Consider the following 131,661-nt stretch of genomic DNA (forward strand, 5'->3'; position numbering starts at 1 on the left):
CATTTCCTTCTCCCAGGGCTCTTCCTGACCCAGGGATCGAACCCAGGTCTCCTGCACTGTAGGCAGACTCTTTACCGTCTGAGCCACCTGAGCCACCTTTACCGTCTGAGCCACCTTTCATGCGTGCGTGCGTGCGTGTGTGTGTGTGTGTGTGTGTATGACTGAATCATTTTGCTATAATAGTAGAAATTATCACAACACAGTAAATCAACTATACTTCAAAAAGAACATATTTTTAAAATGTTTCTTTCTTTTTTGCCAAGGATAATATTTATTAGTAAAATAAGGCTCATGTTCAACATTCTAGTTTCCAGAGATAATCTTTTAAAGGGAAGGTGGAAGGACACTTAAAACAGAATTGAATATACCTAAGGCTCCCATGGAAAGACCTAATGGAAAGACCCATTCTGATGGAAAGACCTTATAAAACGGATGGTCTACACCAACACTGTCCAACAGAACTTTCTTGCATGAGGGAAATGTTCTGTTTGTGATATCCGGTATGGAAGCCATCATCTACATGTGACTGCTGGGTGCTTGAAATGTGGCTGGTATAACTAAAGGACTGAATTTAAAGTTTTACTTTAATTAATTTAAATTTATTGGCTAGTAGCTACACTATTTTTTTTTTACAGCCTTTTATTTTTAATTGGGGGATCATTACTTTACAATATTGTGATGGCTTTCTGCCATGCACCAACACGAATCAGTCATAGGTATATATATGTCCCCTCCCTCCTGAACGTCCCGCCCACCTCCCTCCCCATCCCACCTCTCTAGGTTGTCACAGGGCACTGGCTTTGGGCTCCCTTTGTCATACAGCCAATTCCCACAGGCTATCTACTTTACATATGGTAGTATGTATGTTTCAATGCTACTCTCTCAATCATCCCACCTTCTTTCTCCCCAGCTGGTCTTTGCATCTCCACTGCTGCCCTGTGGATAGGTTCATCGGTACCATCTTTCTTGATTTCATACATATGCATTAATATACAATATTTGTCTTTCTTTCTGACTTCACATTGTATAATAGGCTCTAAGTTCCTCCACCTCATCAGAACCAACTCAAATGCATTCCTTTTTATAGCTGAATAATATTCTATTGTATATATGTAACATAACTTCCCTATCCATTCATCTGTCAACGGACATCTAGGCTGCTTCCATGTCTTAGCTATTGTAAATAATGCTGCAGTGAACATGTGTCTTATTCAATTATGAAAAAGACATAATTGGTTATAAGGTAAGGTTATAAGGCCAGTAGTGGGGTTGCTGCATCATATGGTTGTTTTATTCCTAGTTTTTTAAGGAATAGCCATACCGTTCTCCATTGTGGCTGTATCAGTTTGCATTCCCACCAACAGTGCAAAAGGGTTCTCTTTTCTCCACGCCCTCTCCAGCATTGATTGTCTGTGGACTTTCTGATGATGGCTATTCTGACAGATAATACCTCATTGTAGTTTTGATTTGTATGTCTCTGATAACGAGCAATGCTGAGCATCTTTTCTGCTTATTGGCCATCCGTATGTCTTTGGAGAAACGTCTGTTTAGGTCTTCTGCCCACTTTTTGATTGGTTGTTTGTTTTTCTGGTATTGAACTTCATGAGCTGCTTGTATATTCTGGAGTTTACGTATTTGTCAATTGTTTCATTTGCTATTAATTTCTCCCGTTCTGAGGTTTGCCTTTTCACCTTGCTTATAGTTTCCTTCACTGTGCAAAAGCTTTTAAGTATAATTGGGTCCCATTACACTAGTATGTGTATTGCTGTGGTTTATGTCAGAGTGTTTTGCCTATGTTTTCCCTGAAGTTTTATAGTTTCTGGTCCTACATTTAGGTCGTTAATCCATCTTGAATTTATTTTTGTGTATAGTGTTAGGAAGTGTTCTAATTTCATTCTTTTACATGTAGCTGCCTAGTTTTCCCCGGAGAAGGCAATGGCACCCCACTCCAGTACTCTTGCCTGGAGAATCCCAGGGACGGCGGAGCCTGGTGGGCTGCCGTCTATGGGGTCGCACAGAGTCGGACACGACTGACGCGACTTAGCAGCAGCAGCAGCAGCCTGGTTTTCCCAGCACCACTTATTGAAGAGACTGTCTTTCTGCAGTGTATATTTTTGCCTCATTTGTCAAAGATAAGGAGACCATAGGTGCGTGGATTTATCTCTGGAATTTCTATCTTGTTCCATTGTTCTATATTTCTATTTTTGTGCTAGTATCATACTGTCTTGATGACTGTAGTAGTGACACTACTAAACAGCGCAGATCTATACCTTCAAGAAAGAAATGATTTCACATGCTTTCTTCCTTAAGGGAGTCTGATTCGCCCATGGGCAGGCCCCCCTTCTCCCCTTACCTTACATAGAAGGATACTACCAGGCAAATATGAGGGTGTGTGCAGTGTTGATAGAACCGAAGGCGATGTCTTTTTGGAGATTTTTTTTTTTTTTTTTTTGTGACTGAAAACTATAGACTGCTTCATGTATTGGCATGTTATTCTTGCTCAGTGGCCATACTAATCTTCTCTGTATCATTTTTTGGAGCTTTCTGTGACTTTTTTTTTGAGAATACTTTTGACCTGGTTGGCTGAATCCTGGATGTAGGAGCTGCAGATATGGACGGCTGACTGTACTGTATATGTTGCGAGAGAATGTGTTCTGTCCCTTCTAATTCCTAGAGCACTGAGTGTCTCTTAGACGGTACATTACATTCTACTACACAATGCTGTTGTAAATCTAACATTCCCTAACAGACCTGCCACTTCTGAAGAGAGAAAATTTTGTATTTGTATTTGTATTCAAATTCCTTCTATTGGTATGCCAAGCAAGAAATAATAAAATTTTGTTATAAACATGTAATGTTATTCCCAAGTGGCACAGTGGTAAAGAATCTGCCTGCCAATGCAGGAGATGCAAGAGACTGGGTTGGGAAGATCCCCTGGAGGAGGAAATGGCAACCCATTCCAGTATTCTTGCCTGGAAAATTACATGGACAGAGGAGCCTGGCGGGCTACAGTCCATGGGGTCGAAAAGAGTTGGACACGACTGAGTGTGCACACACATTTACAATGTTATATATAACTTTTTATAAAAGTAGAGAAATATCAGAGTAGGTATTAGCATTGTAGGGTTTAATGTACAATAAAGGTCTAAGAATTGCTATTATAACAACCACACAAAGCTTGTTTTATGCTATGTATTATTTGGATTTATAAAGTCACATCCCTGGTGGTCTGGCAAGAATTATGGTTATTCTATCACACTAAAATTTTGGTATAAAGAATTTAGTTATATTTTCTTTGTAAGTCCCAATAAGTTAAGACAGTAGGCATCTTCTTACAGGCTAGGATAAAATTCAGCTGGCATAGAACATTTCATCTGTGCTAAAATAGTTCCAAATTTTTTTTTTTCCTTGGCCGAGGTGAGTTAGTAGCATGTGGGATCTTAGTTCCCCAATCAGGGATGATACCCGAGCCCCTCAGATTGGAAGCTCGGAGTCTTAACATTGGACAACCAGGGAAGTCCCAGTTCCAAAATTTTTACCTAAGATTGTCATCTGGGCAGTTTTTCCTAATTTTCCTCCCTGCCCATCTGCTACACACATCCTATTTTGAGAATCTTTCTGGGAGATCCCATTGTTACTGATGAAATGTGCTTTTCAGATGTGTTGAGGTGGTTAAAAAATAAAAGGTTGAAAACCATTCTTTTAAAAACCCATGTTGACAGTTCCTTACACATTGTAGGGACACACGAACGTCAGGATTCTTACAAGAAGCAAACAATAAACCTTTCTTAAAGGCCATTCTCTGATTAAGGCAGAGATCGCAATGGCAGTAGTGACCTACTGGGTTCGCTAAAATTTCCTTCAGGTTTTTCGTAACATCTTGCAGAAAAATCTGAAGGAAGCTTTTGGCCAATCCAATACAAAGATGGCTACCATTTATTGAGTGTGTACTCTGTTTCAGGCATTGTTCTAGGCAGTTAACATCACTAATTCATTTAATCTTCATAGCAGCTCTATGAGGTAGATAATATTATTATTCCATTTTAGGTGAGGAAATAGGCACAAAGAAGTTAAGGACTTTGTGCACTATCACACAGATGCAGCTACAATTCCAAGCCAGGCTGAGTGGCTTCAAAACAGGCGGTCTTACTACTATGCTGCGTGGCAGCTACAGCCACTCAGGAAAGCTTGTTTTCAGCCAACCTAGGAAAAGCAGCTTGAGTTTCAACCGTTGATTCAGGTTTAACAAGTGCATGGGCAAGAGAAAGTATCAGATTGATCGTAAAGCTTATTCCTAGAAAATCTAGGAAGATGAAAACTGAGAGCAATCAAAAAAGATAGATTTTTCTAAATGTGTGGATACGCCCCAAATCAAGTGGTTGAAAAATGTACTGCTTGATAACAGAGAACAGATTTGTGGTTGCCAAGGGGGAGGTGTGAGGAGGGAGGGATGAACTGGGAGTTCCGGATTAGCAGGTGCAAACTATTAAACATAGAACGGATAAACAACAAGGTCCTATGCATCACAGAGAACTGTATATGGGCTTCCCTGGTGGCCCAGAGGTAATCTGCCTGCAATGCAGGAGACCTGAGTTTGATCCCTGGGTTGGGAATAACCCCTGGAGAAGGGAATGGCAACACTCCATCATTTTTGCCTGGAGAATTCCAAGGACAGTGGTGCCTGGTGGGCTACAGTCCATGGGGTTGCAGAGTCCAACACAACTGAGTGACTACTACTTTCATACACAAAACTGAATCACTTTGCTGTACAGCAGAAATTAACTGCTGCTACTGCTACTGCTAAGTCGCTTCAGTCGTGTCCGACTCTGTGCGACCCCAAAGACGGCAGCCCACCAGGCTCCTCTGTCTCTGGGATTCTCCAGGCAAGAACACTGGAGTGGGTTGCCATTTCCTTCTCCAATGCATGAAAGTGAAAAGTGAAAGTGAAGTTGCTCAGTCGTGTCCGACTCCTAGCGACCCCATGGAGCCTACCAGGCTCCTCTGTCCATGGGATTTTCCAGGCAAGAGTACTGGAGAGGGGTGCCATTGCACAACATTGTAAATAAACTGTAATTCAATAAAAAATTTTTAATGTACTGCTATACTCATATCTGTAAGGTGTGATGAAATATTTCTGAGATGGGAAACCTAAAATTAAAGAGAGCTCAACATTTACAAAACCTTTTAATATAAAATCTAGAAATCTTGACGTGAATGATTAGGAAAAAATGTAACAGGCAAGTCATGAAGGTCTCATTACCATCCTCCACAAAAGCTCACAGCACTACAAGAAATCTGTTTATAACAATTTTTCCTCAGAATACTTTTATTCAGAACAGTTAGGAATGTTTTGCCCCATAACTAAAAGCACATTATTTTTTAAAGTTCCACTTCTGTTAAAGCATCTTCCAGAAATCACTAAAATGAAGTAACAGCAGCACTTACCATGCACTAGGAGCTGTTTTCAGTTTTACATTTGTATTAATACATTTGGTCTTCAGTCCTCAAAATGATCTGGTGAGGGAGGTATCGTTATTGTTATCTACATTGTACATGAGGAAACTTAAGAAAAGGGAGAAGCAACTTGTTCAAGGTCATACAAGAAAATGTTGGCACTGGGATGCAAATCCAGGTGTTCTGGCACTAGGGTTTCAGCTCTCAGGCTTTAAACTCAATATCAACATGTAGAGAAAAGACTTCCTGAAGGCATATTTTTGCTGAACAAAACCTGACTGTGGTAGAAATGGAATGACATAAAGATGGCTATAGAGGAACCATTATGTAAGCTTTTCTCATGTATTTTGTTATACCATTCAAACATCCAATATAGAAATAACTTACATTTATTTGTATTTAATTCTAATTTTCCTTACATCCAAATCAGTGATATTTTTAAAAATAAGGATTCACTAAAGTAAACATGGAATTTTTCTTTCTTTTCAGAGTATTACTCAAAGATAGCCCTTGGCAATATTCTAGAAAGCAACAAAGCATTGTTTTAATATTTCCTTTCTTATCAGATGTCTACTAAACTTCTAAAGGAACACTTAAAACACTTTTTTCTGATTCTAAAAGCTTTCTATATTAGCGTCACTTAAATAATTTAAGGCTTATTCTTTAAGCCTAAAGTGAATATTCACCATCACATGTATCCTAGGTATTGCACACTAATTTAATAGTGGTTCACACCTTTAGAGATGAGGGCACGGATCAGTAAGATTTGGCTCTATGTAGAATAGCCGCTATTCAAGATTCTGAATCCTATATATTTAAAACAATGTATTTTCTGTGTCATATTAGCATGTTTCTCCAAAATAGTGGCAGCAAAGTATGCATCGCAATTGCCGGTACCAGCACTGAAACCAGTGTCCCCCCAAACAGCCACTGCTACCTCTAGAGGGGATGGTTTGGAAATGTTTTCTTTGGATGGCACCACTGGTGTTTGGTGAGTGGAGGCCAGGAAAGTGTGATATCTTGTAATGTAGAGTCTCACAGGAAGAAACATAGTTCAACATCCTACATGACTTTCAAATGTCCACTCATGTAGTTGAAAAATCTGATTATCTGTGGCTAGAACCTGATTTCTTTCTACATGTAGACACAAAGCACAGTTCTGCCTAGCTTTAAAATCCACTGAAGTTACCAAATATGCAGTTAAAATGTAAATCAAGATTGTACATTTGTTTTGTTCAGAACTTTACTAGCACAATCCACCACTTTGGGAGGAAAACGTCTTATCAGTGGAAAAGCTCCTCACCTTTCTGAGTAACAGCGGTCTACATTGTTGCTGTCTTCCTGCAGCAATTACACACACACACACACACCACACACACACACACTCACCAGCCTACTTCATTACGTCTTCTGGTGTAATTGTGTCTAAGAATTTACATACTGAAAAAGAAATGAATTATACTTTCATTTCTACTTTATATTACAATTCAATTATTACTATATACATTTTAATTATGTGTGGAGACATTTACGTTAGTTTACTGCAGGAGAGTAAAGAGGACATATTTTATTAAAAAGCAAGTAATAGGTTTGGTAGGATGATATCTTCTTAGATGTCAGCTGTAATACAAGAATACAACTTGCAGAGATAGAAAATTAAATAGCCCAAGCTCACAGATGTGTTTCCAATACACTGCTGCTGCTAAGTCACTTCAGTCGTGTCCGACTGTGTGACCCCAGAGACGGTGTCCCTTAGTGAAGTAAAATTCAACATTGTTTAACCAAATGGAAAGAAAAACCTGTTCACTGCTTAACTTCTGCACTGGAACTCATGTCACAGTGTGCCCTTTCTGATGAAACAACGTATATTCAACCTTCAGATGGCTATGCAGATGAGCTGGTATCACCCCAGATGGATAGGATCAGGGCTGCATTGTCCCAGTCCCTCCTCCTCTTCTACCCTCAGATGCTGATGTGGAATAGAAACAGAGCTTTGTTAGGAGGTGGCCTGAGGTTTTGCTGTGTGGAAAATCAACTTATTACCACCATTCTCCAGATTTCATTTACATACTGTCATACAGACTGAAATAACTCAACATTCTTACTATTTCTCTCTTCATTGCAGAGCCAAATATTTGGTTTACATTTTATAGACACCACCTTTTAAGAAGGTAAAAGAGAAGCTAAAATAGCTTATTGCACAATAAGAAACACATTCAATTGGTCCAAACATCAACAAAGTACAAACATAGTTGTATATTGTAATTAATTCTTTCAGTAGCTAATTGTGAAAAAAATAATAAAGCAAAATTTACAAGAAATCTAATACATAGTAAGTTGAAAGCATACAGAATTCTAATTTTTAATTATTATACTTTTAATATTCTTTTATGTAGCCACATTCCTTAGACTCAAAAAGATTCAGACTGGCAAACTCCACAACTGCACAAGTGAACGATTAAGATTTCAAGATTTTAGTTGGCTAAATGCATAGCAATAGCCTATGTTATGAAAAAGTTCAAAATGAACTTGTGGCTTCTAAATTATCCTAAGATATTTCCATTGAATGTGAATTGATAAAATTTAAGTATTTTCTTACATTTATGTTTGTAGGTAATAAAGTTATTAATAATTTTATTATTACCAAAGAACAAATGAATATTTTTTCAAATTAACCAAAAGCATTCACTTGCCAAATTAGTTTAAGTTGAAAGTTGAGCATAAACTTGCAATAATGACAATTCAAATGAGGTAAACAGAATAAACCATTTATTAAAACATCATGTGGTAAAGTTAACTTTTTGACCCAATGTGACAATGGTAAACATTTCCCCCTAAAACACAGTTAAATTATAACACAATACAACCAGAAGCTGAAAAGACTTCTGTCCTTTACCACTCACTAGGTGAGTGCAGATCTAGGTTTTCTTGATGAGTCAAGAGAGAGAGGATTATAAAGACACTCGAAATCCCATATACCCAAAGGTTAAATTTTATTTACCCTGTTCCCTGGTCCAAACTTAAAATTATATCAAATAAAAATTTCATTAATTATCCTCCCCCCTGCCAAAAATAAATATTAGGAACACATTAAGGATAAGAACTGGGTTTTAAACTGTACTTTATTTGTTACTATAACATTGTCTTTTAAAAAAATTGATCAACCATAAGCATGCAAAAAATTCTCTTCTGAACGGAACCGCTTCAATAACTCCTTGGATATCGGTAAGTAAATTATGAAGGTTGTTCAATTTATAGTCCTCTCCTTTATAGCACTTCTAAGCAGTGTGTGAGACACATACCACAGAGGTAGGAAAGACCATCCTTAATAAATTATCTTAATTGTAGAGAATTTCTGAAAATAAAACTGAAAAAGGCCAAACCATGCCTTTGATGAGTCCCAGAAGACCACAGATCCATCTCCTATTCGAAGACTTAGACCCCTGGAGAGTTCTAGCCTCTGTAGGGCACCTGATAACAAGATCCACCAGGGCTCCAAACAACTGACTGCTTGAAGAACGCCTTCGGCTGCTCTCACTTCCCGATTCTCTGGACCACCCAGTCCTGCTGGCAGAGAGGGCAGCGATTGTTCTGTTTCACCCACAAGGACATGCAGCAGTTGTGGAAGGAATGATTACATTCTCCCCAGACCACTTGGAAAAAAAAAAAAAAGAATATTTGACATTACATATTTCAATTTAACTTACTGAACTCAAAATTCTATTTTGTTATGTAATAATTATGGTTCATAATCTTAAAGATGGTTAACTGGCCAAAATAAATTTTTTTTAGTCATAAAGAAAAAGAACCTTACATATAGAAATTACACTTTAAAAAATGAGGTAAGGGAACTTCCCTGGTGGTCCAGTGGCTAAGACTCTGCGCTCCCAATGTAGGGGGCCCGGGGTTCAATCCCTGTTCAGGGAACTAGATTCCGCATGCCACAACGGTGCAGTCAAATGAAAAAAACAACGAGGTAAGGCACCATGCTCGGAAACCTGACATCACTGTTGGAATCTGAGGATGCTGTGGTGGCTTCCCACTCCTACATAGCTCCACATGCTGTCAGTCTTTCTCACGTTGGGAGATTAAAAGACCTGTGTACGTGTACTAAGTTGGTTCACTTGTATTTGACTCCTTGCAACCCTATGGACTGTAGCCTGCCAAGCTCCTCTGTCCATGGGATTCTCCAGGCAAGAATAGTGGAGTGGATTTCCAGGCCCTTATCCAAGGGATCTTTCAGACTCAGGGATGGAACCCACATCTCTTGTGCCTCCTGCACTGGCAGGCAGGTTCTTTACTAGCACCACCAGGGAAGCCCTAAAAGATGAGTCTTCCTTAGATCCCAAACCACTCCACTCAGGCACTGACCTTGGAGACCTTTTGGGCCTTTAAGTTAGTTTATTGAAAAATATCCTCCTGATTTTTAAATTTTCTTTCTTTATTTTTGGTTGTGCTGGGTCTTTGTTGCTGCTTGGGCTTTTTCTCTAATTGTGTCGAGCAAAGGCTACTCTCTAGTTGCGATGCGTGGGCTTCTCATTGCCATGGTTTCTCTTGTTACAGAGCACGGGCTCTAGGTGTTCGGGCTTCCGTATCTGCGGTTCCCGGGCTCCAGAGCACAGGCTCAGTAGTTGTGGCACATGGGCTTAGTTGCTCCACGGCACGTGGGATCCTGCCGGACCAGGGATCAAACATTGTCTTCTGCACTGGCAGGGGGATTTCTTACCACTGAGCCACCAGGGAAGACCCTCCTGAGTTTTATCTACTAAGATATAATGAGTTTTAAATGTTTTCAGCTCATAGCAGGCTATTATAAATAGGTGGCATGCTTCTAAAAAACATTATTAGTGGTACCTCTGAACTGTTTCTTTCCTTGGACTGCAAGGAGATCCAACCAGTCCATTCTAAAGGAGATCAGCCCTGGGATTTCTTTGGAAGGAATGATGCTAAAGCTGAAACTCCAGTCCTTTGGCCACCTCATGTGAAGAGCTGACTCATTGGAAAAGACTCTGATGCTGGGAGGGATTGGGGGCAGGAGGAGAAGGGGACGACAGAGGATGAGATGGCTGGATGCCATCACTGACTCGATGGACGTGAGTCTGAGTGAACTCTGGGAGTTGGTAATGGACAGGGAGGCCTGGTGTGCTGCGATTCATGGGGTCACAAAGAGTCGGACACGACTGAGCGACTGATCTGATCTGAACTGTTTTCTGGAAGTGGTGATGATCTGTGTTAAGTCATTCATAGGCAGTGCAGTTCCTCATGTGACAAACAGAATGGAATTTTCAAAGTGGTTGGCTTTGAAAGACAGGGCTGTTTCAAGAAAAGAAGGGCCTCTCTATGATCAAAGAAAGCTGGCCTACCCCTCACAATCCTCAATTAAATTAATATTTTTAAAACAGCATCAAAGAAAAAATTTAAATCAAGGGAAATCACCCATAATACGGAATACAACCTCAAATATGGGCTTCATTTGTCCCTTGCTTGACCAACTTAGCTATATAACAGAACAATGAAAAAGAAAAAAAAAACCTTTTAATGAAAATTGGTTGTGGGGGTTGGAAGCTAGGGGGACTCATTTTAAGTCTTTCAGAAGAAAGAAACAGGATTTGATTAAAACTACATGAATCATTCAGAAGCTGTATGTAAACCTTATAAACAAAAGTACAAAGTTAATCTTTCATTCCAGGAAAATCTTTATATACTTTTATATAGCAATCTTAGAAGTGATGACCTCAAGAGCTAGAGCATAAAAATCTGAGTTGCTTACAATATTTAACCTAAGACAACTTTTTTTTTTCCCCTAAGACAACTACTGTAGTACCACATGTAAGTAAAATTTAACAGATTTCTATCTATAAACTACATCCAAAGGAATCTGGAGATTTAGAACTGTTTTCACCTTAGTAGAAAAGTTAAATACTGGATCATAAAAGAGTACTGAAAACTGAAATGCTTTGTTAGAATAAAATCCTGACTGACCAAAACTAACCTGTAACATACTCAAAATTTAAAGGATGTTTTGGCAAATTCCTTATTTTATATTTTTCTTAATAGAAGAAAATATATTTCTTTTTTGATTATTAAAACATTTACCATGCCCATGTCTACAATATATAATCAATTCTTCTGAATTACAAGCAATTAAAGGACTTACAGATAATCCTATTAAAACCCTTTGAGAACCAACACATTTTATATTAATAATGAATCGCTGCTTTACAGTTTATTTTTGTGTATTGATAAAGCCAATCTTAATTGCAAATTCAAACATCCCCACTGAGAGAAAACCTTCAGTTGAAAAAGCAGAAGAACAAAATTACAACATACCAACACAATCCTCTTGTTTGTTTTCAGCTTGACATCTAAGACAGGCATCTGAAAGCAAACAAACAGCAATTCTCATTCTGATGCTCAGAATGCAATTTTTAAAACCCCACATACTTTAAAGTCAAATAAAAGGCCCAAAGGGTTAGAGATGTAGATTAAAAGACTCATACTATTAATTTCTCATCTGAACATAACTGCTTAAAGATGAGTCAAGTACAAGGCACTCTACTAATTTACTTATGACCAGGAGCAATTTCACAAGGGTTACTGACCCTCTATTTTTACAAGCGCTGATGAAAAGATGTCCTGACAGTGGATGTAACCTCTAGAGAAAAATATGCTATATTCCGCTATATTACTCACTGGACACATGCACACGTATCAATTTTACGCATAGCTTATTTTCAAGACATCCTTTAAAATAAGCCACACATATATATTGGTATTTGCTTACATATATATAGAAACTCTAGAAGGATATTCAAGAAACTAATAATAAAGTTCACCTGGGAGGAGATGGACTGGGAAGAGGTTTTTCACTGCATACTTTCTCAAGTTTTTAAGTTGTGACTGTACAACCTACATAAAAATCAAACTTAAAAAAACCCTAAATATTAGGTTTCTCTCTTATTTTTTCTTTTTTAAGGAAATGCTCCCTTTACAAATAATCTGAGCCTAATGCATTTACCCAACAACGGTAAAGTATTTTAATAAATTACCTGGGAGTAAATATGAGGAATGGGAACCAAAAGGATATACTAGACATTTTCAAAATTCAGGCTGTACTACCATTTGCTTGATGAAGAAGGTAATATAGAATATTTTAGGAACCAAAGAAATGGACTCATTCACTAGCTGACAGCAGTCAAAGTTGGGTGAAAGGAACTTCAAACTAACAGAAAAAAAAATAGATTTTAATATAAATCAGAGAAAAATTCTATAAAAATAGAAACAGGATAGAGTTGAAGCCTGCTTCTTTTCTTCCACTGGATATAGCTCAGGCATTTGTTTGGTCCTCTCTGCATGCTCTTACCCTTAAAAAAACACACCACCCTGGCCTCTTCAGTGTGGATTAAAAACAACCACTGCCTCCTGAGGCTTTCTTCAATTTCACAGTTACTGAGTACCTACCCTGTGCAAAGAGTAATGCCCGGGGGGCCACCAAAATGACCAAGTCTGGGTCCCTGGTCTCACCAGTAAATGGGAAAGCAGATAGGTAAACAATTAAATATCGCAAGGATCATGATATAAGGGGGAAGACATGCCTCTGGTTCTGTGCAGTCACAGAATTAGAGTTCATGATCCCAACTGTCTCTTTTACAAGTTAGGAAAACAAGGCTCCAGAAGGTTATGTCAAATGTCCAAGTTAACGGATAGCTGTGGAAGGTTACTCTGGCTCTTTATCCCTTCACAGTGCAAGCAAACCTAGTCCCCTCTTCCTCACTGGTGCTTGCTAGCTGCTCCTTTCACAATAAAGTCGGCAGAGTGGAAACCAAGGAAGAGTGTGTTAACTATATTAGAATGGGCTGACTGGCAACTCTTAGATCAAGAAGTTATAACAAATCATTTAGGTGTATGAGATGAATTCAAATATCAAGGACACGGGATTAAGTGGGTTTTTTATAGAATCTAGAAGTCTCTGAATTATGCCTACAGCTTTGATTTAGATTCACTATCAACAACTGACCTGAACAGATAAAAATTCCTAAAGTTTCAGATGAAAGAAAACATTTTTTTTTGATGATGTTCTTAATATCTAAAACAGCGCATTTCTAAGGAGTACAGTAACACCTTTTAGAATGATGCCAGAAAACAAACTTCCTTCTGCTGTCACCTGACCACTAAATGGATTTTAACACTTCATAAACAAAATAGAGAGGTCTAGCCCAGAATACTTTCCTGAACCCAAAGTACAGCTGTTGTAAATCTGAAACATTAATCCACAGTAGCCAAATACTTGTTATAATTAGAAAGTTAATGTGAGAAGTGAGTCATTTATAGCCCATACTTTGACTTACCTTAAATATCCCAGTAAAGTTTATTTCTTGCAAACTTTCAACCATTATATTTTGCATTTCTACCTAATTTAAAAGTTTTCTTTGGGGAGAAAAATAAAATGCTCTTTTAGGAAAATTATTTTAAACTAAAAAAGAAAAAAATCCCACAAACTGGAAGTTATGATTCTAGCTTTCAAGAAAGGGTTAGGGCAAGGGGGCTGTATTGCAGGCCCATAAACTAAGTACCTAAAAACCCGATACACAAAATAAGTGGATCACATCTGAAATCTAGTTCTTTTAAAAAGTAAAAAAAAATTTGAATCCCATAGTTGCAAATTCTCTTTATAACAAATTCCTACGAATACATAACATAAGCGCATACCACAGAGAGAGTAAATTGTGAAATCTCTTATTTCTGCTAGGTCTGAATTTTCAATGCTCAAGAAGGGAAAGCAACTTTTAAGTTATTTTCTCCAACTGTCTCATTTTTCAGTGCAAGACACAAAGTTTTCAAACTACAGAAGCCTCAGTTTTCTCCAACTACCTTCAAGAAATGACATCTAAGACGCTCTTAAATGCTGTAGTTTTAAATGCCCTGTTTAAAAATATAACGTGCATTTAAACAGCAGTTCTGTTTTAAGGTCGTCTAAGATCTTAAAACAGAGACCATATAAAACACAACGAGATGAAGCTGTTCTGAAATGCTTCATTTGGTCCAATATTTTTATTAAAAATATCATAGAAAGAAGTAACAAGTCTGCAAAAGAGGGCTTTCCATAAAGGCCGGACTTGAGGACACTACCCTTCTCCAGGAAATGGCATGCTAGGATGGGGAGTGGCCAGTAAAGAGATGAAGCTTCATGTCTCTGAATAAAAGGGTTTACATTCTTCTAGTTCAAGCGAACCGAGCGCTATCTGACCAATCTTCAATCATCCAGGTTTAAAAGCCAGCAGAACAGTAGCCAATCCAGAAAGGGGACGACTAGGAACTCTCTTCTTCCCTGAGCCTCTCCAGAGCACGACTAGTGGTCATTTTGGGGGAAGATGACTCCAGAGCATCACTTTGATGTGTGACCAGAACCATCAGACTGACCCGCTGACTCAGGGCCTTGACCTTGACCTCTGTGTGGTTTGCTTTCGGAAAAGGGTGCCGTCGCTGGCCACACAAACCGAAGTGGTTCCTCTCAGCTCCCGTTAAATCATCTACTTTTACTGTCGTGATCACACCGATCACTACTGGAAATGACCTTGTTTAATTGTCCTGCCTGCTACTCCTTTTTTGCCCCCAGAATACCCGTCCCCGGCACAGGTCGCCTGCTGAACGACCCCTCGGCCCCTGGCAGCGGCCGCAGCCCTCGGATCAGCGGCAGCTCGGCGTGGCCCGCGGTCTCCCTGGGCCGGGGCAGGGCGATCCCGCCCTTACTCCTCCCGGAACGGTCTCTCGGAGGCTTGGTCCTTCAAGCCCCTACGCCCGATGCCGGGCCTGCGGAGGCCGCAGCACAGCCGGGGCCTCGCGTGCTGCGCTTACCCATCACCTGGACCCTGCAGATGGCGCACGTATCGCACTCCACGTCCCAGCTCCACATGGCCACCGCGTTCCACTTCTTGAGAGAGAACATTTTGTCGCCGCCCGACTTGGATCCTGCGCTCCCCGAGTGAGAGGACAGGGCGCAGGGTTCCTCACCGTCTTCCACGTCGGCCATAGCGGCGGCGCGGAGCCGGCGACGGAGACGTTGGGTCGTGGGAGGCGGGCGGTTATGGCGGCTCCGTGGGGCCGTCCGACGGGCCACAGCGCCGCCCGCAGGCCGCGGGTCGCCGCGGGGGTCTAGGACGGGGGAGCGCCCGCGATTGGCTGGCGCGGCCCAGTGACATCACCGTACGCCGGCACCAGCGGCTTCCCGGTGTGCTGGTTCCCGGTACTCGCGTCCCCAACGCCGGGCCAGCTCAGCGGGCTGAGAGACCCCGGGCCGACCCTGCGCGGTGGAAACATGTGTCCTGTTTTATGTCTTCATGACACCGCTTTTAGAAGATGTCTTGTTGATATATTCGTCCCTCTCAAATGTAAACGCCCTGGGAGCGGGGACTATTTCTTGATCATCGCCTTCGTTTAAGAAATGCAGCCTCGGGAAGGGACAGTTATTTGTTGAGTGAATGAATGACGAGCTAGAAATCTGGTTCAACGGTTCTCAAATATTTTGGTCTCGGGACCCCTTTACACTTAAAAATTACTTAAGGACATTTAAGAACTTTTGTTTGTGTAGGATGGATGTGTACATATACACGCTTATACATATGTATTTCCTTTTTAAGAAAACGGGAAAATTTTGAATATATTAATTCACTTCAAAACAGTAAGAAATCCATTACAAGTTATCCTTAGAATACCAATATTGTACACTCACAAGAGAGAATGAAGAAAAATAGCTATGAGTGCTGTGCTGTGCTTAGTCTCTCAGTCGTGTCCGACTCTTGGCAGATCCCATGGACTGTGTAGCCCGTCAGGCTTATCTGTCCATAGGATTCTCCAGGGAAGAATACTGGAGTGGGTAGCCATTCCCTTCTCCAGGGGATCTTCCCAACCCAGGAATTGAACCGAGGTCTTCTGCATTACAGACTGATTGTTTACCAGCTGAGCTACCAGGGAAGCTCATAGCTATGAATACTGTTATGTAAATAGTTTTGACGTTGTTGGTCCCCTGAAAGGATTCCAGGAACCCAGGAGACCACACTCTAAGAAACTTAAAGCTAGTTTAACTTTTTATATGCAGGAATAATGAAGTCCCAAAAAGTAATTTATAGTAATTCTGCTATATTTATAAAAGTAATTTATAGTAATTCAGAAAAGTAATTCTGCTGTTCTGAGAAGGGGACAGTGGAAACTAGGGTTCTTCTATTACAACCAGCCCAGGGTCATGTTATTATGTTTTCCCAAGCAAAGCAGGTAACATCTTCATTTAAAAGATACCGAAGCTGAGGCAGGGAGACCGGAAGATGCTTGGTCACCACTACCACCTAGTGGTGGCCACCTGCTGTGTCAGGATTAGGACTCAGAGCTTCCCACCTCTTTTTATTGGGCCTCATCATTCCCTCATCTCCTGCGGTCAGGCCTGGTGCCCCTGGGTCTAGGCTAACCAAACTCCAGAAATCTGGCAGAGGAGTCAAGGATGCATTAAAATGTAAGATTACAAATATGGACACAGGGTCACATTTGTGCTGTTTGTTGAGTGGTGCATTAAGTGCTGTAAGACCGATGGTAGATAGTGAAGTTGCTCAGTCCTGTCCAACTCTTTGCGACCCCATCTTTGCGACCCCATGGACAGTAACCAACCAGGCTCCTCCGTCCATGAGATTTTCCAGGCAAGAATACTGGAGTGGATTGCCATTTCCTTCTCCAGAATACTGGAGTGGGTTGCCATTTCCTTCTCCAAGGGATACTGGGTTGCCATTTCCTTCTCCAAGGGATCTTCCCGACCCAAGGATCGAACCCGGGTCTCCCGCATTGTGGGCAGATGCTTTACCATCTGAGCCACTGAGGAAGTCCGTTGGGTAAGAGACAGAAACCTTCCTCAAGACAGATTGAGTGAGGGAAAGCCTCATAGAAGAGGTAAAGTTCGAACTGGGGGGGAGATGAGGGGCCTTGGAGGCCAGGAAGTAAATGGAGAAAGCAAACGGACAGAGCAGTAGTAGTGGTAACAGATGTAAATTTGACCACAGTAACTTCATGAGCCAGACAAAAATGTCTGTAAACAAACCCAGATGAACCATCCAGAACATGTTTCATTCACATTAAGCTACCGCATATCTGACTATAAATGATTATAAATGCTAGATAATTAATTAAAAAAATAAAAAAAAAAGACTGGAACCAGAAGACGATAAAAATGCCCCAATTGGTGGGAACTGGGCAGTTTGAAAGAGAAAAAGAGGGACCTTAGATGAAAGGCCAGAGGATGATTAAGAAGGAGTGGTACCTGTTGGTGTTGAGTCTGAACCTCACCTCCCCACCCCTGGATTATTGTGTCCTGACTTCCTTCCTATCTCTGCTCCCCACTCTAGCATTCAATCTAAAGTGCCTGTTTAATTTTCCTATACTCCTTTTCCACCCAGCACTCTCCTGTTCAAAATGTTCCACGGCTCTGCATTATCATTACAGCAAAATCTAAATGTGCCAGTTGGTCCCTTAAATCCTGCTGCAATATAGCACCAATCCACTTTTCCAGTGTCATTTCCTAAACACTCCTCACTGGGACCCTCATCAGATTAATTAGCTCAGGCATCCAAACACACCGAGGACTGTCTTTTTCCCCCCCATCACATTTTAACATTCCTGAAATTGGTTAGAACTTCTCTCTACCTGTTCCAGCTACATTGCTTCTGCATTGAGGAAAAACTCACTTATCTTGTTGTCCTTAGTGAGCATCCTTTGCCACTATTCGTTCCTCCCAGAAAAATCATGACACGTGGCACTTACTGTGTTTCTTCCTCTCTTTTGGCACCAGGTCATATAACAACCCCAAAGTGCTGTTACTGATGTTCATCAAACAATTGTAAGGTGTTTTTTTTTTTAATTGACAGCTCATAAATGATAAAAACCTTAAAATAGTAAATTGAGTATCCAATGGGAAAAAAGCAAGTACTATTAATAGACTCTTCAGAAACTGCTACATATATACTAGCAGACATGTAACACATCAACTCATTTAAAAACTTAAATTGTGGTAAAATATATATAACGTAGAGTTTACCATCCTAAAGATTTAAACTTTATTTACTTACTTATTTTTGGCTGTGCCGGGTCTTCTTTGCAGGCGGGGTCTCTTCCAGTTGCAGTGCCGGGCTTCTCACTGCAGTGGCTTCTCTTGCTGTGTGGCACAGACTCTAAGGCGCAAGGGCTTCAGTAGTTGTGACTCCTGGACTCTAGAACATAGGTTCAGTAGTTGGGGTGCATGGGCTTAGTTGCTCCACGGCATGTGGGATATTCCTGGATCAGGGATGGAACCATTGTCTCTTTCATTGGTGGGTGGATTCTTTTTCCCATGAGCCACCAGGGAAACCCCCATCCTAACCATTTTTAAGTGTATATAGTTCAGTAGCATTAAGTACATTCACATTGTTATCAACCAATCTCTAGAACTTTTTCATCTTCCCAAACTGAAACTGTATTCCATACCCATTAAACAACTCTGCATTTCGCCCTTGTCCCTCTGGCACCCACCATTTTCCTTTCTGTTTCTGAGTTTGAATAATCTAGGTACCTCACATAATTGGAATTATACAGTGTTTGTCTTTTTGTAACTGGTGTACACAGCATAAAGTCCTCCAGGTTCATCCATGCTGTAGCATGTGTCAGAATTTCCTTCCTTTTTAAAACTGAATACTATTCCATTGTATGTATCGACCACATTTTGCTGATCTATTCATCCATCAGTGGATACATGGGTTGCTTCTATCATTTAATTATTATGAATAACACTTTATGAACATAGGTGTACAATTATCTCTTCGTGATCTTGCTTTCAATTTTTTTGGATATATAAACCCAGAGATGAAATTGCCAACTCATATTATACCAGTTCATTTTAATGTGAAATTTTCACATTCACTATTCTCCAGGCTGCTCTTTTTGTTTAATAGTATAACTAGCGCATCTCTCCACATAAGCTTTTTCATATGCACATTGTTCTTCCTAATGACCGCACAGTATTCCACTATATACATTTCCTGTGATTTATGTCTCTGAGAACCAGTTGAGAGACATTTAGTTGTTTCCAATGTATAATTAATAGTGCTGCTGTAAACATCTTAATACATATTTCCTTAGATATTTCTATATACACGGAGAAGGCAATGGCACCCCACTCCAGTACTCTTGCCTGGAAAATCCCATGGATGGAGGAGCCTGGTAGGCTGCAGTCCATGGGGTCTCAAAGAGTCAGACACGACTGAGCGACTTCACTTTCACGCACTGAAGGAAATGGCAACCCACTCCAGTGTTCTTGCCTGGAGAATCCCAGGGATGGGGGAGCCTGGTGGGCTGCCGTCTATGGGGTCGCACAGAGTCGGACACGACTGAAGCGACTTAGCAGCAGCAGCAGCAGCATATACATATTTCTATAGATAGATATACTCCAGACACGTGCAAGGAAATATGTATGCATGCCTGAGTCAAGGCTATAGGTTGTTTGTTTGTTTTCATTTTGATAGACATTGTCAAAATACACCTAAAAGAACACACAGATTTTACACTCCCATCCCGTGGATGTCAGTGGCAAATCTTTAAAAAGTTCTATTTTTTTTTTTTTAGCAGAAACAATTTACCAGGAAGCCTCACACATCTTAACATCAGATATATAAGTTCTGGAGATTTGTTAAGTTGCTGTCACTATTCCATAGGCTTGCTTACCCTGACTATTTCAACTCATGCCCTAATGTTTACTTTTAATGAATGAGGATCCTGACTTCCTTGCTAGGAGCTAAGATCCTCAAGAGAGGACATAATTTACCATAACCATCCTCACCTCCACAATTAGATTTTTGCCCGGAACATACCAGAACTTGTTACATTATACATAGAATCAATGGCAGTTTCTAAGTGCTAAATGAAGAGATCTTAAGCCTTTTTTTTTTTTCTTCTATTTTTCTTGTGTAGCTATTGTAAGTGAAATAACTGGAATCACTCAATTCTAACATCAGCAATAATACCAGTCATTAATATTAATTTTTGAAAACATACAATGAAACAGGTATTATCTTAAAATACTTGACATGTGTCACCTCATTCAATGCTCACCAAATGACTATGTGCTCTTCTTATCTGTATCTTATGTAAGGAGAAACTGAGGCACAGTGAGGTTAACTGACCTGCCCAAGGTCACCTGAAAAGCAGCAGGTTTCCACAGAGAATTCTGGTTTCATTTTAATTGCCCAATCTATGCTTTTTATCCCTGCAACATGTACAATTTAACAAACCCAATTTATCATCAATATATTGATCCATGACACCTCTTCCATTGCCCATGGAGCTGTCTGAAACTTTAATGCGGGTATAGGTTGCAGTAAGCGGAGGTTTCCTCATTTGGGGTAAGATCCCTATTTTTAGAGATGTTGTCTTTCAGAAAGTGGTTATTATTTCCCAAATTCCTGTTGCTCCCAACCATAGATACATTTATGAAAGAAGATTTTTTTCTTTTCTAGATAAAGATCATAACTTCCTTCAAATTATAAACTTGACATGCACAAGAGCCCCAAAGAAGAATTCCACTTATTTTTACTAAGACCTGTTTGTGAAACCCACATTTTAGAAAATGATAAACATGATAAGACTAACACTATTCTGAACTTTCATAAAAGAGTCTTATCAAATTTTAGAACTTGAAAGGGGCTTGGTTACAGTGATACTTGGTTACAAGCCACTTGGTTACAAGCAATATTTTTCCAGGCGCATCTAGTTGTCCATGGAAATAGATAGAATCCGTATGGATACATGGCATTCGTATTCAGTTTTTAGCCTGTGAAAAAATGGACAGGAAATCATAATTAGAAAAAAAGAAAAAGGAAGTTCAACTTCATACAGTAGAAAGGAAGCATATGTAAATCATTACCCGCCCTAAGAGGCAGAATACCGAAGACTGAAGAATTGGTGCTTTTGAACTGTGGTGCTAGAGAAGACGCTTGAGAGTCCCTTGGACAGCAAGGCGATCAAACCAATCAGTCCTAAAGGAAATAACCCTGAATATTTGTTGGAAGGACTGATGTTGAAGCTGAAGCCCCAGTATTTTGGCCATCTGATGTGAAAAGCCAACTCACTGGAAAAGATCCTAATGTTGGGAAAGATTGAAGGCAGGAGGAGAGGGGGTGACAGAGGATGAGATAGTTGGATGACATCATCATCTCAATGGGCACGAGTCTGAGCAAACTCTGGGAGATGGTGAAGGACGGGGAAGTTTGGCGTGCTGCAGTCCATGGGGTCACAAAGAGTCAGATACAACTTACTGACTGAACAACAAAAAGAGGCAACACAGCACAGCTTCATAAAGAATTGATATAAATTCACCGTTGCAGACCCACAGTAGGCTAACAGGAACCAGAATATGTGTGTGTGTATGTGTATGTGTGTGTGTTTGTGTGTGTGTGTGTGTGTGTGTGTGTGTGTGTGTGTGTGTTGGGGTTGGTGGGGAAAGTTCAAAGAGAGGCGGCAGAGTTTGCACTAATCTTTGAGAGAACTGTGCTGTTCTCTTCCTGCTTGTCCCTTGGTACAGTCATCATCCATCAGAGTGCAATGATGGTTTAGGGGAGTGTGACTTCGAACTCAAATGCTCATGCTCTCACCAAGCCCATGTGCTACCCATGGTACCATCTACCCCAACAGAGTACCCAGGCTCCATTCAGTGGAGCTGCTACTCACATGCATAGATAGCCAAGAGCATACCTTTTTCTTCTTTTTATGAGTACTACTAGATTTCTTGCTGTTTTTCCAAATAGATCTGAAGGTGTCTGAAGAGATCTGGGGAGTGACTGTAATTTTTAAAACTGGCAGTTTACCTGAGAGGAGGAAGAACATAATAGTGATGGGTAGGCTATTTCACAATTCCATGAAGGACTGAGTCTTAGCATTCTGAGCAGGGCATTCTCCCACATTTTATTAACTGGGAAACTTTCCTTTTACCTAATATCTTTTCCTTATATCTCCTTGATGTGAGTGATCATAATAATTTCTGTAATAACTTCTTGTACTAGTCCTTTCTTTTTCTATTCCACTGTCATATCCTTTACCTGGATCATTCTAATTGCCTTCTAACTAGTCCTCCTAACCTCAGACTTCCACAATCCCAAGTCCATCCTGGACCCAGGTTCCAGATTAATCATCCAAAAGCAAAATTCTGATCTTTTAGTTCATCAGCTCTGATAACATTATTGACTCTCCATCTTTAGCAGATATCTCTGGTTTGTGCTTGCCAAGCCTCCACTGTGGCTTCTTGCTGGAACAGAACATTGAGTTTCCTTTGGGGTTCCACTCCCTGCCCTCCAGGGTTGGGTATATAACTCAGACCTGGCTGATTCATGCATTTCTTCTCCCTGGCAGTGACTGGTCAATGGGTGTCCATGTAACTTGTGGTGGTCCAATGAATGTGAAGAGAAAGGATCTTTCTTAAGATTAAACAGGCAGAATGTAAACTCCTAGCTTGTGCTTCCCTACTTGCCACTGTGCAGAAAGAATCTGCCTAAGAATAAAGTCAACCTAGAAGCAGGACTTCCAGGAGGTGGGAGTAGACGGCATCATTTGAATCCCTGATTCTAAGGGAAACTGTTCAGTTCAGTTCAGTTCAGTCGCTCAGTCGTGTCTGACTCTTTGCGACCCCATGAATCGCAGCACACCAGGCCTCCCTGTCCATCACCAACTCCTGGAGTTCACTCAGACTCACGTCCATTGAGTCAGTGATGCCATCCAGCCATCTCATCCTCTGTCGTCCCCTTCTCCTCCTGCCCCCAATCCCTCCCAGCATCAGAGTCTTTTCCAATGAGTCAACTCTTCGCATGAGGTGGCCAAAGTACTGGAATTTCAGCTTTAGCATCATTCCTTCCAAAGAAATCCCAGGGCTGATCTCCTTCAGAATGGACTGGTTGGATCTCCTTGCAGTCCAGGAGACTCTCAAGAGTCTTCTCCAACACCACAATTCAAAAGCATCAATTCTTCGGCGCTCAGCCTTCTTCACAATCCAACTCTCACATCCATTACATGACCACTGGAAAAACCATAGCCTTGACTAGACAGACCTTTGTTGGCAAAGTAATGTCTCTGCTTTTGAATATGCTATCTAGGTTGGTCATAACTTTCCTTCTAAGGAGTAAGCGTCTTTTAATTTCATGGCTGCAGTCACCATCTGCAGTGATTTTGGAGCCCCAAAAATAAAGTCTGACACTGTTTCCACTGTTTCCCCATCTATTTCCCATGAAGTGATGGGACCGGATGCCAAGATCTTCGTTTTCTGAATGTTGAGCTTTAAGCCAACTTTTTCACTCTCCTCGTTCATCTTCTTCAAGAGGCTTTTTAGTTCCTCTTCACTTTCTGCCATAAGGGTGGTGTCATCTGCATATCTGAGGTGATTGATATTTCTCCCGGCAATCTTGATTCCAGCTTGTGCTTCTTCCAGCCCAGCATTTCTCATGATGTACTCTGCATAGAAGTTAAATAAGCAGGGTGACAATATACAGCCTTGACATACTCCTTTTCCTATTTGGAACCAATCTGTTGTTCCATATCCAGTTGTAACTGTTGCTTCCTGACCTGCATACAGATTTCCCAAGAGGCAGGTCAGGTGGTCTGGTATTCCCATCTCTTTCAAAATTTCCCACAGTTTATTGTGATCCACACAGTCAAAGGCTTTGGCATAGTCAATAATGCAGAAATAGATGTTTTTCTGGAACTCTCTTGCTTTTTCAATGATCTTTTTATTCATAACAAGCCCCTTCTTACCACGGGCTGGGGCTATGTTAATAAAGTGACTTTCAGAAATTCCCTAAAGAGTGGGACTGCTTGCCAAGGGAACCAACCTGGAATGGAGGTTTGGAACTTTCAGTCTCTGATTTCCAGGGAGGGGAGAGAGGCTGGCACTTAATGGCCAATGACTGGCCATTGGTTAATGGCCACCAACAGCCAACGATTTAACCAACCATGCCTATGTGATGCGGAGAAGCAATGGCACCCCACTCCAGTACTCTTGCTTGGAAAACCCCATGGGTGGAGGAGCCTGGTAGGCTGCAGTCCATGGGGTTGCGAAGAGTCGGACACGACTGAAATGACTTAGCAGCAGCAGCAGCAGCCTGTGTGATGAAGCCTTCGTAAGAACCAAAAGGATGAGGTTCAGAGAGTGTCTAAGTTGGGGAAACAATGCTTCCATGTGTCTCTGTGCTGGGTCCCAGACTCCAGGAGGACAGAAGCTCCTTTGGGACCTCACCCTGTGTACATCTTCAGCTGGCTGAAGATTCATAGCCTTTAATGTCCTTTGCAATAAACTGACAATTGGTGAGTAAACTGGTTTCCTGTATCCTAATTGAACCTAAGGAGGGGCTCATGAGAGACTCTGATTTATAGTCAGTTGGTCAGAAGTACAAGTAACAAGGGGCTTCCCAGGTGGCACTAGTGGTAAAGAACCCGCCTGCCAATGCAGGAGACATAAGAGACAAGGGTTCTATCCTTGGGTCGGGACGATCCCCTGGAGGAGGACACGGCAACCCACTCCAGTATTCTTGCCTGGAGAATCCCCATGGACAGAGGAGCCTGGCAGGCTACAGTCCACAGGGTCACAAAGAGTTGGACACAACTGAAGTGAATTAGCATGGCAGCACGGCACACAAGTAACCACCTGGATATGAACTGAGGTTGAAACTTGAAGCTGGCTGTAAAAGTGTGGGATGAGGTCAGGCTGGGTACAGTAAAGGGTGGTGGAGGGCAAGGGGCTTGGAGCTGTAAGACAATATGGTTTATAATTTCAGGACTTGGAAAGGGCCAGAACCTGGGTCACTGAGGGTCTGGGTGGTAAAAATGTGGCTGGGAGAGAAAGGAGTCAGTATCCTAGCTGGATGATTTCCCCTGGTGATTGATGGTTATCAGTACTTGGTGTGCTAGGGAGTCCTTTCATCCCATGGCTCATACAAAAAATCAGGGTGTGTGTTAATGTGGTGGAGGTCTGCTCTGATGCTCCACAGTGGGGTTGGTCCAGGACAAAATCTAAGGTAATCATCTTTCAGGGGCATGCCTATATTGGGAGGGCATGCAGTAGCCCCTTGTTTTTCCTAGGTCTATTTTAAAATTAAATTAATTGATTTAAACTGAGTAATTTAAAAATTAAAGTCAATTTAAAATTTAATTATTAAAAGATTAATTAATTTTGCTGTGTTGAGTTTTAGTTGTGGCTTTCGGGGTCTTCCTTGTGCCAAGTGGGATCTTTTGTTGCAGTGCACAGACCTTCTAGTTGTGGCATGGAGTCTTGGTTGCACTGTGGCACGTGGGATCATAGTTCCCCAACCAGGGATCCAACCTGAGTCCCCTGTATTGGAAGGTAGATTCTTATCCATGGGACCACCAGGGAAGTCCCTTCTTGGGTCCACTTTTGGCCCAGGTGTGTGTCTTCTACGTTCCCTCGTAGAGCAGCAGGTTATACAGATGCAAGTCTGCTAGTTGACTCAAGGGGCCATGCCGAATGTCTAATAAGGAGCCTGGTTTCTCTCACTTGGGCCACTCTGAAGGGGTCACTGGCTTCAAAGGCCTTTGACAAAGGACTGGCTGACTGATCTATAGCAATCTAAAAGAGTGAGGCAAAGACAGCCACCTCCCTGCTTGATCTCTTTTCTCCTCTTCTAAAAGAACTCATTTTTTTTTTAAGTGTAACAATGTGCCCAGCTATAAAAAAAAAATCTATTTTCCAGTCCTCCTTGGCATTAAGGGTGGGCATGTGACATACTTCTCACCAACTAAACATAAGCCAAACTATCCTGGGAATTTCAGAGATTTTCCTCATATAGGTGCCCACAATTTTTCCTTGTCCTTTCCTTCTTCTGTTGTGGGATAGAAATGGGAGGCTACTGGTGAAGCAGCCACTTTGCAACCATGAGGATAAACCATGAGGATAACCTTGCTGAGGTTAATGGTGACAAAAGAGAGGGAACCTGGGATGTGAATGACATGGTGGAGTGTCTCTTACCTCCCCAGTCTTCCTCTACTTTATTAGACCACTGTAGCTGGTTCTTTTCCACACAGCCAAGTATCATCTCAATAGGTGTGAATCATAGTCATGGAGAGAAACAAAGCTCAGAGTTGAAAAGAAAGAAACAGGATAGGTCCAAAGTAGAGGAAAACAAGGTCTTCAATAGGAAAACAAGGTCCAAAGTCTTGATCACTGAGAAAGGCAGGAAGAGTGTGGGATTCATGGCTCTGGCTGAAAGGAGTTTCAGGGGTTGGAAACCATTTGAAATGGGGCCAGCAGTATGGTTTGGGGGCCAGCCTGAAGCCTCAGAATGTTGGTATAGCAACCAAACCCACAAAAGACTGTCATGTTCCCTGAACATACTTTCGGTCATCAATTTCTTCTCCTTGTAAAGTTTTACCCATTCTTCAATGCTCAAAGTCCTTAGCAGAAGCTGAGATGACTTAAGATAGTATTAGATACTGAGATGGAATTATATAATGGTGACTGGCATGGTGAGAAAGCTATGCCCTGCTCAATTCTCTAAAAATATTTCAATCAAAATAACGCATGCTGCTGCTAAGTTGCTTCAGTCGTGTCCGACTCTGTGCGACCCCATAGACGGCAGCCCACCAGCCTCCCCCGTCCCTGGGATTCTCCAGGCAAGAACACTGGAGTGGGTTGCCATTTCCTTCTCCAATGCATGAAAGGGAAAAGTGAAAGTGAAGTCGCTCAGTCGTGTCTGACTCTTAGCGATCCCATGGACTGCAGCCCACCAGGCTCCTCCATCCATGGGATTCTCCAGGCAAGAGTACTGGAGTGGGGCGCCATTGCCTATTTGAAATAGTCCCCTTAATTTCTTTTATTTCTCACATAACTATCATTATTTCTTTCAAAATACTTAAGCATTTTCAATCCCCTATTAATTCAGTTTTTAATGCAATATTCCCCCTTTTTAAAGTCCTCCATTTTTCTGACCTAAACCATCATCTGGGACTCCCTTTTCTACACTTCTTCTGATTTCTGGATTCTGTATTCTTTGTCTATGTGAATTCCCTCACTTTGCTCAAGTATATTCTCTGGAAGCTTTCTGAGAGTGGATACAGAGGAGGTACAGAGTTTGAGTCCTTTCAAGCTACAGACATCTCTAGTTTCCACTCACGCTTGGTAAGGAGTTAGGAATGTGTAGAGTTCTCACAGAGTCGTCATGGCAGGGCTCCTTTGCCTCTAGTTTTCAGTTACGAAGTCTATGATTTTCCTGACTTCCAGTCCTTTGTATGCAATCTTTCTTTCTCTTTTTATATACTGTTGTGTGTGCTGTCGCTCAGTCGTGTCCAACTCTTTGCGACCCCATGGTCTGTCCATGGAGTTCTCTAGGCAAGGATACTGAAGTGGGTTGCCATTCCCTTCTCCAGGGGATCTTCCTGACCCAGGGATCGAACCTGGGTCTCCTGCACTACAGGCAGATTCTTTACCAGCTGAGCTAGCAGGGAAGCCCCGTACGTTGTTAGGATCTACCTTTTATTCCTAGCATTCTGAAAGCCATGATTGTCATGCACTGTGCTGAGCACTCAGTGGGCTTTTTCAATATGCAGATTTATGTCCCTTGGTTCTGGGAAAGTTCTTGGTTTATTCCTTTGATAATTCCCTTCCCTCACTTCTTTCTTTTCTTTCTGAAATTATGAGTTAGCTACTGGTGCTCTTAGACTGATCCTCGTGCTCATATTTTCTCACCAATTTTTCATCTCCCTATCTTTTGCTCTACTTTTGAAGACTTTCTTGACTTCGTTTTTCAACATTTGTTTGAAGTTTTTATTTTCACTTCTAATAACCTAATTTTTTTCCTAATCTTTTTTCATAGCATCCTGTTCTTGTTTTATAGATGCATGATCTTCTGTTTGAGAGTGTTTTAACTTATTTCTTTTTAAAGTTTTTCACATAGTCTCTATATCTTCAGGGCTCTTTTATTCTCTTTGTTTCAGGCACGGTTTCCTGTGTTGGAGAATTGCTTCATGTCTCTGGAGATTCTGAGATTTCTGTTCACAGTGAAGCAAGAGGCATCCAAAGGCTGATGGGAAGCTCCTGTGTATGTGCAGGGCTGCTTTGAATGGTGAGGGAGTGGCCAGCTCTCAGCATCTGGAATTCCTTTCTCTGGGGCTGTTCAGTTTTTCAAAGAATACCCCAGTCTTCTACATGACTATCAGCCTTCTGGAAGCAAGGCAGACAAAGATATCTTGGGTGAAAAGAAAGGCTGAATCCCAGATGTTCAATGTGTAGAATTTTCCTTACTCCTCCTATTTCTAGCTTCTCATCTAAAGCTCATTGCTGGGTGTCCTGGGTCTGCTGAAAGGCTGTTTCATTTTTCCAGAGAAAACTCCCTAAGTGTTTTCTTTGCTTCTGCTCTTGCCTCCCCCGGAATCTGTTTCAATTTAGAGCTGGAATGATCCTGTTAAAACTCAGCTTAAAATTCTCAGGTGCTTTTCCGTCTCAATAGAGTTAAAAAAAAGTTCTCGTAGTTGTCTAGAAGGCCCCCCACCCTCCACACTTACTTCTTGGAATTTTTACCTTATTACCTTCCTGTTCTCTCTCACCCCATTCCAGCCCTGCTGGCTGCCTTTCTGGCACTGGAACACACCAGGTAGCCTCCTGCTTTATGACCACTGTGCTTGCTATTCATTTACCTGGAATGCGCATCTCACAGATACTTACATGGCTTGCTCCCTTCCTCCTTTGGGTCTTTATTCAAATGTCCCTTTTCCCTGGCAGCCTCCAGCCCCTGACATATACACACTATCTCCTTTTCTTGCTTTATTTTTCTTTGAAATATAATCTCTATATGATACACAATCATATATATTTTCCTTCTTTGTGAAGTAGCTGATTTAATGTCTGTTATTCTCCACTAGGAAGTAAGCCTCATGGAGGCAGGAATTCATTGCTCAATTACCAGCATTTAGAATAGGGCCTGGCACACAAAAAGCATTTAATAAATGTATGTGAAAGAAATAAGTATGAATAAATAAACAAAGTGATCCTGAAGTATTCTTTTCAGGATTAGTCAAAAAACAGTGCTGTAAGATGTGGATTGAGACTTGTCTTTCTGTTAAATTTTTTTTTTAAACACATAAAGTTGATGTTTCTGAGGAAACATCGTTATTGTGTGTATTCCATCATTAAAATAGGTCATTAAAACTCCTTGGCTGGTAAATAAATAGCCTTAGGCTATTAATTTGGATTTCATGAGAGAAGGAGAATTAGAATTAAAAATTAGCATAATAACTTATTAATTATAAGAACACAGAAGCAATCAGAAGAACATTAGTTCTCTAACCAGTAATATTACTAATTGCTTTTAATGTTTAAAATGATGTCATATTAGGGCTAAATGTCAAGATATTTTCCCTGTAGAATCCAACCAAGTAACCTTGGTTTGAAGGGTCTTTTCTGGTATTCAAACTAACAAATCTGATTGAACTGCTCCAGCAGAAATATCTCATAATTATTTGGTTCAAAATATGAATGCATTCAAACTATTCATATGTATTACCACATTTGGGAAAAGCGGATTTCTTGAACTAGAAGGGACATTTTAACGCTTTCTAAATGACTATTTTCAGGCAGGTATTTCATGATCATCTTCCTACTTATGCAAATTGAACCATTTACCAGGCAAGCACCATGTTTTGCAGCTCCAAATATGCGCTCAGTGATAATTATTTGCCATCAGCCATCTGAGACCACCCATCATGAGCACCCACTGCAGCCTTATAATGTCTCTGGTGCAGTGTGGAATGAGAAAGCTGCTACAGTGCCAAGAAAAACCAAATGAAATCATTGACCTGCCTTCTGTTTATTGAGCCTAAATTAAAGTTAAATTTAAGTTACTTTTAACAGAATAAATCTGTTTAGTTTAAATTCAACTTAAATGGACTAGGAAGTAGATGTTCTGTTTCTCTAAAAATAAAGGGAGGATCTTAAAATCCTGGAATCATTTGATTGTTAAATGGCAATGCAGTAATTTCAGTTTAAAGATGACAGTGGGAAAAAAAAGTGACAGTGAAGTAAACAGTAATATTATAATTCTCTCTAAAGCTGCCAGTGTTAAAAAAAAAAAATCTGCAGTGTGAAATTATGTCATGCCTCTAATAAGACTTTTACTATAGAAATGATAGAAGACTGGATGCTTATATCATTTCATTCTCTCCACATAATCTACCAGATAGTGTACCAAGACGTGTCCCGTGTTTTACTAACACTGAGTTTGGATTTTCAAATGTGTCTATGCTGTCTTTCATTGAGCTTTATTGAAAACGACCTTTCTTTGTACACACTGCTATTTTTACAATGGATAACCAATAAAAACCTACTGTATAGCACATGGAACTCTGCTCAATGTTATGTGCCAGCCTGGATGGGAGGGGGCTTTGGGGGAGAATGGACACATATACATGTATGGCTGAGTCCCTTCACTGTTCATCTGAAGCTATCACAACATTGCTAATAGGCTATACCCCAGTACAAAATGTTTTGGTGTTACAAAATAAATAGATAAATAAAATTTAAAAATAAAATAAAATGACCTTTCCTCATTTTTCCACCAGCAGTAAGAGTGGCTATCATTAATTCTGGACATGTGTATTGTGAAGGAGAGGACAGGTGTGGCCAGTACTAAACAGCTGGTTCCATATGTGAGCCTCTCACTTTCAAAGGATTTTGGTTGTTGCTTAGTGGCCCAGTCACGTCCAACTCTTTGTGACTCTATGGACTGCAGCCCACCAGGCCTCCCTGTCCCTTACCATATCCCGAAATTTGCCTAAGTTCATGTCCATTGCATTGGTGATGCCATCCAGCCATCTCATCCTCTGATGCCCTCTTCTCCTTTTGCCTTCAATCTTCCCCAGCATCAGAGACTTTTCCAATGAATCAGCTGTTTGCAGCAGATGACCAAAATATTGGAGTTTCAGCTTCAGCATCAGTTCTTCCAATGAGTATTCAGAGTTGATTTCCCTTAAGACTGACTGGTTTGATCTCCGTGCCATCCAAGGAGCCCTCAGGAGTCTTCTCCAGCACCATAGTTCAAAGGCATCAATTCTTTGGCATTCTGCCTTCTTTATGGTCCAGTTCTCACAACTGTACATGACCACTGGGAAGACCATAGCCTTGACTATACAGACCTTTGTCGGTAGAGTAACGTGTCTGCTTTTCAATATACTGTCTAGGTTTTTCATAGCTATCCTGCCAAGAAGCAAATGTCTTCTGATTTCATGGCTGCAGTCAGCATCTGCAGTGATCTTAGAGCCCAAGAAGAGGAAATCTGTCACTACTTCCACCTTTTCCCCCTCTATTTGCCATGAAGTAACTGGGCTGGATGCCATGATCTTAGTTTTTTTCATATTTAGTTTTAAGCTGGCTCTTTCACTTTCCTCCTTCACCCTCATCAAGGGCTCTTTAGTCCCTCCTTGTTTTCTGCCATTAGAGTGGTATCATCCGCATATCTGAAGTTGTTGATGTTTCTCCTGTCTGTCTTGATCAGATCAGATCAGATCAGTCGCTCAGTCGTGTCCAACTCTTCTCGATCCCATGAATCGCAGCACGCCAGGCCTCCCTGTCCATCACCAACTCCCAGAGTTCACTGAAACTCACGTCCATCAAGTCAGTGATGCCATCCAGCCATCTTATCCTCTGTCGTCCCCTTCTCCTCCTGCCCCCAATCCCTCCCAGTATCAGAGTCTTTTCCAATGAGTCAATTCTTCGCATGAGGTGGCCAAAGGACTGGAGTTTAAGCTTTAGCATCATTCCTTCCAAAGAAATCCCAGGGCTGATCTCCTTTAGAATGGACTGGTTGGATCTCCTTGCAGTCCAAGGGACTCTCAAGAGTCTTCTCCAACACCACACTTCAAAAGCATCAGTTCTTCGGTGCTCAGCCTTCTTCACAGTCCAACTCTCCCATCCATACATGACCACTGGAAAAACCATAGCCTTGACTAGATGGACCTTTGTTGGCAAAGTAATGTCTCTGCTTTTGAATATGCTATCTCGGTTGGTCATAACTTTCCTTCCAAGCAGTAAGTGTCTTTTAATTTCATGGCTGCAATCACCATCTGCAGTGATTTTGGAGGCCAAAAAAATAAAGTCAGCCACTGTTTCCACTGTTTCCCCATCTATTTCCCATGAAGTGGTGGGACTGGATGCCACGATCTTCGTTTTCTGAATGTTCAGCTTTAAGCCAACTTTTTCACTCTCCACTTTCACTTTCATCAAGAGGCTTTTGAGTTCCTCTTCACTTTCTGCCATAAGGGTGGTGTCATCTGCATATCTGAGATTACTGATATTTCTCCCGGCAATCTTGATTCCAGCTTGTGTTTCTTCCAGTCCAGCGTTTCTCATGATGTACTCTGCATAGAAGTTAAATAAACAGGGTGACAATATACAGCCTTGACGAACTCCTTTTCCTATTTGGAACCAGTCTGTTGTTCCATATCCAGTTGTAACTGTTGCTTCCTGACCTGCATACAGATTTCTCAAGAGGCAGGTCAGGTGGTCTGGTATTCCCATCTCTTGAAGAATTTTCCACAGTTTATTGTGATCCACACAGTCAAAGGCTTTGGCATCGTCAATAAAGCAGAAATAGATGTTTTTCTGGAACTCTCTTGCTTTTTCTATGATCCAGCTGATGTTGGCAATTTGATCTCTGGTTCCTTTGCCTTTTCTAAATCCACCTTAACATCTGGAAGTTCACGGTTCACATATTACTGAAGCCTGGCTTGGAGAATTTTGAGCATTACTTTGCTAGTGTGTGAGATGAGTGCAATTGTGTGGTAGTTTGAGCATTCTTTGGCATTGCCTTTCTTTGGGACTGGAATGAAAACTGACCTTTTCCAGTCCTGTGGCCACTGCTGAGTTTTCCAAATTTGCTGGCACATTGAGTGCAGCACTTCCACAGCATCATCTTTCAGGATTTGGAATAGCTCAACTGGAATTCCATCACCTCCACTAGCTTTGTTTGTAGTGATGCTTTCTAAGGCCCACTTGACTTCACATTCCAGGATGTCTGGCTCTAGGTCCGTGATCACACCACCGTGATTATCTGGGTCGTGAAGATCTTTTTTGTACAGTTCTTCTGCGTATTCTTGCCATCTCTTCTTAATATCTTCTGCTTCTGTTAGGTCCATACCATTTCTGTCCTTTATCGAGCTCATTTTTGCATGAAATGTTCCTTTGGTATCTCTGGTTTTCTTGAAGAGATCCCTAGTCTTTCCTATTCTGTTGTTTTCCTCTATTTCTTTGCATTGATTGCTGTTCTTCAGCTTTCTTATCTCTTCTTGCTATTCTTTGGAACTCTGCATTCAGATGTTTATATCTTTCCTTTTCTCCTTTGCTTTTCACTTCTCTTCTTTTCACAGCTATTTGTAAGGCCTCCCCAGACAGCCATTTTGCTTTTTTGCATTTCTTTTCTATGGGAATGGTCTTGATCCCTGTCTCCTGTACAATGTCACGAACTTCATTCCATAGTTCATCAGGCACTCTGTCTATCAGATCTAGGCCCTTAAATCTATTTCTCACTTCCACTGTATAATCATAAGGGATTTGATTTAGGTCATACCTGAATGGTCTAGTGGTTTTCCCTACTTTCTTCAATTTAAGTCTGAATTCGGCAATAAGGAGTTCATGGTCTGAGCCACAGTCAGCTCCTGGTCTTGTTTTTGCTGACTGTATAGAGCTTCTCCATCTTTGGCTGCGAAGAATAGAATCAATCTGATTTCGGTGTTGACCATCTGGTGATGTCCATGTATAGAGTCTTCTCTTGTGTTGTTGGAAGAGGGTGTTTGTTATGACCAGTGCATTTTCTTGGCAAAACTCTATTAGTCTTTGCCCTGCTTCATTCCATATTCCAAGGCCAAATTTGCCTGTTACTCCAGGTGTTTCTTGACTTCCTACTTTTGCATTCCAGTCCCCTATAATGAAAAGGACATCTTTTTTGGGTGTTAGTTCTAAAAGGTCTTGTAGGTCTTCATAGAACCATTCAACTTCAGCTTCTTCAGTGTTACTGGTTGGGGCATAGACTTGGATTACTGTGATATTGAATGGTTTGCCTTGGAAATGAACAGAGACCATGAACAGTATGAAAAGGCAAAATGATAGGATACTGAAAGAGAAACTCCCCAGGTCAGTAGGTGCCCAATATGCTACTGGAGATCAGTGGAGAAATAACTCCAGAAAGAATGAAGGGATGGAGCCAAAGCAAAAACAATACCCAGCTGTGGATATGACTGGTGATAGAAGCAAGGTCCGATGCTGTAAAGAGCAATATTGCATAGGAACCTGGAATGTCAGGTCCATGAATCAAGGCAAATTGGAAGTGGTCAAACAAGAGATGGCAAGGGTAAATGTCGACATTCTAGGAATCAGCGAACTGAAATGGACTGGAATGGGTGAATTTAACTCAGATGACCATTATATCTACTACTGTGGTCAGGAATCCCTCAGAAGAAATGGAGTGGCCATCATGGTCAACAAAAGAGTCTGAAATGCAGTACTTGGATGCAATCTCAAAAACGACAGAATGATCTCTGTTCGTTTCCAAGGCAAACCATTCAATATCACAATAATCCAAGTCTATGCCCCAACCAGTAACGCTGAAGAAGCTGAAGTTGAACGGTCCAGCCTGGCATTTCTCATGATGTGCTCAGCATATAGGTTAAATAAACAGGGTGACAGCAGACAGCTCTGTTATACTCGTTTCTCAATCTTGAACCAGTCAGTTGTTCCAACAGGGTTCTAACTGTTGCTTGTTGACTCCCATACAGGTTTCTCAGGAGATGGGTGAGGTGGTCTGATATTCCCATCTCTTTTAGAGCTTTCCACAATTTATTATGATCCACACAGTTAAAGGCTTTGGCATAGTCAATGACAGAGACGCAGATGTTTTTCTGGAATTCCCTAGCTTTCTTTCTCTATGATCCAGCAAATGTTGGCAATTTGATCTCTGGTTCCTCTGCCTTTTCTAAACCTTGTTTGGACATCTGGAATTTCTTGGTTTGCATAAAGCTGAAGCCTAGCATGCAAGATTTTATACACAACCTTACTAGCATGGGAGATGAGTGCAATTGTCTGATGGTTAGAACATTCGTTAGCACTACCCTTCTTGGGAAATTGGGATAAAGATTAACCTTTTCCAGTCCTTTTCCAGGCCAGACCCAGCGGCCACTGCTGGGTCTTCCAGATTTGCTAACATAATGAATGCAACACCTTGATGACATCATCCATTATGGTTTTGAAGAGTTCTGCTGGAATTTCATTGCATCCACTAGCTTTATCAACAGCAATGCTTCCTAAGGCCTACTTGACTTCACTCTCCACAATGTATGGCTCTGGATTAGAAAAGGATTACATGATAAAAAAATACCCTTAATGCTCTCTCTGTACCTATCACACTTGAGCCATTCTTTGATGATCCAGGAAGCATATCAGAATCTTATGAGGGCTGTTACTTTAGTTTTCCAGTTGATACCTGGAGAAATCTTTGCAGGTCAGGTTGGGAGAAAGAATAGAGAACAGGAGACAGGTCCTCAGAGAATAGGTGAGGATAAGAGTTCAGGGCTTCCCTGATGACTCAGTTGGTAAAGAATCTGTCTGGAATGCAGGAGACCCAGGTTCGATCCCTGGGGAAGATCCCCTTTGCTATTCTTGTCTGGAGAATTCATGGACAGAGGAGCCTGGTGGGCTACAGTACATGGGGTCGCAAAGAGTCAGACACGACTGAGTGACTAACACTTTCACTTTTCAAGAGCACAGGAGAAAAGAAAGAGCAACAGCAAAAATTTCATTTCAACAACATTCATCACCTAGATCAAAGACTACATATCACATCCTAAGAGCACTAGAACTTAATGCAAATCACAGGCCACACAATGGTGGCCAGCCTGTGACAGTGATCCTGGTCATCACTTAGCTCCAGCCAGTTGTTCAGTGGAAAAAGTGGAGCAAGTTGTGAGTAGTGCAGCATTTGGGAAGGAGTGGATGTGGACAGGTGAAGGGGAACACAAGCTGAAAACACCTACCTGTCTTTCTGGCTCTCAGTGCTTCAAGTAGGTCAACAGCAGCCTTTTCTCCCAGGACATTGTTTCCAAGGTCAATCTCCTTTAAGTGGACAGAGTATTTGATCAGGCTGACCAGAGAAAGTGACAAAACAAAATGGTGTTGTACCAAGCATGGTTATGCAAAGAAACGCAATCCAGTTATTTTGGAGTATGCTCTTTTTTCTTTTTTTTTTTAAGGTCCTCTCCACCGCCCCTCCCCTCCCTCCCAAAGATGCGGCACTGACCCAATTTGAAACTGAAGACATCCTGAATACAGTTTCTCCCCCAATTTAATCTCTCTAGTTTGGGTGCCTCTCCTAAGTAAGCTGGTACGATAAGGATTTTAGCTGCCTTAAATATTCCATGCATTTATTTATTCAAAAGATATGGCGTGTTATTGCACAGTGCTTCTCAGTCTTTTAGATTTTACACACCAGTAAAATGTCAGATAACTGGGGGGTGGGGAGACAGACAAACGTCACTTGGGCAACTTTTGGTAGGTCTAATAACTTTCACCTAGTAACACTATAGAAGAACATATATTTTTATATAAAATTAGGAAGAGTACAGTCTCACAATAAAGGATTTTTAAATTGAGTTTTAAAAAACGTTTATTGATTTGGTTGTGTTGGGTCTTAGTTGCGGCATGCAGGGTCTTCCGTTGAGGCACAGAGGCCCTAGTTGTGGTGCGTGGGTTCGGTCCTTGCAGCGCGTGGGCTCTCTGGTTGTGGAACGTGGGCTCCAGAGCACATGGCTCAGTAGCTGCAGCGCATGGCTTTAGCTGCTGTGTAGCCTGTGGGATCTTAGCTCTCCCACCAGGGGCTGAACCTGTATCCCCAGCATTGCAAGGTGGATTCCTAACCACTGGACCACCAGGGAAGCTCCCAAGGTTAGCTTTTTAAATGAAGTAAGTTTAGCTTTATGGAAAATGAACACTCTACCTATCTTTATTTTTCTAGTTTCTTTGAGGATCATTGAAACTTCATTCATTTCCTGGCCTTGGCCTGCCAAATGGACTTAGGGAGTCTCTGGCATTGTAAGTGGGCATGGAATCTGGGTGAGGTCCTAGGTTCTGAAGTCCTAGGCTCTGGATCAGCTTTTATGTTTTGTCAACTCTGTGATCATGGGCAGGCCACAAGCCATGTTGGGTCTTATCTTCCTCATCTGTAAATTTGGCCTCAAAAGGGTGAGTTTGCCTATTTCACAAGGTTGTGGAAAAATAGAATGAAGCCATTTTTATGAAAGCATTTGCAAAATGCAATACCAATGATGCTATTAATTCTGAGTGTATAGTTACTAAGTGCACATTAAGTGCCTGACATTGCAGGGACTAAAAGCAATTTAACACATGTTCTTGGGACTTCCCTGGTATTCTGGTGAATAGGAATCCTCTTCAGCTGCCAACGCAGGGAACACAGGTTTGACCCCTGGTCCAGGAAGATTCCACACACCATGGAGCAACTAAACCCATGTGCCACAACTACTGAGCCTGTGCTCTGCAACAACAGAAGCCACCATGGGGAGAAGCCTGCGCTCCAACCAGAGAGTAGTTCCCGCTTGCTGTAACCTGAGAAAGCAGGAAGGAAGACCCAGGGCAGCCAAACATAAATAAATAAGTAAATAAATAAAATAAAAACAACCCATGGCCTGTGCTCTGAAAGAAATTATCATAACTATCAATAAAACAATTTTAAGCCTTTACCATGTGCTGGGGACATGAAATTTCAGTTAGGGTCAGTAGTGAATACAAGGCCATTCTCTTGCTACCCACAATTTCTATTGATTGAGGAGCCAGAATTCAAAGCCAGGACTGAATGGTCTTGCCAGACTCTGCCTCTCGATCTCACTCCCAAGGAAAGAGTCTGCCTAATCAGGACTTGACAAGCTTTGGCTTCCTGAACTGCCTGACTATGTCCAATTCCTTCAGAGAAGATGAGGGAGAGCTGGGATGCTTCAAGGAGGAAACGGAGAAAGAGGAGCACCAAAGGAGAATGGAGGGTGTTGAAGACAAATTTTACAACTCAACCATTCTATATCTAGGTCTGATTCCGGATGCCATGGATTTAACCACTATGCTTTGGATTTACGGAGCATTCACTATGCATCAGATATGATCATGGCCACCCACATGTTTAAGTACTGTGCTTGGCACAATGGGGCGTTCCAAGGGTATGAGTGGGGCTGAAAGCCAGCCAAGGTCTGTTTGCCAAGTCCTGGGCATGAAGCATAGACCTGGAAGGGATAACTTCCTCTGACTCACTGGTGAGAGGAAGAGCCTTTTAATTTCTCTACCCAAAGGGGCACTTTTTCTAACTCATATAGAGATGCTAGTTGGAGCCTTAGGCACTACATTTAGCACCTCATATATGATCTCATTTACCCTACAACAATCTCTTTAGTTAGAGACTGTTATTATCCCCGATTTTACAAAGGAGGGACTGAAATACAGAGAAGTTATTTAACTTGCCTGAGATTAAATTGTGACACAGGGATGTGAACGTAGGCAGTTTGCTTGAAAATAACCATGAAGTATGATTCAAATATACCAAGGAAATGTTTGAATTTTCATTAGTTCTTAATATTTACAGTTTGATTAAATATTAAAAATAATAACCATGAAGTATGATTCAAATATACCAAGAAAATGTTTTAATTTTCAGTAGCTCTTAATATTTGCAGTTTAAAACAGAGAACAAAGAGATCTAAGTATTTAGTGTCAGAACTAAAAAAAACAAAAAGATGCAAAAGGAATTCCTGGTCCTGGTGCACATTGTTAAGTTGTATTTATAACCCTGTCACACATGGCCAGCAGCTGCACAGGACCCTGTGCTCAGAAGGGCTCCCCACTTGGTTAAGTGCTCTGTCATCCTCTTGAAATGCTTAATAATATTTGAACAAGGGCCCATGAGTTTCCATTTGCATGGGGTCCCTACAAATTCTGTAGTCAGTTCCTGTTGTCACGTTTAGTGTGGTCAGAGAAGAAGGTAAAATCTGACAGTCAGCGTTAAGTAATTATATTGTTCTATCAGCCCTATAGACCACTATTAGAGGAATCCTGGTCAGAGGGAGGTGTGGTTCATGAGATGAGGAACCAGCAGGGTTCCTGCACCCAAACCAGCATTTGAGTTTCTGCCTTGAAGTCAAATCCTCTGATACTGCCTTTTGGGGTAGGCTTAAGCAGCAGAGTTAGGTAAAGACTCATCACACACAAAAGGCATATCTCTTGACCCTGGATCAGCTAATCTGAAGGTGAGGCTAGACCCAGGTGCTACCAAGGGTGCATAGTGCCAGGAGGCAGGCAGTTGGTTAGTGCCCCACGATCTCCATCACCAAATCTTACCCCAACATAAATGCATATGCATAAGCTACCCCAAGTAAACATTTAATTAAGCAGACCCATGGAGCTGATTTTGCTAGCAGGCCCCCTCACAAGTCCCTTGCCTCCTCATTCATCCACTGAGCTCCTCCTTTGTAAATCCTCAGGACATTCAATGATAAAAGGTGAGGAGCCATAAATCTGTTCTCCAAAGTGCTCCTGGAGCCTGTTTGCTCATCCTCCAACTTGGTCTACAGCTGGCGCAGAACTGGACTTGCCAGAGTGCGGGTGGAGGGTTGTGAAGATGGTGCTTCTACTTCCAGGGCATCAGCCTGTCAGAACTCATAGAGGTGAAGAAGGAAAATGAGTGTTAGACCTGCAGATGGAGAAATATGGAGGGGAGCTATCCTTGAGGTGAATATGCAGCTCATTTCAGAAGTCACACCAGAAAATAACCCATGAGATAGAGTGAGACTAAAAAACCCCAGAGAAGATGAATGATACAAAGGCCATGGATATTAAGTTTGGGCTAAGCTGTCTTTATGAGTTGATGTTGTAGGTCACTAGAGCAGTAAAGAGAAAGTCTTAAAAGCAGCCAAAGAAAAAGACAAATTATGTTCAAAAGAAAAAAGATAAAAGTAACTGCAGACTTCTTTTCAGAAACAATGTAAGCAGAAGACAGTGGAGCAACATCTTGAAAGTATTAACTGTCAGCCAAGTATTCTATATCCAGGAAAAAAATCTTAAAAAATGAAGGCAAACATACCACACATACTAAAACTCAGAGAAGTCATCACAAGTAGGTCAGGACTATAATAAATCTATAAAAAAAGTCCTTCAGATCAAAGGAAAATGATACTAGTGTTGTCTTTGGCAACACATATACTAAAATTGGAACAACAGAGATTAGCATGGCCCCTGAACAAAGATGAGGCACAAATACATAAAATGTTAAAAAAAAGGGAAAATGATACCAGAGAGAAATTTGGATACATCCAAAGGAATGAAGAAGACTAGAAATGGTAAATGTGTGAATAGGTATAAAAGACTTACCCTTCTTTTTAAGAAAATATTAACTGCTTAAAACAAGTATAATGATAATATGTTTGGGGATTTATAACAGTAAAATATATGATAACAGTAAAACAAAGAATGAGAGGGAATGGAAATGTAAGATTTTTAAACTATAAGTGAAATAGTACATTATTTGAAGGTAAATTGTGATAAACTAAAATGAATAGTGTGCAATCACTAAAAAAAAAGTATAGCTAATGGAACAATAAAAGAGATAAAAATGGAATTATAAATATTATTCAATCCAAAAACAGAAATATACTTTAAATTGAACAGAAAAAAAAAACCACATACGACAAAGAAAACAAATAACATGATGGTATGTTAAAATCCAGTCATATTGATAATCATATTAAATATAGCTGTCTAGATAAAAAACAGTTAAAAGACAAAGATTGTCCAAATAGGTTTTTAAAAAAATAAGATCTCAACTATCTGCTGTTTATAAGAATTTAGATAAAAAAATATAGATAGGCTAAAAGTAAAACGACAGAGACAGATATATCATGCTAATATCAATCTAAAGAAGATTGGAGTGGATATATTAATATTAGTCAAGTTAGATTTCAGAGACGGGAATAAGACCAGAGATAAGAGAAAAATATTACTAGGGATTTCATAATGATAATAAGGGTCAATTCTGCAAGAGACTTAAGAACCCTAAAAGTTCATGCAGCTAATAACAGTGCTTCAAAATACATGCAGTAAAATTGATTAAACTGCAAGGAGATATTTGTTGTTGTTGTTCAGTCTCTAAGTCATGTCCGACTCTTTGCAATCTCATAGACTGCAGCATGCCAGGCTCCTCTGTCCTCCGCTATCTCCTGGAGTTTGCCCAAATTCATGTTCATTGAGTAAGTGATGCTATCTAACCATCTTATCCTCTGCTGTTCTAGTCTCCTTTTGCCTTCAATGTTTCCCAGCATCAGGGGCTTTTCCAATGAATCAGCTCTTTGTATCGGGTGGCCAAAGTACTGGAACTTCAGCATCAGTCTTTCCAATGAATATTCAGGGTTGATTTCCTAGAGGATTGACTGGTCTGACCTCCTTGAAGTCCAAGGGACTCTTAAGAGTCCTCCAGCACCACAATTCGAAAGCATCAATTCTTTGGCACTCAGCCTTCATGATCCAGCTCATACATCCATACATAACTACTGGAAAAACCATGGCTTTAACTATATGGACCTTTGTTGGCGAAGTGATGTCTCTGCTTTTTAATATGCTGTCTAGGTTTGTCACAGCTTTCCTTTCAAGGAACAAGTGTCTTTTAACTTTGTGGCTGTAGTCACTGTCTGCAGTGATTTTGGAGCCCAAGAGAAAAAAATCTCACTGTTTCCACTTTTCTCCCTTCTGCTTGCCATAAAGTGATGGGACCAGATGACCAAATCTTAGCTTTTATTAATGTTGAGTTTCAAGCCATCTTTTTCACTGTCCTCTTTCAGCCTCATCAAGAGGCTCTTCAGTTCCTCTTCACTTTCTACCATTAAAGTGTATCATCTGCATATCTAAGATTGTTGATATTTCTTACAGTAATCTTGATTCCACCTTGTGATTCATCCAGCCTGGTATTTTGCATGATGTTCTCTGCAAATAAGTTAAATGAACAAGGTGACATTATACAACCTTGTTGTACTCCTTTCCCATTTTAAACCAGTAAATTGTTTCATGTCCAGTTCTTTTTTTTTTTTTTTAAGAAAAATGATACAAGTAAATTTATTTACAAAACAGAAATAGACTTACAGACATAGAAAATAAACCTATGTTTACCAAACAGGGAAGTGGGGAAAGGGATAAATTAGGAGTTTGAGATTAACATATAAACACTGCTGCTACTAAGTCACTTCAGTCGTGTCCGACTCTGTGTGACCCCATAGACGGCAGACCACCAGGCTCCACCGTCCCTGGGATTCTCCAGGCAAGAACACTGGAGTGGGTTGCCATTTCCTTCTCCAATGCAGGAAAGTGAAAAGTGAAAGGGAAGTCGCTCAGTCGTGTCCGACTCTTAGCGACCCCGTGGACTGCAGCCTACCAGGCTCCTCCGTCCATGGGATTTTCCAGGCAAGAGTACTGGAGTGGGGTGCCATCACCTTCTCCGTCATGTCCAGTTCTAACTGTTCCTTCTTGACCCACATATAGGTTTCTCACAAGACAGATAAGGTGGTCTGGTACTCCCATGTCTTTAAGAATTCTCCAGTTTGTTGTGATCCACATAGTCAAAGGCTTATCACAGTCAATTGAGGCAGAAGTAGATGTTTTTTTTTCTGGAACTTCCTTGCTTTCTTAATGATCCAAGGAATGTTGGCAATTTGATCTCTGATTCCTCTGCCACTTTGAAACCCAGCTTGTACATCTGGAAGTTCTTGGTTCACACACTGCTCAAGCCTAGCTTGAAGGATTTTGAGCATAACCTTGCTAGCATATGAAATGAGCACAATTGTATGGTAGTATGAACATTCTTTGACATTGTCCTTCTTTGGGATTGGAATGAAAACTGACCTTTTTCAGTCCTGTGGCCAGTGCCGAGCTTTCCAAATTTGATGATATATTGATACTTTTAAAATTACAATTATCTCTATCTCAATAATTGATAGAGCAAGTTAACAGAAAATTTGTAAAGATATAGCAGATGTTACAACACTTGAGCAACACTGCTGACCAGCTTGACCTAACTGACATTTATGGAATATTTTCCTCCAATAATAGCAGAATACACATTCTTTTCAAGTGCACATGGAAGATTTACCAAAATTGATCATAAATTTTGATCAGTTGGGTCATAAAACTGGTATGTTTTCCACCCACAGCAGAATTTACTTAGAAATCAACCAAAAAAAATATGAAAATTTAACAAATATGTGAAAACTAAACAGCCCTCTTCTAATAATCCATAGGTCAAAGAAGAAATCAAGAGGGCAATTAGAAAACAGCTTGAGTTGAATAACAATAAAGATACAATATATCAAAATTTGTAGGATGCAACAAAAGAATACATCAGTTCAGTTCAGTTCATTTCAGTCACTCAGTCATGTCCGACTCTTTGTGACCCCATGAATCGCAGCACGCCAGACCTCCCTGTCCATCACCAACTCCCGGAGTTTACCCAAACTCACGTCCATTGAGTTGGTGATGCCATTCAACCATCTCATCCTCCGTCGTCCCCTTCTCCTCCTGCCCTCAATCTTTCCCAGCATCAAGGTCTTTTCAAATGAGTCAGCTCTTCGCATCAGGTGGCCAAAGTATTGGAGTTTCAGCTTCAACATCAGTTCTTCCAATGAACACCCAAGATTGGTCTCCTTTAGGATGGACTGGTTGGATCTCCTTGCAGTCCAAGGGACTCTCAAGAGTCTTCTCCAATACCTCAGTTCAAAAGCATCAATTTTTCAGTGCTCAGCTTTCTTTATAGTCCAACTCTCACATCCATACATGACTACTGGAAAAACCATAGCCTTGACTAGATAGACCATTGTTGGCAAAGTAATGTTTGCTTTTTAATATGCTGTCTAGGTTGGTCATAACTTTCCTTCCAAGGAATAAGTGTCTTTTAATTTCATGGCTGCAGTCACTATCTGCAGTGATTTTGTAGCCCAAAAAAATAAAGTCAGCCACTGTTTCCACTGTTTCCCCATCTATTTGCCATGAAGTGATGGGACTGGATGCCATGATCTTAGTTTTCTGAATGTTGAGCTTTAAGCCAACTTTTTCACTCTCTTTCACTTTCATCAAGAGGCTCTTTAGTTCTTCTTCACTTTCTGCCATAAGGGTGGTGTCATCTGTGTATCTGAGGTTATTGATATTTCTCCTGGCAATCTTGATTCCAGCTTGTGCTTCTTCCAGCCCAGTGTTTCTCATGATGTACTCTGCACATAAGTTAAATAAGCAGGGTGACAATATACAGCCTTGACATACTCCTTTCCTGATTTGGAACCAATCTGTTGTTCCATATCTAGTTGTAACTGTTGCTTCCTGACCTGCATACAGATTTCTCAAGAGGCAGGTCAGGTGGTCTGGTATTTCCATCTCTTTCAGAATTTTCCACAGTTTATTGTGATCCACACAGTCAAAGGCTTTGGCATAGTCAATAAAGCAGAAATAGATATTTTTCTAGAACTTTCTTGCTTTTTCAATGATCCAGCAGATGTTGGCAATTTGATCTTTGGTTCCTCTGCCTTTTCTAAATCCAGCTTGAACATCTGGAAGTTTACAGTTCACGTATTGCTGAAGCCTGGCTTGGAGAATTTTGAGCATTACTTTGCTAGCATGCAGATGAGTGCAATTGTGCAGTAGTTTGAGCACTCTTTGGCTTGCCTTTCTTTGGGTTTGGAATGAAAACTGACCTTTTCCAATCCTGTGGCCACTGCTGAGTTTTCCAAATTTGCTGGCATATTGAGTATACTTAGCATTAATATAAATATTTATATTTGAATTAAAAAGGTTTAAAGTCAATAACTTAAACCTCTACCTTAATAAACTAGAAAGAGAGGAGAGCATATTATACCCAAGGTAAGCAGGATAAAAGAAATGATAAAAAAGAATAGATCAAGGAAATTGAATAAAGATTAACATTAGAAAAAGCCAGAAGTTGTTTTTTTGTAAAGATCAATAAAACTGACAAATTTCCAATCAGATTAATTGGAAAGGAGCAAACAAATCAAGAATTTCAAACATGGAAGAAGGGATATCACTACAGATCCCACATGAAAAAGATTATAAGAAAATATATGAATAACTTGATACCAATACATTTGAAAAGTTAAATGACATGAACAAATTTCTTGAAAAGACACAGTTTTACTCAAAAAAAAAAAAAAAGCCAGAACAGCCATCTGTCGATTAAAAAATTGAAGTTGTAGTTTAAATATCTTTCCATAAAGAAAACTCTAAGTCCAGATATCTTCATCATTGAATTTTAGCAAATATTTAGAGATGAAATAATGTGAATTCTACACGACTTATTTCATTAAGTAGAAGAGGAGGAAACACTTCCTAACTCATTCTGTGAGGCCAGAATTACCCTGATCCCCAATACCAGCTGAAGACATTACAAGAGAAGTATAGACTAACATTCTTCATGAACATAGACACAAAAGTTATTTTCTTTTTTTAATTAAAAAAATATTTTCATTGCTGTGCATGGGCTTTTTCCTAGTTGTGGTGAGCAGGGGCTAGTCTCTGCTGCAGCATAAGGGCTTCTCATCATGGTGGCTTCCCTTTTTGTGGAGTACGTGCTCTAGAGTGTGGGCGCAGTAGTTATGGCACATGGGCTTAGCTGCCCCATAGTACATGGAATCTTCCCAGATGAGGGATTGAACCTGTTGTCTCCTGATTCTTAACCACTGGACCACCAGGGAAGTCCAATGCAAAAATGCTTAACAAAATGTTAGCAATATACTAAAAGGATAATACATTAGAATATAGTAAATCTAGTGTTGTACTATGGGTTAACAAAACTAAGTTTACTAATATATTTACTATAAAAAATACCAGCAAAGTTATCCAAGTTGTAAATCTCATCCTTCCTGAATAAGGAAATACATTAGAGAAGGAATTTATTACTTTATAAATAGGGACTTCCCTGGTGATTCAGTGGTTAAGAATTAGCCTTCCAACACAGCGGATGTGGGTTGGATCCTTCGTCTGGGAACTAATATCCCATGGGGCAACTAAACCCCTGCGCCACAACCACTGAGGCTGAGCTCCAGAGCCTGCAGATCACAACTATTGAAGCCTGTGCACAGCAACGAAGAACGACTGCAGACAAAAATAAATAAATATACAAATAATTATTTTTTAAAAATAGTCTTCAATCAAGCCCTCAAGCCCCAAATCTTGGCTATGCTCTATTGCCCTTGATTGCCCCAAGATGCTATAATTACTGATGTCCTAAGATGGACAACTGTCCTAAGAGCCAATCCAGAAAGCTTTCTCACAGGGCTACCCATGCTCACTTATGGCTTGGCCTACTGGGCATGCATTTTCAGGAGAGTGGACAGGGAGACAATCAAGGGTGGGAAGATAAAAGCGGCAAGGAAATATTCTGTTTTCTAGAAGCTTCCAAGAATAGCTCTTTCTCCTTTTAAGGAGATTGGGACAATTTTGTAATCAAACACAAAGGAGTGTTCACTCTTGAGTAGGCTGCCTTTCTTCCTCACGTCACATTGCTTAGATTTACATTATATCCTGACCATAGGGAAGAAAAATCTGGAAGTCATACCTCTTGCCTTGCCTTAGTTGTCAATTTTTTAAAATGGGGCTTCTAATGAGGTCTTTAAGACCCATTTGTGGGCTAACATACAACTATCTGCCATGCCATTTTCATGATTTCAGGCCTTCCCACAGATCAGGTACCAATGACAAGATGGATCACTGCTTTCCTCTCAGCTGAAAATCTCACTTGGCACGACTCACAAGCTGCAATTAAATGATTGTCCCCATGATTTAACCCAAGCACCTCATTTTGGAAGGTGAACAAATAAACCATTTTAGTTTTCTACTCACCATGTTAATATTTGAGTTAATTCCAACAAGTCATTTTCTCCTTCTTTTCCCTTTCCATCTATACCATTATCTGCTAAATACAACTTCACTAACCAAGGACCAGTTTCAATCAAATCTTTAATTTTTTTCTTGATTCCTGTAGAAAGACCAGAGTATTTGATTATTTTTAGACAATAGTTCTCCCATTTCACCACCTTAATTGATTTTAATTTTTAAGATTATACTGATCTAACTTGTGTCGGAGAAGGCAATGGCACCTCACTTTAGTACTCTTGCCTGGAAAATCCCATGAACAGAGGAGCCTGGTAGGCTGCAGTCCATGAGGTTGCTAAGAGTCAGACACAACTGAGCGACTTCACTTTTACTTTTCACTTTCATGCATTGGAGAAGGAAATGGCAACCCACTCCAGTGTTCTTGCCTGGAGAATCCCAGGGACGGGGGAGCCTGGTGGGCTGCCATCTATGGGGTCGCACCAAGTTGGACACGACTGATGCGACTTAGCAGCAGCAGCAGTGGATCAGACAGGCAGCAGACCACCAAACAGTGACCATGACTGTTTTTTGGGTGCAAGTTTGGTTTTGGCAAGTGCTTTGGAGCTTCTTCTTGGTCCAGCCACTGAGGTAGTCATTGCTGATTGTTGTATACAATCCACTTTTTGTCACACATCACAATCCCATTGAGAAATGGTTCATTATTGTGTAGAATAAGTGATGACTCTTCAAAACGATGACTTTTTGATTTGTGGTCAGTTCATGAGGCACCAACTTAACAAGCTTTTTCACTTTTCAAATTTGCTTCAAATGCTGAATGACTGTAGAATGGGTGACGCTGAGTTCTTTGACAATTTCTCATGTAGTTGTAAGAGGATCAGCTTCGATGGTCCTCTCAGTTGGTCGCTGTCAATTTCCAACGGCCAGCCACTATGTTCCTCATCTTTAAGGCTCTCGTCACCTTTGCAAAAGTTCTTGAATACTCTATGTTAGCAGTTCCTGAGCCAAATGCATTGTTGATGTTGTGACTTGTCTCTGCTACTTTATGACTCATTTTGAACTCGAATAAGAAAATTGTTCAAATTTGCTTTTTGTCTAACATAATTTCCATAGTCTAAAATAAATATAAAATGAACAGCTAGTAATAAGTCATTGGCAAATAAACAAAAAGAAAGAAATACACATTAAACTGATGTATAACACTTATTTAACTGTGAAGAAAGCTGAGCACTGAAGAATTGATGCTTTTGAACTGTGGTGTTGGAGAAGACTCTTGAGAGTCCCTAGGATTGCAAGGAGATCCAACCAGTCCATTCTAAAGGAGATCAATCCTGGGTGTTCTTTGGAAGGAATGATGCTAAAGCTGAAACTCCAGTACTTTGGCCACCTCATGCAAAGAGTTGACTCATTGGAAAAGACTCTGATGCTGGGAGGGATTGGGGGCAGGAGGAGAAGGGGACGACAGAGGATGAGATGGCTGGATGGCATCACCGACTTGACGGACGTGAGTCTGAGTGAACTCCAGGAGTTAGTGATGGACAGGGAGGCCTGGCGTGCTGCAATTCATGGGGTCACAAAGAGTCGGACATGACTGAGTGACTGAACTGAACTGAACATAACCACATTTATTTAAGAATGTATTCCAATATGAAATGGCAAATTTCAATAATGCAAAACTGCAATTACTTTTGCACCAACTTAATACAAGGATTCAGCCCTCTAAAAGAGCTTGCAAAGTTATCACATTTTTTGAGTTCTAGAAGGACAAATTTGAAGAAAGAACCATCCTGCCTGAGTTCAGTGGTCCTGGAGCCTGGTTGACCCTCATTCTATACAGCTTTCACAAAATTCACATTTTGGGGGGGTATTTAATTTTTATTGGAGTGCAGTTGATTCACAGTATCATATTCACATTTGATTTATAAGTTTAGGAGTTTGGCAAAGGAAAAAAAAACAGGAAGGAGATAGAGAAAGAGAAAAGAGTTATGGATATAATGCTGGTTTATCCACTTATAAGTGTGAGATGAGAGAGCTAAATCTCCAGTTAGGAAGCTGATCGCTTCCCCTGGGGCCTCCAAGAGTTTGTAGGTAAATGCTTTGTGTGCACTGACCCTGAGAATCACAGCCAACTACTTCACGAGAGGCTTGACTGAACACCAGTGACCTGTTCCAAAGTCAGGAAGAAAATGCATGGAACTTAGAGATAACATATATCTATACACTGTCTTGTGTTGGCGATTCAAAGGATTATAAAGGCTCATTTAGGGACTTTCCTGGTGGTCTGGTGGTTAAGACTCTGCACTTCCAATGCAGGGGGTGTGGGTTGGATCCTGGTGGGGAAACTAAGATTCCCACATGCCGCCTGACCAAAAGAAAAAGAAGGAATGAAGAAATGAAAAGGGAGATTTTAAAGGCTTATTTAAGGAATTTCCTGGCACTCTAGTGGTTAGGACTCAGTGTTTTCATTGCCATGGCCTGGGGTTCAATTCCTAGTCAGGAACTAAGATCCCACAAGCTGTGCATCCAGAAAAAAAAAAAAAAAAGCTCACACTAATTTTGCCTGAGGTACTGACTTGAGAATCTAACCCCAGGGCTGGATGGGACTCTTCTGTTCTTGAATTCATTCAGCATTCAACAAATATTTTTGAGCTCTTATTATGTGCCAGCCACAGTTCTAGCTGCTGGGAATTTAACAGGGAGCAAAAGAGACAGAACTTCCTGCCCTCATGAAGCTGAGGGAGTACATTACCTGGTGTGTGGGATGAGTGAAGAAGAGACGAGAGTGGATGATAACTCAGGGTATGTTTTCAAGTCATGAAAGATAACTGACTTTTTAGGGAAACATGACAAATCTGGACATTGGATCATTCTAGCTTGCCAATTTAAAAATAAAAGCATGCTTTTAGAAAAGATCCAATTGGTTTATTTGGATATAAATGTAATCTGCTGAGTTACTAAAGGAAATAGGATTTATTTTCCTTCAAGACATAGTTGGAGGGATGACAACTAGCCTATCCTTTAGTTTTACTGAAGATAAGCCTAACTGGTCCACCCCTCATTTGTCCTTACATTCAGGGTATGAGAATGATAGCTAATGACAGCCATTATGAATAATATAACAGTGCCAATGTCCTAGCACAGCATCTGGCACACCATAGGTATTTAATAACTGTTTCTTGAATAAATGAGTGAATCAATGAATAAGTGTAATCATGTTGTAGAAAATTTTATCTCACCATTCATTGTATTTCCAAGCCTGGTATAGTTAATAATGCCTTGAGACACACAACTCATGAACATGAAGAAAGTATGATTTTTCTGTTTTTGACATCTCTTCACAAATACAAATGCCTTTGAGAAGTTGACTACCCAGAATGATTAACAATGTGGATACTGATTGCAGGTGGCACTCATTTCTGTTTGCCCCCTCCTGGCATGCCAGAAAGCAGCAGTGAGGAAGCATGAGGCCAAGGGGGCCAAGGACAAAGGCCAAAGGCCAAATTCCTGTGCAGCTGCTCAGCTTTGCAAGGAAAGAAACAAAATGGTCTCAGTCAGTCATCATCCTGCACTGAGCCAGCGTGGTATTAATGTGTGCAACTGGAGAGGAAGGAGGCTCCCCAGCTTGTTATTGTCCTGGTCCAGCTTGCATTCCCATGGATAAAACAATCCAAATCTCACTCCAACTGGTAAGAGAGGTAATAATGTCATCTGGGCCCATGAAAAATAACCAGTTTAGAAAGTGCTAGTCCAAGGCACTCTCCAGAATTTAGACCTCTAGGGAGTCCCACATGCCCTGTTAGAGGGTAGGAAGGCTAATGCTGCCTTAGGTCAGGGGACTTCCTGCTCCAAGACCCTAACTAAATTTCAAGCAGAATCAAATTCTCTTCTTTGAATGGGAAACAAATTTCTTGGAGTAAGAGTGAGTCCATGCTCAGCTCCTGGTAATACTTGATCCACCCCAGCTGTATTCACTCCAGCCTAGTTTTACCTAATCTTACACTTCTTTAAACAAAAACAAGCTCACCAACAATGAGCACTTTAATTGACCCTCCTCTGTCTCAGAGACCTTAGTAGTGGAATAGCAATGCCTGCTGTGCCTGCGACAGAATGGTGTACTGAAATGAGAGGAATCTCCAGGTGTGAAACCTCTCTGAAAAATGCTGCGTGACTCCCCAGAAAGCCACTTAACTTCTCTGAACCTAAATGTCCCCATTGCTGACATATAGATCATAATACTCATATCCTGGGCTTCCCAGGTGGCACTAGTGGTAAAGAACCTGCCTGCCAATGCAGGAGACATAGAGACGTAGATTCGATCCCTGGGTCAGGAAGATCCCTTAGAGGAGGGCATGACAACCCACTCCAGTATTCTTCCTGGAGAATCCCATGGACAGAGGAGCCTGGCGGGCTACAGTCCATAGGGTTGCAAAGAGACACAGCCGAAGTGACTTGGAACACACACATGCACTCATATCCTAAATGCACTGTGAAGACTGGGAAGCACGGTGGAATAAAGATTGCAGAGTCATGTAGTGCACAGCAAATATTACTGCCTAACTTTCCAGCTTCATTTCTGGATTGTGTGTCATTGAAATCCTGGGATGGGTCCAACCTGATGGAGAACCTCCAGGTATAAAATGTCCCCACTTCTGCCAGTGCCTCCCTGAGGATCAGATACATGTTTCTGACAACTGCATGCCTCACCAGGGAGCCATACCACAGATCCAATGTAGACTTGCCCTACCTTGAGCTTCCTCCCATTTTCTCTTCAATTAATCTCTGAGATTCCCCAGCTATTCCTGATTTCAGAACCTTTCTTACCACCCTCACTAGGTCCTGTCAGTTCTCCTTCCTAAATACATCTAGACTCTATATTTCCATCACTGCAGTCTCAGTTCTGCCCTCTATCTTCTTTTGCCTGATCTGTAAAAACCTCTAAACTAGTCTCCCATTGTCCTGATGTCCATCTCTAAAACAAGTGCTGCAAAGCTGCTGGAGGTTCTTTTTAAAAATCCAGCTCTTATTATGTCACTGTCTTGTTCCAAATGCATCATGGCTCCCCCTCTGCACACAGAAGAAAGTCCTGTTCCTTAACAACATTTGTGGCTTTTGGCCATATGTGTCCACTGGCCTCCAGCCCTCTCCCCATAATCACTCTGCAGTGAATGTCACATTTTCCAGATGCTGAACACTCCAGGCACTTTCACCCCGAGCCTTTTCTCACCTGGTTCCCTTTGCCTTGGAGAAGGAAATAGCAACCCACTCAAGTACTCTTGCCTGGAAAATCTCATGGATGGAGAAGCCTGGTAGGTTACAGTCCATGGGGTCGCAAAGAGTTGGACACGGGTCGCAAAGAGTCGGACACGACTGAGCGACTCGACTCCACTTCACTTCACTTCCCTTCCCTTTGCCTAGAATGCTCTCTCTTTCACAGCTGATGAACCTCTTCTCATTCCTTCCAGCTGCTGTGCTGTGCTGTGCTAAATCGCTTCAGCTGTGTCCGATTCTTTGTGACCCTGTGGACTGTAGCCTGCCAGGCTCCTCTGTCTGTGGAATTATCCAGGCAAGAATACTAGAGTGGGCTTCCATGCCCTCCTCCAGGGCATCTTCCCCACCCAGGGATCAAACCTGTGTCTCTTTCTCCTCCTGCATTGGCAGGCAGGTTCTTTACCACTAGCCCCACCTGGGAAGCCCCATTCCTTCCAGAGAGAGCTGTTTCCCATATGAGCCCACATCCAAAGATCAAGTGTAAATTTTTATGGAGCCAGAAATTCCCATCTAGCCTCTTCTGAGACCAACAGATGGGTATCACTCATTCCGGTGGGCATCAGAATGCGAACCATTACTCAGTGTTCATCTGTGGATGCCAGGTCCCGGTAGGACCTTCTTCTTGAAGTTGGCTTTTGTCTTTTTAAACTTATTAAAACAGCTTATTTCCATCAACAAGGAGCATGTGCGATTTTCTGTGTGATTACCAGAGGTTTATCAGCCAGAATATAAATCCTATTGATTGCAGGACTTAAGGAAGCAAAGTGTAATTAGTGTTGGGTGATTCACACCTTGGACCTTGGAACCTGTCCACAAAGATTCCATTGTCTAGCTATCACTCAGGATAAAATCTTGAGTAAAACAATTTCTGGATTATAACCAGTAATTTCCTGACTTGGAACTAATAAAGCTGTTTTGAAGATTACATCTTGACTTTTGAACTTGACCCTTGCATTCCTTAAAGCCACTAGCATTCCTATGGTCTGTGGCAATGATATAAACACGAATAGTTTATTTGGGGAAGTGAATTTGCCACCTGAGTGACTTTAGTACTGTAGCAAGGGTCTGTTCTGGAATAGAAAATGGCAACCTACTCCAGTATTCTTGCCTGGAAAATTTCATGGATAGAGGAGCCTGGTAGGCTTCAGTCCACAGGGGTGCAAAGAATTGGATACAATTGAAAGCACATACAAGCTTGGGGACTGAGCATGTGTCAGATTTTGCTCCCTGAACACATCTAAGCCATATGTTTGGGGCTCCCAGTTCTAAATCCTTGAGAGTTAGGACAATCCTGGAAACTATGGTGTGGGGCTTGGGCTGGGAAATGGAGCAGACCCAGGGGACAGAGCACTCCTAAGTCCTTGCTGGGTCTTCTGAACTTTGAGGGCCTTGAGGTGACATGACAAGTCAAGCTGAATGGGGCACAGGGAGCTGTCTTATCTGCAGATGACTATTTCTGATGACCTCTCAGTGATTTTCAGTGTTCATCCATCCTCTGGCTCCTTATGGACCTGACAAGCGTGTGACTAGGGTAGGCCAAGCCAGACCTCACCCACGTGAGTGCTGATGTTGTCAAGTTTCTGTAATTCATTTGGAAGGAATAGAAAGGGTGTCAGGCTTCTGAATAGGGGTATAGTAGAGTTCAACTTTCCAAGCAGCAGACCAAAAGCCTCTTGTCCACAAAGGGGCGAGCATAAAAATAGTTTGGCTGTTTCCAATTGGGACCAAATGGAAACCATGTGGACTCCTCACCCAGGAGGTTGATGTAAATCAGCTCTATCTGACTCTTATTTTGAAACATGTAGAACTCTTCTACCAAAGACCAACCTTGTCCTCAGACAAATAAACACCTTATGACTGTGAAAGTAACTATCCAGTATAGGAAGCTATTTTTTAATTTGCTTTGTGAAGTCTGGATAGCATGAAAATGCTCTACTTTGACAAGAGGCTACAAAGTAAATAAATATTAGATACAAAGTGGTTTCTATTGATTCCAGGCACAGAATTCCTTGGGAGACAAAAGACTTTAATGCTCCCATTGTCTATTGGATTAAGTCCAAACTTTTGGCCTGGCATGCAATCCTCCTTAATGTGACCCACCCCTCTTGCCATGTCTACCCTCCCATGTACTCTTGTTCCAGCTAAGATTATAGGCTTGTGGCTTGCATTGCCTTTTTTTTTTTTTTTAATTTTTAAAATGTATTTATTTATGTCTGTGCTGAGTCTTCATCCCTGCTGTATGGACTTTTCTCTAGTTGTGGTGAGCGGGGGCTACTCCCTAGTTTCAGCGCGTGGGCTTCTCATTGCCGGAGCTTCTCTTGTCGCTGAGCACGGGCCATAGAACGCGAGGGCTTCAGTTGTGGTTCCCGGGCTCCAAAGCACAGGCTCAGTAGCTGTGGTGCACAGGTTTAGTTCTTTCTCCGAATATGGGATCTTCCTGCATCAGGGATTGAACCCATGTCTCCTGTATCGGCAGGTGGATTCTTTACCCCTGTGAGCTGCCAGGGAAGTCCTGCATTGTTTTTTAATTTAAAAATTTTTTTAAAATAGTGCTAGTGGATTTTGGAAAATCTACTAAAGGGGGGAAGAGGAAGGAGGAAGAGGAGGAGGAGGAGCACCATACTAGGTTATCGTTTGTTTTAGACAGTTGCCATTTGGGAATATTTTCAACCAAAAATGCTCTCAGAGGAGTTGGCTGGGGTTCCTCTGGGGATGAGGAGGATCAGTGTGTCCAAGCCAGGTTGCCGTACAGAGGACAGTCCTTACACTGGGCTGGATGACGTCTGAGGGGATAGGACTGTTGAGTCACTATTCAGCAGAAAGACTATTCACATCAGACAACAGCCAGGGCCTGATAAATGTTCTCACTTTACCTTTTCATCTGGCTTTTTTAGATCACTAAATTATATTTTTTTCAAATTCAGTGAGATTTCACAGAAAAGAAGAATAATTCAAGGACAGAAAAAAGACCACGTAAGAACAGATTAAAATTGGGGATGAGAAAGCCAAAGGGTGAAAAGCTTCATTATAAGGGCCTACGACCACAAATTACAAAACAAAAAAAAAGTGGACTAAAACAGAATAACAGAAAGTTAGGCTAGCTTCCACGAGGAATTTCCCAAAGACTGCTCATGACACATCCAGTGATCAATCATCTTGTGCTGTCTCTTCGTAACTTCAAAATGTTAAAGCTAGAGTGGAATTTAGGAAGCTGTGAGCACAAGTCCTTGACTTGCAAAACAGGAGGCTGAGACCATCAGGGCGAGTACTGGGAATGGAATCCTGGTTCCCTACCATTTAGTGCAAACCTTTAATACTTGGACAGCTTCTCTCTCAGTTTAATCTTGCTCAGAGGTTATGGAGCTGGTGACTTCTTAAAATTCCCTCTAAATTACCCTGTTTCTACCTTTTTTTAACTGGAGCATAATTGCTTTACAATGTTGTGATGGTCTCTGATGTGCAGCAATTCAAATCAGTCATGATTTTACATACGTTCCCTCTCTCTTGAGTCTCCCTCCTCCCCTCATCCCATCCCTCTAGGTCGTCACAGAGTGCCAGGCTGGGCTCCCTGTGTTAATCAGCAGCTTCCTGCTAGTTGTCTAGCCTTCACATGGCAGTGTATATATGTCGATGCTACTCTCAATTTGCGCTATCCACGCCTTCCCCTGCCATGTCCAGCAGACTGTTTTTCTAGATTCCACATACATGTGTGTGTGCGTGTGTGTTAATATACAATATTTGCTTTTCTCTTTCTGACTTACTTCACTCTGGATAAAAGGCTCTAGGTTCATCCACCTCACTACAACTGACTCAAATTTGTTCCTTTTTATGGCCGAGTAATATTCCATTGTATATATGTACGACAGCCTCTTTATCCATTCATCTGTCGATGGACATCTAGGTTGCTTCCGTGTCCTGGCTATTGCAAATAGCGCTGCAATAAACATTGGGGTGCATGTGTCTTTTTGGATTGTGGTTTTCTCAAGGTATGTGCTCCATTTCTACCTCTAAGGAATGAGCAGAGGAAAAGAGTTTCCAAGCTGAATTTATCAGGCCTTCTGTTTATTGCAGAGTGTTTCTGTAATTTTTTTATTTTTTTTTGGACTTGTTGAATGTGGCAGAGTCATATTCCTCTTGTGGTTATAGTTCCCGTGGGTATGGCTAAGCTGATCAGTACTAGGTTTATATGAAGCCATCAGACACTGAGTCTTTTTCTGCACTTGAGTTTTTCTCTCTGTTTGGGGTAATTACTTTAGTAATTACACACAGGCTATGAAAGGAGGAAGTGATTTACAAGATGAATGAAGTAAGAGGAACAGTTTAAATAACCAAAAATACCTTTTTTTCTCTTCTTCCCTGAGGTAGGTTTCACTGTTACAGCCCTGGATGACTCTGCAATCTGGTTCAGAGGTGAACTTCCTCTCTGTCTGGCTGTATGAAAAAAATTAAAAGGTTAAAAAAATAATAATTCAAAGTTGCATGCATGGATTTTTGACACTCTCTAATATCATTTATTGCCTTCATTTTATGTATACTTTGGGCAGAGGTATTTCTCATAAAAAAGAATTATCTGACCCACTGACTTTACTTCTGTCTTGTCTTTTTCATGTTTCTCCCCTCAAAGGCTTGAAGAAAGCATGCAGCCAGGCAGCACCTGAAGAACCAACCTGAGGGCCGTGTGTAAACCCTTCTTTCAGTTCCACAGTTGCCCTCTATACCAGTGGCTCCATTCTCAGGAATTAGTAAGAATGTAGCAGAGAAGAAAACATTTTTGGCACATTTAAATACATATATTGGAGACAACCCTAGTGGCCCAGTAGTTAAGAATCCACCTTCCAAAGCCAGGGACACAGGTTCGATTCCTGGTCCAGAAAGATTCCACATGCCGTGGAGAAACTAAGCCCATGCATTACAACTACTGAGCCTGAGCACCCTAGAGCTCCACAACTTCTCAAGAGAAGCCACTGTTGCAACTAGAGAGTAACCACTGCTTGCTGCAACTAGAGAAAGCCTACATGCAGCAGCAGAGACCTGGCACAGTCAAAAACAAAAATAAATAAATAGGTAAAGTTATAAAATAAATAAGTATACATTCTGATATATTATCACACTAGGGTCACTCTGGACCCTTCTTTCCCTCTCTCTCACACCCCACATCCCATCGACCAGGAAGCAGTGTAGATGTAGAGCGTCCTCTGCTGCCGTCTCGTCTCACCTGGGTGGAACCCTCTCACCTCTCACCACCACTGCTCATCTGAGTGACAACAGCCTCCCAGAAGGTCTCTGTGCCCCCCACCCACACTGAGTCTGTTTGCCACACAGACTGAGTGGTCCTTCTCAAACCTAAGTCCCGACTCAGTCCTGATTCCTCTGTGCTTTCCTAGCTAACAAGGAAGGCACGTGACTCCTGGCCCCGGGACTGCCCAGGCACCTGCTGCTCCTTGTGTGCCGGCCTTGGGGTGTTCCTGGAACACTCCTCATTTATCTGCAGGCTCGATCCCTCCCCTCCTGTGTCTGTGCACAAATGCCACCTCTTCAAGGAAGCCTATACTCAACCATCTATTTAAAGTCACTCTAGGGACTTCCCTGGTGGTCCAGGGGTTAAGAATCTGCCTTGCAACGCAGGTGATGCCGGTTCGATTCCTGGTGAGGAAACTAAGATCCCACATGCCAGGGGTTAACTAAGCTCCTGTGTTACAACTACTGAGCCCACGCACTCTGAAGCCTATGTGACACAATGAAGATCACGCAACAAAGATCCTGAGTTCTGCAACCAAGACCCAACACAGCCAAATAAATAAATGCTAAGATAAAAATAAAGTCACTAAATTCACATGCCTTTTGGCCCTATAATTCTACTTCTAAGAATTTTCCGTATTGCTATATTTGCACCTGACCGTGTGTGTGTGTGTGTGTGTATTAGCAAACTATAAAGCTATTTGTATTTGAGGATAAAAATAAAACAAAATCACACCCCAACCATTTTTTCCTTCCCCAGGTTCCCAAACTTACTTACCTTGATTGTTTTTTCCTTTTTTCCACAGCAGTTATCATCTTATAGTAAACTATAGCTGGTATATATTTGTTATGCTTTTTAAAAGTTGTCTGACTCCCCCCACCGCTCACACACACACACGTACACAAGCACACTGTGTTCCCAGCCCTCTCCTCAGGGCAGGGATCTTTGTTTTATGCTCTAACATGTGTGTAAGGAAAGACACAGGTAAACACACACACACATACATATGATAAAGGAAAGAAGGAGCGTTATTCCCAAAATTGCATTTTATACATTATAACAAGTAATTAAGAAAGCAAACTTGTCATTGGATAGTGAGGCATTCATGCCTCCTTGGTGGTCGGCAGTAGAAAGCTTCTGTGCCCACCTCTGGCAAGAAGCTACCAGGAGCCTCAAGTAGCTCACAGAGCAGAAAAGGAAATCAAACATTTGGGCCTTACGAAGCATTGGCCTCAAGACATTTTTGCCTTCAATAACATCCTAGAGGGAAATGGAAAAGTTATAAACAATCTTGTAACTTTTTAGTTTGGTATCTACACTTGTTCATCATAAGTTTTAAAATTTCAAAGGATGAAAATTCTAACATATAGAAAATATTGACACTTAAAAATAAAATCTAGGGTGAGGAGAGGGATAAATTAGGAGTTTGGGATTGACATATACACACTGCTGCTGCTGCTGCTGCTGCTAAGTCGCTTCCGTTGTGTCTGACTCTGTGCAACCCCATAGACGGCAGCCCACCAGGCTCCCCCATCCCTGGGATTCTCCAGGCAAGAACACTGGAGTGGGGTGCCATTTCCTTCTCCAATGCATGAAAGGGAAAAGTGAAAGTGAAGTCGCTCAGTCATGTCCAGTTCTTAGCGATCCCATGGACTGCAGCCTACTAGGCTCCCCCATCCATGGGATTTTATAGGCAAGAGTACTGGAGTGGGGTGCCATTGCCTTCTCTGATATACACACTGCTATATATAAAGTAGATAACCAACAAGGACCTCCTGTATAGTGCAGGAAACTATAATAAATATTTTGTAATGACCTATAAGGGAAAAAAATCTGAAAAAAGTTATATATGTATATGTAACTGAATCACTTTACATGATTCCCTTTTTTCCTGTGTTTTTACTAGTATTTTCATTTTAATAACTCTATAGAATTTTATATTTGAAAGTCATTTATGGGTCATCCTATAATACTTCTCTGTAAAAAAAAATGCTTCACTTACAAGTATTTAAATTTTAAAAATTTGTTGTGATCATAAGCCTCTAAAGTATTAAAAAGTCTTCTGTAGTTATTACTCAATGTTTAGACATATGCAATTGATGAATACAATATATTTTATATATTTTGATAAATCCTAATTAAATACAAAAATAAAATTTTATTGACCACCTCTCCCAAAGAGATGGATGGTGCTGTTTTATTTATTTTTATAATTAATTCATGTATTTATTAAAAAATATCACTGCTAAAATGAAGCAGACTTCAGCATCAGTGCTTTTTCTCTTTTTTATTGCTATAGTCGTAACTGCTGAGAAATCTTATTCATATGGATGGGAATGGGATAATAGCTTCAGCAGATTTACTCTCTCTTGTCCTCCAAAGACAGGACACCCAGTTCAATTTAAATGTCAGATAAACAAAGAATAATCATTTTAAGTGTATCCCAAACATTGCATGGAACACACTTATAATTAATTAATGGCACCCCACTCCAGTAGTCTTGCCTGGAAAATCCCATGGATGGAGCCTGGTAGGCTGCAGTCCATGGGGTCGCAAAGAGTCAGACACGACTGAGCGACTTCGCTTTCACTTTTCACTTTCATGCATTGAAGGAAATGGCAACCCACTCCAGTGTTCTTGCCTGGAGAATCCCAGGGACGGGGGAGCCTGGTGGGCTGCCGTCTATGGGGTCGCACAGAGTCAGACACGACTAAAGTGACTTAGCAGCAGCATCTAAAATTCAAATAAATCCCAGGAGTTTTATCACAGCAGTATTATTCAATTATTTGAACTCCTGCGTGTGTGCCAATCGCTCAGTCATTTCTGACTCTTTGCAACCCCATGGACTGTAGCCCATCAGGCTCCTCTGTCCACAGGGTTTTTCAGGCAAGCATACTGGAGTGGGTTGCCATTTCCCTCCTCCAGGTGATCTTCTCAACCAAGGGATGGAACCCGCGTCCCCTGTGTCTCCTGCATTGCAGGGGAATTCTTTACCTGCTGAGCCATCAGGGAAGCCCTTGAACTCCTGAGTTATGGGCTAAAAACTATATAGTGATTGACCAAAAAAAAATTTGTGTGTGTGTGTGTGTAATAAAGTTTTATTAAAGTATAAAAGAGATAGAGAAAGCTTCCGACATAGACATCAAAAGGGGGCAGAAGTAGTACCCTCCTACTAGTCTTTAGTAGGAAGTTATATACCTACTAGCAGGCTGATAATTAGAGAAAGGAAATATCTCAAAACTCAGAGACTGGCACCAGGCCCCTCACCTCAACATACATTTTGAGATAACATTGGCACAAGGTGAGTTGTCCTGGATCATAAAACAATTGACATGAATCTTGAAGAAAGGCAGTTTTCCAAGCAAAGACATAGTCTCATTAACATGGCTTAAGATAACATTTGCATGAGTAAAACATACTGGTTTGTAATGTCATTTCTGAGTCTTAGGCCAACCGGAACTGGAACCAATTTAAAGAAAGACAGAATCTAGGGTAAATACATAGTTCATTAACATAGTTTAAGAAAAACATTTCCATGAGAAAAATGCACTGGTTAGTTCAAGGTTTGAGAAAAGTTAAGTTCAGGTGGAACCAGGCATCATCATGGCAACACAGAATTTTATTTTATTTTTTTTATTAAAAAAAATTTTTTTAATGATCTATTTATAACTTAATTCCTCCTTCAATTTTGTTAAAAGCAAAAATTCGAAGCCATGTGACCTGTAAAACATGATTTATTTCTGAGTTATTAGAGTCATTCATTTTTTTTTAAACACACTCATATTTTGAACTATCTCTTTGTTTCTGAACCCTAGGGGAGATACTCTGCTCAGATACTTGATGGGGGACAGGTGTGCCTTTCTTTCACAAAGTAGAATGATGATTGTGACCAATGATACCAACCACAGGTACTGGGTCATTATGAAAGGTGAGAATCTGGACATTTTAAGAAACCATCCACATTCCCACAAACGTTGCTACTGGGAAGTTTGTGTGTACTCTTTGTCTTAATGTGTTTGGGCTGTTATAACAAAACACCGTGGACTGGGTGGCTTATAAACAATAATTATTCTTCACAGTCCAGAAGAGGCTGGGAAGTCCAAGATCCAGGTACCAGCAGATTCAGTGTCTGGTGAGAGCCTGCATCCTGGTTCACAGATGGCTGTCTTCTTGCTATAATCCCACAAGGTGAAACAGTAAGGGAACTCTGGGGTCTCTCTCTTTATTTTTGGCTGTGCTGGGTCTTCAGTGTTCTTCCCTTATGGCTTAGCTGGTAAAGAATCTGCCTGCAATGCGGAAGACCTGCGCTTGATCCCTGGGTTGGGAAGATCCCCTGGAGAAGGGAAAGGCTACCCACTCCAGTATTCTGGCCTGGAGAACTCCATGGACTGGTTTGTGCACAGGTCTTCTCTAGTTGCAGAGAGCGGGGGCTACTCCCTAGTTGCAATGCTTTGGCTTCTCGTCGTGGTGGCTTTTCCTGTTGTGGAGCATAGCCTCTAGAGCACACAGGCTTCATTAATTGCAGCTCGTGGGCTCAGTTGCCCTGCAGCATGTGGAATCTTTCCATGTCTCCCGCATTGGCAGGTGGATTCTTAACCACTGGGCTACCAAGGAAGCCCAAGATTAGTGTTCTTGTCAGAAACCAGAGAGCTTGCTCTGTCTGCCTTCACATACCTAGGAAAGACCCTGTGAGGACAAAGCAAGAGCGGGGCCATCAGCTGGCCAGGAAGAGAGCTCTTATCAGGAACCAAAGCAGTTGTAACAGAGACCACAAACTTAGTGGCTTAAAATAGTACACGTGTATCATTTTACAACTCTGGGGGTCAGAGTCCAAAAGGGCTCCTATAGGCAAAAGTCAAGGTGTCAGTGGACCCGCATTCCTTTTGGAGGCTCTGAAAAGAACTTGTTTCCTTGTCCCTTCTAGCTCCTACAGGCCACCATGGCTTATGAACACTACCTCACGTCACTCCAACCTCTCCTTCTATTCTAATACTTCCTTCTCTCTGACTCTAACTGCCTGCCTCCCTCTTACAATGATCTTTTTGCCATGTGAGCAAAGATAGTCACAGGATCTGAAGATTAGGACAAAGACATCTTTGGGGACCTGTTATTCTGTCCCTACACATTCTCAGGAAGAAGAATCTCCTTGAATCACTGGGAAGGTCACCTTTAATTGCAAAACAAAGGTTCCATCTTTTAGGCGGCCCCAATGAGCCTAGGAGAATCCCAGGGACGGGGGAGCCTGGTGGGCTGCCGCCTGTGGGGTCGGGCAGAGTCGGACACGACTGCAGCGACTTAGCGACTTAGTGAATGAGCCTAGGACCAAGTTTCCCACAGCTTACCTTGGAGCAGCGGAGGGGGGTTCCCAGTGTCTGGTGAGGAAATGGCCAGTTGGTCTTTCCCCTGTATCTCTGCATACTCTGCCAGGGGTCTGAGGAGACCCAGAGCTCCAGAACATTGCAAGTAATTGCCACCGAGGTGCAGCTCACTGGGGAAGGGGCGAAATACACTGTTCATTAGATATTTTTTCCCCTCTGTCAAATTTAGATTTGAGGTCTTCAACTCATAAAATAATAGGCCTAGTTACAAAATAATACATAAATAATCATAATAAATAATAATAGGCCACGTCATAAAAAATAGACCTAGTAACTGCATCAGCCGGCCAAAACAGGCATTTAGCACAACACCCTTGATTCTCAAATATAACTAAAGGATCTTTCTATTATAATTAAGAAAAGAGAAACAAAATAACTAGAGGAGGAAAACATGATGAGAAACGTAATAAAAAATCTAAGAACTCATGGGTTAGCAGGCTCTGTAAGTAAGTGTTTATATAACTCAAGACGCAACAGTGCCAAGATGTGACGGGGCGGGGGTGGCGGGGAGCAGGGGACCCTCTCACCGAATGGCACTGTGGCATACGATGGAGCCCAGCCTCGGTCCATTCTGTGGCCCCAGACCACAGTAGCGCAGACTGAGGCTCTGAAGCCTTTGGTTGTTCTCCAGGCCTGAGAAAATACTCTCAATTTCTTCATGTGTAAATCTAAAAAGAAAGGATAGGAACTTTAAAATTTATGCTACCCATTGGATTATTAATGTTAAGTACTTCCAAGGCAGTGAGCAGTACTTCTGCTGGTCCTCAGTTTAGGCTTCCAGGGCTAGGGCTGCCTGTGGGGGTCGGCTGGGATGAATGAGGCGGGCAGCCTGCCTGTGGAGGAAAGGGGACCCGGAGTCTGCCTCCTGGGCAAAGAGAGCAGAGGACTGTTTGAAGTACCCATTCAAGGGAGCAGATGGAGAGCAAGTTGTGAATCCTGAAGGTGAGAGAGGTGGCCCAGTTGGTAGTCTGGGAAGACTCACTGGTACCAGGACTCTGTAAGGAGAATCCTCTTAAGCCATGTCCACAGCAGGTTCAGGAAAGTTAAACCTCTCAGCCCTCCTTGGCCCTGAGGTCCTCTTGCCTTAATCTGCACAATCCCTAGAGTTTCAAAGTGAAATCACACCCATCATCTCATTCATGCCAGCAACAGCCTCTGTGGGTAGGTAGGGATTAGGTCAAGAAACTGAGGCCTAGCAACATGTTTGGGGAATTTGCAAAGTCAAGGCTTGAACTTTAAAATAAAGTGAGAACTTGCCTGGTGGCACAGGACTTCCCAGGTGGCTCAGATGGTTAAGAATCTGCCTGCAACACGGGAGACCTGGGTTGGATCCCTGGGCTGGGAAGACCCCCTGGTGGAGAGCATGGCGACCCACTCCAGTATTCTTGCCTGGAGTATCCCATGGACAGAGGAGCCTGGCAGGCTACAGTCCATGGGATCACAAAGAGTCAGACATGACTGAACGACTAAACTCATATATACTCCCTGGTGGCACAGTGGATAAGAATCCACCTGCCAATGCAGGGGACACAGGTTCGATCCCTGGTCCAGAAAGATCCTACATGCCACAGAATAACTAATCCTGTGTACCACAACTAGTGAAGCCCACACGCCCAGAGCCCATGCTCTGCAGCCACTGTAATGAGAAGCCCATGCCCATCAATGAAGAGTAGCCCCTGCTCTCCACAACTAGAGAAAGCCCTCACAAAAGAAACGAAGACCTAGCACAGCCAAGAATAAAATAAATAAAAATTTAAAAAATGAAGTGAACAGTACTGACAGAAATAACTTTAAAATTTATAGATGTATTCAACAAGTAATTATTGAGGACCACAGTGGCTGAGGGGATGCAGCTGTGTATGAGAAAGAGGGGCGTCCTGCCTGCTGGACTTCATAGTCTATCAGGGAAAACGCTGAGGACAGAGCTCCAGTCCCCAGAGGGCAGTGACCTGCAATCTGTCCATGTTGAGGTCTCAGTGCAGACTCCCAGCTACCCAACCCTGACAGCTCTAGGTGTCAGCAGCAGCAGTATTTCCACTGACAATTAAAACAAGCTGTTTCTTAAAGACGGGAATTCCTTCTTTCTTCCCCGCAGTGCAGGTCTCTGGGTCCAGCACAGCAACTGGAGTCTAGAGGGTCTCCTAGCAGTGGGGTTGGTTCTACTTGGTCCATTTGGGGAGCTCTGTGGCTGCTCCTGAATCACTGCATGGTGTCCCAAGGACCCTGTCCTTCTGCTGCCCTGAATTAAGAGACCCTAAGGCTCCTGGTGGCTCAGTGGTAAAGAATCCGCCTACAATGCAGCAGACATAAGAGATGCAGGTTTGATCCCTGGGCAGGAAGGTCCCCTGGAGGAGGGCATGGTAACCCACTCCAGTATTCTTGCCTGGAGAATCCCACGGACAGAGAAGCCTTGGCAGGCTTCAGTCTGTACGTTCACACAGAGTCAGACATGACTGAAGTAACAGCATAAGGCTCCTCCCAGCATTTCAGAAACGCGGAGAATCTCCACAGAATATTGACTTTCCCCAGCTTGTGCTGATGGACTTGTTCTCTGTCACCACCAGGGCCCTAATAAGATCCCAGTCCTTTAGTGGGGTCTTTGTGTCACTGAGCTACCACTTCTCAGGCATGACTTCACAGCCCACTGGCCTTTTGAGTACAGGGCACCACCTGGCTCCGTGGCAAGAGTCACAGAATCATAGACTTGGGAAGTGGAAGAGATCAGCTCATAGATCAGACAGGTGGCACGACCGACCCCAGATCACATAAGCAGTTTGAAATCTTTTATGGATTGTAAATTAAGACCCCAGCAGTCTAGTATCATTGATTAAAGGTGGACTCTGAATCAGACACCTGAATTCACATCTAGTCTCCATCCCTAAGAACCAAATGGCCTTGAACAAGCCAGTTAATCCCCCTGAGTTTTTCCTTACCTATAGTCAAGGGTTAGAAACGGTACATATCTATCATTATAATCATACATCTCTATGTAATGGTATATATTGATACATATCTACTGTAATGAGAAAATCCACGTCCTGTGCTTGGCATGCAGTAATAACCATTAGCAAATATTGTCATTATTAGTATTATTGACTTTGACCTCCCTTGACCACTCGGAGCCCAGCCCTCTGAAGGACTTGCTCTGCTCTTGTCTGGCACCATACCTTTCCTCCCACCTTCTTTCCTAGTGAACACTGACCATGTCTATGGAACTGCAATTCCCCTTATCCAAACTACTGCTAAAATGTATATCAACAACTTTTGTGATATTCAGACTTTCCGCCTTGTGCTTTACATAATCAAGAGCGTGTCTCCTCCCTCTGTACACTGAGGACTCCCTTGGACAGTGGCAGTGCCTTAAGTACACTTATATCTTCCTTAGCAACAAGCACCATGCCTTGGACAAACTAGCCTTCGACAAATGTTTGTTAAAAGAATAAACAAATGACTAGAGACTCTTTTTGAGAACCCTAACATTTACTAGGAACATGAACTCTAAGGAAGTTTTAGGGTGTCCTTTGCAGCAATGACTTGATTAGACACAAGGAACTAGGATATTTCCCTCCCCTGCCTTTGCCTCCCCCAGCTGCCAGCGAGGGCGGGCGTAGGCATGGGGAACTTTGAAGGATCTGCATTCCAGCCTTACCTGCAGTAGTCGAGGACAAGAACATGCAGACTGCTGAGATGCAAAGCCTGCCCAAGCCTCCCCAGAGACCATGGATCCATCTTGCAGTCAATGAGTTCCAGGGTGGTAAACGGGCAGCGGGTGTGCCCCTTCGATTCTAGAAGCAAAGCCTGAGAATGCAAGGTTAAAAGTGCAGACACAATGAAAACAAACATGATCTGTGTTTGGTTTTTTATATTCGAGTTTATTCTTCATTTAACTTTTAAACACTACTATGGTTGAATATTGGAGAAGGCAATGGCACCCCACTCCTGTACTCTTGCCTGGGAAATCCCATGGATGGAGGAGCCTCATAGGCTACAGTCCATGGGGTCGCTAAGAGTCGGACACAACTGAGCAACTTTACTTTCACGTTTCACTTTCATGCATTGGAGAAGGAAATGGCAACCCACTCCAGTGTTCTTGCCTGGAGAATCCCAGGGATGGGGGAGCCTGGTGGGCTGCGGTCTATGGGGTCACACAGAGTCAGACATGACTGACGTGACTTAGCAGCAGCAGCAGCAGCATGGTTGAATATGATCTGTGTTTTTATAAATTACTTCAAAGTCACTTATGTTAATTATTCAACATTTTGGCCTCTAAGATAACTTTCTAGTTACCCAAAGAGAAAGTGGCACAAAAACAAAATAATTTCCCTTTAAAATGAAGACTCACTAGGAATTCCCTGGCTGTCCAGTGGTTAGGACTCCATGCTATCACTGCCAAGGGCCAGGTTTCGATCCCTGGTTAGGGGACTAAGATCCCACAGCTGCTTGGCGTGGCAAAATAAATAAAAATTTAAAATAAAAGATAAAATGAAGACTCATTGAAGAATTGTTCAGGAAACATCAAGCTTTATGATGAGAGAAAATACACGGTAGCACAATATAAGCACAAGTCTAAGGCAAGGTCATTTCTTGCTGTAACGAAGGATCCCAATGACAGTGAAATTCCAACCTGATAGGAAAAAGTATTTAAAGCTAAAAAACACGAAAGCTGCCTTTTTAGCAATTAGAATCACCATGACCTGAGGATTCCCTCAGTACAGAATTTAAGCCTGAAAGTGACTTTGGTAGGGTTTGGAGGATGTAGGGTTTTGTGAGGTAATGACATGTGGGTCAGAGACAGGATTCCAAATTACAGCTTGGTTGAGAATAAAAAAGCCCTTGCAATCTTAACTACAGAGCTGGTGCCTGAGGCTTCTTTAATGAGAGAAAGTCTAGTTTGAGTGCTGGATCAGATTTCTCAAGCTGTATTTCTGACAGAGGAGGCTATGTGGCACATCCCTGCTGATGTTAACGTTGGTCTGTGCAAAATAAACTCTGGACCAGGTCCTAAAGATCTCAACCAGTGGTTTGCAGGGTTACCCGCCCTGCTGTGGGCAAGACCACGGCCGTCTGATAGAATTTCTCAGCAGCCTTCAGCTGACCGAGAAAGTGAAAAAGTAAAAGTGTTAGTTGCTCAGCTGTGTTCGACTCTTTGTGACCCCATGGACTATAGCCCACCAGGCTCCTCTGTCCATGGGATTCTCCAGGCAAGAATACTGAAATGGGTAGGCATTCTCTTCTCCAGGGTATCTTCCCCACTCAGGGATCAAACTCAGGAATCTCCTGCATTGTAGGCAGATCCTTTACCATCTGAGCCACCAGAGAAGCCTGTAGATTACCAAGAGGGCTACATTTTAAGGAACTGTTAAGGATCACTTTTAACATGCATGAATAGCATTCTCTTTCCAATTTGAATGAACTGAGTACCTGACTGAGCCTCTGAATAAAAAAAAATTAAAAATTCTGTTTATATATTTAAAATAACTTTTTAAAGATTCATTTTAAAATTAAAGTCAAAAACATATAAAATTTACCATTTTAATAACTTTTAAGTGTACATCTCTGTGGCTTTAAGTGTATTCACACTGTTGTGCAAGCCCCATCACCATTCCTCTCCTGAATGTTTTCCATTGGTCAAAACTGAGCCTCTGTACCCATTCAACAAACGCTCCCATTGTTCTCAGCCCCCAGCCCCTGGCAACTGCCAATTCTACTGTCTGCTCTATGAATTTGACTACTCTAGGTACCTCATATAAGTGAAATGATACACTATCCTTTTGTTTCTGACTTATTTCACTCACTTCAAGGTTCATCCATGTTGTAGCATGTGTCAGAATTTCCTTCAAGTTATGTCCAACCTAGATAGCATATTCAAAAGCAGAGACATTACTTTGCCAACAAAGGTCTGTCTAGTCAAGGCTATGGTTTTTCCTGTGGTCATGTATGGATGTGAGAGTTGGACTGTGAAGAAGGCTGAGCGCCGAAGAATTGATGCTTTTGAACTGTTGTGTTGGAGAAGACTCTTGAGAGTCACCTGGACTTCAAGGAGAGCCAACCAGTCCATTCTGAAGGAGATCAGCCCTGAGATTTCTTTGGAAGGAATGATGCTAAAGCTGAAATTCCAGTCCTTTGGCCACCTCATTCGAAGAGTTGACTCATTGGAAAAGACTCTGATGCTGGGAGGGATTGGGGGCAGGAGGAGAAGGGGACAACAGAGGATGAGATGGCTGGATGGCATCACTGACTCGATGGACGTGAGTCTGAGTGAACTCTGGGAATTGGTGATGGACAGGGAGGCCTGGCGTGCTGTGATTCATGGGGTCACAAAGAGTCGGACACGACTGAGCGCCTGAACTGAACTGAACTGAATATCTGACTGTATGTATATACCATATTTTGTTTACCCATTGGTCTGTCAGTAGATACTCGGTTTGCTTCCATCTATGGCTATTGTGAATAATGCTGCTATGAACATGAATGTATAAATATCTCTTTGAGACCCTTCTTTCAATTCTCTTGGGTACGTACTCAGAAGTGGAATTGCTGGATGATATAGCAGTTCTCTATTTTTAATGTTTGGAGGAGCCACCATACTATTCTCCATAGTGACACCATTTTACATTTCCACCAAGAGTGCACAAGGGTTCCAATTTCTCTGCATCCTCATCAACACTTTATTTTCTGCTTTTTTGAATAGTAACCATCTTAGTTAACATGGGGTGGTATCTCATGGTGGTTTTGATTTGCATTTCTCTAATGATTGATAGTGGCCCCCAAAAAGATTTTCACAACCAAGATAATCACGATGGTGTGATCACTTACCTAGAACCAGACATCCTGGAATGTGAAGTCAAGTGGGCCTTAGAAAGCATCACTACGAACAAAGCTAGTGGAGGTGATGGAATTCCAGTTGAGCTATTTCAAATCCTGGAAGATGATGCTGTGAAAATGCTGCACTCAATGTGCCAGCAAATTTGGAAAACTCAGCAGTGGCCAGAGGACTGGAAAAGGTCAGTTTTCATTCCAATCCCAAAGAAAGGCAATGCCAAAGAATGCTCAAACTATCGCACAGTTGCACTCATCTCACATGCTAGTAAAGTAATGCTCAAAATTCTCCAAGCCAGGCTTCAGCAATATGTGAACCATGAACTTCCAGATGTTCAAGCTGGTTTTAGGAAAGGCAGAGGAACCAGAGATCAAATTGCCAACATCCGCTGGATCATCGAAAAAGCAAGAGAGTTCCAGAAAAACATCTATGTCTGCTTTATTGACTATGCCAAAGCCTTTGACTGTGTGGATCACAATAAACTGTGGAAAATTCTGAAAGAGATGGGAATACCAGACCACCTGACCTGCCTCTTGAGAAACCCGTATGCAGGTCAGGAAGCAACAGTTAGAATTGGACATGGAACAACAGACTGGTTCCAAATAGGAAAAGGAGTATGTCAAGGCTGTATATTGTCACCCTGTTTATTTAACTTCTATGCAGAGTACATCATGAGAAACGCTGGACTGGAAGAAACACAAGCTGGAATCAAGATTGCCGGGAGAAATATCAATAACCTCAGATATGCAGATGACACCACCCTATGGCAGAAAGCAAAGAAGAACTGAAGAGCCTCTTGATGAAAGTGAAAGAGGAGAGTGAAAAAGTTGGCTTAAAACTCAACATTCAGAAAACTAAGATCATGGTATCTGGTCCCATCACTTCATGGCAAATAGAGAATAGGGAAACAGTGGAAACAGTGTCAGACTTTATTTTTTGGGCTCCAAAATCACTGCAGATGGTGATTGCAGCCATAAAATTAAAACTCCTTGGAAGGAAAGTTATGACCAACCTAGATAACATATTGAAAAGCAGAGACATTCCTTTGCCAACAAAGGTCCGTCTAGTCAAGGCTATGGTTTTTCCAGTGTTCATGTATGGATGTGAAAGTTGGACTGTGAAGAAAGCTGAGCGCCAGAGAATTGATGCTTTTGAAGTGTGGTTTGGAGAAGACTCTTGAGAGTCCCTTGGACTGCAAGGAGATCCAACCAGTCCATCCTAAAGGAGATTAGTCCTGGGTGTTCATTGGAAGGACTGATGCTGAGGCTGAAACTCCAATACTTTGGCCACCTCATGTGAAGAGTTGACTCACTGGAAAAGACCCTGATGCTGAGAGGGATTGGGGGCAGGAGGAGAAGGGGATGACAGAAGATGAGATGGCTGGATGGCATCACCGACTCAATGGACGTGAGTCTGAGTGAACTCTGGGAGTTGGTGATGGACAGGGAGATCTGGCGTGCTGCAATTCATGGAGTCACAAAGAGTTGGACACAACTGAGCGACTGAACTGAATTGAATGATTGATGGTGTTGAAAATCTTTTCAGGTGCTTCTTGGTCATTTGTGTATCTTCTTCAGAGAATGTCTGTTCAAGCCCTTGACCATTTTAAAATCAGTTTGCTTATTTCTTGTTATTGAGTTATATGAGTTCTTTATATATTCTGGATATTAACCCCTTACCACATATATGCTTTGCAATTATTTTCTCCCTTTTCACTCGGTTGATTGTGTCCTTTGAAGCACAGAAGTTTTTCATTTTTATGAGGTCCGATTCACTTAATGAGTGTGTGTGTGTGTTGCTTGTGCTTTTAGTGTATATCTAAGAAATCACTGCCAAATCTAACATTATGAAGCTTTTCCTCTATGCATTGTTCGGAGAGTTTTAAACATATCTTTTTAAAATGTGTTGATTGACAGGCAGGTTAGGGAGAAATATCCAAAGGTCAAAGAATGAGAAGAAAATGACCCAGAGAGGTATGCGGCCCTGAAGCCAGCTTTCCCTTTTGACAGCATCATTAAAGCAGTAGATTTGGGCTTTGATTTTAATGGATCATACAGTCCAGGGGACAAGGTGAGCAGTCCAACAGGAAATCCTGAATAGAGGTGTGGCTCAAAACATAAAGTGGATTGTAGTGCTATGTCCTTAGAGTAACAAAGAACTAGAAATAAACCCAACTCTTCCCTTCCCCAAAGGATCCCAGGGAAAATGGCCCATCTCAAATTGAGTATATGGAAAAAAATACATCCCCTGAGAACTCACAAAACTAGCCTTAGCACAGGTTTGCAACTTGAATTAACATCACCAGAATGGTTCAAAAAACCTTGAAAGTGAAAGTGTTAGTCACTCAATAATGTCTGACTCTTTCCATCCCATGGACTGTAGCCTGCCAGGCTTCTCTATCCATGGAATTCTCCAGGTTAGAATATTGGAGTGGGTCATCATTCTTTTCTCCAGGGGATCTTCCCAACCCAGAGACAACCCAGGTCTCCTGCATCACAGGCAGATTCTTTACCATCTGAGCCACCAGGGAAGCCCCAAAGAAACCTTAGATTAAGAACTTAATTTTGGGACTTCCCTGGCAGTACAGCAGTTAAGACTGCATTTCCACTGCAGGGGACACAAGTTCCATCCTTGGTTGGGAAACTAAGATCCTGAATGCCATGTGGTATGGCCAAAAAAAAAACCAAAGGAAAAAAAAAAAAGAATTTAACAGCTCTGAGCGTGTGGTAGAAAAACCTGTAAATATTCTCTGGAGAGAGCTATCTGCACATCAGAGCTCAAGAAATTGCCATAGCTATTTTTGTCCCCACAAAATATGAATTTACAGTAAAAAAAAAAAAAAAAATCACAAAAACATACAAAGGAATGCCCTCATAAGTAAGAACCAGTAGAAGCAAGAGTCAGAAATGTCAGACTCCAAAATAATTCAGATTATTGAAATTATTAGACATAGATTATAAGTTTAAACATTCAGAGAAATAAGGGACTTTCAAAAAGGCTAGGAACTGGAAAAATTAGTGTTTTTTGTGTTCTGTTTGAGTTTTTCTCCACCCCAGAATCATGATTCTGGTGTTGTCCTAGACTATCTTCTAGAAACCTTATTGTTTTGCCTTAAATAATATATAATCCATCTGGAATTGATTCTGGGGTATGATGTGAAGTAGAAATCAAGCTTATTTATCTCCCATATTGTGTATGTTAGCTTATCTTTTTGTCCTCAGTGAAAGGATTTACCTGAATTATCTGATTTGCCCTTGCCAGAAGTAAAGTCCTATATATAACTTATGACTCACTATAAAGGAAGTTCAATATAAAAAATAATGATATTTAATCTATAAGTGTGTTTTCAGCAAACCATCATTCAAGACTGAAGGCTATGTGTTATACAATAGCAGTCAAAATTAATAAACATGGAGAAATCTTGACAACATAATGTGAGTAAAAGAAGTCATAAAATCACACAAAGTACAATTCACGTAGGTAAGTAAAAATATACATGCATATGTAATAAAAGCATAAAAACATGAATGGGGTTGATACACATCAACTCCAGGCTAGTGGTACCTCCTGGAAGTAGATGGGGGAGAAGAAGAAAGATGGCACTTTAGCTCTTGTATTTGTAAGTATCTTCAATATCCATTCCTTAAAAAGTATATTATGCAACGGTGAGTACATAGATGTCAGTTCTATTATTTTTTGCACTTTTATATGTCTGAAATATTTCACTAAAAATACTTTTAAAAAAGAATAGTTTGGAGCATATCAGTCAACAACCACATAAACTATAGCTGGAACACATGATAATATGCTTACATTCAATTTTAAGGTTAAATGGAGAGCAATTTTTAAAATGCATGACTCACAAGTCTGGCGATCTCTGGGTTGCTCAGTTGAAAGCCCCAGATGCAGATCTCTCTCCCCAGCATGTAACACTCATCCCGAACAGTCATGAGCAAAGGTTCCAAGGAAATTGGTAGGATGCCTGGCGGGGAGTCATCAGGTCTTACCAGTACAAACTAGAATGTTAAAAAAAACTACAGGTGGGCATCATAAACGGAGGTTCATGTGTCCAAATATGTAGAGAAAAATATCATCATTAGACAACATTAGAAGGACATTACTTATTAACTTTGGATCAAGTGTGCATTGGGGTTCAACACAAACTTAGGGAGTTCCTGCCTAAGCTTCATGAAAAGTCCCACAAGGCAGAGATTTTTTTCCAGCAGGCTACTGTCCATAACTGGGTCAGGAAATCAATTTAGTGGGTTGTTACCAGCTTTTTCTTTATTTCTTTAATGAAACAGAAAAGAAGGGAAATTATCTGAGTATATACTATGCAGTAAGGAATAACAGTCTCATGACACTTTCGTTTTACTGACGTTCGAAATAAAAATGGAGACCCAACCAAAGCAACCCAACATAAACAGCTCTTAGGGTCACACAGATTCCAGTACTTATATACTTGGTCATAATGTTAATTATATTTCTGATGGTGATTATAATTAAAAATACTTGGAAAATACTGCTGACATGGTTATAAACTTGAATAAAGTTTATGATTAACCCTATGATTAAGTAGTGCAGCCTAATTATAATAACAACAACCAGAAAAAATGAATTAGGCCAATGCAGGAGACACAGGAGACTTGGGTTTGATCCCTGCGTCAGGAAGATCCCCCAGAGGAGGGCATGGTAACCCATCCCAGTATTCCTGCCTGGAGAATCCCATGGATAGACCAGCCTGGTGGGCTACAGTCCACGGAATTGCAGAGTCGAACACGACTGAAGCGACTGAGCATGCGCAGGAGCGCAGGTCGGGAAGAGGAGAAGTGGAGAGTGAAAGCCTGAAGGAATATAGTGGGTGTGGGCAGCTTTCCTGAGAATGGGAGTTCAGAAAGAGAGAGGGATTTAGACAGGAACTGTGGGAGGGTTTCTCTGTGGAGGGTGCAATGTAATCACCCTCCCAACCCCAGAAACATTCAGGAAAAATATGGGTGGAATGGATTTGTGTCAAAGTCTTAAGTAATGGTATTTAAAGTACCCATCTCTATCTAATTATTTTGTTTAATTTGTTGTCTTGCTTAACACCCAGCATTTTATGAAATCAGTAGGTATGTGGTTATTAAAACACAGATTGTCTTTCTGGGCTGGTGATAGAGAAGTTGTGAAGCTGGACAGTCCGTCTTTGGGTGCCAGGCTCCCCCTTCTGGTCACTCAGGCGCCCCTTCCTGAGCTGACCACTTAGGCTGGCCTCTCTTCCTCCCCCCTGACATTCAACCAGTAGATTTAATCTCAGAAAAGATGTGACATCAGGTTTTTTTCCCCTGAAATCCAAATGATATGCTGTCTTACTCCAAGTGAGATGGGAGGGGTGTGGGTATTTGCAGGTCAAGCTTGATGGCTTGGACGCATCAGATGTCAAGACAAGGAGACATTCTTTTGGAGGGTCGGGAGTGCTGGCGAGGGAGGTTCTGCAATGATGACAAAAGGGATGCTTTCGAGCTGGACTCTCCAGACATAGAGTGGGAGGAAAGGCAGGCTGGCCGTTCCGGAGGTGAAGCGGGGTGAGAACAGGCAGAGCTGCTCGAAGGATGAAGGACGGGGATGGGCAGACTGGGAGGGAGGAGTGGGAAGGTAGGAGGAGTGCCGAGCAGACTTTGGTGCCAGAGTCAGGCTCTGGACGGCATGCAGGCAGGAACGCAGAGCGGGCGACCCCGCCAATTCTGGGCTTGAAGGGATTGAGGATCCATGTTCCTTGGTTTCTTGAGAGGATACACTCACCTTCCTGAGAATCCGTTCATGGTTGATGCTGGCTTTCAAGTCCCTTTTGATGGCTGGACACACAGACGTCTGAGTCTGTACACAACGCTTCTCGTATGTTTTCAGGAACTTTTGAAGAATGGAAACAATGGACTGGGGTGCTCCTTTAGTTTTTCGTTTTCCTTGCTTTTCTCTTGGCATTGTTTCATAGCGTTAGATTCCACTTGGATTCTGAGAACTGTAACTTGCCCTGAAACCCAGCACACAGATTATCTTTTTAAAGAGGAGATCACACTTTCCCACTAAAAATGAGCAAATATCGCTGCACACCTTCTCTGAAAATCATAAAGTACTTCACTAATCTTAAAATGAGAGTGGAGAATCAGAGCAGAAAATTTCAATTTGCAAGGACTATACTCATGGAAATGGATTCTTTCTTTTAGATTGTTTAAAATGGGGGAAGTTCTTTGAATTCAATTGTAAAGGAACACAATTAACATTAGTAGTGGGCTTTAAATACTTCCACGTTCATATTGATTTAAAAGTGGCATAATTTTCTTTTAGACATAATTCCTGCCACGCAGTAATTATAGTGGTTAAGAATGTGGGCTTTGGAAGGTAACAAACTTGGATTTTAGTCTTATCTCCACTACTTGATTTACTGTGTGGCCTTAGAGAAATTATAAACTCTTCAAGCCTCCATTTCCCAATCTGTAAAATGGATTATGGTTGTCATAAAGGTTAAATGAGATGAGTTTATAAAGCACTACACAGTGCCTGGCATGTAGTGATAAGGAAACATTTTTATTATTATTGATGTTATTTTTACTCTGCTGGCTGCAAGAGTCAGTTCTAATTTTTGTCAGTGGGATTGCTGGATCACACGGAATTTTTAGTCTTTTAAGGAACCTCTATGCTGTTCTCCATAGTGGCTGCACCAGTTTACATTCCCACCAACAGTGTAGGAGGGTTCCCTTTTCTCCACACCTTCTCTATCACTTATTAATTTGTAGCACAAGTTTTTGTTTTATATATTTTGGCACTATGGTATTAATACTGGGTACTTACAAATTTAGAACTGATAAATTTTCCTAGGAGATGTACTCTTTTGACGTTACTTAACATCCCTTTTTGTCTCTAGAAATGCTTCATGTCTCAGAGTCACAGATCCCAAAATGTACTGAGATGCGTGGAGGCACTGCACACTTCCAGGGCGCTTGGGGATGTTTTAAATTTTCAAGGGAAAGCTAGCGTCATCTGTTAGAAGCCATACGAACTACTGGGGGTAGTCCACATTTTCAATTTAGGTCACACTTGCATTGGTATCCTATTGCTAGAAATTAGCCCATCACAAGTGAAAAACATTCTAAAAAGGGAGAGTAAACCCAGTAGAATGTAGAGACTCAGGTACTTGGGTAAGGAAAAATCATATTCTTAATAGCTCTGGTTGGGACTTTATAGATTATCTAATCCATGTAAGCTATCACTGGGATGACCCACTGTCTCAGGACTTTAAGTGCTAAAACCAGGAAAATACTGGGCCAACCAAAATGGCTCTTCACCCTACCACTCACCCGACCCATGGCCAGCACCCAGTTGTAGCTCCAGCATTCTGCTCATAGCTCTGCTCCAGCAGCTCCTGCAGAGCAACCAGACTTGGCAGCTACCCAAAACCTACTTTTCATCTTGGGGCTGGTCTAACTTCTTCTTTTATATGGAACAAAAATGAGGCCCAGGAAGGGAGAGAAGGGATTTGCTCTGGCTGAAAACAGAACTGAGCGTACTGATTCCCAAGACCATTAAAAAAAATTTATTGGCATATAGTTGTTTTACAGTGTTGTGTTAGTTTCTACTGTACAGCAAAGTAAATCAGTGAATCACTGAATCAGCTATATATATATATATCCCCTCTTTTTTGGATTTCCTTCCCATTTAGGTTACCACCAGGCACTGAGTTCCCTGTGCTATACAGTAGGTTCTCGTTAGTTATTTTATTTTATACATAGCAGTGTATATATGTCTGTCAGGAAGCATTTAAACAGGAGGCTTCCTGCGTGCTGTTTTGGATCTGTCAGGAATCTGTTCCTTATTAATTCCTGAATATCCAGGAATTGAGAGGAAGCCTCTCCCTGGGCGGGGCTGAGGAATCCAGGCATTTCCTTCATTAGTTTTTCTATACGGTGATAAGTACCCTCTTCCTTTTTATGAACCGTATGGTAAAAGTGATTATTTACAACTCTGTCTCTCAGGCTATTTCTTTGGAGCGCAGAGGTTCTCTGTGTTGACTTTGCTGCCCGGGCTTCTAAGACCCTCTCGAGAAAGTGCTCTGTGCCTTCACCCCATCGAGAGGGCGCCTGAGGCCTTTGTGAACAGAGCAAGCCCGGTGCAGAGGCTTTATTGGCTTCCTGCGTAAACCAACAAATATCAGCCTCTTTCTCTCTCCTTTACTTTCTTATCAGTCGACTCCAGACCACCAGGTTCTGGTCCATTAAAGGACCCCAACATATGTCGGGCTCCCCCAGTGATTCAGCAGTAAAGTATCTGCCTGCAATGCATGAGCCGCAGGAGACTTGGGTTCGATCCCTGGGTTGGGAAATTCCCCTGGAGGAGGGCATGGCTACCCATTCCAGTATTCTTGCCTGGAGAATCCCATGGACAGAGGAACCTGGCAGCATATAGTCCATGGGGTTGCAAGAGTCAGACACGACTGAAGTGACTTAGCATGCACGCAGTGTATATATGTCAATCCCAATCTCCCAATTCATCCCACCTCCCTTTCCCCCTTGGTATGCACACATTTGTTCTCTACTTCTGCTTTGTAAATAAGAAGGTTTATAACAGTTTTTTCGAATTCCCCACGCATAAATACATGGTATTTATTTTTCTGACCTACTTCACTCTGGATGACAGTCTCTAGGTCCATCCATGCTAAGACCATTTTTGGAAAGCATCTCGAGTGCTGCTTATCATCAGGCAATTGGCAAACACTGCATAGCACCATGGGAGACTGTGTGGGTCGGGAGCGGGTGGCCCAGTTCACCGGAACAGGTTTGAATCCTGTTTCTGTCCATTACCAGCAGGGTGATCGTGGGCAATCAACTTCTCTTCCTTGAACCTCATTTTCTTCATCTGTACACATGGTGGGAATATTAACTCTTTGACATTTTTGAGGATTATATGAGATAACAATTGTAAAGATTTTTTCATCAGTAAGATGGAGATGATGGTGACAAAGAAGTGTTATGGGGAATAATGAGTTACTACTACTACTACTACTAAGTCACTTCAGTCGTGTCCGATTCTGTGTGACCCCAGAGACGGCAGCCCACCAGGCTCCCCCGTCCCTGGGATTCTCCAGGCAAGAACACTGGAGTGGGTTGTCATTTCCTTCTCCAATGCATGAAAGTGAAAAGTGAAAGTGAAGTCGCTCAGTCGTGTCCGACCCTCAGTGACCCCATGGACTGCAGCCTACCAGGCTCCTCCGTCCATGGGATTTTCCAGGCAAGAGTACTGGAGTGGGGTGCCATTGCCTTCTGAGAACAGAACCTGACACATAGCAGATGCTAAGGAGGGAACCTGAGGCATACTGAGTTTATGTGATTTGCCTAAGGGCAGACACTGGTAAGTGGTGTAGTTGGGATTCAAATTTAGACAATCTAGATCCATAGCCCCCATTTGTAACCACTCTAAGGTATCATTTGTTAGAAACTGTTATGAATTGAATGTTTTCACCTCCCCTCCCCTTCAAATTCAAATGCTGAATCCCCAGTGTGATGATATGGGTTCTTTGGAAGGTAATTACAGTTAGATAAGGTCATGAGGGTGGGGCCCTAATGATGGGATTAAGAAGAGACAACAGAGCTCACCTCCAACTCATCCACACCCAAGCTGTTGAATCGGCCATCACCTACAAACCAAGGGGGCTGCCTTGGTGGCTCAGATTGTTAAGAATCTGCCTGCAGTGCAGAAGACCTGGGTTCAATCCCTCAGTTGGGAAGATCCCCAGGAGAAGGAAATGGCTATTCACTCCAGTATTCTTGTCTGGAGAATTCCATGGACAAAGGAGCCCTGTGACCATGGAGTCACAAAGAGTCAGAACAATTGAGCGACTAACACTTTCTTTCCCTTACAAACCAAGAGAACAGGCTTCAAAATGAAATCTATCTTACTAGTATTTTCGTCTTGGATTTCCCAGCCTCTAGAACTGTGAAAAACATTTCTGTTGTCATTGGTATTCTATTATGGAAATGGCAATCCACTCCAGTACTATTGCCTGGAAAATCCCATAGACAGAGGAGCCTGGTAGGCTACAGTCCACGGGCTCGCAAAGAGTTGGACATGACTGAGCGACTTCACTTCAAGCTGACTAAGATGGTACTATCCAATATTGTTTGTTCAGTCGCCAAGTCATGTCTAACTCTTTGTGACCCCGTGGACTGCAGCATGCCAGGCTTGCCTAGCCCTTACCATTTCCAGAGTTTGCCCAAGTTCATGTCCATTTAATCAATAATGCCATCCAACCATTTCATCCTCTGTCACACTCTTCTCCTTCTGTCTTCAATCCTTCTCAGCATCAGCGTCTTTTCTAATGAGTCCACTCTTTGCATCAGGTGGCCAAAGTATTGGAGCTTCAGCTTCAGCATCAGTCTTTCCAATAAGTATTCAGAATTGATTTCCTTTAAGATTGACTGGTTTGATCTGCTTGATGTGCACGGGACTCTCAAAAGTCTTCTCCAGCACCACAGTTTGAAAGCATCAATTCTTCGGCATTCAGCCTTCTTTACGGTCCAACTCTCACATCTGTACATGACTAGCCTTGACTGTTTGGATTTTGTCGGTAAAGTAATGTCTGCTTTTTAACCCACTGTCTAGGTTTGTCATAGCTTTCCTGCCAAGAAGCAATCATCTTCTAATTTCATGGCTGTGGTCACCATCTGCAGTGATTTCAAAGCCTAAGAGGAGGAAATCTGTCTCTGCTTCCACCTTTTCCCCTTTTATTTGCCATGAAGTGATGAGACTGGGTGCCATGATCTTAGTTTTTTTAATATCAAATTTTAAGTTGATTTTTTTCACTCTACTCTTTCACCCTCATCAAGAGGCTCTTTAGTTTCTCTTCTGCTATTGGAGTGGTTTCATCTCATACCTGAGGTTGTTTTTATTTCTCTAGACAATCTTGATTCAAGCTTGTAACTAGGGGAGGGAATGGCAAACCACTCCAGTATACTTACCATGAGAACCCCACTATACAGTACTACTGTTCACAATATCAAGTATTTCTCATGAGCCTCTTCTGGGTATATACACATATATTCGATAAATATTCTACTTAGACCCTCTTAAATCTTGAGTTTTTCACTTACTATTTCAGTATGAGTATTTCCTTCTGTCATTTCTATAAGTGTGTGGCCCAGCTTAGCAATTACCTAGGTGATTGGCTGGTAAGTTAATGAATATTTATTGGAGGTTTCCGGAGTGCATACTCCACGGATGCTAGATTTTCTCATCTTGTCTGGTTATGATTCTCCTGGAAATGGAAGGTGGGGATGGGGGGTGAGCAGGTGAGAGTAGGGGCCTGAGGGTCCTGCCGTCTGGAGAAGCGGTGAGGGGAGAAGAGCCCCTGCCCTGAGTTCTGAGTGCCCTGCCCGCCCAGCTCCAACAGCGGCTAGCTCCCAGAGGGGCAGCTACCTGGCAGGCCTGAGGGGCTGCCTTTTTCGGCCTTCTTCAAAACCCCTGGTGCACACAACAGTTTCGAAAGATCCCGGAAAGAATTCCCACTACCCACCGATGCCGGAAATCCCTACCCTGGGGATGTCTGGGTGGGGAGGCCTATGTCCCTGGGGCGGGGCAGGCGCAAACCAAGCAAGACCTCCACCGAGCCCAGGTCCCAGCGTGTCTGGAGCACCTAATCACGGTTCGGAGTGCCGGTGCAACCTCGCCCTCACCCCGCACGCGCTCCTGGCACCTGGCCCGCGCCCCGCACTCACTCATGCGCCGGGTCCCTGCCTCCCTCCACCGCCGCCGGGTGGCTTCCCGCGTCTGGTGTGCACCATGGAGACGGCTGCCAGGGGGCGGTAGCGGCTAGGGGCGGAGGCCGGAGGAAGTCAGCGACCCGCGGGGGCCAGAGCGCCAGGAGGAGAGGAGGAACAGCAGGAGGAGGGAAAGAGGAGCAGCAGGAAACAGCGTTCCAGGGTTCGCGGGGGCTCTGCCTGGGACCGGGAGAACTCCAGGTGCCCTTGCTGCGGATCTGGGTCCTGGCAGCTGATGGGGCTGCAAGGGACGAGGTCTAGGAGGGGACAGAGCTGGGGACCCGTGTCCCTGGTTATCAATGGGTCATTGGGAGGGAGGAGCAGAGGTCTCCAAAGAGTAGATGCCTCGGCCTATTTCCCGCCCACGCGATGTCAGCTGTGGACCGCACCGGAGCCCCTAAGTGGGTTTTTCAAAGAAACCGAGGTTATAAATGGTGGTTACAGCCCACAGCAATAAGCAGAAACCAAGGTGAAGAGGACTCACCTGCGCACTAGCGAGGTTTCCTTTTGCGACATTTTGTCTCCCCACTCCCAAGAGAAAGGGGGCGCCAGGATAAAGGAGGCTGTTCAGGGGCTGGGCCTGGGAGTTTTTCTGGGGAAAATGGAGAACAGAGGTGCAAAGCAGTTGGAGCTTTGGGAAGAAGTGGTTGGGGGAGGAAAAGGGATTTTTTTTTTAGATTTTTTTTTTCTTTTTGGTCGTGCTGTATGACTTGCGGTATCTTCCCCTACCAGGGATTGAACCCATGTTCTCTGCAGTAGAAGCATGGAATCCTAACCACTGAACTGCCAGGCAAGTCCCTGAAAAGAGATTTTTAAGAAATCTTGCTGTGGGCAGTGGCTTTGGGGCTTGCAAATTTAAGGCCCCCAAAGATATCTATGCCCCAATCCTGGAAACCTATGAATATGGTACCTTACATGGCAAAAGAGACTTTGTAGATGTGATTAAAGTTATAGACCTTGAGATGGGACTGCTATCCTTGATTCCCTGGGTGGGGCCAATCTAAGTCTGAGAACTTGAAGTAGGGAAACTTTCGCTGCTGTGCTAGAGATGAGTGATGAAAAGAAAGGTCAGAGAGATGTAATGAGAAGCACTCAACTGGCTGTTGCTGGCTTTAAAGATGGCAAAAGAGCCAAGGAATGTGGGCAGTTTCTAGGGGCTCAAAAGAAGCAGAAATGAACTCTCTCAAACCCACATAAAAGCACTCAGCTGTCCTGACACCTCGCTCCTATTCCAGTGATACCCGTCTGGGACTTTGACCTCCAGAACTATCAGATAATAAGTTATTTGTATCTATCTATCTGTTTATCTGTGTCTCTCACGTAGGGTGTAGAATAGGCTCTTAGTAAATGTTTAATGAAACAATGAATAATGAAATAAATTGGATTAAACAAATTCATAGTAAGCTGCAAGTGGAAAATAGTCCCACAACTCCTCCACACTGGCTATTTTTAAGTGTATATTTTAAACCCAAATGGATCTAAGTAGGCCCAAAGTAAACTGAAGCTGTGGGGAAGGTCAAGAAGGGCAGGGAGGGATCCTGTTTGGACAGACTGGACTGTCCAGTGAGCTGCCCCCTAAAAGTTGTCACCCCTAGGTCATTTCTGCTTTGTGCAGCCTCTTCCTTTCCTCTGCTGGGCCCTAGTCCAGGCTTCCTACAATGTAACCAGAAGGACAGTGAGAGGAGTCTGGAGTGGGATGAGAGACTGCACTTACATTTTATAGACCAGGACTCAAAAGCAGATGCTTAAGAAATAGAGAATGATCAGGAAGGTCAGAGCCCCTGAGGACAGGACAGAGCAAAGTCAGAAACTAGACAGGCCATCAGAGAGGAGATGAGGATCCCTGTGCACCGTGGGCAGGTTTGTAAAGGAAATGTAACACTAGGATTAGGATCAGCTGCAAGTGTCAGAAACCCATTAACACTGGTTGGAAAAAGATAGAAGTTCATTTCCCTTTCATGTTAGTGAAACTCATTGGGCAAACAGTCCAGAGCTGCTATCAAAGGCCCAAGATCATGAAGAATCCAGGCTCTTTCTACTTTATTACTCTGCCATCTTCAGTGTGACTTTCACACATGGCCCCAAATGGGTGCTGAGCTCCAGCCAATTTTGTTCCTATTTGAGATATAAGGAAGGAAAACTGGACAAAGAAGGGCACTTTCTCTCCCTTTAAGGACATTTCCCGGAAATCGAGTGTAATACCTTTGCTTCTATTCCACTAGCCAGGCCTACGGACACGATCATGTGCTGTGGTGCGCTCAGTCGCTTCAGTCGTGTCCGACTCTGTGCATAGCCCACCAGGCTCATACCTAGGGCAAAGGAGGCTGGGAAAGATGGGAAAGATGATCTTTATTCCAGACAGACATGAGCCCAGTGAAAAACGAGAACTTCTGTTATTTACAGAAGAAGGGAAAGATGGATATTGGGAGATAACTAGCAACCTCAGTCACAACAGCTATTAGCTGCCAGGACCACAAGGATGGCTGGGGCAGTGGGTGCGATGGGCACCAGTTTGAGACTATTATATGGATTCCTCGTACATCCAGCATCTGTGAGTCAGGGCAGCCCAGAGCTCATTTCACAGTTGTTAACATTTTAGGGTGTGACTCACCAGGGCTGAATTACAGGACATGCTAAACATGTGTTTTGAGCTCCTGCAAAGCTGGGAGACAACAACAGAAAATGCAAGGACAGAATTTGGTATTTCATGTTTTAAGAAAAACCCTAGCAAAATAGTTTTGGGAAAAGTCAGAACTTTGTTGAACTTCTTTATCTGTCTTTTGCAGTGTAATGTTTTGGTTTTCTATTTATGCATAGGAAGAGGGTAGATGTTCATGATCTTTTTGGTTCTCAGAGCCCTGATCAGACCTTAAGAATCAACACGAAGGGACTTCCCTGGTGGTCCAATGGCTAAGACTCTGTGGTCCCAAGGCAGGGGGCCCTGGTTCGCTCCCTGGTCAGGGAACTGATCCCATATGCCATAACTAAAGATCACATGTGCCACAGCTAAAAAAAGATCCTGCACCCAAATAAATAAAAGCAAATAAATAATAAAACCCCAAAAAAATACAAAAAAGAATCACCCCATAATCATGATTTCTCCCCATTGACTCTAGCAATTGGAGTCTTAGAAGGGGTTTGAGATGAATTTGGCTTTTTGGGGAGAGAGGCTGTTCTGCCATAGAGGAGGAAACCCAGGAGACCTGATGATGGAAAAGAAAAAGAAAGGAAAAGGAGAAAGAAAGAGGGAGAGTGAGCAGAGGAAGGAAGAGATGCAAAGGACGGTGTGAGGTGAGACGGGGCAGAACAGCTCAGGGGCAGTCCACCCCAGAGGAAGTGGTTTATAAATGTCTCCACAACTATATCTACTCCTCCCTTCAAAAGGCAGAACCTAATTACTCTTTCCTTGAGTGTGAGTTGGATTAGTGACTCGGCTTCTAACAAATAAACTAGGATGGAAGCGATGGTGTGCGACCAGGTCATAAAGGGCATCATGACACCCTCTTTGTCTCTTCCTTGTCTTCTCTGGGAGAAGCCAGTTACCACTTGGTAAGGTCATCCAAGCAGCCCTAGGAAAGGCCCCCAACCTAGGGCTGTGTGGATGAGATGTCCTGAAAGTGGATCCTTCAAGCCCATTTAAGCCTTCAAGTCCTGTAAGCCTATGAGCAACTCTGAGCCAGAACCACCCAGCTAAGCTGCTCCCAGAATCTCAACTCTCAGAAATTGTATGTAATCATAAACATTTGCTGTATTAAGCCATTACATTTTAGAGTAATTTCCTCCACCTCCAATATATAACTAACACACCTAAGTACTTCTCAATAAAAGATGGTTTACAGGGTGCATGACTCAGCCACTGGTGAGTGGGGAACATCCACTCTCTACTTCCACCTTGCTGACTGAACTCTATTTTGGCCTAGGGGTTAGTAAGCCAGGCATCTCTTCTTTTCTCAGCTATTTGTAAGGCCTCCTCAGACAACCATTTTGCCTTTTTGAATTTCTTTTTCTTGGGGATGTTCTTGATCCCTGTCTCCTGTACAATGTCATGAACCTCCATCCATAGTTCTTCAGGCACTCTATTAGATCTAATCCGTTGAATCTATTAGTCACTTCCACTGTATAATCGTAAGGCACTTGGTTTAGGTCATACCTGAATGGTCTAGTGGTTTTCCCTACTTTCTTCAATTTAAGTCTGAATTTGGTAATAAGGAGTTCATGATCTGAGCCACAGTCAGCTCCTGGTCTTGTTTTTGCTGACTGTATAGAGCTTCTCCATCTTTGGCTGCAAAGAATATAAACAATCTGATTTCACTATTGACCATCTGATGATGTCCATGTGTAGAGTCATCTCTTGTGTTGTTGGAGGAGGGTGCTTGCTATGACCAGTACATTTTCTTGGCAAAACTCTGTTAGCCTTTGCCCTGCTTCATTCCGTATTCCAAGGCCAAATTTGCCTGTTTTTCCAGGTATGTCTTGACTTCCTACTTTTGCATTCCAGTCTCCTCTGATGAAAAGGACATCTTTTTTTTGGTGTTAGTTCTAGAAGGTCTTGTAGGTCATCATAGACCATTCAACTTCAGCTTCTTTAGCATTCCTGGTTGGGGCATAGACTTGGATTACTGTGATAGTGAATGATCTGCCTTGGAAAGGAACAGAGGTCATTCTGTCATTTGCACCCAAGTACAGCATTTTGGTCTCTTGTTGACTATGAGGGCTATTCCATTTCTTCTATGGGATTCTTGCCCACAGTAGTAGATATGATGGTCATCTGAATTAAATTCGCCCATTCCAGTCCATTTTAGTTTACTGATTCCTAAAATGTTGACATTCACTCTTGCTATATCCTGTTTGACCACTTCTAATTTACCTTGATTCATGGACCTAGCATTCCAGGTTTCTACGCAATATTGTTCTTTACAGCATTGGAATTTACTTCCATCACCAGTCCCATCCACAGCTGGGCTTTGTTTTTGCTTTGGCTCCATCCCTTCATTCTTTCTGGAGTTATTTCACCACTCTTCTCCAGTAGCATATTGGGCACCTACCAACCTGGAGAGTTTCTCAGTGTCATATCTTTTTTCCTTTTCATACTGTTCATGGTGTTCTCAAGGAAAGAATACTGAAGTGGTTTGCCATTCCCTTCTCCAGTGGACCACATTTTGTCAGAACTCTCCACTGTGACCCATCTGTCTTGGGTGGCCCTAACACACCATGACTCATAGTTTCATTGAGTTAGACAAGGCTGTGATCCATGTGATCAGTTTGGTTAGTTTTCTGTGATTGTGGTTTTCATTCTATCTGCCCTCTGATGGATAAGGATAAGAGGCTTATGGAAGCTTCCAGATGGGAGAGACTGACTATGGGGGAAACTGGGTCTTGTTCTGATGGGCAGGGCTGTGCTCAGTAAATCTTTAATTCAATTTTCTGTTGATGGGTGGGGCTGTGTTCTCTCCCTGTTGTTTGGCTTGAGGCCAAACTATGATAGGGGTAATAAAGGCTGTATATTGTCACCCTGCTTATTTAATTTATATGCAGAGTACATCATGTGAAATGCCAGGCTGGATGAAGCACAAGCTGGAATCAAGATTGGCCAGAGATATATCAATAACCTCAGATATGCAGATGACACCACCCTTATGGCAGAAAGTGAAGAGAAACTAAAGAGCCTCTTGATGAAAGTGAAAGAGGTGAGTGAAAAAGCTGGCTTAAAACTCAACATTCAGAAAATTAAGATCATAACATCTGGTCCCATCACTTCATAGTAAATAGATGGGGACACAATGGAAACAGTGACAGACTTTATTTTCTTGGGCTCCAAAATCACTGCAGATGGTGACTGCAGCCATGAATTTAAAACACATTTGCTCCTTGGAAGAGAAGCTATGACACACCTAGATAGCATATTAAAAAGCAGAGACATTACTTTGCCAACAAAGGTCCGTCTAGTCAAAGCTATGGTTTTTCCAGTACTCATGTATGGATGTGAGAGTTGGATCATAAAGAAAGCTGAGTGCCAAAGAATTGATGCTTTTGAACTGTGGTGTTGGAGAAGACTCTTGAGAGTCACTGGATGGCAAGGAGATCCAACCAGTCCATCCTAAAGGAAATCAGTCCTGACTATTCAGTGGAAGGACTGATGCTGAAGCTGAAACTCCAATACTTTGGTCACCTGATGTGAAGAACTGACTTCACTGGAAAAGACCCTGATGCTTTCCAGATCAGAAAGATTGAAGGCAGGAGGAGAAGGGGAGGGCAGAGGATGAGATGATTGGATGACATCACCGACTCAATGGACACGAGTTGGAGCAAGCTTTGGGAGTTGATGATGGACAGTGAAGCCTGGCATGCTGCAGTCCATGGGGTCACAAAGAGTCAGACACAATTGAGCGACTGAACTGAACTGAACTAGTAAGCCAGGCTAGGAAAACAACATCCCTGGCATTACTTGCCTATGGGGTAACCATGTGACATTGCAATGCTGGATAAGACAGAAGCAGAAGTTAATAGATGAGGCTTCCCAGAAAGCTCTTCAAACAGGCAGACCCAAGTCGTACGAGTATTTGTGTTTTGTTCTTCCATTTCTTCTCACCCAGAACACAGTCATCACATTGAAAGTGAAGCTGCTGTCTTGCACATCACCCCCAGACATCAACCGCAGCCTGGATGGCTGAGAAGATGGATGGAAAGAGTCAGGTCTCTGATAGCATCGTGGAGCCATTGAACCCATCCAGGTTGACCACCTCTGGGTTCTCATTACATAAGGAAAGGGAGCCCTGGTTTAGTTAAGGCAAAGCTGATCAGATTTCTGTTACCCCCAAGCACAATGGGAATTTCTGGAAACAGGAACTCCTTGATTGATGCATCTTCAGAGAATGTGGAAACATTCAATTACATGATGAAAAAAGGGTGCAGTGAGCAGGTTTCACAGTTTTGATTGGGATTGTTTTATTTAGAAGTTTTATTGTTGACCCCTCTATGAAAGCACATAGTCACTGTTGTGAAGAGAACAGGGATTGCAGAGGCAAGAAATGATGACATAATCTCTTTGAGTTCTCAAGAAAAACATGGGGTTTTAAACCAAAAATGTGAAAGCCAAGCCAGTCCTGCCGGCAGCCAGACTGTTGGTTTTCCCACCTGCATGGCAGCGATGTTCAGGCAAGCCCCCCACCCTCCAAAACGTTTGGAAGGAGACTGAGCAAGGCCATTCTCTAAACACAAGAGTGACTGACTGACCCGCTTCTTCTGAGATATCTGACTGCTACCTCTTCATCAGTTACAACCAAGTCTAGTGCCCCCTGTTTTCTAGATAACATTAGATGTTCAATTACCAAAATGCTCTATTCTTGGCTGCATCTAGCTAGGACTGCCCCCCACCTTCCTCATGCCATCTGAGAATCACTCAACACTGTGTGGTCCTGTGAGAAGTCCCTCCCAGGTCCCCTCTCCTGAGCCTCTGGGCCCATCCTCTCCTGCAAGCCCAGTAAATCTACTGTCTTTATCTTTGACTGCAGGTGAGCACCTGGTAATCTTTGGTCAACTGACTTTAATAGACTACATGAAAGCCAAAGTTATAAGCCCCTACCACCTCTAGTAGGGCTTCCCAGGTGGCTCACTGGCAAAGAATCCCCCTTCAGTGCAGGAGGTGCAGGAGACACAGGTTCAGGAAGATCCCCTGGAGGAGGAAATGGCAACCCACTCTAGTATTCTTGCCCGAAAAATCCTGTGGACAGAGGGGCATGGTGGGCCACAGTCCATGAGATTGCAAAGAGTCAGACACAACTGAGTGACTGAGTGCACACACACACAAACACACACATACACACCCTCTAGTGGTCCAAAGACAGGTTCAGGAATGGGTGCCAAGAGCTCCCGGCAGCATACTCAGGACTGGAGCTGTTGTAACTTTGTCTCCACACCTGTGTGTTCTTCCAGCACTGACTGGAGGCATAAGAAAAAGAGCGGAGACGGCCACCACCACCTTCCCCAGCCCTCGTCCCCCTCCAGAGTTCTTGGGAAGCTCCCCTCTCCTGTTTGTTCTCATCAGTCAGTCCTGACTGGGTCCATGTGGAAAAAAGACAAAATGTTCAGGGGAGAAATGGTGAGGCCCTTGCACCAGGCAGGGAAGCTGGGAGTTTCTTAGGAAGAGGAGGTTTTCCCGGGTTGGGCAGGCCTGAAGTTCGTCAGCATTAGATATAGGAGGCTCACTGAGCCCTGGCCTTGCAGTCATTTGCAGGTGTTTCTGAAACATGATCTGATCAGAAAAAAGATCCCAAATGAAGATTGTAATGAAAAGGGTCAAGGAATATTTTCCAATGAGAGACTCCATGGAGGCTTCAAATAGTCTTTGAAGGTGAGCAGGATAATGATTAAAAAAACCCTAAGTCTTCAAGGTGGGCTATATCAGTGCCTCTCAACGTTGTCTACACGTTAGAATTAGCTGGGGGGTCAAAAGAATGCCCATGCCTGGGACCCTACCCCAGACCAATCATGCTAGAATCCATCAACCTAGGAGACAATAAGAAGCCCCAGGAAGTTCCTTTTGTCCACTTTCTCTCCTTGTGTAATACTTACCAACTCTTTTGCCCCATCAGCCCTAGGGATCTTCACTCTTAGAAAGTCTGAACGTTGAGTGTAAAGGAATGCTTCTCAAAGCTTGAGACCAACCACGCTCCCCCTTTCCTGGGTGGGATGCCACGGGGCTGTCGTACACCAAGTCTGATCATGCCTCGTTTCACCAAATGGAGATGAACAAACACCAGTTTTGAGTTGTAAGTTTGCCTATCAAATTAGCAGTGATTTTTAAAGAAAGCTCTTCCTCCTTGGTGACTCAGTGTTAAGAAGGTTGCTGTGAGAATGTGTCTCACTATTGTCACAGGAGTGATTTGTGTGTATGTATCAATAATTTAGAAATTCCCCACTTAGGATCCTACTCTAGGAAATCATTTATATTTAGATTGTAGGAACTAGAATGCTTTCAGCTGCCAGCAGCCGGAAATTCAATTAATATAGCAACAGTAGTCTGATGTTTATTGACCATGTAACAAGAAGTCTGGGCTTCCCAGGTGGCACTAGTGGTAAAGAAGCTGCCTGCTAATGCAGGAGAAACAAGGTTCCTTGGAAGAGGGCATAACAATCCACTTGAGTATTCTTGCCTGGAGAATCCCACTGACAGAGGAGCCTTGCGGGCTACGGTCCATTACATCACAGAGTCAGACACGACGAAGCAACTTGGCACTCAGGCAACAAAAAGTCTGGTGGAAAGAGGTCCCAGAGTTGGTTTGGTGTGTCCATGATGTAAGGAAGGACCTCAGAGCTTTCTTTTCCCACTCTGCAATCCACAGTTTGTCTTCTCTCCTGATGGTGGCACTATCAGCTGTTTGCAACTCAAAGTGTCCTGTTTTTACAAGACAGTGGCCAAGCAGAAAAGAAGAGAGAAGGGGGAAAACAGACTTTCTTCAAGAAATGCATTCCCAGAAGCCTCTGAAACACTTAACTTCTAATTTCATTGTTCAAAGTAGGACAACATGCCTGCCCCTCAGACATATCATTAACAAAGGGACCGAGGTCTCCATGATGGATGTGCCTGCCTACACAACAGCAGGGTACTTTTGGAAGGGAAGGAAGGTGAGTGATTTCTGGGTGAGCAGCCAACAGTGTCTGTCACTGGAAATTAAAATTTTCATACAATATGTTTGGTGTAGTGTTATTCATAAATATTAAGAAATGGAAACTCTGGGGTTAAAAAATTACAATGTATTTGTTTGCATGAAGAAACTACTAAAACTAAGGCATAAAAGCTGGCTTCTAATCATTTCTGTCTGACTTCAAACCCACTATGTCAGCCGCTACTTCCTCCTTGGGTTTAACAAAAGCATTCACAACAATAGAAGCAAAAGCAATAGAAAATCTTCCAAAACGTGTTAGGTTTCTTAATAAAAAACAGCCAATGCAATATGATACCCCCATTCTTCAAGGGTGAGGGTTAGCCAAGGGGTTCCTGACATCCTTAGCCCGACTGTCAGTTTTGAGAGATTAGTAGACTCTTCTGAAATTCTTTGCCTGATTCCTGCTGAGAGACCAAAAACAGATAAAAGTTAAAACAATGTCAGCTTATGGTTCCATGGCTTCTGCCTGCCTTACTGGGTCACCCATAATGTAATTCAAACACCAAAGACCTTCAGTCAAACCCAGGGTATGTGAAAAAGACTGATTAAAGAAAAAGAATTATTGGAGGATTTAGATAATGGTAACATGGTTTTCTTCCAGATGTTCAAGCTGGTTTTAGAAAAGGCAGAGGAACCAGAGATCAAATTGCCAACATCCGCTGGATCATTGAAATAGGAAGAGAGTTCCAGAAAAACATCTATTTCTGCTTTATTGACTATGCCAAAGCCTTTGACTGTGTGGATCACAATAAACTGTGGAAAATTCTTCAACAGATGGGAATACCAGACCACCTGACCTGCCTCTTGAGAAACCTATGCGCAGGTCAGGAAGCAACAGTTAGAACTGGACGTGGAACAACACACTGGTTCCAAATAGGAAGAGAGGGAGTACGTCAAGGCTGTATATTGTCACCCTGCTTATTTAACTTCTATGCAGAGTACATCATGAGAAACGCTGGGCTGGAAGAAGCACAAGCTGGAATCAAGATTGCCAGGAGAAATATCAATAACCTCAGATATGCAGATGACACCACCCTTATGGCAGAAAGTGAAGAGGAACTAAAAAGCCTCTTGATGAAAGTGAAAGAGGAGAGTGAAAAAGTTGGCTTAAAGCTCAACATTCAGAAAACGAAGATCATGGCATCGGGTCCCATCTTCATGGGAAATAGATGGGGAAACAGTGGAAACAGTAGAAACAGTGTCAGACTTTATTTTTTTGGGCTCCAAAATCACTGTAAATGGTGACTGCAACCATGAAATTAAAAGATGCTTACTCCTTGGAAGGAAAGTTATGACCAACCTAGATAGCATATTCAAAAGCAGACACATTACTTTGCCAACAAAGGTCTGTCTAGTCAAGGCTGTAGTTTTTCCAGTGGTCGTGTATGGATGTGAGAGTTGGACTGTGAAGAAAACTGAGCGCCAAAGAATTGATGCTTTTGAACTGTGGTGTTGGAGAAGACTCTTGAGAGTCCCTTGGACTGCAAGGAGATCCAACCAGTCCATTCTAAAGGAGATCAGTCCTGGGTGTTCTTTGGAAGGAATGATGCTAAAGCTGAAACTCCAGTACTTTGGCCACCTCATGCGAAGAGCTGACTCATTGGAAAAGACCCTGATGCTGGGAGGGATTGGGGGCAGGAGGAGAAGGGGACGACAGAGGATGAGATGGCTGGATGGCACCACCGATTCGATGGATATAAGTTTGAGTGAACTCCAGGAGTTGGTGATGGACAGGGAGGCCTGGTGTGCTGCAGTTTGAGAGAGTCATTTCCTAGGCAGGTTGATAGGGAGTCTAGGGATCCCCAAGGAGAGAGGGGTCTAGAATTCTCAAGGAGGAAGAAAGGACAAACTTTTTCTTTCTCCACATTCCTTAGGATTATATAACAATAATGTATCCTGCCTAAGGACAGTCTTTGGATTAAACCTTCTGTTATCTTCAAATGTTAATTATGGGAGTAGACCTGGTCTTTACAAGGATGTATCTTGCCTGAGGACAGTGTTATCTTAAAATGTAAATTATGGGAGTAGGTCTGGTGAGGTCTTTACAACCTCCAGACATTCTTTGGATTATATAACCTCATTGTTAACACTAGCAAGCAAGGGGTACTCTTTCTGCCCCCTTCTGATGCTTATGTCAGAAGCTTTCTCTATTTCCTTTATACTTTAATAAAACTTTATTACACAAAAGCTCTGAGCGATCAAGCCTTGTCTCTGGCCCCGGATTGAATTCTTCTCCTCCAGGGGCCAAGAATCCCGGTGTATTCGCGTGATTCAACAACAACCTTTCAAGTTCCTGGGGTTGCAAAGAGTCGGACACGACTGAGCGACTGAACTGAACTGAACATGGTTTTCTGACAATAATGGAAGATAATTGTCAAAGTTGAAGGGATTCTTGTGGGTCTTTGCCTCAGGCCCTCTGTACGGATGGGTCTGCCCATTCTGTTCTATATGGATGGACTGGTTGTGAATGTGGCAAACCCTACTGGCCTGTTACTCGCCTTCCAGAATTGTACTGTCCCCCTTCCCTCTTTTAGTTTTTCTATCAGAGAACAGAAAGGCGTGTCAAGGGAAAGCTAGATGCCGATTTAGTTATTTTGTTAATTAATAGGTCTGGCTATATTTTTGCTGGGGAAGAAAAATTGCTACCTTTCTTTGGCACTGTGACGTGGTTAGATGTGAAGTATCTAAAATCTAGGCAGATCTCAAAATTCACAATGTCTTTTCCTCTCAAAGCCACCCTTATGTTTACACAGAATAACCACAACATTTTTCTTGGGCTTTACAAAGGCCATCACAAGCTCATTCTGTTTGCTTTGTAGGAAGGGTGCACAGTGAGACCTGCAGTCTGACGGGGTGGGGGAATTTCACCACCTTGATGACGGATGGACCCACGCTTGTCATGGTTACCTGACCATTTCACACTTGTTTCACAGTCTCATTTATTTCAGAGATTCAATTTTCCATTTATAGGTGCCAGGCTTGTGGGTGGCTTGGAAAACAACAGCAAGAACAATAGCAACAACCATTTGGCCTTCAGTCTAACAGCAAAAATGGACGTGTGGACACCCTTGTGAGAGCTGAGTCTGTGTTCCTGGGCAGTTCCTCCTCGAGGTCTCTCATGCCACCTCTACCCCACTTTGTAAATCTAGTCTTGCTGATGTGGACGCTTGTCTCTCTCTGGAAACTCCTACTCGCTCTTCAAGGCTCCACTCAAAGTTTTCTTTCATCTGGAGGGGTGCCCCAAATCTCCCAGGCAGAATGTTTTTTATTGGAGTATAATTGCTTTATAATGTTATGTTAGTTTCTGCTACACACCAAAGTGAGTCAGCTATATGTACACATGTATCCTCTCCTTGAATCTCTGTCCCTCTCCCCGCATCCCACCCACCCTTCTAGGTCATCAGAGCACCGAGCCTCCCACTAGATTTCTAAATAGATCAGTTCAGTCAGTTCAGTTGCTCAGTCGTGTCCAACTCTTTGCGACCCCATGGATTGCAGCACACCAGGCTTCCCTGTCCATCACCAATTCTTGGAGCTTGCTCAAACTCATGTCCGTTGAGTCGGTGATGCCATCTATTCTAAATAGATATATGGTGTATATACGTCAGTCCTCCTCTCCCAGTTTGTCTCACCCTCCTCTTTGCCTCTGTTTCCACATGTCTGTTCTCTACAACTGCCTCTCTATTCCTGCCCTGCAAACAAGCTCATCTTTACCATCTTTCTGGATTCCACATACATGCATTAATATAAATATTTGTTTTTCTCTTTCTGACTTGCCTCACTCTGTATGACAGACTCCAGGTTCCTCCACATCACTACAAATGATCCAATTTCGTTCCTTTTTATGACTGATATTCCATCATATATATGTACCACATCTTCTTTATCCATTCCTCTGTTAATGGACATTTAGGTTGCTTCCATGTTCCTAGGCAGAATTGACGCCTCTCTCTTCTTGGTGCTCTTGGAGCATTAATACCCACCTATGTTGAATTGGGATGATTTGATTTTCTGTTTTCTTGACTGTGCTTCAAGTCTTCCAGAGGCAAGATAGTGTCTCAGGAACAAAGCAGGGCAACACTGCTATGAAAGTGAGTGAAAGTGAAGTCACTCAGTTGTGTCTTACTCTTTGCAACCCCATGGACTGTAGCCTACCAGGCTCCTCCGTCCATAGGATTTTCCAGGCAAGAGTACTGGAGTGAGTTGCTATTTCCTTCTCCAGGGGATCTTCCTGACCTAGGGATCGAACCCAGGTTTTATGCATTTTAGGCAGACGCTTTACCATCTGAGCCACCAGGAAAGTCACTAAAGATAGTGTCTATTTCATTTTAAATCAATTTCTGATTTAAAAACTATGAAATATTTTCTACATATAGTAGAACATGTATATTCAATAGAATATATATATATATATAAAACACATATATGTAATAATAATAATAAAAAATTTGTGTAGCCAACCTTCATTTAAGTACAGACACTGGGACGCCTTCCCATGGGCCCCTCCCTCTGTCTTTCATCCTGAAGTAACCCCTATTCTCAGGTATGTATTATTCCCTTGTTTTTCTTTATAGATTTACAACATATGTATATATCTTGTGAAAAAATGCCTGTTGTCCCCAGTTGTTCGATTGGGGATTTAAAACTTTGCCCATTTAGTGACTGGAAAACAGTATTTTGTTGCACTTTTAATTTGCATTTTCACAGTTACTAATGAGGTGAGGCTCATAAACCATGCTGAGGTGTAGTTAAATGTGTTTATTGGTCATTTGGGTCTCCTTTTTTAGCGAAAACTTGTTCTTGTCTGTATTTTGCTGCAGGGTTGTTTTCTTTATTGATTTATTCTTATATTTGGATACTAAGTCCTTGTCAGTTATTTGTATTGAGAACATATTCTCCGAGCCTATCATTTGCCTTTTCAATTTCTTTATGACTTTTTCAGATGAACTCAACTCCTGATTTTAGTGTGGTTTATTTTGTCAATAATTTTCTTTTTTGTTTGACATTTTTGTGTTGTGTGTTTTTTTGTTTTTTTTTTTTAATTTCAAAATCCTGCTGGTGGCTGCCGCGGGTCTATGATCAGGAGAGGCAAAGACACGGTGCAGGTAGTCGCTCAGCAGCTTCTCATGCACGATGCCTGTGACCCTGGATCTCTCAGCATCTGAAGTCAGTTTGTAGCTCTTGCGCGAGAAAGCCATGCTGCCCTCCTTGGACGCCATCTTTCATCTCTTGTGGGCAGCCTGTAGTCCTGAGGGCTCATACACGACTGCAGCGTTCCGGGCGCTGTGACCTCTTCCAAAAGAAAAGTGAGTGGCTGCGAAGGGTGCTCTGGGGAGAGGGCTGCTGAGGTCTCCAGCCTTGTTGATTTTGGGTCTTTTGCTCCCAGACTGCGTTCGCAGCATTGGTGCAATGGCGAGGATTACCGCGGCTCAGTGGACAGCACCGAGTCAGGACGCGAATGTCAACGCTGGGACCTGCAGCACCCGCACCCACACCCCTTCGAGCCCGGCAAGTCTGTTGTGTGTTTTTAAAAAACTACTTTGTCTGCAGCGGGTCTTAGTTGCGGCATGCAGGAACTTTATTTGTGGTGTGTGAACTCCTAGTTGCAGATGTGGGAACCCAGTTCCCTGGGTCAAACCTAGGACTCCTGCGTTGGGAGCACAGAGTCTTGGTCACTGGACCAAGACAGCAGGGAGGTCCCCGTGCTGTGTTTAAAAATCCTTTCCCAATTGGTCTTAAAGATATTCTGTATTTTCTTTTAAAATCGTTAGAGCTCAGCCTTTCATATTTAACAGTTTATCAAGAAAAGCAATAAAACAATAAAAATGATACAGTGGACAAAAGGATCCTAGCGCTATTAGTTGGAAAGTCATCTTTCCCTTGCTGACCTGTGGTTCCTCTGTCAGGTGTCACCCACACATGTGGGGCTCTGCTTATGGGCCTTTGTTCCTGGTCCTTTGGTATAGTTTTTTCTGTCCTTGGGCCAATACTATACCATTACTACAGTTTTATAGTAACTTATATTTCCTGACAAGGCAGGTTTCCCCTCCCCCCATATTTAGGAAAAGTTTGGCTATTTTTGGCCATTTCCTCTTTCAAATACATTTTAAAATTAGCTGCTCAAGTTCCATGAAAAGCTATGTTAGGATTTTGATGAGCATTGCATCAGATCTAAAAGTTAACTTGGGGATAATGAATGCTTTTGTGATATGGAGTCTTCCTATCAGTAAACATTTGTTTTGATCTTGTCTCATGTCTGGGGCAGAGAAGGCAATGGCAACCTACTCCAGTACTCTTGCCTAGAAAATCTCATGGACGGAGGAGCTTGGTAGGCTGCAGTCCATGGGGTCGCTAAGAGTTGGACACGACTGAGGGACTTCACTTTCACTTTTCACTTCCACGCATTGGAGAAGGAAATGGCAACCCACTCCAGTGTTCTTGCCTGGAGAATCCCAGGGACGGGGGAGCCTGGTGAGCTGCTGTCTGTCTTTGGGGTCGCACAGAGTCAGACACGACTGAAGCGACTTAGCAGCGGCAGCAGCATGTCTGTGGTGAGAACTGTCTAGTGTTTTGGACAGCCTACTTCCCTTTTGTTTAGCTCACACCAGGACTACACCCCCCTCCAGCTTTCCTAAGGGTGATGGGGCCCATGGGTGGGCTCTGAACAATGAAATGAGAGCAGAAATCGCCTTGTGCCGCACTGCCAGGCCTGGCCCTCCTCTGGGATCCTCTTCCCTTTGACTATTCCCCTTAGTGTAGAGGGATGCAGGGGATCATGAAAACGATTCTGAGGCCCCAGGAAAAAGGCCACAAATTAGAAGAATCTGGTCCCCCAGTCCCTGTGTGGAAGTCTCTCACTGAATACCCACACTGAACTTTTGGGAGAGCAAGAAAACAAAAAAACAAAAACAACCCTTCTATTGTGTTATACCATCCAGAGTTTGGAGTTTGTTAGAATTGTTCAGTTCAAGTCAATCGCTCAGTTGTGTCCGACTCTTAGCGACCCCATGGACTGCAGCACGCCAGGCCTCCCTGTCCATTGCCAACTCCTGGAGCCTACTCAAACTCATGTCCACCGTGTCGGTGATGCCATCCAACCATCTCATCCTCTTCATCCCCTTTTCCTCCTGCCTTCAATCTTTCCCAGCATCAGGGTCTTTTCAGATGAGTCGGTTCTTCACATCAGGTACTCAAAGTATTGGAGTTTCAGCTTCAGCATCACTCCTTCCAATGAATAGTCAGGACTGATTTCCTTTAGGATGGACTGGTTGGATCTCCTTGCACTCCAAGGGACTCTCTTCAAAAGCATCAATTCTTCAGTGCTCAGCCTTCTTCACAGTCCAACTCTCACATCCATACATGACTACTGGAAAAACCACAGCTTTGACTAGATGGACCTTTGTTGGTAAAGTAATGTCTCTGCTTTTTAATATGCTGTCTAGGTGTGTCATAGCTATTCTTCCAAGGAGCAAGCGTCTTTTAATTTCATGGCTGCAGTCACCATCTGCAATGATTTTAGAGCCTAAAAAAATAAAGTCTGTCACTGTTTCCCCATCTATTTCCCATGAAGTGATGGGACTGGATGCCATGATCTTAGTTTTCTGAATGTTGAGTTTTAAGCCAACTTTTTTACTCTCCTCTTTCACTTTCATCAAGAGGCTCTTTGGTTCTTCTTTGCTTTCTGCCATAAGGGTGGTGTCATCTGCATAACTAAAGTTATTGATATTTTTCCTGGCAATCTTGATTCCAGCTTGTGCTTCATCCAGACCAGCATTTCACATGATGTACTCTGCATATAAGTTAAATAAGCAGGGTGACAATATGAAGCCTTGACATACTCCTTTCCTGATTTGGAACCAGTTTGTTGTTCCATGTCCAGTTCTAACTGTTGCTTCTTGATCTGCATACAGATTTCTCAGGAGGCAGGTCAGGTGGTCTGGTATTCCCATCTCTTTAAGAATTTTCCACAGTTTGTTGTGATCCACACAGTCAAAGGCTTTGGCGTTAGTTTATACTAATGATCTCCCAATTACACTACACAATTTGTTTCCATAAATCTGTCTTTTGTTAGATTTCTTCTTTAGGTATATTATCAGTTTTTTTTTTTTTTTTATGGGTCAGCACTTTTATGTAAATTATCTCAAAACAACACAGTGAAACAGGTATTGTTAGCTCCAAGGTGGTGCAGGCAGTGAATGGATGGCCGAGCTGGGTGGAGGGGAACGGACCCAGATCATCAGGGCCTATCCAGAGCATCCTTTCCACTACGGCAGGATGCTGCACCAGAAATACTACAAGGCCTTCACATCTAAACTGTAATTGGTCTCAAGCTGAGCAAGTTTCTACCAACAATGTCAAAAAGGAATACCCTCTGTCAAAGAGGCCTGTCCAAAGACAAAATTCCAGGAGTCTCTTGGGTAAAGATCGATCATCGGTATTTCCACAACACAAAAGGCATCTTCGGGTTTCTTCTTTTTTAAGAATGTCAGGATCTGCCCTGCATGAATCTGAAGGTTCCGTGTGCTATTGTTGATTCTAAAGGAACATCTGGTTGCAGAGACAGGAATCGGCTCTAGGAGTTTGACTGTCAACTTGTAGAAGAAGGCTTCACAGTAGTAGCCCTTGAGCCATTTCAAATATTCTTATTGCAGTTATATGTGGTATTTTATTAAAAAAAATGTTTCCCCCAATATTACTGGTATGCAGAAATACAAGTAGTGTTTCTATGTGACCTGTGTCCAACAATCTTGACCAGATCTCTTATTAATTCTATTAATTTGGCTGTAGAGTTTTGTGCTTTACTATAAAGACTATCACCTGATTTAATGCCAGTTTGGTTTTTCTCCCTTTCCATCTATTATTTCTTATTATTTTCTTATTTGTACTAGTGAGTACCTATTGAACACTGATTAGTTAAGAGAACATGCATTTTCTTTTCTTTTTTTTTTTTTCTTTTTTACACACCCCACCCCCCACCTCCAGGTATCCATGCATTTTCACATTCTGTTTTTTTTTTAAGCTTTCAGTGTTTCATCGTTGAGAATGGCATTTGCCATAGTATTTCAGGGACATCGTTCATTGGGGTCCTTGTTTTTTATAGTTTTATTTATAATCATTATTCAGTGCTTTTCCTGTCCATATTTGAGATGATCATTACCTTCCTTCTTTAGTCAGTTGTATGAATATATTTTCTAATGTTAAAAACCAGACACCAGGCCCCAAATGCAGTCAGTCATGCTAAGCCCCATGTCACCAAACTAAGACTTACTTACAGTTTCTGGCTCTCCCAGAACTGCAGTCTTAAACTAGTCAGTCAGGAATCACCTGATTAGCATTAGTTAGGTCATCTACCTGACTGGACTCTTGCTATCCCCTAAAGGAAAAGGACCTTGAAATAACCAGCCTGCTTTTAGCCTAGTATGATTACCTTGTTCCTGCTCCCTTCTGCCTAGTCTCTCATATTGTATAGCTCCTTGGAGCTCCTTTCCATCTGCTAATGGAATGCTGCTTCATGAATCATTAAATAAAGCCAATAAAATCTTCAAAATTTTCTCAGTTGGATTTTGATTTTGGATTATAATATTTAACCAACCTGGTCTGAGATAAGCCCAACTTGGTCATGTTGTATTATATTTGCTGATCAATAACTGGTCTGTTGCCACTCTATTTAGGATTTTGTATATACATTCATGGGCAAAACTATCTCTGAGTTCTTTTCTTGCTTCTTGTCTGGGTATCAAAATTATGTTGCCTTTATATAATGAGTTGGAGAGTTAAGGCTTCCAGGGGACCTTAATGGCCCTTCTACCCAGAGTCAAGGCCATATCGGCAAGTTTTCTTGCTACCACCCTTTGTGGGATAGATGTTTCCATGGATTTCTTGTTGTTGTTTTTTAGTCGCTAAGTCATATCCGACTCTTTTGCGACCTCCTGGACTGTAGCACACCAGGCTTCTCTGTCTATGGGATTTCCCAGACAAGAATACTGGAGTGGGTTCCCATTTCCTTCTCCAGGGGATTTTCCCATTCCTGGGATGGAACCTGCATCCCCTGCATTGGCAGGCAGATTCTTGACCACTGAGCCACCAAGGAAACCACCTTCATTAAGGATCTTCTTTAAGGCCCCAGCTTTATTTGAGACTCTAAGTGCTGACTTCCTCTTGCCAGGGCCTTGCACAGTATTTCTGCCCTTCTCCCTGAGTCTTGAACACCAAGTCCTTCTGTGCAGGATTTTACTGATGCCTTAGTGCAGTCATGCTTTAGCATTAGTTGGCTTTCTTAGTTTTGTATTCGCTCGTAATTCTGACTTCTGAGGTTTTCTCTTAATTTCATGTCAACTTAGCCACAAATTTTAAAATATTAAAATATATGTATATGTCCCCAGAGTATTAGGTGTTTTATGGTAGGAAGGTTTGGTGTCATTCAGTCTACCATATTGCTCTATGTGGGAGCATTTTTTAAAATTAATTTTTAAAAACAGTTTTTTGAAGCCTAGGTAATATAATCACATATTTCAAAATTCAAAGGTACAAAAGAGTATACAGTGAAGAAAAGTCAGTCTCACCCTTTGCCTCCCCCATTTTCTCCAGCCAATGTGAAGTTTTTCTTACATAGTCTTTCAAAGAAATTCTATGCGTAGAGAAACATAGGTTTATACAAACGATAGCACACTGAACCCACTGTTCTACATGTTGTTTTTTCTTTAACCTAATATTAAATTTTAGTTAGTTTGAGAGGTTTAACAGGTAGCACGGAGAAAGCAATGGCACCCCATTCCAGGACTCTTGCCTGGAAAATCCTACGGACGGAGGAGCCTGGTGGGCTGCAGTCCATGGGGTCGCAAAGAGTCGGACACGACTGAGCGACTTCACTTTCACTTTTCACTTTCAAGCATTGGAGAAGGAAATGGCAACCCACTCCAGGGTTCTTGCCTGGAGAATCCCAGGGATGGTGGGGCCTGGTGGGCTGCCGTCTATGGGGTCGCACAGAGTCGGACACGACTGAAGTGACTTAGCAGCAGCAGCAACAGGTAGCAAGACCAGAGGTCCTCAGGAGGCAGGAGTAAATAAACTCCAAGTGGCAGACGTTTTTTCCCCCCCTTCTCTATACAAAATTACAAGAGGCTTCTTTTAATTCTGTGTTGATAACACGTGGTTCCTTTTCTCAAACCTTGAGTGAACCAAAGCATTTTTCTTATGAAACTATGTATTTGCTTTGAAATCTGCCTTTTGGCTCTACCTAAGACTAACCTTTTTTTCTTTTCTCAAATCTTGGGCTGATAATGGCTCAACAAACCAGTATTCACGTCAATTGTTTTATGGCTGGGGGGGTGCCATTCTATCTCAAAAATGCATATTCTGGGAGAAGGGCCTGAGGAGAAGGGCCCCTCAACCTTGAGGTGTTTCCCTTATCTGATTAGCAGCTTGCTAACAGACCTAGAAAGTGAAGTCGTTCAGTCATGTCTGACTCTTTGTGACCCCATGGATTATAGCCTACCACGCTCCTCCATCCTTTGGATTTTCCAGGCAAGAGTACTGGAGTGGGTTGCCATTTCCTTCTCCTAAAATGCCTTGCTAAAAACTAACAAAGGGGCACTCTTTCTGTCCCCTTCTGATGTCTGTCAGAAGCTTTCCGTATCTTTTATACTTTAATAAAACTTCTCTATACAAAAAGCTCTGAGTAGTCAAGCCTTGTCTCTGGCCCCAGATTGAAATCCTCTCCTCTGGAGGTCACGAATCCCAGTGTAGCACAAGGCTTGCAACCGCAGCCTTTCAGTTTCATACTACATAAAATCTTTCCCATTAAAATTCTTATATAGACATAACACTTTTTAAAAAATTTATTTTTTTATTAAAGGATAATTGCTTTACAGAATTTTGTTGTTTTTTGTCAAACCTCAATATAAATCAACCATAGGTATACATATATCACCTCCCTTTTGAACCTCCCTCTCATCTCCGTCCCCATCCCACCCGTCTAGGTTGATACAGAGCCCCTGTTTGAGTTTCCTGAGCCATTCAGCAAATTACCATTGGCTATCTATTTTGCATACAGTAATATAAGTTTCCATAGTCCTCTTTCCATACATCTCACCCTCTCCCCACATCCATGTCTATTCTCTAGGTCTGTTTCTCCATTGCTGCCCTGCAAATAAATACTTCAGTACCATTTTTCTAGATTTTCTAGATTTCTAGACTAGTGCATAGTCTATATATGCATTAGATTATGACAGTTATCTTTCTCTTTCTGACTTACTTCACTCTGTATAATAGGTTCTAGGTTCATCTACCTCATTAAAACTGACTCAAATGTGTCCCTTTTTATGGCTGCATAACATGCCATTGTCTATGCTGCTGCTGCGACAAAGTCACATCAGTCGTGTCCAACTCTGTGCGACCCCATGGACAGCAGCCTACCCGGCTCCTCGGTCCCTGGGATTCTCTAGGCAAGAATACTGGAGTGGGTTGCCATGTCTTTCTCCATCCATTGTCTGTATGTACCACTAATTCTTTATCCATTCATCTGTCGATGGACATCTAAGTTGCTTCCATGTTCTAGCTATTGTAAATAGTGCTGCAATGAACAATGGGATACATGTGTCTTTTTCAATTTTTGTTTCCTCAGGGTATATGCCTAGGAGTGCGATTGCTGGGTCATATGGTGGTTTTATTCCTAGTTTTTTAAGGAATCTCTATACCATCTTCCATAGTGGCTGCATCAATTTACATTCCCACCAAAAGTGCAAGAGCATACCCTTTTCTCCACACCCTCTCCAGCATTTATTGTTTGTAGACTTTTTTTGTTTGTTTGTTTGTAGACTTTTTGATGATGACCATTCTGACTGGTGTGAGGTGATATCTCATTGTATTTTCGATTTGCATTTCTCTAATAATGAACGATGTTGAGCATCTTTTCATGTGCTTGTTAGCCATCTGTATGTCTTTGGAGAAATGTCTGTTTAGGTCTTTTTCCCACTTTTTGATAGGGTTGTTTGTTTTTCTGGTATTGAGTTGTATGAATTGCTTGTATATTTTGGAAATTAATCCTTTGTTCCTTGTTTCATTTGGTATTATTTTCTCCCATTCTGAGGGTTGTCTTTTTACCTTGCTTACAGTTTCCTTTGCTGTGCAAAAGCTTTTAAATTTAATCAGGTCCCACTTGTTTACTTTCGTTTTTATTTCCATTACTCTAGGAGGTAGGTCATAGAGGGTCTTGCTTTGATTTATGTCATTGAGTGTTCTGCCTATGTTTTGCTCTAAGAGTTTTATAGTTTCTGGTCTTACATTTAGGTGTTTAATCCATGTGAAGAGTTGACTCATTGGAAAAGTCTCTGATGCTGGGAGGGATTGGGGGCAGGAGGAGAAGGGGATGACAGAGGATGAGATGGCTGGATAACATCACTGACTTGATGGACATGAGTCTGAATGAACTCTGGGAGTTGATGATGGACGGGGAGGCCTGGTGTGCTGCGATTCATGGGGTCGCAAAGAGTCAGACATGACTGAGCGACTGACCTGAACTGAACTGATGGTGTTAGGAAGTGTTCTAATTTCATTCTTTTACATGTAACTGTCCAGTTTTCCCAGCACCATTTATTGAAGGGGCTGTCTTTGCCCTATTGTATATTTTTGCCTCCTTTGTCAAAAATAAGGTACCCATAAGTGGATGGGTTTATTTCTGGGCTTTCTATCTTGTTCCATTGGTCTATAGTTTTGTTTTTGTGGCAGTACCATACTGTCTTGATGACTGTAGCTTTGTAGTATAATCTGAAGTCAGGAAGGTTGATTCTTTCAGTTCCATTCTTCTTTCTCAAGGCTGCTTTGGCTGTTTGGGGTCTTCTGTATTTCCATACGAATTGTGAAATTTTTTGTTCTAGTTCTGTGAAAAATGCCACTGATAATTTGGTAGGGATCACATTAAATCTGTAGATCGTGTTTGGTAGTATAGTCATTTTCACAGTACTGATTCTTCCTACCTAGGAATATGGAATATATCTCTGTCTGTTTATATTATCTTTGATTTCTTTCATCAGTGTCTTACAATTTTCTGTGCACAGTTCTTTTGTCTCCTTAGGTAAGTCTATTCCTAGATATTTAATTCTTTTTGTTGCAATGGTGAATGGGATTGATTCTTTAACTTCTCTTTCTGAATTTTCATTGTTAGTATAAAGAAATGCAAGTGATTTCTGTGTACTGATTTTGTATTCTGCAACTTTGCTAAATTCACCGACTAGCTCTAGTATTTTCTGATACTATCTTTAGGGTTTTCTATGTACAATATCGTGTCATCTGCAAACAGTGAGAGCTTTACTTCTTCTTTTCTGATCTGGATTCCTTTTATTTCTTTTTCTTCTCTGATTGCTGTAGCTAGGACTTCCAGAACTATGTTGAATAATAGTGGTGAAAGTGGACACCCTTGTCTTGCTCCTGATCTTAGGGGAATGCTTTTAGTTTTTCATCATTGAGAATAATGTTTACTGTAGGCTTATCATACTATGTTGAGGTAGACTATGCCCATTTTTTGAGTTTTAATCATAAATAGGTGCTGTATTTTGTCAAAGGCTTTTTTCTGCATCTGTTGAGATTATCATATGGTTTTTATCTTTCAGTTTGTTAATATGGTGTATCACATCGATTGATTTGCGTATGTCGAAGAACAATTGCATCCCTGGAATAAACCTAACTTGATCATGGTGTATGATCAAGTTGTGTTGCTGAATTCTGTTTGTTAAAATTTTGTTGAGGATTTTTGCATCTATGTTCATCAGTGATATTGGCCTGTAGTTTTCTTTTTTTGTGTTGTCTTTGTCTGGGTTTGGTATCAGGGTGATAGTGGCCTCATAGAATGAGTTTGGAAGTGTTCCTTCCTCTACAATTTTTTGAAAGAGTTTTAGAAAGATAGGCATCAGCTCTTCTCTAAATGTTTGACAAAATTCTCCTGTGAAGCCATTTGTCTGGGCATTTGTTTTTTGGGAGATTTTTGATCACAGCTTCAATTTCAGTGCTTGTAATTGGCTTGTTCATAATTCTTATTTCTTCCTGGTTTAGTCTTGGAAGGCTGAACATTTCTAAGAATCTGTCCATTTCTTCCAGGTTATCTATTTTATTGCCATATAGTTGTTCGTAATAGTCTCTCATAATCCTTTCTATTTCTGCATTGTCTGTTGTAACCTCTCCTTTTTCATTTCTAATCTTGTTGATTTGATTCATCTCTCTTTTTTTCTTGAAGAGTCTGGCTAAAGGTTTGTCAATTTTGTTTATCTTCTCAAAAAACCAGTTTTTAGTTTTATTAATCTTTATTTCTTTTTCATTTATTTCTGCTCAGATCTTTATGATTTCTTCCCTCTACTAATTTTGGGGGGGGGGTTTGTTCTTCTTTTTCCAGTTGTTTTAGGTATAAAGTTAGGTTATCTATTCGATGGTTTTCTTGTTTCTTGAGGTAGGATTGTGTTGCTATAAACTTCCCTCTTAGAACTGCTTTTGCTGCATCCTATAGGTTTTGAGTTGTCGTGTTTTCATTGTCATTTGTTTCTAGAAATTTTTTGATTTCCCTTTTGATTTCTTCAGTAACTTGTTGGTTATTTAGAAGTATGTTGTTTAATCTCCATGTGTTTGTGTTTTTCACAGTTTTTTTCTTGTAATCGATATCTAGTTTCATAGTGTTGTGATCAGAGAAGATGCTTGATACGATTTCAATTTTCTTAAATTTACTGAGGTTTGATTTGTGACCCAAGATGTGATCTGGGTCATATTCCATGTGTACTTGAAATATTCCATGTGTACTTGAGAAGAAGGTGTATTCTTCTGGCTTTGGATGGAATGTCCTGAAGATATCAGTGAGATCTGTCTCATCTAATGCATAATTTACGGCTTGTGTTTCCTTATTAATTTTCTGTTTTGATGATCTGTCCATTGGTGTGAATGGGGTGTTAAAGTCTCCTACTATTGTATTACTGTCAATTTCTCCTTTTATGCTTGTTAGTGTTTGTATTATGTATTGAGGTGCTCCTATGTTGGGTGCATAGATATTTACAATTGTTATGTCTTCGTCTTGGATTGATCCCTTGATCATTATGTAATGTCCTTCCTCATTTCTTGTAATCTTTTTTATAGGGTCTATTTTGTCTGATATGAGGATTGATACTCCAGCTTTGTTTTGCTTTCCATTTGCATGGAATATAATTTTCCATCCTCTCACTTTCAGTCTATATGTGTCTTGAGGTCTCAAGTGGGTTTCTGTAGACAGCATATATATGGGTCCTGTTTTTGTATCTGTTCAGCCAGTCTCTGTCTTTTGGTTGGAGCATTTAATCCATTTATATTGAAAGTAATTATTGAGATATATGTTCCTATTGCCATTTTCTTAATTGTTTCGGTTGATTTTGAGGATCTTTTTTCTTCTCTTGTATTTCTTGACTATATAAGTCCCTTTAACATTTGTTGTAAAGCTGGTTTGGTGGTACTGAATTCTCTTAACTTTTGCTTGTCTGAAAAGCTTTTTATTTCTCCATCAATTTTGAACAAGATTCTTGCTGGGTACAGTAATCTTGGTTGCAAATTTTTCCCTTTCACTACTTTAAATATATCCTGCCATTCCCTTCTGGCCTGTAGAATTTCTGTTGAAAGATCAGCTGTTAAGTGTATGTTACTTGTATGTTACTTGTATGTTACTTATTGCTTCTCTCTTGTGGCTTTTAATATTCTTTCTTTCTGTTTAGTCTTTGTTAGTTTGATTAGTATGTGTCTTGGTGTGTTTCTCCTTGGGTTTATTCTGTATGGGACTCTTTGTTCCTCTTGGACTTGATTGACTATTTCCTTTTCCATTTGGGGAAATTTTCAACTATAATCTCTTCCAAAAATTTCTCATACCCTTTCTTTTTCTCTTCTTCTTCTGGTACCCCTATAATTTGAATGTTGGTGTGTTTGATATTGTCCCAGAGGTCTCTGAGACTATCCTCAGTTCTTTTTATTCTTTTTAGTTTATACTGCTCTTCAGAACTTATTTCCACCATTTTATCTTCCAGCTCACTGAATCGTTATTCTGCTTCAGATATTCTGCTATTGATTCCTTCTAGAGTATTTTTAATTTCAGTAATTCTGTTGTTTGACTCTGCATATTTATTCTTTAATTCTTCTAGGTCTTTGTTAATTGATTCTTGCATTTTCTCCATTTGGTTTTCAGGGTTTTTGACCATCTTTACTTTCATTATTCTGAATTATTTTTCAGTTAATTCGCCTATTTCCTCTTCATTTATTTGGACTTCTGTGTTTCTAGTTTGTTGCTTCATTTGTGTAGTATTTCTCTGCCTTTTCCTTATTTTTTTAAAAACTTATTGTGTTTGAGGTCTCCTTTTCCCAGGCTTCAAGGAAAGTTGAATTCTTACCTTGAAGAAGGTTGAATTCGTTCTTCCTTTTGGTTTCTGCCCTCCTAAGGTTGGTCCAGTGGTTTGCGTAAGCTTTGTATAGGGTGAGATTTGTGCCGAGTTTTTGTTTGTAGCTTGTCTTTCCACACAAGGCTGAGTGAGGTGGTAATCCTGTCTGCTGATGACTGGGTTTGTATTTTTGTTTTGTCTGTTGTTAGATGACGTGTCCGGCACAGAGTGCTGCTCCTGGTGGTTGGGTGATCCTGGGTCTTGTATTCAAGTGGTTTCATTTGTGTGAGTTCACACAATTTGATACTCCCTAGGATTAATTCTCTTGTAGTCTAGAGTCTTGGAGTCTGTGTGCTCACTCCAAAGGCTCAGGGCTTGGATCTCTGGTCAAAAACAAAGATTCCACAAGTGGCATTAAGTGAGATTAAAACAAATATCCAAAAATGAGAAGCCAAAGATGAAGCCCAGACAAATGGCAAAATAAGTCAGGCAAATAATAATTAAAATAATGGAATATATACGTACACATATACACCCATGAGCAAAGTCAAAACAGTCCAACAAAAATAAAGTACAGTAGATTGACCCAGCAAACAAAGGAAATAAAAAATTATATTTACCAGTTAAGAACAAAACTAACTAAAGCACAAACTGCAAAACAAAACTAAAGCAAGGTGCCAAGTGGGGAATAAAGCAATGAAAACAAAACAAATATGCTGTTCAGTTCAGTTCAGTCACAGTTGTGTCCGACTCTTTGCAACCCCATGGACTGCACCGTGCCAGGCTTCCCTGTCCATCACCAACTCCTGGAGCCTACTCAAACTCATGTCCAACGTGTCAGTGATGCCATCCCACCATCTCATCTTCTGTCATCCCCTTCTCCTCCTGCCCTCAATCTTTCCCAGCATCAGAGTCTTTTCAAATGAGTCAGTTCTTCGAATCAGGTGGCCAAAGTATTGGAGCTTTAGCTTCAGCACCAGTCCTTCCAACGAATAGTCAGGACTGATTTTCTTTAGGATGGACTGGTTGGATCTTCTTGCACTCCAAAGGACTCTCAAGAGTCTTCTCCAACACCACACTTCAAAAGCATCAATTCTTCAGTGCTCAGCTTTCTTTATAGTCCAACTCTCACATCCATACATGACTACTGGAAAAACCATAGCTTTGACTAGACAGACCTCTGTTGGCAAAGTAATGTCTCTGCTTTTAAATATGCTATCTAGGTTGGTCATAACTTCTTCCAAGGAGCAAGCGTCTTTTAATTTCATGGCTACAGTCACCATCTGCAGTGATTTTGGAGCCTAAAAAAAATAAAGTCTGTCACTGTGTTCATTGTTTCCTCATCTATTTGCCATGAAAGTGATAGGACCGGATGCCATGATCTTAGTTTTCTGAATGTTGAGTTTTAAGCCAACATTTTTACTCTCCTCTTTCACTTTCATCAAGAGGCTCTTTAGTTCTTCTTTGCTTTCTGCCATAAGGGTGGTGTCATCTGCATATCTGAGGTTATTGATATGTCTCCTGACACTCATGATTCCACCTTGTGCTTCATCCAGACCAGTGTTTCTCATGATGTACTCTGTATATAAGTTAAATAAGTAGGGTGACAATATACAGCCTTGATGTACTCCTTCCCTGATTTGGAGCCAGCCTTTTGTTCCATGTCCAGTTCTAATTGTTGCTTCCTGACCTGCATGCAGATTTCTCAAGAGGTAGGTCAGGTGGTTTGGTATTCCCATCTCTTTAAGAATTTCCCACAGTTTGTTGTGATCCACACAAAGGCTTTTGGCATAGTCAATAAAGCCAAAGTAGATGTTTTTCTGGAACTCTCTTGCTTTTTCAGTAATCAAACAGATGTTGGCAATTTGATCTCTGGTTCCTCTGCCTTTTCTAAATGCAGCTTGAACATCTGGAAGTTTATGGTTCACGTACTGTTGAAGTCTGGCTTGGAGAATTTTGAGCATTACTTTACTAGCGTGTGAGATGAGTGCAATTGTGCAGTAGTTTGAGCATTCTTTGGCATTGCCTTTCTTTGGGATTAGAATGAAAACTGAACTTATGCAGTCCTGTGACCACTGCTGAGTTTTCCAGATTTGCTGGCATATTGAGTGCAGCACTTTCACAGCACCATCTTTTAGGATTTGAAATAGCTCAACTGACTTCCATCACCTCCACTAGCTTTGTTTGTAGTGATGCTACCTAAGGCCCACTTGACTTTGCATTACAAGGTGTTTGGCTCTAGGTGAGTGATCACACCATCGGAATTATCTGGGTTGTGAAGATCTTTATTGTATAGTTCTTCTGTGTATTCTTGCCACCTCTTCTTAATATCTTCTGCTGTCGTTGGATCCATTTCTGTCCTTTATTGTGCCCATCTTTGCATGAAATGTTCCGTTGGTATCTCTAATATTCTTGAAAAGGAAAGAAAGAAAAAAAAGGAAGAAGAGATATGCAAAGTTAAATAGAGGTATATGAAGAAGATTTATATACATTAAAGATTAACTGCAAGGGGAAAAGAACAGCAGGAAAGGCAAACAAAGGAATATATGTAGAAAAAATATAATAGGTTTTAAAAAATTAAAAATTAAAATGATAAAAAAGAGAAAAATGAAAAAAAAAAAGATGAAAGAAAAAACAGAAAAAAAGGAAAAACACCTCAGAACTGCAAAAGCTCAACATAGAGGCAGAGATTTATTACATTAAAAATTATGGCTGAATATACACATATACATATACATCCATCGGAGAAGGCAATGGCACCCCACTCCAGTACTTTTGCCTAGAAAATCCCATGGATGGAGGAGCCTGGTAGGCTGCAGTCCATGGGGTCGCTAGGAGTCGGACTTGACTGAGCGACTTCACTTTGACTTTTCACTTTCATGCTTTGGAGAAGGAAATGGCAACCCACTCCAGTGTTCTTGCCTGGAGAATCCCAGCGATGGGGGAGCCTGGTGGGCTGCCGTCTATGGGGTCACACAGAGTCAGACACGACTGACGTGACTTAGCAGTAGCGTATACATCCATAAGCAAAATCAAAACATTCCAACAAAAATAAAGTACAATAGATTGACTTGGTGAACAAAGGAAATCAAAAATTATATCTACCAGAACAAAACTAACTAAAACACAAACTGCAAACAAAACTAAAGCAAGGTGCCAATAGGGTAACAAAGCAATGAAAATAAAACTAACAAATATGTTGAGAGGAAAAGAGAGATGCAAAGAAAAAAAGAATAGATATGCAAAGTTAAATAGAGGTAGGTAAAGAAGATTTATATATGTTAAAGATTAACTGCAAGGAGAAAAGAACAGTAGGAAAAGCAAACAAAGGAATAAATGCAGGAAAAAGTAACATTAGTTTTTAAAAAATTAAAATTAAAAAAAGAGAGAAAGAAAGGAAAATTCCACAGAACTGCAAAAGCCCAACAAGTTAAAACATAAGAATAATAAATGTTTTTCTTGAGTCACTGCTGTCAGAGTCCTTTCCCTCACTGGGAGTCACAGTCCACCTCACCTCCCTAGGATGCCCTCAGACACTGTGGTGATCTCTGGACCTGCTGTGGGGGCAGCTCAGATTCTAATCTGGTCCTACTCCTGGGTGTTCTTGCCTCCAAAATCCACAGCTATCAGAACTAGTGTGTTTTCTTTTGTGGGAGCGCTCAATGACTTTTTGTATATTCCATAGACACAAAGTCTGCCTAGTTGATCATGTGGATTTAATCTGCAGCTTGTAGAGCTGGTGGGAAGGTTTGGTTTTCTTCCTTAGCCACACTGCCCCTGGGTTTCAGTTGTGGTTTTATTTCCACCTCTGCATGTGGGTCGTCCACTGGGGTCGTCCTGCAGCTGCCCTGGAGGACTTGGGCTTGTCCCTGTGAGGGCCAGGTGTGGAGATGGTGCAGCTGCTTGGGTCACAGGGGTTCTGGCAGCACCAGGTACCCAGAGGGGTTGGCAGCTAGGGCAGCAGGAAATATGGTGCTCTAGAAGGGTATGGCAACCAGTATTGGCCAATACACTCCAGTACTCTTGCCTGGAGAATCCCATGGATGGAGGAGCCTGGTGGGCTGCAGTCCATGGGGTCGCTAAGAGTTGGACAAGACTCAGCGACTTCACTTTCACTTTTCACTCTCATGCACTGGAGAAGGAAATGGCAACCCACTCCAGTGTTCTTGCCTGGAGAATCCCAGGGACGGGGGAGCCTGGTGGGCTGCCGTCTATGGGGTCGCACAGAGTCGGACACGACTGAAGCGACTTAGCAGCAGCAGCAGCAGCAGAAAGGTATGGCAACCAGTATTGGCCAATACACTCCAGTATTCTTGCCTGGAGAACCGCCCTCCCTGACAGGCCTGGCAGGCCACAGTCTTCAAGACTGCAAAGAGTCAGACATGACCAAAGCGACCCTGCGTGCATAGACATAAGACTATTTTTGCCTGTGGCAGCTCTGCCCCAGTGAGCCCTGAGTGTGAAGGCGGCTCAGCTGCTTGGCTTGTGGGGACCCTGGTGGTGCCAAGTGTGTAGGGACACAGACTGTCTCCACTGCAGGAGTTATGGCCGTATCAGAGTCTTTTTTTGAGCATCTTGTAGCTGGTGTTCAGAGGCCTCTTCAGCCAGTCTTTCTCTGCAGCTCCGCCTGTTCGGGTACTTAGAGGGCTCCCTTGCCTAGGGTCCTTCTCTGTTGTTCGGCACATCAGGCACATAGAGGGGCACCCCTGGCTGGGGCCCTACTCTGTAAATCGGCGGTCAGGCATTTAAAGGGGCACCCTGGGTGAGGTCCTATGCTGTAGTTCAGTGCATCAGGCCTTTGATGGACCAGCCTCTCTATTGTTCAGCTGCCTTTGCTGGCGTGTGAGGTGAGAGAGGCTATGGTGATGGCTCCACCCTCTATGTGTGACTAGCAGTACCGCCTTGCTTCCATGGCTGCCTGGCTTTTCTCTGCCAGCATTTCCCATCACGATCTCCTCCCTCACGTCCCCTTGATCTGTCTCTCCGCAGTCAACAGCAGCCCTTGGCCTGGGATTGCTTCATAATCCTGAAACTCGAGCTCCCAACTGCTGCACCTTCCAGGGGTCCCTCGTCCCCGTCTGGGGTATGTATGGCTGCAGCAAGGATGGTCTGATTCTCATTCCATTTAGGCTGCCACAGATCAGTTGTTTCACTCTCAGCTTTGTTTCTCCTCTGACTCAGACAATTGCCTTGTGTGGGGATCGGACCCCTGCTTCAGTTCCCCCACCCGCTGAGGGCAGGTCCGGTCCTACTAACACTCCTGTTTTCCCCCTAGTTCCTTTGTCCTACCGAGTTTTGCGTGGTTCTATATATTCTTTTCCACTGGTCAGGTACTCCTGTCCGCTCTCAACTGGTGTTCTGCATGCACTTCTGTGTCTGAAGGTGTATTCCTGATGTATCTGTGGAGAGAGATGTACTCCTCGTCCACCTACTCCTCTGCCATCTTTTTCTTCATTCAGTAACACTTTTTTTGAATAGACTTGGTGGATATTTAGGATATTAGGATGCTCATCGTCTTCTGCCATTTCGCGTGGGGCTGCAGAGAAAAACCTTGTGCATAAGATTTCATGCTCATGTCTGTCTATACACTCATAGGACAAATGTCTGAGTGAAACTTGCTTCATCAGTAGGGATGTATATTCATAATTTGATTGCTATTGCTGAATTACCCTCTGTATCAAATAATTCTTACAGCAACTTCTAAAAGTAATTGTTTCTTTACACTCTAGTGAATATGGTATAAGACTTTAAAATTCTTTTTCAAACTGGTAGGTGGAATATGGTACCTTGTAGTTTGTTGATGAAAAATCAAATAACAATCAAGCTATGAAAAAGGAAAGAGAATTTTGAGTCAAACTGAGGACTCCAACCCAGGAAACAGGTTCTCATCCATGGATCAAGAGTTAGAGATGCAGTTTTATACATATTTGAAATGAAGAAATTATGTATCATACTGACAGGTTAGCATTGTGTAAACAATTCATCAAATTTTTTTTTTTTTTTGGTCAATAATGCATGTACAGACAAGCCTTTGGGCAATGCAACCCCTTATTTCAGATGAAAAAAAAAATACATTAATCATAGAATTATAATGCTGGCACCTGAAGAAAGGGGCCAACTTTTTCTCAAAGGTTGATTTCATTCTCCTGCTTTGAGGTCTGGTTAACATATAATATAGATGCACACTGAGCTTTGGGAAAGGCCTTCCACAAAGGGAGCATGTAATTTTTTTCCCCTTTCTTTCTTTGATTGTCTTGCCATAGAAAATTTATGATATTCTTCATCAAGTTTTAATTTGTATTTTTTATTACATGTGAGATTTAGCATTTCTTCATATATAAAAAAGCCACATTTCCCTTCCTGTGAACCTACTGTACATATCTTTTTATTATTTTTTTCAATTTTTTTCTTATTTTGGTGTTTATATTGATTTCTGGAAGCTCATTCTGTATCAGGGGAGATGGAATATTTTTATACTGAGTAATTAGCAAACATTTGGCAGATACCATCTACTCCCCAAAATGTGTTCTGAACTAATTTTTCAAAGCAATTTCTGTTGTATTGATTGTGATCAAATATAACATATGCCATGTGTTATTGTTTTCCCTGTACAACATAAATGATATGGTACCTTTCAGGAAAATCTAGAACACACCAACAAACAAATCCACCACCCAGTATTTCATAAGATACTTTTCACAGGCATAGAGGCATGCTTTTAAGGCTGTATAATAGTCTAAGTGTGCGAATCCTTGGGGAAATTACTACATCCAACAAAGGACTTTTATGGGTGTCATAGTCAGGCTCTCGTAAAAGGCAAACCCATTGCAGCTAGTATGAGGGGAAAGGCCTACAGGGATGAAGACCGAGTGCAAAGTGGTGCCATCCTGAGCAGTGCAGCTCTGCGGATGTTGATGGCCCCAGAACTGGCGGGGAGGAGCCAGGAAATTCAACTGTCAGCTCTAAGAATCAACTTTTTGGTCCTCCGGCTTCCAGGTAGTGCTCTCGGGGCAGCAGTTCCTGGGGAGCAGATCCCAGGCTCTGAAGCATGTATGTCATCTGAGGTGAGAGGGGGTGGAGGTGTAGAGTCTCAGGGGGTTCTGGCATCCAGGGTTGAACGAGGCCAATCCAGAGAACAGCCTGCATGCTGGAGCTGAGACGAGGTGACCACAGCGTGGCTGAGGTCTTTACTGAGAAAGCAACTGAGGGCCAAGAAGGCAGGTGGGAAGCACGGACTTCATAGATTCATGGCCACTAGTGTATTAATGTCTGGCTTTCAAGTTTCAGTCCAAGTTGACCCACCATCATCCCAGGGAGAAGCTCCGACAGCAGGAGTTGGCAAACTTTTTCTGTAAAAAGCCAGACAGTAAATATTTTAGGCTTGCAGGCCATCATCTCTGTTGAAATCACTCCATTCTGCCACTGGAGTCTGAAAGCAGCAACCAGATACGTAAATGAACGAACATGCATGTGCTCTAAGCAAACTTTCTTCCTGACACTGAAATTCAACTGATATGTCATGAAATATTATTTCTCTTTCAACTTTTTAAAACCATTTAAAAATGTATAGGAAAGCTACTATCAACAAAAACAGAAAATATGTGTCGGGAAAGATGTGGAAACATTGAAACCTTTGAGCGCTGTGGGTGAGAATGTAAACTGGGGCAGCCACTTCGGAAAACAGTTTGCAGCTTCCTCAAAAAATTAGAAGTAGAGCTATCATATATAATACAGTAATCAACTTTCAGGTATTTATCTTAAAAAAATGAAAATACTAATTCAAAAAATGTATGCACCCCCATGGTCATTGAAGCATTATTTATAACAGACAAGACATGGAAATAATGTGTCCATTGTTGGATGAATAGATAAAGAAAATGTGATATTTATATACAGTTATCTATATATACACAATAGAATGATATTCAGCTATAAAAAAGAATGAAATCTTGCTATTTGCAACAACATGAATGAAACTTGAGGGCATTATGCTAAATGAAATAAGTCAAACAGAGAGAGACAAATACTGTATGATCACACTTACATGTGGCATCTAGAAGAAAAAACCAAACTCAAGCTCATGCAGAACAATTGGAGGTTGCCAGAGGCAGGGGGTGAGATGAGGGAGAAGGTATGGTTATAAAATAAGTAAGTCGTAGAGATGTGCTTCCCTGGTGGCTCAGAAGGTAAAGAATCCACCTGCAGTGTGGGAGACCTGGGTTCAATCCCTGGGTTGGGAAGATCCCCTGGAGGAGGGCATGGCAACCCACTTCAGTATTCTTGCCTGGAGAATCCCCATGGACAGCGGAGCCTGGCGGGCTACAGTCCATGGGTCACAAAGAGTCAGACCCGATTGAGTGACTAAGCACACATGCATAGAGATGTAAAGTACAGCATGGTGACTGTAGCGGATAGTACTGTACTGCATATCTGACAGCTGCTAAGAGAACAGATCTAAAGGTTCTCATCATAAGAAAAAAGATTTGTAACGACGTATGGTGACGGAAGTTAGCCAGACTTATTTTGATGATCATTTTGCAGTGTGTGTATTGACTAATTCAAGTTATATACTTGAAACAATATAATGTTATATGTCAATTATATAGGAAAACAATATGGTAGTTCCTTAAAAAATTAAAAATAGAATTACATACACATACGTGTGTGTGTGTGTACTCAGTCACTCAGTTCTGTCTGACTTTTTGTGACCCCATGGACTGTAACCCGCCAGGCTCCTCTGTTATGGAATTTTCTTGGCAAGAATACTGAAATGGGTGCTGGGCTGTGCTTAGTTGCTCAGTCGTGTCTGATTCTCTGCAGCCCCATGGACTGTAGCCTGCCAGGCTCCTCTGTCCATGGGGATTTGCCAGGCAAGAATACTTGAATGGGTAGATGCTTCTCCAGAGGATCTTCCCAATGCAGGGATTGAACCTGGGTCTCCCACATTGGAGGTGGTTCTTTACTGTCTGAGCCACCAGGGAAGCCCAATCCTCCCTAATTCAGATAAAAAATCCCATATGGCAAATAATTAAAAATGTCATCCATAAGGAAGACGGTAGATGAACAATCTTTATTCATAGTGAGTGTAAGAAAAATGTGCTATGTTATTGAAAAGCAGAAATAAACTTTGACACATGCTCTGCAAACATCCTCATGGAGAGATCCTTACGAACTTTTCCCTAAACCCGGTGGCCTTCCTCCTCAAGGACAAAAGAGGTAATGCTGTCGAGCCTTTCCCTGTTTTCAGCTGGGATGTGGATGATCTGCCTCAAATCATCAGAGCATCTTTCCTCTTCAGCTTCTCTCTCTGCTATTTTTGAAGACCACTATAAGTTACCAGCTATCGTTTTGGTTCCTTGACAGATAGCATGGTTTTCCATAAAAACAGGTCAAAAGAAAGTGATGGCTAAGCAAGTGACTATAATACATCAATTGCATGAAATATTACATATCTCTTTAAAGAATAAATGAGAAGTCTATGTAACAGTATGGAAAACATTGCTCCACTGGTCTAAATAGAAAATAGAACAGTCGGTGACAGAAGGCCAGAGTGACTCCAGCTATGTTAAATCTGTGCACACACCTCCTGGACTGGAAGGGACTCAGGGAGTTAAAATGGCCATGCAAGCATTTGGTGGACATGAAATCTGGGTCCACGAACATAAAAAGAACAAGTGCTCCACACACAAAGTGTTCTGAGTTCACATTCTGGCTCTTACACTTCTTAGCTTTGTCATTTGTGACACAAGCTCATCTACTCTTGAGTCTCAGCCTCAGAGAAGAGGAATAATTAGGGGCTTCCTTGGTGGCTCAGACGGTAAAGCGTCTGCCTACAATGCGGGAGACCTGGGTTTGATTCCTGGGTCAGAAAGATCCCCTGGAGAAGGAAATGGCAATCCACTCCAGCACTCTTGCCTGGAAGATCCCACGGACGGAGGAGCCTGATAGGCTATAGTCCATGGGGTCGCAAAGAATCGGACATGACTGAGTGACTTCACTTTCACTTTCCCTGGCGGTCCAGAGGCTGAGATTCCACGCTCACAATGCAGGGGGCCCAGGTTCTATCCCTGGTCAGGGAACTAGATCCCACATGCCGCAACTGAAAAGGATCCTGCATGCTGCAATGAAAATTAAAGATCCCATGTGCCACAACTAAGACATGTTGCAGCCAAATAAATAAGTAAAAATAAATATTTAAAAAGAAATTATTAAAAGAAAGGAACAATTAAGTATGTGTTACCTAATAGGTTCAATAAGCAGTAGGAATTACCTATGCTGCTGCTGCTGCTGCTAAGTCACTTCAGTAAGCGTGTCTGACTCTGTGCGACCCCATAGACAGCAGCCCACCAGGCTCCCCCGTCCCTGGGATTCTCCAGGCAAGAACACCGGAGTGGGTTGCCATTTCTTTCTCCAGTGCATGAAACTGAAAAGTGAGAGTGAAGTCGCTCAGTCGTATCCAACTCTTAGCAACCCCATGGACTGCAGCCTACCAGGCTCCTCCATCCATGGGATTTTCCAGGCAAGAGTAGTGGAGTCGGGTGCCAGTGCCTTCTCCGAGAAGAAATTTTCAAGTGTTGTTACCAAGTGATTTTAATAACTTTAAAGACTGAAAGATTTCTGATTAATAGTAATTTATTTTCTTTGTAGAAAGTTTAAGAAGTACACACAAATAAATAAATACCTGTTTCAAATCCTGAATCTGCTTGCCACTCCTTAGGATGTCAGGTATCTCCCTTAGTCTGCTCTTCTGTAAATTGAGTCCAATAACTCAAGCATGAGTATTAGAGGTTGCATGAGTATTAAATAAGGTAATGTACAATGATCAGCCTGGCAGACAAAAAATGCTCAGATTGGTGATGATTAATAGCACAGTTGCTATGAAAGAGATGTATTTCTTCATTCCCCTGCCCCACAGACTCATAAACTCTTGTTCCATTTGTCCTGAAATACATACTCTCTCTCTCTCTTTAAAAAATATCTATTTATTTAATTTATTTGGCTGCACCAGGTCTTGGTTGCAGCATGCAGGATCTTCAGTCTTCAGCATGTGAACTCCTAGTTGCGGCATGTGGGGTCTAGTTCCCTGAGCAGGGGTTTAACTTGACCCCCTGCATTGGGAGCACAGAGTCTTAGCCACTGGACCACCAGGAAAGGCCCCTCACTATTTCGCTTGATGTCAACAAGAATCTATTTCCAGTTTAGCCAGAAAGAGGAGGGACTGTAGCAGAAATGTGACCAGTTTATCCAAGAAGCAGTCAAAATTGCCAACCCATATATTTAAAAATTTCACTGACATCTAACTGGTATATAATAGACAGTATATCTTCAAGCATATAATTTGATAAAATTTGACATATGTAAATTTCTCGTGTGACCAGCACCCCAGTGGAGAGGGTGAAGGGATCCAGCCCTCACCAACATTTCTTTGTGGCTTTGTGACCCTCCCCTAGTCCCCTTTCCCTCCCGCAGATAACCACTGGTCTGCGTTTTGTCACTGTAGATTAGTTTGCACTTTCTAGAATTGTATACAAATATATCACACAGCACATTATCTCTTATGACTGGCTTCATTCGCTCAAGACGGCAACTTTGAGTTTGACGCCTTGTTGGCTGTGTTGGTTGTTCGTGTCTTCATTTTGCCGAGCAGCGAGTACTCCATCTTTGGGACAGACATATCACAGCTTCGTTTTCCATTTACCTGTTAATGGACATTTCAGTTGTCTCCATTTTTGGGCAATTACACTAAAGCATTCCAATCCCAAAGAAAGGCAATGCCAGAGAATGCTCAAACTACCACATGATGGCACTTATCTCTTACGCTGGCAAAGTAATGTTCAAAATTCTCCAAGCCAGACTCCAACAGTACGCCAACCATGAACTTCCAGGTGTTCAAGCTGGATTTAGAAAAGGCAGAGAAACCAGAGATCAAATTGCCAACATCTGTTGGATCATTGGAAAAGCAAGAGAGTTCCAGAAAAACATCTACTTCTGCTTTATTGACTATGCCAAAAGCCTTTGACTGTGTGGATCACAACAAACTGGAAAATTCTGAAAGAGATGGGAATACCAGACCACCTGCTCTGCCTCCTGAGAAATCTGTGTGCAGGTCAAGAAGCAACAGTTAGAACTGGACATGGAACAACAGACTGGTTCCAAATTGGAAAGGAATACATCAAGATTGTATATTGTAACCCTTCTTCAGTTCAGTTCAGTCGCTCAGTCGTGTCCGACTCTTTGCGACCCCATGAATTGCAGCACGCCAGGCCTCCCTGTCCATCACCAACTCCTGGAGTTCACTCAGACTCACGTCTATCAAGTCAGTGATGCCATCCAGCCATCTCATTCTCTGTCGTCCTCTTCTCCTCCTGCCCCCAATCCCTCCCAGCATCAGAGTCTTTTCCAGTGAGTCAGCTCTTCTCATGAGGTGGCCAAAGTACTGGAGTTTCAGCTTTAGCATCATTCCTTCCAAAGAAATCCCAGGGCTGATCTCTTTCAGAATGGACTGGTTGGATCTCCTTGCAGTCCAAGGGACTCTCAAGAGTCTTCTCCAACATCACAGTTCAAAAGCATCAATTCTTCGGTGCTCGGCCTTCTTCACAGTCCAACTCTCACATCCATACATGACCACAGGAAAAACCATAGCCTTGACTAGCCGGACATTTGTTGGCAAAGTAATGTCTCTGCTTTTGAATATGCTATCTAGGTTGGTCATAACTCTCCTTCCAAGGAGTAAGCGTCTTTTAATTTCATGGCTGCAGTCACCATTTGCAGCAGAGTACATCATGCAAAATGCTGGACTGGATGAAGCACAAGCTGGAATCAAGATTGCCAGGAGAAATATCAATAACCCCAGATATGCAGATGACACTACCCTTATGGCAGAAAGCAAAGAACTGAAGAGCCTCTTGATGAAAGTGAAAGAGGAGAATGAAAAAGTTGGCTTAAAACTCAACATTCAGAAAACTAAGATCATGGCATCTGGTCCCATCACTTCATGGTAAGTAGACGGGGAAACAGTGGAAACAGTGGCTGACTTTATTTTTTTGGGCTCCAAAATCACTGCAGATGGTGACTGCAGCCATGAAATTAAAAGACGCTTGCTCCTTGGAAAGAAAATTATGACCAACCTAGACAGCCTATTAAAAAACAGAGGCATTACTTTGCCGACAAAGGTCCATCTAGTCAAAGCTATGGTTTTTCCAGCAGTCATGTATGGATATGAGAGTTGGACTGTGAAGAAGGCTGAGCGCCAAAGAATTGATGCTTTTGAAGTGTGGTTTTGGAGAAGACTCTTGAGAGTCCCTTGGAATGCAAGGAGATCCAACCAGTCCATCCTAAAGGAAATCAGTCCTGACTATTCATTGGAAGGACTGGTGCTGAAGCTGAAACTCCAATACTTTGCCCACCTGATGAGAAGAACCAACTTGTTGGAAAAGACCCTGATGCTGGGAAAGATTGAAGGTGGGAAGAGAAGGGAATGACAGAGAATGAGTTGGTTGGATGGCAGGAACGACTGGATGGACATGAGTTTGAGTAAACTCTGGGAGTTTGTGATGGACAGGGAAGCCTGGCGTGCTGCAGTCCATGGGGTTGCAAAGAGTCAGACATGACTGAGTGACTGAACTGAACTGACATGTCTCTGTGTAAACATATGTTTTTGTTTCTCTCAATCCAATCTTAAAAATCACTCTTATCTCCAAATGCCACACACGTCCAGCTTTACTCTCAAGGATATAGAGTCAGAGGAGGCACCTTGTCTTTGGGTTTAACTTTGCTCATGTGTTTAATAGGCCTTCACCATCACAGGTCGCAGGGGCTCCATTTTCTCTTACATTTAGTGCATGAGCCCTGTGGGTCAGTTGGAATTTTAGGCAGGAGGTTTATGGCGATCACTGTAGGGATCCATACTCAAGGATTTCCTGAGAGCCTGGCTCTAGACAAGGTCAAAGGTCTGAGTCTGCAGTGCATCTGGCTTCTCAGCTCCACCACGAGGCCAAGAAACAAGGCGAAACTGAACACAGAAAAGGCAGTGTGATTTGAGATTGCTGGGCCAGGCACCCTCTGTCAGGACTGCTTGCCTCCTCCCACTGACCTGCTCTTGCTTTTTACTAAGAAGCAAGATGCCTGGAGTGACGTGACTTAGAAACAAATGGGACACGTTGGGATCTTTTTAACCAGAAGGAAATGTCTACATTATTTACCAATTAACTCCTTGCTCCTCCTCAGGGGCAGTGCTTTAGCTCCAGGGTTCTATAATCACGTAGGAAATATTTCCACTATCACGATGCTCATCCAAAAATAAATAAATATCAGCACCCCCACTGATGTTTCCTTATTTGCTGAAGGAAAAAGAAGATAAACACAGTTATTGTGACTCACAATATTTGTGTAAAAGGCACCACACTAGCGCCTTCCTAAGTACTCCCAACAATAATATTTTGGAAACTTTAATTTTTTATCTCTGGTGGCTCCATGCCAATTTGATTCAGCTTCAGGCTTTTTCCCTCAATGTTAACACCTAAGTAAGTCAGAGAGCATTGGGGTATCACCTGGTGCTTCTAGGAATAGCTTCTGCCCCCAGACGTGGACCCCTCTACATGGAGTTGACAGCACTTGAATCTGTGCAGAGCAGCTCCTGATGGCTAAAGCAGGGACTCTCCAACTTGAGTTAACTGTCAGAATCTCCTGGAAGGCAGGTTGACCAGATGGCTGGGGTCTGCCCGAGAGCTCTGACTCAGCAGGTCTGGCAGGGAAGGGTCTGAGCATTTGTATTTCTATTAAGTTTCCAGGTGATATTGATGCTACTGGTCCTGGGTCCTCACTTTGAAAACCACTAGTCTAATGTTTCTCTTTCTTTCCAAAGTTCCCCAAAATGTTAACTCACAGCTGGGGAACTGACTCGCAGAGCCCCAAGAAGAGGTGTTCCTCCCTCCCCTAGGGATTTGTGCTTAAATGGGAGGATTAGTAGGGAGAGGTAAGAAGCTGGTTCCCAGGCCTGGATAAAGGTGGGTTGTCTGAAGGGGCTCAAGAGTCCGACTATGGTCGCTGACCATGTTCTAGAAGGTCCCCAGAAATGGTCACTCCCTGAGAAGAGGTTTATCCTGGACTCTCTCTGGCCATCCAAAGTGCAGGGTGTCTGAGCCAGAGAGAGGAGGGAGCCTGAGGCCTGAGCCTTGGGCCCTAGTCTGTCCGTCTGCCCCAGAATGTGTCCACAGACTGGGCAGGAAGTTCCATCAGTGAGCCAGGCCAATGCATATATACACTGGGAATGTGTCATGGTGGGGAGTCCAGCCCCCTGAGATCTGGGTTTGTGTGGGGATAAGAGGCTTGCCAGGTGGGCTCACTGAGGAGCTGGCAGGCAGGTGTGGGGAACCATAGCTTGAGGGTAGGGGTGACTCAGACCCCATCCCAGCTCAGTGCCCTGTGTCTGGGCTCAGCAAATGAGGTGTGTGTCTAGCCCTTAGGGTGCTTTGTTGACCTAAGTGCTCTAGGTCCCAGAGCTGCCATCTTGGCCCACCTGTCTCCCTGGATTCTGGCCCAGCCTCCTGATCGCAGATTTTGATAGCACCCCTTTATCCTGGCTGTGGTCCGCACTCCCCCAGGTGCACACAAACCTCTAATTGACACACTCCTGGTCTGTCTGAAGTCAGACACCCTGGAGGCGGACCCTTGCTGCTTCCGTGTCTCCCCATCCGGCTTCCAGATTCCTGGTCCCTGGTGACCCCTCTGGGTCCCTCCCACTCAGAGGCTGGGCAGGGAGCTGGGCCAAATCCTATCTCTTGCTTCTTGGTAGGAGGGGACTCGCTGCCACTGAGGCTCTCATCCATCTGTTTTCAAGTCCTGAAGCCTTGAGTTCCAGCTCCACCCACTGGTCTAGCGAGCAGGACACCTCTGGACCCACACTTTCCTCCCTGGGCAGGTCCCTCAGCCTCTCAGGATGAAGACTCTGACGTGGTGTCAGGAATCTTGTGAAGATTCCCTAAGAGACTACTCAGAACATGCGTGGTAGGGCCTCCTTGGTCTCTGCCCCCACTTATAGCACTGTGGTCCACTTTGACCCCTGTGTCCAACACTAAAACCTAGCCCCCTGGTTGGCAATCTGGAGCATGGGCTGGATGCTGGGGAGACGTGGGCATTGAGACAGAACCCAGTGAGGCTGAAAGGGTGGTCAGGACTCTCCCCCAGGTTGTGAAAGTTCAGATGATGTGGGAATCTGAAAAATGGTAGAAGATGCTCTGAAAATACAATTCCTGGATATAAAGACTCCACAGAGAGGGTTCTTAGACTGGAAGGAACCAGGGGACTGAGGCAGCCATTCTACTCTGAGGGAGCACTAATTCTGGTGACACACCCCCCAGGAAGATCATCTTTTCCCTTAGAGTTTAAGGGGTCCTGAACCTCTCCCTCAGCTATGGGGCCTCACACTGCATGGATTCTTTGTGTGTATATATGTGCGTGCTCAGTTGCTTGGTTGTGTCTGACTCTATGACCCCATGGACTGTAGTTCGCCAGGCTCCTGTTGTCCATGGAATTTTTCAGGCAAGAATACTGGAGTGGAATTCCATGCCCTCCTCCAGGGGATCTTCCCAACTCAGGGACTGAACCCAGATCTCTTGCGTCTTCTGCATTGGCAAGCAGGTTCTTTACCAGTAGCACCACCTGCACTGATGCTTTATGTTTCAAATGCGGAAGAACAAAGAGTAAGTGGGTGGCCCCTTGCATGGATTGGATTTCGGGACCCAGAGGACAGTAGCCATCCTGACACAGGCATCATCCTTTACCGCTGACCACAGACTTTTGGCCCCTGATGGAAGCAGCACACTCACTCTCCAGTCTCTGGAGGAAGGAATGGAGGCTGATGCCAGCTGGGGACCTGCCTTAAGGGCACAGGCTGGCAAGCAATGGAGCCAGGCTCTGGGATGCACCCACAGCAGCCTGGATTGCTGTTCCCATGCTCCTTCATCTCAGGAAGAATACCTGATTCCATCATCGGAGTGAGGGCTGGGTGAGTCGGTGTCTTTAGCCATAGACTTGAAATTAGGAGCTACCGAGGGAAGAGCACTTCTTCCTATGGACTGTCCTCTAGAGGCATGTGGAGAAGCTGGGGGTGCCACAGAAAATATGGAAATACTGCATGGAACCTACTTACACTAAAAAATTCATTGTAGTTTCACTAAAATTCCAACTTGGATTTCCTGTCTTTTCTCCCCTCCCTCCTTCCTTCCTTCCTCCCCTTAGTGAACATCTTGTTGTTGGAGAAGTCTGGTAGGCACTTGGGTCTGCAGCTGCATGAGCTGGGAGACTCTGGGCCATGAGCCCATGGCAGTGAGTGCAGAGACGGACGCCCCCGTGCCCTGGAGGAGGGCATCACCACCACCACGAACTGAATCCCTGTCATCAGCATCAGTGATCCGGGGAGGTTTCCTCTGGACCCTCAGGACAGAAGCCTGACTCAAAGGAAAAAGGAACCTTCTCTGTCACTTAGTTGGAAGCATCTTCAGGGGCATCCCAGGAGGCTGCCAGGGCTCTTCCGTAGGGCAACTGGGGGACAGGAACACAGGTAGCACCACGATAGTCGCAGGTGCCACTCACATGGCATCTTCCAGCCCCCACCTGTTTGTGTCCCTGTGGAAGGAACAGGCCTTCTTGGTAGCATGGGTCAGGACCTTTGGGTCCCAAATGCCTCTGCCTGTGGACAAGAACATCATCATGGGTTCTACCCGTGAGGCTGAAGTCTGGGAGGAGAGCTCCAGGCACTTGGTTGGAGTGGTGGGGAGGGGGTGGTTGCCTGATGCCCTGATCTGTTAAGATGAGGGGCTTATAGTTCAGACAGAACAAGGTGATATCCCCTTCAGAGAGAACCTGAGGGGCTGAAGGAAGTGTCATCAGGGTTTTGGGCCGCTCTCTTGAGACTGAGGCTTCTCAGTCTCAGGCTTCGCAGTCTTAATGATGACATTTGTTTAGAAATGTATCGTGTGCCTAGTTCAGCAGAGGACACAATCGCACAGACCCCCATGAGCTGACCCCTGTGGCATATTAATAATTTTAAGAATTTATTTAAGCAAAAATCAATTCAGATGGGGCTGCACCAAACTGGAAGAGGTTAAGATGGCTCTGCAGACGGGAGCCAGGGAAAGACTTTCATGTCAATTGCAGAAGTGAAGAAAGGACACTGATTTGTGATCACTAAAAGCCTGGTTGGCTGTTTCTGATTCGATGTTCTTAGCATTGTCAGGATGCTGAGGCATTTACAGTCTTGGATTTTGGATTGTTTATGTGGATGCCATGGCATTGGAGTCACTTAAATATAACAGACTCCTTGTTTAATTAACACCTTGGTGGGTATTTCCCACACCAGACTGTTTCATTTGTAAATCAGCTGTTTCAATAATGTGTGTGTGCATGCATGCTAAGTCGCTTCAGTCATGTCTGAATCTGTGCCACCCTATGGACTGTAGCCCGCCAGACTCCTCTGTCCATGGGATTCTCCAGGCAAGAATACATGCCCTCCTCCAGGGGATCTTCCCAACCCAGGGATCAAACCTGCATCTCCTGCATTGGTAGGCGGCTTCTTTACCACTGAGACACCTGGGAAGGCCATTAATTCTTTAAAGGATGATAATACTTTAAAGGATGATAAAGGGTCTAACAGGGTCTGCGCTGCTGGTTTGGTTCATAATCATGGAGCTTTGGGTGAGAGCTGGGAACATTCTGCCAGGAAAGGGCCATGAAGGAACTGAATTACTGACAATTAGTTGAGGTAGTGGGTGTGTGGGAGGGCCCCCGGGGTTGCCTGGGTATTGAACTTGTAGAAAAACCTCAGGTAACTCTGCTCCAGTCTTTGGCTTGATTGGAGGGCAGTATCCCAGGGGCTCCTGGGTTTAGCAGAGGGCTAAGTGCATAGCAAGGGCCCAATACCTTGTTCTTGAAGATACGTTTACATTTTACATGTGTGGGGAAACCAAACCCCCAAGGGGTTATCTGACCAAGATCATGAAGGTTGTTTCCAGTTGACTCGTTGACTTTCTACCACAGTCCTTGCTTCTCCATCAGCCACAGAACGTCATTCATTCACAGAGTATGTATTCAGTCTTCCTCATCTAAAGGGTGAGAAGCTGTGGGTACAATGGAGGTCCTCCCTATCCTTGGAATCACTGACCATCTAGTGAGGAAGATGCAATAAGTACATAAACTACATGCTGTACTTACCAAGTGATTTAAATGGACTGGCTTTCAGCTCTCACTCACATGAACACAGCTGACTCTCTGGGAAGCCAAGTAACACCCAGAAACGGAGACATGGGGCTAGCGTGTGGGGCCTGCACCCACCACCCATCCAGTGAGCTGCTGGCTCCCAGCTGTTTCCTCGTTCCCCTCTGAGGGGACCAGGGCCTCCTGGTAGGGGGATTAGCTTTGCAAAACCTCTCCTCCAGCAAGTTCATGTTATAAAACCTTCTCTTAACAGGATTTGTCTTACAGTCCTATTTTGGGAGTCACCTGTGAGACCTGTTGTCCTGATGTGGGTTCAGCATCATGTCACCGGAGCAGCTTTCCTGGGTCACAGTCACTGCTTGGTCATCCACTCCCAGCTCACCCAGAAAGTCTCGTCCCCTGAGCCCTACGGCTCTGCCTGGGCACCCACTCCCCTCCTGCCTGGTCCCTCCTTCCCGTGTCCACTGCAGGGTCACCAGGAGCTCCCACCAGCCTGGGGCAGGCTGTCCGTCCTGTCCTTGGGAGGCTTCGTGGTGTCAAGTGGATGAAACAAGAGGTACCTGTGGGGTCTCCCTCATGTCTCACAGCCACCAGGTCTCACCTATTGTCCTTCTTTATTTAGATGGGCCCAGGGGTGCTCTGGAGAAGGTAATGGCACCCCACCCCAGTACTCTTGCCTGGAAAATCCCACGGACGGAGGAGCCTGGTGGGCTGCAGTCCATGGAGTTGCGAAGAGTCGGACACGACTGAGCGACTTCACTTTCACTTTTCACTCTCATGCACTGGAGAAGGAAATGGCAACCCACTCCAGTGTTCTTGCCTGGAGAATCCCAGGGATGGGGGAGCCTGGTGGGCTGCCATCTCTGGGGTCACACAGAGTTGGACACGACTGAAGTGACTTAGCAGCAACAGCAGCAGGGGTGCTCGGTGCCTGCAGGATCTCCTGGTTCTCATCCCATCCCAGCACTGCCCACAGGTGATTCACTAAGCAACTCTGTGCCGGCTGCAAAGAGAGGCTGCTCATTCACATGCCCCTCCTGCGTACAGGGCTCTCTTGGGCAGGCGTCTCCCAGGATAAGGAGCTCACCTGGGCAGGCACTGAGCTGCCCATGGGGCTCGAGTGGGGAGGCCCCTTCCAGAGGCTAGGACTCACCTGGGCAGCTCACGGGGCTCTTCTGGGCAGGCCCCTTCCAGGGCCCAGGGCCCAGGGCCCTCTGGGTGGGCACCCTGGCCTGTGTCGGCGCAAAGGAACCATGCACAGAGCCCTTCTGCAGAGCACCCCTAGCCCCACCTGCTGGTCAGAGCTGACCCTGAGCACCTCAGAGCAGGACCCGAACTAAGAAGCAGCAGCTCCTGGACAGGTCTGTCACCCTGGGATTCATTCTGGGCAGCCTCCCTCCTCTGGCTCTTCCAGAGGCTTCCACTGCCCTGGGGCACCAGGCCTGTCTCCGCCCAGCCCCCTTCCTCTCTTGACTCCTGGGATTGTCTCGCAAGGAGTGGGTATTCTGGAAGTTACCTCCCACTTGTGGGCCAGGTAAAATGATTAGAAAACAAGCCGGAGCTGCAGATCATGTTCATCCTGACCCTCAGAACCCCACATTCCTTGGAGCAGACCAGCACAGCAAAACCCATTTTCTATAACCGTGAGCCCCTGATGGGTGACAGCTGGCTGACTTGGGCAGCCTGACTAGGCCGGCCAGCCCTTCCCAGGTGTGCCTCCCCGGGACTGTGAGCACCGCCTCCGGGCAGCAAGAGCACCTCCGGGTGCACCTCAAGCCATACTTGCTGCCCCGTCAGCCGTGGATGGGCTGGTAAGGGACCCTGACTGTGAGTGTGGTCTGAGAGGGCCTGTCAGGAGTTGCCCGGCTGCCACCTACCAAGAAGAAGAGGATGTATCGCCTCACCTGCTGCTGGAAGTTCTCGATAGACAGACGCGAGGGAAGAAAAAAAGCAGTGGGGGCGGGGGGCCAAGAAAGGAGGGGTAGCCCAGACAGGTAAACAGAAAATTTCCAGAACACCCAGGCCACGACCATCCGTGTGGCCTGCGATTCAGCATGCGAGCTGTTGCTGGTGTTGCTCCAAGCCCTTTCCTGCAGCCCCTAAGGTCCTTGCACATATTCGGGTGTTTTACCAGAAAGGGGAGATAAGCTTCAGGAACCACTAATTCACGGGTCAGGTAATGTTTACTCAGGGACGCCTCCACACATGCACCAGCTTTCCAATGAGGATGCTCCCTGTGGGGGGCTGCTGGCCCACGTGGGAGAAAGTACCAGAACTCTGACCAACCGCAGAATTCTCCTCAGCACAGCAAGTAGCCCGATTGGGTTTTCATCTGTGTAACTGCCTGCTTATTCTTTTCAAAAAATATTCACGCTGTACCAGGTCTTAGCTGTGGCATGCGGGAATCTTTAATTGTGGCATGCAGACTCTTAGTTGTGGCCTATGGGATCCAGTTCCCCAACCAGGGATTGAACAGGGTCCCCCCATTGGGAACGTGGAGTCTCAGCTACTGGACCACCGAGGAAGTCCTGCCTGCCTCTTAATTAGTGATTTGAATGGTAACGTTGAAGGTTCTCAATCAGGAGCCTGAAATGCTTCCAGAAGTCTATAGGGCAGGGCCTGTGTGTGTGGCTATCCTGTGGCTTTTATGACAAATGACAAGCTGGGGTTTTTAGAACAACAGGAATTCATCCTCCCCCAGCTCTGGAGACCAGACCTCTCAATCAAGGTGTGGGCAGGGCCATGCTTTCTGAGGAGGCTCCAGGGAATGTTCCTTCTTGCCTCTACCAGATTCTGGGGGCTCTGGGCATCTCTGGGCTTGTGGCGACCTCCCTCTCAACTCCATCTTCTTGCGGCCTCTCTCTCGGGCTCTCCTCTTCTGTCTCATATGAGGACACTGGCATTGGATTTGGGCCACCCTCATCCAGGATGACCTCTTCTCAGCTTCTTCACTAAGTCTGCAATGACCCTTTGTTTCTGGTAAGGTCCCTTCATATGTTCTGGGGGACACACCTTTTGGGGCCACCATTCAACGCGCTGTCTTTGTAATAAAAGAACCCTTGCATGTTAGACGACTGAGGTCTGTATAACCTGGCGTGGCAGCAGCCATGTAGGTGGGGCTCTGGGGAGAATGAGGACCCTGGAGACATGATGGGGTGTCAAGGCCTTGTGGGGTGAGTGGCCAGGCTTCTTCCCAGCTCACCTGTGGTTTTTTCACTTTGATGGTGGCACAGGGTTGGCCTTGCCACTGGGTTTTGTTTGTTTTTAAGCAGTCGGATTATCAGTCTTTCTGTGTGGCTTTCGATTTTTGACATATTTGAAAAAACCTTCCCTATTCTGATAATATAACAATTGTTATACCTTGAGTTCTTTTAAAATTGTTAGGTTCTTGGTTTCACATATTTGGTCGAGCTGGAGTGTGTGTGTATCACATGTGAGCTAGGAGACTTTTTTCCCTAGACAGTTACAATTTTCTTAATAAAGATCCCTCTTTACCCAACTATCT

General features: G+C 42.8%; 2 protein-coding genes, 2 non-coding genes and 1 pseudogene across 8 annotated transcripts; 1 reads left to right on the forward strand and 4 right to left on the reverse strand.

Moving 5' to 3' along the window:
* Positions 1–2,459: 2,459 nt before the first annotated feature.
* Positions 2,460–2,535, reverse strand: LOC138989453 (U6 spliceosomal RNA; annotated as a pseudogene).
* A 5,666-nt stretch (positions 2,536–8,201) lies between these two features.
* On the reverse strand, positions 8,202–15,595 carry RNF7 (ring finger protein 7). 2 transcript variants are annotated; one of them, XM_005888775.3, is made up of 3 exons: positions 15,317–15,595; positions 11,785–11,832; positions 8,202–9,107 (listed from the first exon to the last, which is right to left on the reverse strand). In XM_005888775.3, exons 1-3 carry the CDS (start codon positions 15,482–15,484, stop codon positions 9,051–9,053), a joined length of 273 nt encoding a protein of 90 aa, XP_005888837.1. In that variant the 5' UTR covers positions 15,485–15,595; the 3' UTR covers positions 8,202–9,050. The 2 variants fall into 2 exon arrangements, with proteins under 2 accessions (XP_005888837.1, XP_005888835.1); XM_005888773.3 differs by having other exon boundaries at positions 8,559–9,107; positions 15,310–15,575.
* A 2,726-nt stretch (positions 15,596–18,321) lies between these two features.
* Positions 18,322–81,943, reverse strand: LOC106701464 (uncharacterized). 4 transcript variants are annotated; one of them, XM_070375211.1, is made up of 11 exons: positions 81,308–81,394; positions 75,906–76,134; positions 73,988–74,140; positions 66,954–67,102; positions 63,832–63,972; positions 63,269–63,414; positions 57,026–57,118; positions 47,429–47,564; positions 36,526–36,632; positions 22,210–22,322; positions 18,329–21,289 (listed from the first exon to the last, which is right to left on the reverse strand). In XM_070375211.1, exons 2-11 carry the CDS (start codon positions 76,083–76,085, stop codon positions 21,278–21,280), a joined length of 1,230 nt encoding a protein of 409 aa, XP_070231312.1. In that variant the 5' UTR covers positions 76,086–76,134; positions 81,308–81,394; the 3' UTR covers positions 18,329–21,277. The 4 variants fall into 4 exon arrangements, with proteins under 4 accessions (XP_070231320.1, XP_070231328.1, XP_070231312.1 ...); XM_070375204.1 differs by lacking the exon at positions 81,308–81,394 and adding an exon at positions 81,869–81,943 and having other exon boundaries at positions 18,331–21,289; XM_070375219.1 differs by lacking the exons at positions 73,988–74,140; positions 81,308–81,394 and adding an exon at positions 81,869–81,943 and having other exon boundaries at positions 18,322–21,289.
* LOC138989446 (U6 spliceosomal RNA) lies at positions 40,721–40,822 on the forward strand. Its single transcript, XR_011465752.1, has one exon. It is a non-coding gene; the product is annotated as a U6 spliceosomal RNA (small nuclear RNA).
* A 13,859-nt stretch (positions 81,944–95,802) lies between the features above and the next one.
* On the reverse strand, positions 95,803–95,875 carry TRNAF-AAA (transfer RNA phenylalanine (anticodon AAA)). The gene has a single exon. It is a non-coding gene; the product is annotated as a tRNA-Phe (tRNA).
* Between the last annotated feature and the right edge of the window lie 35,786 nt (positions 95,876–131,661).

The sequence above is a fragment of the Bos mutus genome, chromosome 1, assembly GCF_027580195.1.
Source record: "Bos mutus isolate GX-2022 chromosome 1, NWIPB_WYAK_1.1, whole genome shotgun sequence".
In the NCBI taxonomy this organism is placed as follows: Eukaryota; Metazoa; Chordata; class Mammalia; order Artiodactyla; family Bovidae; genus Bos; species Bos mutus.

Coding starts and splice junctions, on each gene's coding strand:
- RNF7 (XM_005888773.3), bottom strand. CDS start 15,484: ATGGCCGACGTGGAAGACGGTGAGGAACCCTGCGCCCTGTCCTCTCAC. Junction 11,833..15,309: donor CTGCAGGGTCCAGGTGATGG/GTAAGCGCAGCA, acceptor GTTTGCTTTCAG/ATGCCTGTCTTAGATGTCAA. Junction 9,108..11,784: donor CAAACAAGAGGATTGTGTTG/GTATGTTGTAAT, acceptor TTTTTTTCCAAG/TGGTCTGGGGAGAATGTAAT.
- LOC106701464 (XM_070375211.1), bottom strand. CDS start 76,085: ATGCCAAGAGAAAAGCAAGGAAAACGAAAAACTAAAGGAGCACCCCAG. Junction 67,103..73,987: donor ACCCAGAGATCGCCAGACTT/GTGAGTCATGCA, acceptor TTGCATTCTCAG/GCTTTGCTTCTAGAATCGAA. Junction 22,323..36,525: donor ACTGAGAGCCAGAAAGACAG/GTAGGTGTTTTC, acceptor TCCTCCTCTCAG/GTAAACTGCCAGTTTTAAAA.